The 144,179-nt window shown below is 43.0% G+C and overlaps 2 protein-coding genes and 1 non-coding gene across 4 annotated transcripts; 2 read left to right on the forward strand and 1 right to left on the reverse strand.

Annotated features, from left to right (window-relative positions):
• The first annotated feature begins 1,058 nt into the window (after nt 1-1,058).
• Nucleotides 1,059-1,131, forward strand: trnav-cac (transfer RNA valine (anticodon CAC)). Its single transcript has one exon. It is a non-coding gene; the product is annotated as a tRNA-Val (tRNA).
• Nucleotides 1,132-26,342: 25,211 nt separating this feature from the next.
• On the forward strand, nt 26,343-48,086 carry LOC132834814 (synemin-like). Its single transcript, XM_060853864.1, has 4 exons — nt 26,343-27,275; nt 35,687-35,811; nt 40,742-40,809; nt 42,869-48,086. Exons 1-4 carry the CDS (start codon nt 26,481-26,483, stop codon nt 45,574-45,576), a joined length of 3,696 nt encoding a protein of 1,231 aa, XP_060709847.1. The 5' UTR covers nt 26,343-26,480; the 3' UTR covers nt 45,577-48,086.
• Nucleotides 48,087-51,472: 3,386 nt separating this feature from the next.
• On the reverse strand, nt 51,473-117,950 carry ttc23 (tetratricopeptide repeat domain 23). Of its 2 annotated transcripts, XM_060853647.1 has the most exons (11): nt 117,709-117,950; nt 114,844-115,012; nt 110,677-110,800; nt 105,589-105,745; nt 102,089-102,214; nt 79,706-79,883; nt 71,723-71,828; nt 69,411-69,538; nt 68,972-69,121; nt 60,057-60,139; nt 51,473-52,898 (listed from the first exon to the last, which is right to left on the reverse strand). In XM_060853647.1, exons 1-11 carry the CDS (start codon nt 117,795-117,797, stop codon nt 52,772-52,774), a joined length of 1,437 nt encoding a protein of 478 aa, XP_060709630.1. In that variant the 5' UTR covers nt 117,798-117,950; the 3' UTR covers nt 51,473-52,771. The 2 variants fall into 2 exon arrangements, with proteins under 2 accessions (XP_060709630.1, XP_060709631.1); XM_060853648.1 differs by lacking the exons at nt 51,473-52,898; nt 60,057-60,139 and adding an exon at nt 63,489-63,549.
• Nucleotides 117,951-144,179: the final 26,229 nt, after the last annotated feature.

The raw sequence follows: 144,179 nt of genomic DNA on the forward strand, positions 1-144,179 counted from the left end.
GAAGTGAAACTATCACTGTATTCTAACAGATGAAAGGCTTAACAATCAATTTTTCAATGTATAATTTCAGTTACATCACATTGCAAATTTTTGCGATAAATTCTGTGTTAGGATCGAGCCCTCCACAATCATCTGATGAAGAAGCGTCTCTCCGAAAGCTTGTGTGCTTCCAGTTAAACCTGTGTTTTTATATTTCAAAAATATACTTTATTCATAAAATATTTGATACACTGTACATTTGGTAATGCCATACATATGTCAACATTTCCATACACAGCTCAGAATTTTCATTATTAACTACAGATCTGTGCATTTCTCACTCACATATTGAGCTGAGGCATCAGCAGAGCCCATGTGCCTGCAGGGACTGTAAGCTGGTGTGGTGTGAGTTTTAACCGTGTACACCCCGGGCCAACACCGACATCTCCAAATCATTTCAAACACAATTTCAAACGGTCCCGCCCCAACCGTCAACTCGTGAGTCCCCGCCCAGCCCTAGGAACCGCCCCCTCCCGGTCACTATTGGTCTGTCAGGCCGTCCATCTTGACTGCTCGGCCCCCATTGGTCGGGCCCTGCGCCAATCAAAGATCAGGATGATGTGGGCGGGAGGCACCGTCCCGTCAAAAGTTTTGAGATTTTAATTTTGGGATAAAGTGATAAAAATCCGATCGTTTCTGTCCTTGACGTGAAATGAAGAGACTCTTCGCTCTTTGACGGCGGAGAGCGGAAACCCAAAACGTCGGGAAACCACGTGAACGTTAGATCTTTAACATTTATAATCATATATTTCTGAGGTAAAATAATGTCCTTTAAACGGTTGCACGTTAATAAACAAGAGAAGGTCTACTTTCAGCAAAGGTCTTTACCTCTGAGAGAGTTTTAACCGCCATCGGGGGGAGTTCCCGCTTTCTCATGAGGTGGCTGTCTCCGGGATTGAGGGAAATTTAATAAGAGTGACGGTGCAGCGATATAAAGCTGATCTTCACCGTGACCTATAGAATATAAACACTGACCAATGGCGCTTGAAAGAGTCTGGCTGCAGCTCCTAGCCAAGTAGGTTTCCGTAGTGTAGTGGTTATCACGTTCGCCTCACACGCGAAAGGTCCCCGGTTCGACCCCGGGCGGAAACACCATTTTAAAAAAATTATTAAGACAATTGTTCATTTTAATTGCAAAGAAACAAAATTGATTCAACGCATCAAACAAATATTTATTATTGCATTAAATTTTTAAAAAAGGCAATTGTTTATTTTAATTGCAAAGAAGCAAAATTGATTCAACGCATCAAACAAAATATTTATTATTGCATTAATTTTTTTGAAAAATAAAACAATTGTTTATTTTAATTGCAAAGAAAGAAAATTGATTCAACGCATCAAACAAAATATTTATTATTGCATTAATTTTAAAAATAAAAATAAGACAATTGTTTATTTCAATTGCAAAGAAAGAAAATTGATTCAACGCATCAAACAAAATATTTATTATTGCATTAATTTTAAAAATAAAAATAAGACAATTGTTTATTTCAATTGCAAAGAAGCAAAATTGATTCAACACATCAAACAAATATTTTTTATTGCATTAATTTTTTATAAAAATAAGACAATTGTTTATTTTAATTGCAAAGAAGCAAAATTGATTCAACGCATCAAACAAAATATTTATTATTGCATTAATTTTTTTGAAAAATAAAACAATTGTTTATTTTAATTGCAAAGAAAGAAAATTGATTCAACGCATCAAACAAAATATTTATTATTGCATTAATTTTTTTATAAAAAAAGACAAATGTTTATTTTAATTGCAAAGAAACAAAATTGATTCAACGCATCAAACAAAATATTTATTATTGCATTAATTTTTAAAATAAAAATAAGACAATTGTTTATTTCAATTGCAAAGAAGCAAAATTGATTCAACGCATCAAACAAAATATTTATTATTGCATTAATTTTTTTGAAAAATAAAACAATTGTTTATTTTAATTGCAAAGAAAGAAAATTGATTCAACGCATCAAACAAAATATTTATTATTGCATTATTTTTTAAATAAAAATAAGACAATTGTTTATTTTAATCGCAAAGAAGCAAAATTGATTCAACGCATCAAACAAAATATTTATTATTGCATTAATTTTTTTGAAAAATAAAACAATTGTTTATTTTAATTGCAAAGAAAGAAAATTGATTCAACGCATCAAACAAAATATTTATTATTGCATTAATTTTTAAAATAAAAATAAGACAATTGTTTATTTCAATTGCAAAGAAGCAAAATTGATTCAACGCATCAAACAAATATTTTTTATTGCATTAATTTTTTATAAAAATAAGACAATTGTTTATTTTAATTGCAAAGAAAGAAAATTGATTCAACGCATCAAACAAAATATTTATTATTGCATTAATTTTTAAAATAAAAATAAGACAATTGTTTATTTCAATTGCAAAGAAGCAAAATTGATTCAACGCATCAAACAAAATATTTATTATTGCATTTTTTTTTGTTGGAAAAAAGACCTTCAAGCATCATGTAATCTGATGCAAGAAAAATACTTTATCAGTCAGGCAAAGTACAGTAGTTAGGGTCCAGAATGCACTTCCTGCAAGTGTGGTGGAAGCAGGTTTCAATTGAGGATTTGGACCCAGTGCATGCAAGGATCGTTTTGATTAAAAATGCTGGGATAGGAAGTGAAAAAGCTGGAAATTGTCACTTGGTAACACTGCAGGTTTGAAGAGCTGTTGCAAAGATGATGTGCTGAATGGCCTCCTCCTGCCCACTGAGATTTCTTTGATTTGCAAATTAGTGGGCATGAGAAGTTTTCAAACCTAAAAATTAACACAAACATCTCATCCTTAGTTTTCCAAAAAGTTCGATACAAAGGTGATGAATTTTAGTAAGTTTATGAAAGTTAAAAACCAGATTCATTCATTTATAGAAAGATTTTTCAATTCATTGAATTGTTTTTTTTAAATCATTATTCATAAATATTTTTAATTGCTGTACATACCCACAAATTATCTACTTTTCAAATTAGATCCATATTTCTTTTTAAGTGTTAAAATATTTTGCAAATGTTATGTTACATAAGGAACAGTAAATGCTGTCAGATGTGTAAGATTCGCTTTTGATTGAGTTAAAAATCGCACAACACCAGGTTATAGTCCAACAGGTTTATTTGGAAGCATTAGCTTTCGAAGCACTGCTTCTTCATCAGGAGTTTCTCCAAATCACCACTTTTGATTGAGTTATTTTTTAAGATATTGAGATTTTATTGCATTGCGTTTAGCACTTCATACAGATATTGCTACTCTTTTTTGGGTTTTTACAACTGCTGGTGATGTGCAAGGGATCTACAAGAGTGCCAATGATTATCGGAAATCGACAAGAAAATGAAATCAAGTCCACAAAATGATCGTGCAGTTACCTATTGAATTAGAAGCAGGTTTGATGGGACAAATGGCCTCTTCCTGCATCCACTGCTTATGTAAATTACCTGGTCCAAATGTTTGAGGACTTCCATCAAGTCAGGAGGTGACAGGATTTAGTATCCAACACAAAGACTAGCTTCTTCCCCCTGTTATCAGACTTATGAATGGATGTCCCATATTTAGAGTTGATCTTTCTCTGTAGCTGTAACACTGTGTTCTGATCTCTGTTCTGTTACCCTGATGTACTTATGTAAAGTATGATTTGTCTGGTTAGAATGCAAAAGAATGACTTTCTCTGTATCTCGGTGCATGTGACAATAAAAAAATCCAATCAAAGCAAAGGTGTGCACCACAAACCATGCTAGCTTACAGTGTATTTTGTTGTAGATTGTACCTATGTGGATGACCAACCTATAATATGATGAGGATGAGATTGGTTTATGATACCTGCTGTTTTCTCACCCTTTAACTTGTCATTGTCTAGATGCACATGGGAAAAATGATAACTGGAGATCTGGGGAAAGGGCTATGTAGTTCAGCTGTTACATCCACAGAATAAATGACCCTGCTCTTTCGGAGCACACATAACAGCCACAGCAGTGAATGTCTTGCACTTAGCAAACCCATCCCAGGTGAGTGCATCTGGGAACACATTCTCCTGGCAAATCTTATTGTTTGAACATGTGATGCCAACCACTGCTACCATTGTCATTGCCTTATTGGGCCTACAGGGCCTACATCATCTGAGGCAGTAGACAAAAAAACAAATAGGAAGTCTAAAGAGGCTTTTAAACAAGTTGTAGTTTATTGAGTGGCAGCAATTGGGTACAAGTTACATTAGTAAAGTAGACATTATTCCTAATACTTCTGGGAAACTTTGGATAACAAATCTGTCCCTTTGAGATCCTGAGATGTTCTCCCTTACTCCACTCAAGTCCTTATGATATCAACAAATTGGGTGGAGTTTAGTGCAGTCTGCAGCATTAACCTTCTAAAAGCTTTTACTATAAATAAAATCTGCATCCCAGAAGTTTCGTTATAGATCCAAACCGAGGTCTGAGTGACACTGCCACATGAGCTACTTCGGTGACACTCAGGATGTTATCATGAAGAGGTTTGGCACCAGCTCCTTTGGATCTCCTACCTCTGCCAGACATCACATTAAACTCAATCAGTTAGCCAGCAGCTGTAGAACATTATACCAGCAGGAACAGCACCTTCTAGAGATGAAGGCTAGAGGGAGTTCAAATATAATTATTGATTTTCTCTTAGACATTGCCAATGCAATCCTTACAGAAACATGACATTGTCCAGCTCTCTTTCACCTTTGGGTATGAGTTTCTGACTTTCACACATTTACAAAAGCCTCAACGTGTCCCAGAGTGCTTTTAATCCCAAAGGAGTCCTTTTTGAAGAATATCTACCATTGTAATGCAGGAATTGTGGCATCCAATTTGCAGAAAACAAAATTCCACAAACAGCAATATGAAAGTACTAGTTGATCTATTTATTGATATTGATTGGGTGAATAAATATTTTCCAGGCACATCTTCAAATAGCACCAGGGGGTCCTTTACTTTTATTTAATAGGGCAGGCGGGACCTTGGTTTAACACTGTGTCTAAAAATTGGCATCTCTGACAGTGCCCTCCACCGCATCTCCACTTCCCGCTCCTCCGCCCTTGAGCCCCGCCCCTCCAACCGCCACCAAGACAGAACCCCACTGGTTCTCACTTACCACCCCACCAACCTCCGTATACAGCGTATCATCCGCCGTCATTTCCGCCAACTCCAAACGGACCCCACCACCAGGGATATATTTCCCTCCCCTCCCCTATCAGCGTTCCGCAAAGACCACTCCCTTCGTGACTCCCTCGTCAGGTCCACACCCCCCACCAACCCAACCTCCACTCCCGGCACCTTCCCCTGCAACCGTAGGAAATGCAAAACTTGCACCCACACCTCCTCCCTTACTTCTCTCCAAGGCCCCAAGGGATCCTTCCATATCCGCCACAAATTCACCTGCACCTCCACTCACATCATCTATTGCATCCGCTGCACCCGATGTGGCCTCCTCTATATTGGGGAGACAGGCCGCCTACTTGCAGAACGCTTCAGGGAACACCTCTGGGACGCCCGAACCAACCAACCCAACAACCCCGTGGCTCAACACTTTAACTCCCCCTCCCACTCCACCGAAGACATGCAGGTCCTTGGATTCCTCCATCGCCAGAACATAACAACACGACAGTTGGAGGAAGAGCGCCTCATCTTCCGCCTGGGAACCCTCCAGCCACAAGGGATGAACTCAGATTTCTCCAGTTTCCTCATTTCCCCTCCCCCCACCTTGTCTCAGTCGATTCCCTTGAACTCAGCACCGCCCTCCTAACCTGCAATCCTCTTCCTGACCTCTCCGGCCTATCACCCTCACCTTGACCTCCTTCCACCTATCACATCTCTATCGCCCCTCCCCCAAGTCCCTCCTCCCTACCTTTTATCTTAGCCTGCCTGGCACCCTCTCCTCATTCTTGATGAAGGGCTCTGGCCCGAAACGTTGAATTTCCTGTTCCTTGGATGCTGCCTGACCTGCTGTGCTTTAACCAGCAACACATTTTCATCTCTGACAGTGCACCACTTTTACAAAACTGCACTAACGTGACAGCCTGGATTATGTGCTCACATTCCCAGTATGGGACTAGAACACACAACATTCTGACCCAGAGGAGAGTATGCTACCTTTGAGCAGATAGGAAGATGCATTTTATAAATGAGATTTTTTTCATTTTGGCAATGCTTTTTAAACACTTGCGCCCTGGCCATCTCAACATTTAGAAACTTTTGAATGTAATCTTTAACTACACTCTTCATTTACCTCATGAAACTTTAAAGACTTAATAATACTGCCAAAGAAAATAAATCATTGGAAGTTTACAGGAAAAAAGTACCAGTAAATATTGTTGGAGTGAGGGAACATGGGCTCAATGATAATAGTAATTATACCTTAATTAATCCAGAACTTTTGAGTACTTTTTTGCACTTGACTGAGCCTGTCTGGACAAGCTATGTGCAAGTCTGTTATAGCCAAATAATTTCACTGGTACATATAGTGCTCCAGCACTTTACAGTCAAAATGTTGAACCTGGTGTAGGCAAGTTTATTGAAGTAACCATGAAGTTTAATGGAGGTGGCTATTTCTGTGGACACCTGAAGGTGAATTGTATATTTTATTTTAGGTAAGTGGTGATTTTGTCAAGTTTCTGTCTGTGAGCCCTAGAAAGCTTTCTTGCAAGTCATCCCAGACTTGCCTCATTAGTGACCTATCCCTCCTTGAAGGTGACGCTGTCATCTGATGCTAACATGATTCTACCAGAAGAACCTGATATTGTTGGGATAACCTGGAATCAACTGGCATCCCTGACACTTACTCCATTGTGCACCTGGAGAAGCACTGTCAGTCTGGAACAGCCCTGCACAGTTTATGATGTTTGACCTGAATATGGTAGATAAGGGAAAATTAACAACTCGCTTTGTGGACAGGGACCTGGAGTACTGATTGATAGGGTGAAGCAGAGGAGGGACATGTTTCTCCCTCAGGACTGCCAAAGGAGGCCACAACGCCAGACCCTGCCAGGTTGATCTGAGGTTGCGATCTGGATCAGTGCAGTCTCAGTTATTTGGAAGAATGCCCAGCAATGTAGGAAGGAAGTCAGTGACTATCTCTGTTCCTCCACTGTCTTCTCTCTTCCAAATATGATTTCCTGAAGAAGGGCTCATGCGCGAAACGTCGATTCTCCTGCTCCTTGGATGCTGCCTGACCTGCTGCGCTTTTCCAGCAACACATTTTCAGCTCTGATCTTCAGCATCTGCAGTCATCACTTTCTCCTATGTCAGGGTGGCTTGATGGCTCAGTAGTTAGCACTACTGCCTCACATCACCAGGGTCCCAGGTTCAATTCCAGCCTTGGCTGACTGTCTGAGTGGAGTTTGCACATTCTGTGTCTGTGTGGGTTATCTGGTGCTCCGGTTTCCTCCCACAATCCAATTGCCCATAGTATTAGGTGCGTCATTCAGAGGGAATTGGGTCGGGGTGGAATGGTTGGGCTGAAGGGCCTGTTTCCACACTGTAAGGAATCTAATCATACTCACTCTTACTCTGCCATTGCACTCACCTCCCACCAATGCTAATGGCGTACAGCTCCCACTATTGCATGAAACAGCCTAAGTAGGCTATCAGGTGACAAGCCACTTCTTGCAGCCTTTAGAGAGGTGTTAAATGAACCTTTTCAATTGATAGGATCATATGAATACCACATACTGCAAGTGAAACAATGCAACAAAGTGCAGCTGCCCTTCAGACCAATTCAAAGTCAAGAGTTTCAAGGAAAAATGACTCACGTGGATGAGTCATAGTCAACTCAGTAATTCCAGAGAACAATATGCCCATGGCCCACTCAGAACCTTGCCCGCATTTCCCATTCTGTCAGGTCGCATTCTCAGAAAACCATCTGCTTAAGGAAATTGAACAGGTGAATATGCAGACAAGGCAGTTCCTAACTCGATCTCCACCTTTGCTGGTTTAGCTAAAATAGATGTGGTTGGGACATTATAATTCTCACACTTTGAGAGGTGAAAGCTAAGCTGTGTGCTCATTTCTGCTCCCCCCTCCACTTACTGGAGATACCTGTGTGTTATTGTTGTATCAGGACAGAATTACATGCAGCTGGGATACATTACATGGAAAAATAGCACACTGACACCCATGGACTAGACCCACACGTGGCTTCTGGAATGAGATATTGAAAAGCACTTGGCCTCATTCAACAAGATCCAACAAGTCTAGAAGAAGGGAAAGAATTGATCACGCTAATGCTAAAGAACGACCTGTGAATATACAGGTCAATCCGTATTTAAAGCTTAATACTACACACATCAAAGTAATTCACTTTAAAATGAATTTTTTTGTTCGTCACCAGCAAAAAAGTACTTGGAAAGCTGTTTGTAGTGGCAACATGGATTAATAATAAGTGTATGAAGGAGAAATGTTGACAGTGAGTCCAGAGGGTTTGTTCGTTGAAAGCTTAGGGTGGGTTATCAGGGGCCAGTGGTGGTGACAGGGATGCTAGGGAAGTCAATTGTCAGGATTGGTGGAAACATGCTAGGATGCAGAGAGAATAATAACTCGGAAGGGGAGGCACCTCAAGATGTAAGGATAGGAGCTGATAGAGGCAGGGAAGAAGCTCTCCGCGTGTGTGTGTGTGTGTGTGTGTGTGTGTGTGTTTTCAAGCTTCTGTATCGTCTGCCTGACAGACGAGGTTGGAAGAGAGCATTACCAGGGTTGGAGGGATCTTTGTTGATATTAGTAGCCTTTCTGCTACAAGCAGAAGTGTATACGGAGTCCATTGATGGGAGGTTGGCTTCCATGATGGGCTGGGCTGTGCACACAACTTTCTGAAGTTTTTTACAGTCCTGGGCAGAGCAGTTGCCATACCAGGTTGTTATGCACCCAGATAGAATGCTTTCTATGATGCATGTGTGAAAACTGGTGAGGGTGCTTATGGACATACGAATTTCCTGAGCCTCCGAAGGAAGAAGAGGCATTGTTGTGCCTTCTCGACCGTCACATCAAAGTAGGTGGTCCAGGACGGATTGTCAGTTATTGTCACTCCTAGGAATCTGACGCTGTTGACCCTCCCCACCTCAGCTCTATTGATGTAGATAAGGGCGTGTCCTCCTCCTTTCTTCCTAAAGTCAATGATCAATTAGACTTTTGGAAATGTACAATATGGAAACAGACCCTTCTTTCCATTTCGTCCATGCTGACCAGATATGCTAAATTAATCTAGTCCTATTTGCCAGCATTTGGCCCATATCCCTTTGAATGCATATACCTATCCAGATGCCTTTTAAATATTGCAATTGTAACAGCCTCACTATTTCCTCTGGCAGCTCATGCCATACACATACCACCCTCTGGGTGAAAAGGCTGCCCCTAAGGTCCCTTTTAACTTTGACCCCTCTCACGATAAACCTATGCCCTCTAATTCTGGGCCCCCCCACTCCAGGGAAAAGACCTTGTCTATTTACTCTATTCATGCCCCTCATGATTTTATAAACCTCTCTAAGGTCACCCCTCAGCCTCTGATGCTCGATGGAAATCAGCCCCAGCCTGTTCAGCCTCTCCCTATAGCTCAAACCCTCCTGGCAACATCCTTGTAAATCTTTTCTGAACCCTTTCAAGTTTCACAACATCCTTCCTATAGGAGGGAGACCAGAATTGCACTCAGTATTCCAATAGTGGCCTAACCAATGCCCTGTACTTTCTTTCATTTTGCCATCATTGAGACAGAGGTTCTTATCATTGCAGCAGGTCACCAAGCCCTCTATCTCCTTCCTGTATTCAGATTTATTATTGTTTGATATCAGTCCTACCACAGTGGTGTCATCAGCAAACATGTAGATGGCGGTTGTTCAGAATTTGGCAACACAGTTATGAGTGAACATGGAGTACAGTAGGGGGCTGGGAACACATCCTTGCATGGGGGTCAGTGTTGAGGGTTATTGTGGAGGAGGTGCATTTGCCTATTTTCCCTGATTGCAGTCTGTGAGTCCGAAAGCTGAGGATCCAGTTGCAGAGGACTGAGCCAAGACCTAGGTCTCGGAGGTTTGAGGTAGTCTGGAGGGGATTATGGTGTTGAAAGCAGAGCTGAACTGGATGAGTAGGAGCCTGACCTAGGTCTCCTGGTTCTCCAGATATTCCAGGGATGAGTGTGGGGCGAGGGAAATGGCATCTTGTGTGGACCTATTTAGCTGGGAGGGCAAATTGTAGGGGACTGAGGAAGGCTGGAAGGCTTGAATTGATGTAGGCCATGACCAGCCTCTTGAAGCACTCCATGAATATGGAGGTCAGAGCCACTGGGTGATAGCCATTAAGGCACATTGTGTGTGTGTGTTTTCTATGGTAATAGGATGATGGTGATCTCTTTGAAGCATGTGGGGACCTCAGCTTGTAGAAGGGAGAGGTTGAAGGTGTAAGTGAAGACCTCCACCAGCTAGTCAGCACAGGATTTAAGTGTATGGCCTGAATCTCCATCCGGGTCAGTCGCTTTCCTAGGGTTGACTCTCAGGAAGACCGAGAGTCTGCGGTGGTGATGGAGGGAACAGGAGCACTCGGCCTATCAGGGCAGGTGATACCGTGCTGCTAGCATTCTGCTTGAACTGAGCATAGAAAACATTGAGTGCATCAGAGAGGTTTGTGTTTTATTCCTCTCCTTTATTTTGTATCCCGTTATGTTGTGTAGGCGGCCAGTGTCCGTATGGTTGGTTTGGGCCTCTAACCTGGTCCAGTACTGCCTGCTGGCATCTCTGATGGTTTTGCAGAGGTCATATCTGGATTTTCTGTACAGGTCTGGGTCGTCCAACTTGAAAGCTGCATGCCTGGCCTTCGGTAGGCAGTGGATTTCCTGGTTCATCCAAGGTTTCCGGTTGGGGACCATCCGATTGACTTCTTTGGTACACAGTCCTCCACACACTTGCTAATGAAACCTATGGCAGAGGTGGCATACTCATCTAGGTTGTCTGCTGAATTCTTGAACACGGTCCAGTCCCGTTCCAAGCAGTCCTGGAAAAGCTCTTCTGCTGCCTCAGATCAGCATCCTTTCCTCATTCCTGATGAAGGGCTTATGCCTGAAACGTCGAATTTCCTATTCCTTGGATGCTGCCTGACCTGCTGTGCTTTAACCAGCAACACATTTTCAACTCAGATCAGCATTATGCTACTTTCTGTGAAGGATCCTCCTGTTTCAGCTTCTGCTTGGAAGCTGGGAGGAGGAACACAGTATCGTGATCTGATTTTCCGAAGTGTGGACAGGGAATGGAGCCGTAGGTTTCTTTGATGGTTGTGTAGCAGTAATTCAGGATAATTGGTCCTCTGGTGGAGCAGGAGATGTTTTGGTGTGACTTTGGCAGCACCCTTGAGGTTGGCCTGGTTGAATATCCTCTCCAGAGTGTTTGTGGCCAGGATACTATTGTGATTGGGGGAAGTGGGATACTGTTGTGAACAGGAAGCGGTTATGCTGGTAAGGAGACTATCTACCTTGTTTTCCTAGCTGAAAGTGGCCATGGGTCATTCATTGTAGGCCTGAACATCCTTCCCACCCCCACCTCCCTGCCATACTAGTTGTTGAAGCCCATAAAGCCTGCTCTCTCATTATACAGGATTAACCAAGTTTTCACATAATTATATGGAAATAAGGCTCATATCATGACCTGTCAAGAGTGCTCTTCAGTTGGTGTATTGTCTTTCTGCAGTGTCAGCCATGACTCAATGGTTGGCATTGTATGTTTGTGACAGTTGCCTAACACCAGAGACTTCAGTATATTGTCCAGGCCAATGCTCCAAGACAGTATTGTATTTATCTTTTGAATGAGACATTACACCAAGGTCCTATCTGTTCTCTTAGGTTGGTCTAAATGGTCTCACATAATAGTTTGAAGATGAGCCAGTAATTTTTTTTCCCAATAATGTGGTTAATGTTTATCCTCATCCAATATCACTAATTTCATAGAATCCCTATGGTGTGGAAGCAGGCCGTTCGGCCCATCAAGTCCACACTGACCCTCCGAAGAGACCCAGACTCTATCCTTGCATTTTCTTGGCTAACCCACCTAGCCTGGACCTCCCTGAACACTGTGGGTGATTTAGCACGAGCAACCCACCTCACCAAAATATCACTGTGGGAGAAAACCACATAGACACAGGGAGAATGTGTGTACTCCACACAGCCAGGCACCAAGGGTGAGATTGAACCTGGGTCCCTAGCACTGTAAGACAGCAGCATTAATCACTGAGCCAACATGCTGGCCCCTGTGAAATAGAGATAGATTACTTACAGTGTGGAACCTGCACATTTTTGGACTGTGGGTGGAAACCAGAGCACCCGGTGGAAACCCACACAGAATCAGGGTGAACGTGCAAACTCCACACAGAGAGTCACCTGAGGTGGGAATTGAGCCCGGGTCTCTGGTGCTATGAGGCAGCAGTGCTAACCACTGTGCCACTGTACCACCATGTCGCCCCATTGTAGTACAGATTGATACTTGCAAATGGCTGAATTATTGTAGGATGTACAGAACTGTTTGTGCAGTTGAGTGATGCACATGTTTGAATAATGCACTTGTAGTTGACTTGATTCCCTCCTCTTGCATTCTGATAAAGATATTTCTTGGTCATAGACAAATCTTTTAAAAACAATCTGCAGGAAAGTCTTGATTTGAAACTTTAAAATTATTTTCTACACCCTTCTCCTCAAAACCGAAGTGTTTAAATATGTATTTTAATCAAGTGTATCCCAGTCATTTCCTGAGTTTGATTTCTGAGCAGTGCCTCTACCAAATCTTTTTTTGAAAACAGATTTACATTTGTGATTTTATTTTGGAGGAGATGCAATAAAGTTGCTTTTTGTTATCTTAGTAAATCCTGGGTGTTGGTGAGGGGGCAGAAAGTGAGGTTTATTTTGATTCTCCTCACTAGCTGCAATTTCAGAACACTTCCTTTTCTTATACCATGTAGTTTACACAGAATTTATCTGGCCATTATTGAATTACTGATTGTGGGGTCTTGCTATGTGCAAGGCTTCCCCAGTTTCCTACATTACAACAGTAACTACACTTCAGAAGGGATACGATGAATAAAGAATGCAAGATAACTGGTATCTCAGATACAATGTCAACATGGTTGCTATGTTGTTTACAAATAGGAAATGTACTGTTACAGGGGAAGCCCTTTCACAATGGAGAGATACTGTAGGAGTGATTACTTCTGTGTTCCCAGTGTGTACAGGGTACACAGCCAGAACCTACATGCAACCCCCGCTCCTTTTGCAAGCGTCTGCAAAATCACTCTGACATGCAACACCACTACCTGCTGCTTTTCTGCCGAGGCCTGTGGTAACAGGGCTAACATACCACAGTCTGTACCAAATAAGGACAGCTGTGCATCTTTGGCTTATTATAAAACTGACACACCGAACAGACATTTTGCATGAGTCAAACACCATCTGTAAAAACACAGATCCAAATATAACAGCACAAACGATTAATATACTTTCAGGCCAGGCGTCTGACTTGCACAATTTTGACTTTAAACTGACAGACCTCAAGATACTGGACTATTTCAATTTCAGTTTCTCATTCCAATTTTTTTTCCATTTCCTGGAGGTAGTGAATCACCATAGGACTATGATCTTACAGCTGCTGTATCTCTTTGATACCTCCTCCAAGCCTTGTCGTTATCTGTTGTGAGGCTACGTGGGGACAGAGGTGGTCATAACACAGCCAACACCTGTTCCGTCCGTTTGTAGGTATTTTTAATTAAACACAAATCCCTACAGAGTGGAAGCAAGCCATTCAGGCCATTGAATCCACACTGACCTTCTGAAGGACATCCTGCCCAGACCCAACCAGTTTAGGGTGGCACGGTGGCACAGTGGTTAGCACTGCTGCCTCACAGCGCCAGGGACCTGGGTTCAATTCCTGCCTCAGGCGACTGACTGTGTGGAGTTTGCACGTTCTCCCCGTGTCTGTGTGGGTTTCCTCCGGGTGCTCCGGTTTCCTCCCACAATCCAAAGATGTGCGGGTCAGGTGAATTGGCCATGCTAAATTGCCCGTAGTGTTAGGTAAGGGGTAAGTGTGGGGGTATGGGTGGGTTGCGCTTTGGCGGGTTGGTGTGGATTTGTTGGGCCGAAGGGCCTGTTTCCACACTGTAAGTAATCTAATCTAACCTATCCCACTATGGGCAATTTAGTATGGCTAATCCACCTAACATCTTTGGACTGTGGGAGGAAACCAGAGCCCCCAGAGAAAACCCATGCAGACTCAGGAAGAATGTGCAAACTCCACACAGACAATACTGGAATTGAACCCAGGTACCACAGTGCTGTGCCACCAATTAATTTGTTAGAGATGTCATACCTACATCTGGAACAGATGGGAGTTGAGCCTGGGCCTCCTGGATCAGAGATAGGCACAATTAGACAGAGACAACTGTTGGTGATTTAACCTGACAGTCACATTGCCTCAGACAAGGGGAGAGGTTGAGAAAAAGTGTCTGTCTTGGTAATCTCAGCCGGTGATGTGAATTGAACTCCTGCTATCATCATCACATCACTTTGCGTACCAACCGTCCAGGTAAAAACAAGGGCTGCAGATGCTGGAAACCAGATTCTAGATCAGAGTGGTGCTGGAAAAGCACAGCAGTTCAGGCAGCATCCGAGGAGCAGGAAAATTGATGTTTCAGGCAAAAGTCCTTCATCAGGAATAGAGGAATCTTGGAACCAACATCCAGCCAACTGAGCTAAACCAACACCTGTAGGGACACTAATACTGCGCCACAAGAGCCTATTTTCTCACCTATTTGTAAATGCTGACTTCCCAATGGCTGGTTAGATTAGATTAGAATACTTACAGTGTGGAAACAGGCCCTTCGGCCCAACAAGTCCACACCGACCCCTACATTTACCCCCTACCTAACACTACGGGCAATTTAGCATGGCCAATTCACCTGACCTGCACATCTTTGGACTGTGGGAGGAAACCGGAGCACCCGGAGGAAACCCACGCAGACACGGGGAGAACGTGCAAACTCCACACAGTCTGTCGCCTGAGTCGGGAATTGAACCCAGGTCTCTGGCGCTGTGAGGCAGCAGTGCTAACCACTGTGCCACCATGCCGCCCGTTCTTAGGGTCAGTAGATTTGCCGAAGGCATTTTTAACATTCCATCCCACTGCCTGTGAAGAGATGAGGCACCCAGGGCACTTTTGGATCTGGTTTGCCCAGTTAGATGAATTGGTTTCAGTCTCCCTAGGGTGGTGTGAACAGAGAGGGGTTCTTGCTCCCAATTAACGTGCTATGAACAGAACTGCAGTGGAACGTTTATTAAGTTCAAAGGTGGCCCATCTGCGAAGCCCCTCGCAGTCAAATTGCCCAACCCTAATCTCACATTTGGAAGGTCGTCATGCGAAGTTACAGTCCAGCCTGAGACATCACCGTTGTGGTGAGGTGAGAAAATGAGAGGAGAAACCAAAGCCCTTTATTCAATGATGAGGTTGTGAGCACTAACTAGGTAAACAGAACTGCATGGTAGCTCTGGGATGTCAAATTCAAAAATGTCATTTGTTTTATCTTTTTACTCTCTGCAAAGACTGTTTAAATGGATTGAGATCCCTTTATATGTGTTTATAGTTAATTGTTTTATGAATAAAATGTACTTTTTGCAATAAAAAAGAACAGGTTACAAAACCACAGGCCAATCAGCCTTTCAAATCTGTTTGGCCTTCCGATTAGATATTTGGGCTGAAAGGGTTAAACTAGGATAGCTGGTATTAACTAGGTTTGTATTCTTTGGAATACAAAAGTTTATGGGGTGGTGTTGGGGTAGAAGGACAGAAAATTCTGCTAGTGAGGAGTCAAGGACTAACTGTAAAATCAGAACCAGTCAATTTGCAAGAGAAGTTGGAAACCACTTCTAAATACCATGGTTGAAAGAAGAGAGGCACTCTCTCACACAAAAAAAGTGCCAACTCGGTTGATCAGATTAAATATGCAATTGATCAATTTTTGCTAGTTTAGGGTATTAAAGGTTATTGAGCCAAGGCACATCAATGGAGTTACAATACTCACCTGGTGTGATCTCTTAGAATGGAGGAACAGGGTTAAGGGCTATCTGCTGTTCCGTACCTTTTACTGCGGCTGATCATTTCCTCAACTAAGGAAAATCTATTCATCCCAGTGTGGACAGTAAGAACTTTTTCTCTTGGATGGTGATGGCCACCATGACGGGACATAGCTTTAAATTGAGGGTGATAGATATAGGACAGATGTCAGAGGTAGGTTCTTTCCTCAGAGAGTAGCAGGGGCATGGAATGCCCTGCCTGCAACAGGAGTAGACTCGCCAACTTTAAGGGCATTTAAATGGTCATTGGATAAACATATGGATGAAAATGGAATCATGTAGAACAGATAGGCTTCAGATTGGTTTCACATGTCAGTGCAACATCGAGGGCTGAAGGGCCTGTACTATAATATTCTATGTTCTTTTTTAAAAGTATTTTAGCACCCACCGACCTTTTGGGAAGTAGAGTTATAAATGATCACTCCCCTTTGTGTAAAAACTGCTTTTCAATTTCAGTTCAAACTATAATTTTAACATTGTGCCGTCACAGCCATAAGGCATTCCTTTAGCCATCATGCTGTTTCATGTTATGCTTCACTTGCATCAGTCTTTAATGGGCCACTTTCCCCATCACTGATACTTTATATTGATCAAAATGATCGCTGTTTGGTAAATCTCAACCTAAATGTCCAACTCTGTGATTGCAGCAAAAAATTATTCCTCAAATTAGATGGAATTTGAAGCACAGAAACTGGTTTTCCATGTTATGCTGGTGTTTACGCTCTTAATTATCTTCCTTCCACCTTATATACTATATCTCCATTCTTAACGTATTCTTCAAATCCAATTTATCAGATGATTCATCCAGTGTTTACTCAACAGACGGGACCTATGCCAGCACAATACTATTTGTTATATAGGCTGTAGCTGTACACCTATCCATAATCTCGGTCAGATGAGTCATTAAAATTATGATAATTTTTGTCTGTTCCCTGGTTTCAGATGAACAACGGTGTTATAGTGTTAATGTCACAGAACTAGTAAACCAGAACTCCAGGATAATGCACTGAGGACATACGTTTGAATTCCATCTTGATATTTGAATTCATTAGAAATCTAGTATTAAAAGCCAATAAAAAGAAGTCTGGTTTTTGGGTGGCTCCAGACCCATAGCAGTGTGGTTAACCGGCTTCTGAAATAGCCTACAATTCCAGGCAGTTCAAGAGCAAGTAGAGATTGTCAACAAATGCTGCCAGCAATGTTCAAATCCCATGAAATTAAAGAAATTAAAGACTTCATTGCACAACCAAAGGAGAAACACCAATGTTCCAGTAAAGGTTCGCACACACGAAGCAGTACAAAGAAATGAAGGAAAACTGAGTGAGGGAACAAGGTTGTACGTGTTATAAAACAGCTCGCAGTCCAAATGGATCTACTTTTAATAAATGCCAAATACTGGATGCTGGAAATCTAATATAAACACGGTGAAGACTAGAGAAACTCAGCAGTTGGGAAGAAGACTCAAAATGTTAACAGATGTGGCCAGGCTTGTTGAGTTGCTCCAACCTTCTCTGTGCTTGGTATTGATCTAGTCATAGACTCATCCAGCACAGAAATAGACCCTTTGGTCCAACCTGTCCATGCCAACCATAATCCCAAACTAACCTCGTCCACCTACCAACCTTGACCCAATGTAAAGTGTCTTCCAAAACTATTTGTCTTGATGAGGTTAGTGAAATGACAACCAAAAATATGTTGTTCAGGGTGTGACTGTCAGGTTTCCTCTCTATCCCTGAAGGAGGTAATTATTGCCAACATATGGCCACACAGGAATTAATCCATACCCTCCTTGCCTATGGGTGCAGGCAATGGGTGGGGTGAGGAGCAGAATCCAATCTTTTCTCTGGTGCCTCCCACAATTTGAAGAGGGCTTATTAGTTAGCTAACAAGAGCAGGGTTTAATTTCTCCCTTTCCTGTATGTAGGGATGGAATGAGTAGGATGAAGCTGCCTTTATGTTTATCAGATTGCACAGAAAATTGATACATTCTTGGCTTTGAATCAGAAGCTGTTGATTCAAGTCCCACCTTCGAGACTCAAGCAGCGTAATCCAGATTGAACCCCACCCTCTTCCACTCCCCCACTCCAGTGTAGCGTCAAGAGAATGCTGCACTGTTGGAGGTTTTATTTATGAGATAAGGCATTCATTTGAAACCCCACATGGCCTCTCAGATACTTGTAAAGGAATCCGTTGAATGATTTTGAAGAAGAGTAAAGGAATCCTTCCCAGTGCACCGTCCAATATTTATCCTTCAATATACAATGAAAAATATGATCTGATCATCATCTCACACCTACTTGTGAGACCTTGCTACGCACACATTGGCTGTCTTATTTATTATGACAGTGACTACACTTCAAAAATACTATATTGTCCGTGAGCATTTTAGCACATTCTGATATTGTGTGAGGTGCTGTATAAATGTCATGCTGTACAATCATAGAATCCAACAGTATGGAAGCATGCCATTTGGCCCATCGAGTCTGCACCAAGCCTCTGAAGAGGATCCCACCAGAATCACCCTATCCCTCTAACTCCGCATTTCCCATGGCTAGCCTATTTAACCTGCACAGTTTTGGACTGTGGGAAGAAATGGAGCACCCGGAGGAAACCAACACAGACACAGGGAGAACATGCAAACTTCACACAGACAATCGCTCAAGGCTGGAATTGAACCTGGCTCTCTTGATGCTGAGGCTAACTACTGAGCCACCACGCTGCCACAAGTGCCGCATCAAGGTTTTTTTTTCTTTTTAATACTGACTGTCCCCAGGTTGCAAAGAGGTTCTGTCGATTCACAAATTGACTTGTATGCAAGTCAGAACACAATGCAAGACATTGAAAAATGGCCATGCACAATTTCATCTGAGAGATATGTAAAATTATACTCTGTCAGGGATCACGATTGTAAGTCAGACGTGCATAAATTAGGGACACCCTGTACTTGTTGAGGCACTCATATCAAAAAGATATGAAGACCCATTGCTGACTGCTGCCGTGGTTCCTGGGGCAGTTGGTAAATCAGGAGAAAGTCACTTCCCAAGGACAATCCATGATGATGTTGAAGGTATGGGAATCTTCTCAGCTACCATGTAATGATAATTCCAAGTGCAAGATTTCAGGAGATGACAGCACTATGAAGGAAACACAACATTCATGCAGCAAGGTAACAATTTACTCACAGCTTATAAAATCAACTAGAGATGCAATAGGTGACATCAATCCAATCATATAATCAAGTATTATCCAATATGCCAGTTATTCTTTGCTGATTGAAAATGCAGATGAGGCTAATTGCTTTTCTGATTAAGAACTTAAAAATTACATAATTGGCTCCCTTATTGGACATGTGATCACAATATTCGTTGCAAGGTAAATACATGTGATGCTAAACAGGCTTTGCATGCAAATATCCAATTGGCTGGACTGCTTGCAGTTAGAGTCATACAATATGGAAATAGATCCTTCAGTCCAACTAGTCCATGCCAACCAAGTTTCCCAAACTAAAACTAAAAACTATGTGTTTGATCCATATCTCTCCAAACATTTCTTATTCATGTTTTTTAACTGTACATGTATCCACCACTTCCTTGGAAGTTCATTCCACATATGAGCCACTCTCAGCAATCAGGCCTTCACCTACATGTACAGGAGGAACAGGAAGCAGCAGCTAGGAATGAGCAATGACATTCATTGTCCAGAAGCTGCATCAGTGCAGAAACTCCTGTGACTTGTCTGTCTGCCTCCATGAATAGGTTGGTGGCTCCAATGGAGGGCCAGGCCCAGCATCCTCAGTGGCTGCCAGAGGAGCATACACACCTACGATCTACCGCCCCAGCCACTGGTGCTCAGAACAGAAGGCATGGCAGCAGGAGATGGAAAACTTGGTGCATACTGCAGGTGTCCTTTCCCCACAAGGAAACAGAGCAATGTCATGAGGCAGCCAGCTGCAGGAGGAATCACAAAGAGAGACCTATCTAGCCCTATTCCTGAACAACTGAAACAGATGCCAATTTGCAGGCAGGTGAATTATTTGTACTTAGATAAAATCAAAAAAGTCACAGTGATGTGGTGATTGGAAAACTGTTCAGCTGTGTGGGAATACACTTCCGGATATGAAAAAAAAATGCATGTGATCTTTAATCTTTTTGTATAATTGTTGGAAATGTAAAGCGAAATGCAGAGTGTGCAAGGCTCTTTTCACCAATGAGCACGTTACTTCCTTGATTACTGAATTATGGTAAATATTTGTTCAGTAATGCATGGTACACAAGGGATGTACATTTATCTGTATTGAAAATTAGCCTACTGACCCCTGAATCCTTTTCCTGATTCACCATTCCTGAAGAAGGGCTCATGCCCGAAATGTCGATTCTCCTGCTCCTCGGATGCTGCCTGACCTGTTGCGCTTTTCCAGCAACACATTTTCAGCTCACCATTCCTTAACATGGTTTCAAGGCTATAGAGTCACAGAGTCATACAGCACGGAAACAGAGCCTTCGGTCCAACTCGTCCATGCTGAACAAGTTTCCCAAACTAAACTAGTCCCATTATCCAGCTTCTCTGTATACCACAAACCCTCCAGTTGATGTAATTACTTGCATGAATAAAACCCTGACATCAGTTTTCAAATTACACTTTACAAGTTTGCACCTAAACATCTCTGGCCTGCAGTCCTGGGCTCACTTGAAGTTGGCATGGCTTAAACGTTTCCATTCTGCTTGGTATCCTGCAAAACCTACAAGTCTCTTACGTTAATAGTTGAGAATGTTGTGCTGGAAAAGTACAGCCGGTCAGGCAGCATCCGAGGAGCAGAAGAATCGACGTTTCTGGCATAAGCCCTGCATCAGGAATGCTGCCTGACCTGCTGTGCTTTTCGAGCACCACACTCTCAACTCTGATCTCCACATCTGCCGTCCTCATTTTCTCCCCTACGTTAATAGTCAGGGTTTTCCAAACCTTTTTAGTTTCAAATCATCTGACATTGGAGATTCGGCCTTCTATCCATTTCTTCAAGGGCTTGGATTTTTCTTTCTTTGTGTTAGTAATAAAAACCGACCAGAGGATTTGAAAACACATTCTATTAAGTTAGCAACATGACTCTATTTGCTTTGTTGAATTCTGCTCTTTTTTGTCATTAGTGCTAAAGTAAGATCAATTCCAACAGCTCCTTGAGCTATTCAATACAATTCATGAACTGCATTTTTAAAATTCAAACATGCACAATTTTGTACATATTGAATGTTTAACTCGAAGAATTCTTCCACTTGCAAACTATTCTGAACTCTGTAATTTATTGATTTGTAGCAGCACTCATTCTTTCTCCCTTCTTGGACACCATAATGCAGAAGGCAAGGATGTAAGAGGGGTATATGAATGAAAAATGGGTATATGAATAGGAAGGGTTTAGAGGGGTAAGGAGGCCACACAGATTGAAGATTTGGGGCAAAAGATGAAAAGGGAATGTGAGAGATTTTTAAAAATGCAGTGAACAGTAATGGCCAGGGAGCATGCTGCCTTCAAAGATAATGGAACTGCAAATGATCAAAGATTTCAAAATGTAATTGAAAGGGTAATTGCAAGCTTTAAACAAGCGGGACTAGATGAACAGAGCAGGAGAATGGGACAGACTGGATTGCTGTATAGAGAGCGCTAGAAAACTGCAGACATGGGTTTGGCAGGCTGAATGGCTTCCTTCTGAATTGCAATGATTATGGTTAAAAGTGTATGGCGGTAGCCTCACCAGGGACTATTTATCAATTTTGATTGCTAGCAATGTGTTATTGCATTAACCTATAAACAGGAAACAACTTCATCTAAATACACTTTGGAGAATTACACAAAGGTAAATCCTTAGGGGTCTGCTGTAGAGCAAGACTTTTAAAGGAATTATTTTTTTCATTATTAATTCAGGGGAATATGGATATTGCTGGTTACGCCAATATTATTGCCATCTCTAATTTACATGGCCAAGGTGGTGGTGAAAGTGGTTCTTGAACCTCTGCACTCCTTCGGGTGTGGGAACAGCCACGGTGCTGTTATAGAGTGAGTTCCAGGATCTTGACCTAGTGACCCTGAAGGAACAGCAAAATAGGATGGTGTGTGACTTGAAGGGGAAGTACAGTGGTTGTGTTCCAATGCATCTGCTGCCTTTGTCCTTCTACATGGTATGAATTGTGAGTTTGGAAGGTGCCTTTGAAGAAGCCTTGGTGAGTTGTAGCAGACCTTGTGCAGTTTGTGTACAGTGTTACCATTGTGCATCAATGTTGAACGGAGTCACTGTTGAGGGGAGTGGATGGGGTACCAGTCAAGCAGGCTGCTTTCTCCTGAATAGTGTCTTGTTAAGAGAGCATTCATCCAGACAAATGGAATGTATTCCGTTACATTTCCAACCTGTGCCTTGTAGATGATGGACCAGCCTTGGGGAAACAGGAAGGAAGTTACTCAGTGCAGAATTCCAAGCTTCTCACCTACTGTTGAAACCACGTAAGTATGGCTAATCCACTTCAATTTCCATTTAATGGTAAACTCCGGGATGTTGCTATTTGGAAATTCAACAAATAGCATTGAACATCAACAGGTGATGTTTCAATTTGGTCTTGCTGGGGATGATCACAGCCTGGCAGTTGTGTGGCATGAATGTTACTTACCACCCATTATCCCAAAACTAAGGTTGTCTATGTCTTGCTGCACTTGGACATGGTCTATTTTAGTATCTGAAGCATCAGAAATGTGCAATGCTCAGCAAACATTCCCACTTTTGAGCTCATGATGGAGGGAAGGTCATTGATGAAGCAGCAGCAGTTAGTTGGGCGGACAATACTATTCTGAGGAATTCCTGCAGTGATGTCCTGGCACTGAGATCATTAACCTGCACCAACCACCACCATCTCCCTTGTGCCAGGCATGATTCCAACAAGTGAAGAAGTTTCCCCCAGTTCCCAATGACTCCACTTCTGCTATAGGGTTCCAAGATGCCATACTCAGTCAAATTCTGTCTTGACATCAAAGGCAGTCACTCTCACCTCACTGTGGTGTTCAGCTTTCTTGTCCATGTTTGAACCAAGGCTGTTATGAGGTCAGCAGCTGAGTGGTCCAGGTGGAGTGCACGCTGAGCACCAGTGAGCAGGTCATTCCTTTGCAAGTGCTGTTTGGTACGACTGGGATAACCGCTTCCATCACTTGACTGATGATCGACGGCATGCTGAATGGCCAGACTGGATTTATCGTGCCTTTTGTACATAAGGCATACCCAGGCAATTTTCCAAACTGTCGGATATTTGCCATTGTTGTAATTTCACTGGAACAGCTTGGTTAGGCACATGGCAAATTCTGGAATGCTAATTTTCAGTACTATTGCTAAATTATTGCCAAGGCTCATGACCTCTGCCATATCCAGTGTCTTCAGCATTTTATGTTACCACATGGGTTTATCACAATTAGTTGAAGATAGCATTGGTAATGTTGGGGACCTCCAGAAGAGGTCAAGATTGATTATCTGCTCAGCTCTTCTGGCTGAAGATGGGTACAACACTTCTTTTGCACTGATGTGCTGGGATCACTCACATTGAGGATAAGGATATTTGTGGACTGCTCACTCTCTGTTAGTTGTTTAGTTGTCCAGCACATTCACAACCGCTGACAAGACTGCAAAGATTAGATCTGATCCATTGGCTGTGGGATTGTTTAGCCTTGTGTATTGGGTGTTGATTCTGCTGTTTGGAATACAAGTACTCCTGTGTTGTGATAGCTTCGTCAAGTTGATACTTCACTTTTTAAATAGGATACCTGATGATGCTCCCGGCATGCCCTCTTGCAGTGTTCACTGAACCTCTTCATCACCAATGACAGAGCAAGACTTGGAGGAGCTGATGTTGGACTGAGATGGAAAAAGTTAAAAATCACCCAATACCAGGTTATTGTCCAACAGGTTTATTTGGAAGCACTAGCTTTCAGAGCGCTGCTCCTTCAGTAGGTGGACAATAACCTGGTGTGGTGTGATTTTTAACAATGACAGAGCAGCATATGTTTTGTAGATTTAAAGTTGTGGAAATGTTTGACTTCATACTGTGTTCCCCACAATATCAACATTTTTTACTCTTTAACAACTATCAATTCAAAACAAATTTATTTAACTTTGTCCCTCTCTTTGCCTTCCAGTGTTTTATGTCGTAATTATAATAAAAAAACACTATTGCTGATATTCATGAGAACACAAGGTGGCAGTATAAGACTGATTCGGATCTTAGTACATTTTAGAATAATGATACAGTGGTGTTCCACAGGGATCTGTGCTGGTCCACCTTTGTTTGTCGTTTATATAAATGATTTGGACGAGAATATAGAGGGCATGGTTAGTAAGTTTGCAGATAACACATAGATTGGTGGTATGGTGGATAGTGAAGAAGGTTATCCAAGGTTAAAAAGAGGTTTTGATCAATTGGGTCAAGATGCTAAAGAGTGGCAGATAGAGTTTAATTTGGTTAAATGTTACATTTTGGAAAAACAAAGGACTTGTACAAATAAAGTAGGACTCTCTGGGTGGTGGTGTAGGACAGAGAGAGATAGGGCTTCACATACATAATTCTTTGAAGTTTGCATCATATTTAGACTGAAGAAAGTGTTTTGCACGCTTGCCTGCATTGCTCATATATTTGAGTAAATGAGTTGGGATGTCATCTTGAGGTTGTACAGGACATTAGTGAGGTTTCTTCTGGAATACTGTGCCAGTTCTGGTCGCCCTGTTATAGAAAGGATATTATCAAGCTGGAGAGGGTTCAGAAGAGATTTACCAGGAGGTTGCCAGGAATGGAGGGTTTGAGTTATGAGGAGAGGCTGGGTAGGCTGGGACCTTTTTCACTGGAGCATAGGGAGTTGAGGGGTGACCTTATCGGGGTTTATGAAATAATGAGGGGCATGGATAAGGTGAATGGCAGGTGTGTTTTGCCTAGGGTTGGTGATTTCAAGACTAGGGGACATATTTTTAAGGTGAGAGGAGAAAGATTTAAAAAAGACACGAGGGGGGTACCATTTTTACACAGAGAGTGGTTCAGATATGGAATGAACTACTGGAGGAAGTGGTGGATGCAGGTGCAGTCACAACGTTTACAAGACATTTAGATGTGAATAAGATATATTTGAAGGGATATGGGTCAGAAGTAGGCAGGTGGGACTAGTTTAGTTTGGGATTCTGCACAGCATGGACTGGTTGGACCGAAGGGTCTGTTTCCGTGCTGGATGACTCTATGACTCTATTAGACTCAATTCTTCCATTGGCAGAGCTAATTAAATTACCTGTTAATATTACATTTGAGCACAGAAATGAAATCCTCACAACTAGATTAGAGTCCAGTATTTACAGTCCATGGTTAATAGAATGTGATTAGTTGTCAAATGACTCCCACTGAAGATTACATCATGAGATTAAATTTAGAAGTTAACTAAATTTTTTTTGCTGATTTAAAGTTTGAACCCTTTCAATGGATAGGAAGAAGAAACAGAAAACACGGTCCTCGTCTAGTATCAGGAAAGGGGTGTCTTTACTTAAGATATAAAGCTACCAAGGCACAAAGATCCCTCACCAGAGCCAGAAACCATGGGATGTGAACATCTGCACTTTCTCTAGCAACGTTGCTTTGTGATCAAGTTAGCATGAGGGAGGAGGGGAAGCTGGGGAAGAACTGGATATGATTAGCTTTTCCTAAATCACAGCCTGTACAGGCTTCCTATCCAGTGACAGTCAAACTGAGGAACAGGGACACAAAAGCAACTCAAGCACTTAAATCCAAAATTATTTTGTTCAGCTGCTTCACGCTGTTTTACTCACTGGGCTTAAAAGTTTGGAAAGAGGACTATGTATGGATTTGCATTTGATTAAAAGCACTGTTTGGATTCTTGAACATTTCTCCTGCAGTCTTACGGACCTATTTTCAGACTTACGTTTTGCCCTTACCAAATAATATTGAATGTTAGAGGTTTCAATCTGGCAGCTTGAGAAACATGATTTTGTGTTGGTTCGAATTGTTAATGTAATCACGCCTGGCCACAAGGGGTCAGTTGATGCAGTTGGAGAGCTCTGAGTGAGTTAAAGATTTTCCAATGACTCAAAGTTTGGACCTCCCCCTTTTTAGCTGGTACCACCTGTCAGTGCTTGAAGAGAGAGAGAAAGAGAGAGAGAGACACACACACCCCCTTGCAAACTGTCTCTCTCTTTACTGAGTCAAGGAACTGATACAACACACACAGTGTGAACAGTGCATTCAGTTTGAGAGGGAGAGCAAGTGTGGGAGGGGTGGGAGCAGGAATACAGCCTGGAATAATGTTTCCCTTCAAATCCACAATGCTTCATGAAAAATCCCAGCTCCAGGAGCTGAACCATCGCCTGGAGTCTTACTTATCCAGGGTCCGACTACTGGAGCAAGAGAATCAACGACTTGTCACTGAGATCCAGCACTTAAAGACTGAGAGGAAGGCAGAGGAGCGGAATCTTTATCTGGATGAAATCAACAAGATGAGATGGGAACTGGAGGAGCTGATATTCGAGAAATCAAAAGCTGAAATGCAACGATGCAACTTGTGGCGGGAGATCCAAGAGTTACAAAAGCATCAGGCTGCCGAACAAACAGGTTTTAAAAAAGTAAGGCAACAGCTGGCTGAACAGGAAAAGGTCCTTCAGCAGACTGAAACCGCCAACGCGTCTCTCGAAGCATACATCTTGGAGCTGAGGGCAGAATGTCAAGCCCTGAAAGATCAGCATGAGCAAGCAAAAAGAGAAATGAGGGAAAGGCTGAGCAGAACGCCCCAGCTCCTGGTCACTCAGGGGTATCACACAGTCCCCCTGACCGAAGAGGATGTTGAACAGCATGCCCTTACCTTGACAGCAATATGGGAGGAAGGCTTTGAGATCTACAAGAACAAGATCGTAGAACTGGAAACTGCAGTTCAGCAGGACAAAGAGAAAGGTGAAGAATTGAACAGGGAAAGAGTGCTTTTAATTATGGAAATAGAAACACTGAAGAAGGAACTTGAAGATCAATTTAATCTCCAGAACAAACTGGAAGAAGATTTTTTAACAGTTCAACAGAAGCATGACGTGGATATGGAGGAATATCAGGTGAGTGCATTTGGAAGCATGCCCTTAACTCTGTAGATGCCAAGGGAATGGACTTGGGCAGAGCTTTGTTTCTGACGCTGCGTTCTCTGTTATTTCCATGGAAACGTTCTATGTTTATTGTATTGTTATATACTGTTTTTCATGACCTCAGGTGATCCTTAGCAATTAACGGTTTAATTAATTGCATTTTTAAAAATTGAACTCACTGTTGTGATGTAGGAAACAGTGTAGTCAATTTGCATACAGTAAGATCCCACGAACAGCAACATGATACTGACCAGAAAAATCTGATGTTGGTTCAGCAATAAATCTTAGGAGAAAGTGAGGACTGCAGGTGCTGGAGATTAGAGCTGAAAAATGTGTAGCTGGAAAAGTGCAGCTACAGTGTCCAAGGAGCAAGAGAGTCGACGTTTCGGGCATAAGCCCTTGCCCGAAACATCGACTCTCCTGCTCCTTGGATGCTGCCTGACATGCTGCGCTTTTCCAGCAACACATTTTTCAGCTCAGCAATAAACATTGGCTAGCCATCAGGGAGATCTCCCACACTGTTCTTCAAAGTGGTATTAACTGTATGGATTTAACTGATGTTAGTTAGGTTAATATTTAAAAGTCCTGGGATTCATTCGGTAAGGGAGCAGAAAACCAACCAGGATTGTTGATTCTGATGACATAGAATTCCTAATAGAAAAGTGGAATAGTGTGTAGCATCTATAAGATCTACCGCATCAACTCACCCAGGTTCCTCCAACAGCACCTTCCAAACTCACAAACGTTACCACCTAGAATGATAAGGGCAGCAGATACATGTGAACACAACCACCTGCAAGTTCCCATCCAAACTACACACAAGTCCTGAATCCCAGGATTTAGTGGGCAGCACGGTGGTACAGTGGTTAGCATTGCTGCCTCACAGCGCCAGAGACCGGGGTTCCATTCCCGCCTCTCTGTGTGGAGTTTGCACATTCTCCCTGTGTCTGCTTGGGTTTCCTTCGGGTGCTCCCACAGTCCAAAAATGAGCAGGTTAGGTGAATTGACCATGATAAATTGCCTGTAGTGTTAGGTGCAGGGGTAAATGTAGGGGAATCGGTCTGGGTGGGTGCGCTTTGGTGGGTTGGTGTGGACTTGTTGGGCCGAAGGGCCTGTTTCCACACTGTAAGTAATCTAATCTAATCTAATTCTGGCTTGGAACTCTATCATTGTTCCTTCACGGGTGCTGGGTCAAAATCCCTCTATGACAGAACTCTGGGTGTTACCTACTAACCACGGATGAGAGCAGTTCAAGAAGGCACTGACCAGTGTCTTCTCGAGGGCATTCAGGAACGAGCAACAAATGCCAGAAACACCCACAAGAAAGGGTGTGTGTAAATGAGTCATGCTGTACTGAGGAGCTTTACAAATTCTAAATATCCTGAAGTCTTACACAGGAGAAAGATGCTCCTAGGTAAAATATTAAAGCGCATTTAGCACTTAGGCCAAGAAAAGACAAGTTATCAATAGAAAGTTCGGGAATTCTTTTTATTACACCTTTACAGGAGAGTTCATAATCGAGAGTGTGGAGCTGGAAAAGCACAACAGGTCAGGCAGCATCCGAGAAACAGGAGATTTTTTGGATGCTGCCTGACCTGCTGTACTTTTCCGGTACCACACTCTCAACTCTGATCTCCAGCATCTGCAGTCCTCACTTACTCCGAGTTGATTTCAACCCTACTGCCAGGCCTCTTCCAAGGAGAATTCATAAGGAAAGATGATGTGTCTAACTGTGTTTTATAGTCGCATAATCTATTTATGTTGAATGTTTAAGATTCTCAGTGTGCTGAACCCAAACTGTGAGGTGTCAAATGCAGGTGATAATAATCCCCAAGGTATTTGTTCTAAATTATATGAAGGAGGGATGGCTGAGGGAGTTTCAGATTTTAAAAGCAGCTTCAACAGTGATGTACGCAAAAGTAATAGCATGCATTTTTCATGCAAGAGTTGAATGACTCAAAGCTGAGTGTTGTTAGAGGTCAGTCCTTGGATCAGAGCAGTACTAGTGTTAAGCATCCCCAGACCAGAAAGGGCAGAATTCCAGCCAGTATCCTCAGTGGCATTCCAAGTCATCATTTTCCACGTGTGCGCGTGGACATTGATTGTTGGCAGCTCACCCAACTCTGGAGGTCCATGAGACCCTAAGCCTGTCCTTAGCTTCATCCCAGTCTCACAAACGGGGAAGGTGCTGGATAGTGATCAGAAGGAGTATGGTAGTTTTACCCTTTCTTTTACCCTTTCTTCTAGTTTTGTGGTCAATTGTAACAGTTCATTACTCCCCAGCTCAGCACAGAACAGGGATAAGCTTGGAATCGTTCAGTCCTCACTACCAAATCCAGCCACAGAGCATCAGAGAACAAAGAATCACACAACAAATCAAGTGACCTTTTGGCCCATTAAATCCACCTTGGCTTTTCAAAAGAGCTGTGCGGTTATATGCCCACACCTCCTGCTTTCTCCCCATTACCTTTCAAATGGTTTCTTCTCAAGTCTTTCTCAAATTCCATTTTGAAAGTTAGTAAGGGATCTGTTTCTACCATCCTTTCAGGACATGCATTCTGGTCATAACCACTCGCAGTGAAAAAACTCCCTTTTCTCCCTTGACTTCTTTTGCTAATTATCTTAAATTAACGTCTTCTAGTTACCAACTGTTCAGTTCTCACTACCAGCTCTATAGTGAAACCCCCTATTTAATCTGCAAAGTGAAGGAATTTGTAGATCTGTAAATATAGTGAAGCAGATTCCAAAGCCACATTCCTTGGTGACACTTCTGGCATATTTACAAAGCAGAACTGCTCAAAGACACCTTCCTGAAATTAAAATAATTGAAATTTATATAGTTCTATTACCTCACTTGGTACATGCAAAGTTTGTATTATGGGTGGAGATAGAGCATCCATTTTCTATAGCACAATGATTCACAAACACTTTGCCTCTGACTGGATAACTCAGTGTGGATCCAGAGACAAATCATTCTTGTGCACACTTCCTTAACTTCAATTCCATTTTGCACAAGGAGGTTGCTGAGCAACAACATTTCTTTACATCTGAATACTGAGCTCAGAGAATATGTAGAGAAGCACTTGGTGATGGAAAGGATGAAATATTATTTATTCAAAATGTTCATTGCTATGAAAACCCAGTGGGATCTGAAGTGTTGGATTTTTGCCTTGGAGACCCAAGTTCAATGCCAGCATGCCTGATGCTTGCAAGCTTGCTGCGTACTCAGCTGCCAAGATCGTCTCGATAGGCCCATCTGAAGAGGAGAAACTGGAGTGGAAATGGTTTTTCTATTTTCCTACCTTCTCCTTGAAATTGCTGAGTCTTGCCTAAATACAGGTCCTTGAGCACTGACAGACCCCTGCTGGCCTGCCTAGGTGACTAGTGAGAGTTGTGAGGGTATGTGGTTCAGGTGTAAGAATAAGGGCAATACATGATTTGGATGCGAGCATAAGAGGTACAGTTAATAAGTTTGCAGTTGACACCAAAATTGGAGGCGTGGTGGACAGTGAAGAAGGTTACATCAGATTACAATGGGATCTTGATCAGATGGGCCAACGGGCTGAGGAGTGGGAGATGGAGTTTAATTTAGATAAATGCAAAATGCTGCATTTTAGGAAAGCAAATCCTAGCAGGACTTATACACTTAATGGTAAGGTCCTAGGGAATGTTGCTGATCAAAAAGACCTTGGAGTGCAGGTTCATAGCTCCTTGAGTTGCGGGTAGATAGGATAGTGAAGAAGGTGTTTGGTATGCTTTCCTTTATTGGTCAGAGTATTGAGTACAGGAGTTGGGAGGTCATGCCACTTTTGGAATATTGTGTGCAATTCTGGTCTCCTTCCTGTCAGAAAGATGTTGTAAAATTTGAAAGGGTTCAGAAGCATGTTGCCAGGGTTGGAGGATCTGAGCGACAGGGAGAGGCTGAACAGGCTGGGGCTGCTTTCCCTGGAGTGTCAAAGGCTGAGGGGTGACCTTATAGAGGTTTATAAAATAATGAAGGGCATGGATAGAATAAATAGACAGAGTCTCTTCTCTAGGGTGGTGGAGTCCAGAACTAAAGGGAATAGGTTTAGGGTGAGAGGGGAAAGATATAAAAGAGACCTAAGGGGCAACTTTTTCATGCAGAGGGTGGTATGTGTATGGAATGAGCTGCCAGAGGAAGTGGTGAAGGCTGGTACAATTGCAACATTTAAAAGGCATCTGGATGTGTATATGAATAGGAAGGGTTTGGAGGGATATGGGTCAGGTGCTGGTAGGTGGGACTAGATTGGTTAGGATATCTGGTCGGCATGGACAGAAGGGTCTGTTTAAGTGCTGAACATCTCTGTGACTCTATCATTCACAGGTCAAACCGATTTTGTCTTCACTTGCCATTCATGCTCTCCATAGCTGCTGCCATTCATAGAAACTCAGATTTATATTACTCATTAATCCACAGGCACTGAGGATTCCTGGAGTTGCAGCTGTTAGCTGATATCAGCACAGGCTGGGGTATGGAAAAGGAACCAATCCGATATGTCTCGCTCAGTGTTTCACCGGGTGGTGTTGTTATTATCTGACCTGTGGAAAAACTTCTTTTTTAATTAATTCATGAGGGATAAGGGTGTTGCTGGCTAGACAACATTTATTATCCATCCCTAATTGCCCAGAGGCAGTTAAAAATCAACCACATTCCAGTGGGTGTGGAGTCCTATGTAGACCAGGTAAGGGCAGCAGTTTCTTCCCTCAAGGATATTAGTGACCCAGATGGGTTTTTTTAAATAATTGACAATGGATTTGTGGCTGACATTAGACATTTAGTTCCAGACTTTTATTGAATTCAACTATCACCGTCTGCTGTAGCAGGATTCGAATCTGGGTCCCCAGAAAACTACCTGGATTTCTAGATTAACAGTTCCGCGATAATACCACTGTTGCCTTCCAGTTGGTAAAGGAGACATCTGGTTCCCAGCATTTGGTTTTGAATCAAACTGGTTTGTTTGCCTGACATCTCCCAGACTGACACTAAGATGCTCACTGTGTTGGAACACTGCTTTATAATCTCGTTAACAGCTGGAGACAAATTTCATCCAGACAGATAATGCCCTTTCCGAACAGCAGGATCCTTCATCTACTCAGGAGAAAATATGTTCCGCAGTCAGTTGGCTCTGTCAGAGTCTTTGATCGAGAGGTCAGAAAACACATGAAATCACAAAATAAATATGTTTGTTGAAGGCCAATTTAGCTGTTTATACAGACATCCATATAGGAGCAGAAGCAGACTATTCATCCCCTGTTCTGCCATTCCTTAAGATCATGATGATCTGTTAAGATTCTCAATTCTATATTCCCACCTAATCCTGACAACCTTTGACCCTTGCCTAACAAGAATCTGTCGTCTTCTATTTTCAAAATATTTGCTGACCCTGGCTCCATTGTCCTCTGAAGCCATAAAACCCTCTGTGAGAAATACAATTCTTTACTCTGTCCTGAAAGGATCGATCCAAATTTTCAAACTGTGACTTATTATTGTGGAATGAGCAAGGAGGGCGGTCTAAAGGCATGTCTGTCAGCAGGTCAGTCTCAAAACTCCGAGACTTGTGTCTTGGCTCCACCCTCTGCAAGTGGATCCTCAGCTTTCTGGCCCACAGACCACAATCAGTGAAGACAGACAACACCATCTCCTCCACGATAACACTCAATACTGGCACCACCCCCCAACAAAGGATGCATTCTCAGCCCCCCTGCTGTACTCCCTGTACACCCATTACTGTGTTACCATATTCTAAACAAACACCATGTACAAGTTTACTGATAACACCACCACAGTAGGACGGATATCAAACAATGATGAGGCAGATTACAGGAAGGAGATCGAGGGTTTGGTGACCTGGTGAGATGAGAACAACCTCTCTCTCAATGTTGGCAAAACTAAAGAACTAATCATCGACTTCAGAGAGAAGGAAGGAGAACATGCCCCTATTTACATCACTCGGTTGACAGGTTTGAAAGCATCAAGTTCCTAGAAGTGACGATAGCCGCCAATCCATCCTAGACTTCCCATGTTGATGTGGTGGTCAGGAAGGCACAGCCATGCCTCCTCTTCCTCAGGCAGCTCAGGAAATTTGGCCTCTCTGTAAGGACCCTCACCAACTTCTACAGATGCACTACAGAATGCATCATGGCTTGGTACAGCAACTGCTCTGCCCAGGACCGTAAGAAACTACACAAGGCTGCCCAACCCAGTCCATCACAGAAGCGAACCTCCCACCCATGGATCCATTTACACATAGTGTTGCTGTGGAAAGGCTGCTAACATCATCAAAGATCCCTCTCACCCTGGTAATCCTCTCTTCTAACCTCTTCCATCAGGCAGAAGATACAGGACCTTGAATATATGCACCAGCAGCTTCAAGAATAGCTTATTCACTGCCATTATTAGACTGCTGAATGGTCTCTTTAACTTCAAATAATGCTGATCTTGTCAATATTGATCTTGTCTAGTGCATGTCCTGTGCGGTAAAACCTATATGTCTTACGCTGTCCAAGTATGTTTTTCATCCTTGCTTTCTATGATCTGGCTGTACTGCTCACAAACAAGGCTTTTCACTGTACTTAGGTACACATGACAAATACATCAAATCATCATCATCATGGGGCTAGATCCATGCAGTTAAACTGACACTCATCATCCATGGGAATGCAGATCTCAGTTAGCCTCTTTCAATTGGCCTTACGCAGTATCTAATAACCCTAATTGGCTACACTGCTGCTAGTGGGCTGAGCCCAGCAAAATCTAACCCCGGTCCTTCAGGAAAATGTCCTGGGAGGGAGATGGAGCCACGAACAGACATGGGGAGGGGTAATGTCACTGAACTAGTAATGCAGCATCTCCCAGGAGATATAGGTTCCAATCCCATCATGCCTGATGCTGAAATTTTGATTAGAAAAAAACCTAATGATCACCATTAACTGCTGGCAATTGTCTTACAAAAACATGCAGTTCATTAATGTCCTTTAGGAGAGGAAATCTGCCATCCTTACCCGGACTGGATTATCTGTAATTCCAGACCCACGGCAAGATGGTTGTCTCTTATATACTGACTGGGCAATTAGGGATCAGCAATAAATGCTGACCTAGGCAGTGATGCCCAGAAACCATGAATGTGGGCGGCACGGTGGCACAGCAGTTAGCACTGCTGCCTCACAGCGCCTGAGACCCGGGTTCAATTCCCGACTCAGGCGACTGACTGTGTGGAGTTTGCACATTCTCCCCGTGTCTGCGTGGGTTTCCTCCGGGTGCTCTGGTTTCCTCCCACAGTCCAAAGATGTGCGGGTCAGGTGAATTGGCCATGCTAAATTGCCAGTAGTGTTAGGTAAGGGGTAAATGTAGGGGTATGGGTGGGTTGCGCTTCGGCGGGTCGGTGTGAACTTGTTGGGTCGTAGGGCCTGTTTCCACACTGTAAGTAATCTAATCTAGTTTAAAAAGTTGTTTTAAACAAACTATTTCCAGCTCACCCATCATTGTTCCTGATTCCGGAAAGGATAAAAGTCAAATTCTTGGTGTTAGATTAGGAATTGAATTGAATTGAATTGAATTTATTGTCACGTGTACCGAGGCACAGTGAAACGCTTTGTCTTGTGAGCCACAGAGTTAAGTGGCATAGACAAGTAAATACTAGGTAAACAGCAGCAAGAACAGAAACGCAGGTACAGGTGAATGTTAAGAGTTTGTGAGTCCATTCAGTGTTCTAACAACAGTAGAGTAGAAACTGTTTTGAAACCGGCTGGTGCATGTGTTCAAGCTTCTGTACCTTCTTCCCGATGGTAGAGGTTGCAAAAAAACATTGTCAAGGTGGGATAGATCTTTGAGAATGCTGGAGGCCTTTCCTTGACAGTGGGCCAGGTAGATGGATTCTATAGATGGGAGGTTGGCCTTTGTGACTGTCCGGACCAAGTTCACCACTCTCTGTAACCCTCTCCAATCTTGAATGGTACAGTTGCCATACCAGGTAGTGATATATCCAAACAGAATGCTCTCGATGGCGCACCTATAACAGTTGGCAAGGGTACTCACTGCCATGCCAAATTTCCTCAGCTGCCTGAGGAAGAAGAGACATTGTTGACCCTTTGTAACCAGTGCGTCCACATGAAGAGTCCAAGAAAGCCTGTTATGGATGACCACTCCCAGGAGCTTGACATTCTCCACTCATTCCACCTCTGGGCTGTTAATGTGTAGGGGGGCATGAGTAACATCCCACCAAAAGTCAGTAATGAGTTTCTTGGTTTTGCCGGCATTGAGAGCTAGGTTGTTCTCAGTGCACCATTTTTCTTAATGAATTAAGAACAGTTGTACATTAGTTGCAAGTCTATCAGACTAACTGTGTCTTGGTTGTGGTGTACAGAGAGTGATGGATTTACTGGAGGATGAAAAGCACGATCTCATATCAACGATTACACTTAACCTCAAAGAGCAACAACAGCTGATACAGGTGAAGATGGGACTGAGTCTTGAGCTTGCCACCTACAGGTAATGCTTACTTCATTTACTGTTTGACAGGAGGTTTGAATCTAAAAGAAGTGAGGATAACTTCCAGTCTGAGCACACACACAATTCAAATTCGTAAATAAATGTGAACAAAGTGCATGCATAAGGTATGCACCAAGGAGTCAAGCAATTCCACAGATTTGCAGGTGAATGCGTTAGGGTGAGTAGAAGACTTTTCTCATGCTTTCATGGGATGTGGGTGTTGCTGGTAAAGCCAGCATTTTTTGGCCATTCCTAATTTCACTTGAACTGAGCGTATTGCTAGGCAATTGGGGAGGGCAGTTAAGAGTCAACCATTTTGCTGTGGGAGTATCGGGAACTAGGGATCACTCATTCAAAACAACAAAGAGGCAAAATTGTTTCCTCTGAAGGTCATGAGTCTTTGCAACGCTCCTCCTGAAAAGGCAAGAGGCCTTGAAGAATTTTAAGGTGGAAGTATTGTTGACAAGTAAAGAAGGGAAAAGTTATCAGGGGTCTGTGAGAATATGGATTTGGGGTTACGATCAAAATAGCCATGATTTCATTGAATGGCCCAATCCTTAACTCGTACGTACACCAGACAAGGATGGCAGATTTCCTTCCCTAAAGTACATTAGTAAATCAGATGGGATTTTATAGTCATTGTAAATAATTGTTACTATTGTTGCTGACGATCTTTATATTCCTGAAAATATAATCAAATTTAAGTTCTATCCATCTTCCACGGTGGGATTTGAACCCATGTCCCCAAGGGACAAAGTCAAGAGTACTAGCCCAGCAACATCCCCACTATTTTCCTGAAAGCAAAGGACAACAAGATAACTTGGTGAGTCTCGATTTCGATTCAGCTTAGAGGGGGAGGAAGGGCATTCGAAACGGGGAATAGAACAGTTGAATGAACAGCAATCATAATATCAGTGAAATAAGCACAAGCAAGATTGCAGTGGAAATAAAAAAGAGGGACACCAAAGTTGTGATAAATATTACTTCTTAGATTATCACCTAAATATTCTATGCGTATTCAGGAGTGGGAGGACTGGAAGAGTTCCCTATTATACAAGTCTTGGATTGATTTGGAATTTAAAGAGTTGAACAGTGTGGCACTGGAAAAGTACAGCAGGTCATGCAGCATCCGAGGAACAGGAGAGTCGACGTCTCAGGCATAAGCCCTTTATCAGGAAGGATTTGAAAGTCATAATGAAGGGCTTATGCCTGAAACGTCAACCCTCCTGTTCCTCGGATACTGCCTGACCTGCTGTGCTTTTCCAGCGCCACACTCTCGACTCTGATCTCCAGCACCTGCAGTTCTCACTTTCTTCCTGGAATTTAAGGACAGTTAAATCAAATAATTAGTAGACTAGAACAAATTGAATATTCACTAGACCATTACAGAAATAATGGAAAATGATATTTGGAGGGAAACTTTAAATCTAAAGTAAAAACTGCTATCATCCTTTTACAAAAAGATATATCAATACTTATCTTTTACTATATTTTACACGTAGATACAAAGATACAGGCCCAGTAACCTGAGATATTTACAAATAAATAGCTATAGATATTTAAAATTGAGTTCTGATGCTCCATTGTTATGCTATTCTGCAGGGGTTCCATAAAGAGAATCCCCATGTGGGGATTGGTCTGCATCTAACCAGCAGAGGAGAAAGTTCAGATGCAGGAAAAAATATTTTACAAATGAAAACTCAGATGTATTTCTTTTTAAAATATGAGTAATCACCTCCGGAAACACAAGAATAGTACTGTCACCAATTGTTATATTAGCAGGAGGTGAAGGAGCTTGCAATTCCGGTTTTTTTCTCCTGGGACCTGGCTTGAAATCTACTCCATACTTTTACAGAAACAGTGTCCCCTTAACTCACTGGTTGTAGGAATCAGATCTGAAGTGTGGTTGGGAAATTTCAATCTTACTGTGTACAACTTCACAAAGCAGCTGGTAATATCACACTGTTTCTATTTATTCTTTCATGGGATGTGTACATCACTGACAAAGTCAAAGTTTGTTGCTTAACCCAAATTGCCCTTGATATGAGGGTTATTGCTAGAAATTTTCAGGGGTGGTTAACATAGTGCTGTGGATCTGGAGTCAGATGTAGGTCAGCACATTTTCTTCCCTGAAGGAAATTGGTGAATCAGTTTGGTTTTATGAAAATCAGTGATAGTTTCATGGTGAACAAAAATGAGTCCAGTTTTATTCTAGATTTATTAACTGAGTTCATGTTCCACCACGTCTCCAGATCATAAGTTTGAACTGTTCGACACTATTCTAGTGACATTCACTCTATTCCACTGTCTTCATTTCCAATTAACTGATCACGTTGGTGCAGCAAGAGATGCTTAATTAAATTGACTCTTGTCATGTTGCTAGAGAAAATAATGAGAGAGAGCGAGAGAGAGAGAGAGCTTTATCAACAGCTTATCCTGGTCCTGGCTGAGAACTGCTTGCAATGACACCAGATAGAAAAGACTGAATTTTGTTTTTTCTTCAACACTCATGTATCACCTTGAAACATTGAAAGAAATTACAAAAACTACAACTCCACTAAGATAAACCTAAAGAAATGTAGATGCTAAATATCTGAAACAAGAACAGAAATTGCTGGAAAATCTCAGCAGGTGTGGTAGCACCTGTGGAGAGAAATCAGAGATAAAGTTTTGGGTCTGGTGACCCTTCCTTAAGACCAGTTCTTAGGAATGGTCACTCAACTTGAAACATTAACTCTGAGCTCTCTCCGCAGATGCTGCCAGATTTGCAGAGATTTTCCAGCAATTTCTGGTTTTGTTCCACTAAAATAAATCATAGAACATAGAACATAGAACAATACAGCACAGAACAGGCCCTTCGGCCCACGATGTTGTGCCGAACATCTATCCTAGATTAAGCACCCATCCATGTACCTATCCAATTGCCGCTTAAAGGTCGCCAATGATTCTGACTCTACCACTCCCAAGGGCAGCGCATTCCATGCCCCCACCACTCTCTGGGTAAAGAACCCACCCCTGACATCTCCCCTATACCTTCCACCCTTCACCTTAAATTTATGTCCTGAACTAACTTCAGCTATTTTAAGAATAATTCTGTCTACTGAATTATTTCCTAGTCCCAATTCCCAGTGGCCTTTGTTTTATTCCATGTCGTTGCTAAACGAGATCATCTCAATGGGGATTCCACAGTTGGCCCCATTGTATGTGGTTTAGGGAGGATTAAAACATTGGGGTTTCCTGACCATTTCTGAGTGTTGAGTTTCTCTGGAATCTGGGGGGAGAACACCCATTCAGACAACATCCCGTTAATGTTGAATTGTAATTCAAGGGGACTGTCTACGTCTTACCACTAAAGCCAATAGGAAATTCAGGCACAATGTCTTTATGCAGAGAGTGCTGGGGATGTGGAACCAACCATATGAATAGTTGAGATGGGTAGTCTAGATGAATTTAACAAGAAAGCTAGATCAGTCCAGAGAAAAGGTATAGAAGAATATGTTGATGGAGTTAAATGGAGAGCGAGTGAAGGAGCCTTGAGTGGAGCTGAAACGTTAGCACAGAGAAGTTAACCTAAATACAGTAGCTTCTTCCTGTGTTATAGTTTCTATGTACTCTCTACTTACATTAACACCTGAAAGATCAAACTGTACTCTGTAGATAGTTGGTGAAGCATAAATTCTGGCATGGGCCAGTTGGGCTGAATGGCCAGTTTCTTTGTTATAAAATTCAATGTAATGCTTCCCGTACTGGAAAGAAAACTAAAGGGAGATGGCTAAAAATTAATTCAGGATAAATGTCGATGTCAAAGTATTGTTGTTCCCACTGCTACAGTTATCCTGTAAATGCTGCATCAAGTGTTTTTCTTGGAATGAGTTTCTAGTGATTTCATGTTCCACTCTGGCAAATGGGTCAACTGTTGCACTGAGCTGTGCCAGCTCTTAGCAAACTGTTCCATTCTGACTCCATGTTAAAAACACTCAAGCATTGTTTCAGAAAGGGCAGTTTGTGCTCAGTGCCTCTTTCTCTTCAAGCCTCGTTGACATCCTGTTCGCCTGCAGCATATCAATCGAGTCACTTCTCACCAACTGGATCGCTGCAGTTTTACAAGTTCCAGGAATCTTTGAGTAATCTGATATTCCTTAACTCAGCCAACGCTATTAGTATGTCAACTGAAGGCAGGCTGTAGAAGGGAAAATGACATTCCTATGCCAGAAGTTCAGGGGTGGTGGTGAAAGTCAGAATTAGACACTCTTTCTTTGAAGGGACTGATGAATCATCTGAAAAGGGGCCTGAAGAATCTGCATTTTTGCTGGAAATTATGGATTTGAATATTAGAAGTTACTGTATGAAGTTCGATGGTTGTTTAGTGGAATAGTATGTTGTACTATATGCAATACTGAGTCATTTGTAGCAAAAGATCCCATGATTCCCGATCTCTGTTGAACTGGGTGACCTCAGCTGGAAAGAGGTAAAATAAAAACAAACATGTTTCATAGCTCTGAACACTATCAGTTGGAAATATCACCGATGTCAGGTGAGAAGGTGAGGAGGCTCAGCAACATTGAACCAATTCAGTGTGTAAGCTAGAACATGAGCAAGGTTTACCAAGAGAGATCATTTTCCCACAGTCACTCCCTCCTAATCCACATTTACTGAGTTGAACTGCTGTAGTGCCTCTGGCATCTGACTCAGGAGATCTAATTCAGCACAAATTTAAACTCAAATCTAGACTGCTATACTCTGTTTTATACTGGATTGTCCATCCGGGAGACTCCGATACCATCAAACCTTGGACAGGTCTTATGTGAGGTGCACGTGTCCTCAACCTTCCCCAATGGTCGCACAATGATTGGAGACCTTCTGATTACCCTAACTGGAATAAAAATGTAAACAAATGTGTCATACAATTGAGATTAAGTGTTTTTTTCAGGGCCTTGTTAGAAAGAGAACACGGCAAGCATCACGGGATACCACAGCATTTGCGAAACCTCAGACAAGGTAAAACTATTTTAAAAGGGATGTATTTCTTTGGATCACTCACACTCCTTGGTATTTAACCATGAACCATGTACAAAATTGCTGGAAAGTATTCTTAAGACTATTCATATTGATGGATGTGATCAGCAACTTTTTCTGACTGCAGGTCCTACTTTCTGAAACCTATTGGCTGATTTGTTTAAGTGTGGCATTATGTCGTTTTGGCGAAGTTTTGCATCCTAATCTACATGAGAGTAATGAATGTGTAGTTGAACTCAAGGGCTCAATCAGAAAAAGAGTTTTGATGGAAGAGTCAGCAATCTGAAACATTACCTCTATTTTTCACTCTACAGATCCAGCTCGACTTGCTGAATATTTCCAGAGTTCTCTGCTTACGTCAGAGAAAAGTCCACTGTTGCTAATATTTGAAAGTACAGATGCAATCCTGTAGATGCATCAGCGGAGGTTATATCTGCTGACTGGAGTGCTAGTGAGAGATGGGTGCTATCTCTTCCAAGGAAGCCCCAATGAACCACAGGGTGAGGTCAATCGCAGACCTTCCTCTGAGATAAAACCCCACACAGTGAGAGCTGCCAGCCAACTAGAGACAGGCCAACCTGTGCTCAGCAGCGCCCCCAAGGATGCTGTGATTCCTGGCAGAACAGCACCCCTTAAGTCGACATTCACAATACACCCAGGATTAAGACCAATGAAATATGGGTGCTCATGTTGAAGGTTACAAAGAGGTGGAATCATAGGGTACGGTCCCCATGGTCAAATTCCTGGCCAACATTCAGATCTTCAATCTGGTACAGATTGCCTTTGATGTAGGCTCTATCCTTCCTCCCTACCCCAAGATGACAGGCTACCCATAGGGTAGCAATTTTTGGGAATGTTCTATTTGTGTTAATCCCAGTGACAAGAGGATAGGGCAATTAAGAGGTCCTTAATTGGTAATGAGAGAGGAAGGTCAATGCTGGGCCTTCTAGGCCCTGAATTTAACTGTGGTGGTGATGAGAAGGTGGTGGTGCCCCACCGCCTTGGCTAATTACTCGTCCTTCTCGTTCCCAAACTGGCCACCCTGAGAGAAGATTCTATCCTACAGGCTGGGAGAGGCCTAGGGCATGCTCAGCTGTAATCCTGACAATCACAAAAGAGGAATGGTCATGAGATAAAGTTGGGATGACAGTATTAGTGTGATAACAGGAGTCTGTGGCTTTACAAGTACGGGATATTTTCAAACAAACAGACACTTTGTTTAGTTTTATTTGCTAAATTGGTTTCCCACGCACCCCCCTTTCCTGTACACATTTTAAATGGCCCAACTCCTGCTATGTCTCAGATCAATTAGCTCAGTTTACATTCTCTGCATTCCTAGACTTCTTAATGCAGCATGGGAATTAAACATAAGACCTTCTGATGTGTGTAGCTCCGTACAGCTTTGGCCAGTACTTCTCCTCATGTAATTAATAAGGAAACCTTTTTTTTTCTGGTAATTAAAAAGAACCTATGAATCTGGATAAGATCTGATTATGCCGCATCTTAGGACCATTATATATTTGCTGTTGAGGCAGTGCTGTATGGATTTGCTGACATACAAAGGTTACATTATGAAGACAGATTACACAAATGTTTTTCGTACGTCGGAAGGTTAATGGGTGACTTAATTGAAATCTTCAAGCTGTTAAGGAAGAGAGAGATCAGATGAAGAGATCAGATGTTTTGTTATGTGGGGAGGCTAAAGCTCAGGTACATGGTTAAAGGAGCAGATCATTCAAAGTGAAATTAGGAAACGAGAAAAGGGTGGTAGAGACTCTTCCACAAATGGCAATTAATTCCAGATCAGTCTTGAACTCTAAACCTTAGATAAATATTTGTGAACCAAAGGTGTTAAGGGATATGAGAGAAAAGAAGGAATATGGAGTTAAACAGCAGATCCACCAAGATCTCATTGATGTACAGACTTGATGGGTTGATAGTTGACTCCTGTCTCTATCTCAGGACTGAAAGCAGTAAGGTATTTGGTACGTTATTGAATGTCAAAATGGGCTCATATTAAATTTCTTATTTGTTTCAACAGGGACAGATATAAGATCCCATATGTCCAATGTTGTTCTACAACCAACTCTTGATGCACAAGATGGCAAGAAGTGGACACAAACCAGTATTAAAATTCCTTCAAGTTTCCGGAAAGATACTGTGATTAACAAAAAGGGAATAGTACTACAACCTCTTCCATATAGAATACCAGCAAGAAAGACTATTAAGAATTCTCTGTCAGACGATGATCTGCTTTATGATGACACATTATCTTCACCAATTCAAAATATTGTATCTTCAGCAAGGTCAAAAAATGCTCACAGAGACACGACCATGTTTGCACCAAAACCTCAAGACTCTCACAGTACAACGAAGGAAGCTATCGTTCAGCACAAATTGTTTCCAGAAAAGATAGGCAGGGACAGTAAAGTGCCTTTGGCCAAGGCAGTGCATGTTACAGATGTGGCCACACACAAATCCAAAATAATAGTCAAGGAGTCAGACTCTTATGATAAAGGAGATGTTTCATGTCATGAAGAGAAGGAACTTAAGTCTCGATATTTGGATGAATCACCTCAACCTGTTAGTGAGGAGCAAGATTATGATTTTAACAGGAGGTCTACAGAAATAACCAATCAGCAGGAGTATGAGGCTGAGGTACCAAAGGAAGTGATAGAAGTCAAAAGTACTCCAAAAGACTTGGAAATCAAAGTAGACATCGGTAATGTGGGACCAGCTATTACTCCGGACGGATACATCTGTACTACAGACCAAGAGGAAAGTGCGGAAACTACAAAGTATTTTCCGATAGAAAAGAACAAAGAGGAATCGATGCTGGAAACTGGAGAAGAGATCTGGATGAAAACGAATGCAGGGAAGTCAGAGGATAACCGTGGAGTTGCTATCTATGAACATGATGAAAGTTTAGCAAATAATATTAGAACTGGGGACATCATTCAAACAGACATAAAATCCATTGATTTGACAAAACTGAATGTTTCACCAGAAGCTGACATCAGTTATCATATCGAGGAGAAAGAAGTGTTGGATGATGGCAAAACCAAAAGAGAAATTATCATTCAGTCAAGAAAAGAAGAAATTGTTGAAGTGGGAGATGAGTCAACTCTGAAAGAAATGCTGAATGTGGATGCCAAAAGTCCAGAGCTTCAAGTGAAAGGGGCTTTGGAACACTTAACAGGGTCAAAGTCTGAGAGCCTTATGGATGGACTTCTCAGCCTAGGGTTTAAAGGAAGACAAGTTCCAGGGAAAGTATCTGTAAGTGTTGAGATGGGGGAGCAAACCTTAGAACATTTTGAAGAAACTGATGATTTTCCTACAACTGCAGACACGTTTCCACTGCCTTTAGGAGCAGAGGACATTGATTATGAAGGAAAGGATGGCAGATATGAAGAAGTCTTAAATATTACAATGACTGCTGCAGACTTTAGGAAAACAATGCTATCAAATACTGAACTGCTACTGCAGAGCTCACCTGACATTTCGTCTTCAAATGAAAAAGCACATGAAATCACTAAGGAAAAAACAGAATCGTTTGGAACCAAACTAACAGAAATGGGGTTGCATTCTCCTCAAGCCAGCGCAGATTCAGAAAACGTTAAACGAATTACAGACACACAGCAAGATACCTTGTCGAAAGAACTGTCTTCACCATGGCTGATAGAGGAATCGATTAGAGTTCCTCAAGATGTTCAGGCATCCATTGTTGAGCTACTGACTGAGGAAATGGAGGATCCTAAACTTAAGCTGAAAGGAGCTTTGCAGCAGTTGAAAGAGGCTGTACCAGAAAGTCTGAGGGATGAGCTTTCAGTCCTCACTAGAGATTCCCAAGACCCATCTGACAACGTATCAGTTAATATTAAAAATGTCCAACAATCTTCTCAGAGTGGCGTTGTCACTATCGAGGCCGAGGTAAATGTTTCACAAAGCCTTGAACCAGAGGATTTCTATTCACTGGACATTGAAGATGAAGAAGACACAGATGACATAGGATCAAGATTAATTAACGTCACTACTCAGGAGAAAATACAGGAACTACTGAGTGCAAAAGGTCTTAAAACAGTTGATACTTCGCACAACGATGATGGAATCCAAATAAAGGTCAGAGGTATTAACCAGGAACCTGTGTTGCCAGAAATCAGTATGAGAGATGAGACTGACACTGATGAATACAGAAGTTCTCAATATCAAACTGGTGATCTAACTGTTGGTGAAATGTCTCAGTCAAGTGAAATTGAAGGTGATTGGTTTGATCAAAGTCCTTTCTTCCAAAAGGGAAAAGGTAAGATTGACAGAGAAGAGTTCTTTCATGGAGTTTTGGATCCAGAAAATTCATCAGAAACCTTTCAAATGAATGCAAACCGAGTTATGTCAGTACAGACGAGTGGAGGTGACAGTGGGAGAGGTATGACATTCATAACTCAGCAGCATGAAATTGCTGAAGGAATGGATGAAAGGAGACTTGAGGGTAATGTGTATTGGTATGAAGAATGGGAATCTGAGAATAGAGATGGCAATGAAGTGAGTGTTACTGGTTCAGGTGAAGAAGATCTACAAAAGTCTGATCCAGAACTAATGCAATATGCAGTTTCTCCAAATGTCCTGGCAAAACCCAGGATTGGTGCACCTGGAGGTAACACACATGTGGTCTACAGTGAACAGAAAGTTGTTGTTACACACTTTGATGAGGGTCGGTACGATGACCCGTCTCTGTACGATGATGAACTGTAAACAGCATTCAAAAAAATGGATTATGCCTTTGAAATGGAACCTAGTTAATACAGGCACAGTTAGAGAATAGCTGACATCAAGCAGCAATTATGCAGTCGCAATGGAATCAGATGCTTTAATGCTTTGATAAAACACTGCTTGAAACTTACCTGCTGCATAACCCCACGTGTGTGCTTTAAAGGAAATACATTTGTGACACATTCTATTATCTGAGACCTCACAATGTCACAGAAATCATTATCAAATGAAACAATGATTTAAAAAACAATGCACAAATAAAATTGTTTCTGTTGACTAATTTTATAGAAAAGATTGATTGAAAATAGTAGCAGAGGACTGTTGGCTATGCAGTAGTTTTATCTGAGGTTTCTGTGTACAGATATAGACAGTTAAAAGGTCTTAAAATACTTTTGCGTGGATTTGATGTGTAATAGTTGAGTCTAGGCTACATTTATGGAGTATTTTCCTGTAAACAGCTCTAAGTTAAATTGTTATGTTCTACAGCTCAACTTTCCCATTATTAAACTTAACACTTCTTTGGGTTATTATGACCTCTCCATGACTCTGTTCGAACCACTGAATATTTCCAGCATTTTCTGTTTTGAATTTCCAGCACTTGCAATAGTTTGCTTTTGCGTCAAGACCCCATGATGAATGTTACAGTAAGAAACCTATCCAGACGCCAGCTTCATTACTGAAACAGGAAATTAAACAGTTAATAATTCTAGATAAAATGAGAAAAATATAAACACATATTTGGCCAGTTTCACCATTTTTCTAAGTTTTGTTTAGACTTTTGTTCCTAACGAATGGCACGTGAATATCATCATAACAAACGTCCAGTTTCCGTCACGTTTTTAGCATTAAACATCTGATCGTGTTAAAGTGTCAATCAGAAGGCAGCATTGCAGGGCAAGATACAGTGTACCTACTAGCAAGAGCCTGATCAGAACTCAGGAAATAACTTAAAAGATATTTACAAGGATTCAAAATATCATCTGGTTCCTAGTTACAGAGTTCAATTATTCTTACTGTCAATGAGAAAATAAATTGAGTACAATCAGAGAGTGTTTATATATCTAAAGATTCTCCATGTTTCATGCCTTATTCCCTGTGGATTTAATGTTCATACTGTTTTAATTTGCAAAAGCTAAAAAACGTCTTTACTTTTTGATCAATGACTCCTCTGGCCCAAAAAAATGCATTTGGAACATTTGAACATTACTGTAAATTTAAGTTTCCTGCTTTCTTTCAGCTCCCTTAAGCGTAGAAATATAATATACGATTGTATCAACAGCACTCACATAATCCCGCAGTAGCCCACCTAGTATAGAATTATTATAGGAAAATTTAGTTTGGATGTTAATAAGAATCAAGACTACTTTTTTATGCTTTAATCAGTAACGTGTTAGGAGGGTCAGACTTGTCAAGTGTTTGGATTGAAAGCTTATTATGGAGAAGAGAGAATCAATGGTGGACGTGTTACAAGATTACATGAACTATATTTATGTAAAGGTTGTGAAGAATGAAAACCATGCATTTATTCAGCACATTATATGATTTTCAAGATATTCCCAAGCATTTTACAGTCAATGAAGTGCTTTTGAAGAGTTGCAGGCAATGTGGCAACCAATGCGTGTACCACCAGTAGTGGGGTAATGACTACCCAATCAGCTTTGTAGGTCATACTATTTGAGGGATAAAAAATGGTCAGGAGAATGTGGAGAATTCTCCTGCTCTCCTTTCAAATAGTATCATGGAATTTTTAGTTTACTTTTACTGACATAACAGTCAATGCCTTGGTTCTGTGCCTCATCTGAGAGACTACATTGTCTCTGACAATGTAGCACATCCTCAATATCGTACTGGGAGTGTCAGCTTAAATTTTGTGCTCAACTCCCTGCAGTGGAATTTGAACTCTCAGCCTTTTGACTGAAAATACCAATGTGGTGCTGTGATGTAGATGCACCTCACGAATAAGTAGCTTTCCAAAAATTACCATGAAAGTTCATACATGGGAACAGCACGAGATAACAACTGGTGCTATGGAGACATACTCCTTGATATAAGTCATAACTTTTATGAAGGGAAGGACTGGGAAAACTGGCCAAGAATCTCTCGATAACATTGGTGTCAATTACTGATGACACATTTACTCATGCTTTACTGACAAAAAGCAGTGATTTCTTTTCCTTCTCCAGAATTGGTTTGTGCTGGATAAATAAGACTTCTGTTTTTGATGGTAAAGTTGGTAGACTGCAAGTTGATTAGCGTATGGGGAAGCAAGACACATAACTATGTTGATATATTTGAGAGAAGAGTGCAGATTGCTAAGAGTATTTGGGATAAAATATTTCTGGTTCTTTTGAGTCAAGGTTCAACACGGAGCTAATGAAGGTTTCTGAGTAGCTTAGCTGAAGGTGATAATTTAGAACTGTATACGTGTTACAGCCAGTTACTCTCTGACTAGAAACTTTGCAGTTGTTTTCTGTATTCTTTGTAAAATTTAATTTGGCAGTAAAACACTTTTTTCAAATGCTTGGATCCATGTTTTAATTTAAATTATCATTTGGTAGTTTTGAATTTGAGTTTTGCTGATAAAAGACATGTTTTATCAAATCTCTTCACCTTGCCCTCATCAGGACAATTCGCAAGAGTACCAATTTAAGGGAAAATCAACAATTTATATTGTGCTACAGAAAAGTATTGATATGTTGGCAAGTGGACCCTGATTAGTAGAAATGTTACCATGGAATGTGCACACTTACTGATGATTGATATTTAACTGCGTGGATATCCTTAGATTCAAAACCAGACAGGTTGACTATGATTGGTCAAGACATTGCCTGGTGTCATGAGCCATTGAATGGCTATCACCTATTTTGTTGAGTTTAAACTGGGATAAAGTGTGTACATGTTCTTTCTCTCTGCAAAGAACAGGGCCCTTTCTGTTAATATATATGTGACTTCCAATTCATGCAGATGTGGCACAATGCAGACCAAATGACAGTGCTAAATTATCCTGATAAGTGCAAAATAAAAAGCTTCTAAAATATGTTTTTCAGCAAAATTTAAATGTTATTGCATTACACAAACATGTAATAATACAAAGATATTAAATGTTTTTCATTGGTTCAGTGTCTACACTTCCCAGGTAGAGGCAATGGACTTTCCCTTTCATCAGCAGTCTATGAAATCATTCTGGTCATGTTTCTACTAAACCAAAACTACCCCAAATCTGGGCACTACATAATCAATCTAACTCTAAAGAATATTGGGATGATTGGCATGGAAACTGAAAAGCTATTGACTGATATAGTAAGTATTGTGTTGGGAAGTTGAACTGAGAGAAAAGGGGGTTGGCTTCACAGTTAACCATGCTGTCCATGGCTCAGCACTGGAGTTAGAATTAGAATCACTAGTGTGGAGGCAGGCCATTCAGCCCATCAAATCCACATTGCTCCTCTGGAGAGCATCCCAACCACATGCACCCTATCCCATGCATAATCCACCTAGCCTGCACATCTTTGGAAAGAAACTGGAGCGCCCGGAGGACACCGTGCAGATAGGGGGAGAGTGCGCAAACTCCACACAGACAGTCACACAAGGCTGGAATCAAACCCAGGTCCCTGGCACTGTGAGGCAGCAGTGCTATCCACTGAGCCACGATGCCATAAGGAATTTGCTAATCTCTTTAGATAACTTCGAGGAGAGATTGGGAGAACCCCAAGTCTATAAGCCTGAAATGGGAAGCATTTCATTGCCAAGACTTGCCTGGAATCACAGTAATGTTTAGGTATAAACAAATGGCTCATTAAAGTTTGTTTGTAAGTGAAGAATTCCGTCCACTATGCACCACTGCTTCACTAAAAGATCACGATTGAATATTAATGATACACCAGAATGTGTCTGCCCCAGAGGTTATGTATAGCACTTCTTCATCCAATGGTCATGCTCCAGTATAATTTAACATTACAGACATAAGTTTCTAAACATCGCAAACCTACGTAACTCTCATTTGAAAGGTACCTGCTGTTCCCTGAATTTGTCTGTACAGTAAGAATTTGTATGAGAGATTCTGGTGATGCAGAGGACAAAGGAGACCGGGTTTTGGTTTCACCTGTTCCAGAGGTGTGTAATGATGTGTCTGAGTAGGTTGAGAGAAAATATGTAAGAAGTTGTATGATGTTATAATCTAGAATGTAGAAAAGTTCCCTCACCAATCCCCAATTTGGGTAATTTCACTTGTGGAAAGTAAGCAGGTAAGAATTTCCCAGATTATTGAATAAAATCACATCTCTTTATTTAATCAATCAACTACATATTCCCAGACTTTAAGTTGTACATTTCAATAAAACAAACTCTAATAACAATTACTTTTGATTAAGGACACATCAATTGCAAACAAAGATCTAAACTGGAGAATGTATGTATTATTCATTCGAGGATAATTGGAGCTGGGTCCTAAGAGTGAGGGTGAGGTGGGGAAGGAGGGGATGAAGGCATTGGAAAGCTCATAGGAAAGGCTGGTGAGGAGGGGCATGTAGAAGTTTGGAAATGTGAACCGCGAACAGGATGTCTGATTGCAGAGCAGTGCCTCAGGTAACCGTGCTGTCTCCGCAAGAAGTAAGGGAGGAGCTCGCTTCCTAGATCCAGCTGACTAGACCTGGGTTAGGCTGCTGATGGTTCTCCAAGGCTCAGGGACGCAGCCACCTTTAGTTTCACAACATCACTATATAATATAAAAACTCAAACCACAGAATGACCAACCCACACATTCACTGCCTCTGTAAAGGCAAACAATTGTTGGGGTAGGGATGGAGGAGCTGCAGGCAGCTTCAGGCTTCCAATGGTTTTAGGAAAATAGGAACAGGAGGTGGCCACTCAGCCCATCATCCAACATGAACATGGCTGATCAAACCTTTGACCCACACCATTCTTGGAACTCTACATGCCACTTAATGTTTTAACATTTCTATTTGTGGGCGTCTACAGACTAGGAATATAATAACAACTAAGAAAGTCAATCGTCATTGGCAATCACTAACAAATACGATTGTCCACTGGAAATTCCATGTCACTGGTCATGGGCTCTGTGAGTCCTTATGTGACCAATGTGCCGACCCTAGAACCAAAGATGTACTGGTCAGGTGACTGAAATTGGTAAACGTCCTCATAGTGTCAAGGGATGTGCAGGTTAGGTGGATCAGCCATGGGGAATGTAGGGAGGGGGTCCGGGCTGGCTAGATGCTCTTTGCAGGGTTAAAATCACACAACACCAGGTTATAGTCCAACAGATTTATTTGGAAGCACTAGCTTTTGAAGCACTGCTCCTCCATCAGGTGGTTGTGGAGCAGGTTCATGAGACAGAATTTATGGCAAAAGATTAGAGTGTTATGCAACTGAAATGCTATATTGAACAAATCTAGACTGTTGTTAAGTCTTTCACCTTTTAGAATGGGTTGCAGGTTTCAAATCATTAACAAGTAAATCCCAGAACTTCTTTCAAGTCACATTCTCAAGATAACTTAAGGTTTTATAAAAAAAAGTGACATCTCAGCCCAGACAATGCATTAATTATATTGCAGACAAAATGCACAGTCTGCAGTCAATCAATCCATGCAATATTTTGTAAATTCCATTTCGGAAATAGAACCAATCTGACTCAAGACTGGGATACAGAATGACTCTAACCTCACACCTTTAAGGCATTGTCTGAGCTGAGATGTCACCATTTTTTTACAAAACCTTAAGTTATCTCGAGAATGTGACTTGAAAGAAGTTCTGGGGTTTACATACTAATGAACTGAAACCTGCAACCCATTCTAAAAGATGAAAGACTTAACAACAATCTAGGTTTGTTCAATATATCATTTCAGTTGCATGACACTGTAATCTTTTGCTATAAATTTTGTGTCTTATGGCTTTATTCTCCACAACCACCTGATGAAGGAGCAGCGCTCCGAAAGCTAGTGTTTCCAAATAAACCTGTTGGACTATAACCTGGTGTTGTGTGATTTTTAACTTTGTCCACCCCAGTCGAAGACTGGCTCCTCCACAACATGGCTTCGGAGGGTTGGTTTGGACTTGATTGGCTGAATGGCTTTTTCCCACACTGTAGGGTTTCTATGATATGTTTACAATTCTATAGAGTTGAATCTCTGTTTGCACGTTTCCAGAAGGTGGAAGATGGTCCTTGGACTTGAGATCACTGGCATTCCTTTCTCAGCTTCGTTTTGCTGATGGGTGTTCTTGAGAGAACAGGAAATGAATAGGAAATTCAGAAAAAAACCTTGTTACTCAGAGTGGTGAGCATATGGAATTTGCCACTGCAGGGACTCACGGAGATGAACAGCAGGCTGCATTTTCAGGTTGCTGGATTAGGTTCGGGGGTGGTTGGAGAGGAAGGATAAGTGCTTTGCTTGATGAAGTCTGAATGGAGGAAAGCTTCAGCAAAGGACGAGCTCTGGCGCAGTCTGGTTGTGCTGTACATTCTCCGTAATCTATGCAGCCACAAGCTGCGAACTGCATAACTTCATTCACTACATTGTGCACATTATTTGGCAAAGTTAAAATGAAAAGTAGAAGCCTGTAGTAAAAGTATTAGCAACCTGCTCCATAACATGTGGCTTATATTTCATCAATTCCCATTCATCATTGAGAGGCAGCTACTGACATCTGGTTTTGTCTTCAACAACAATTTGATCTGAATTCCAACATATAACTTCCTGCTTAAAATATGGTTATCGACCACAATTAAAGCTGGTTCACATTCTTTTTAAGGTGACACTTCAAGTTCTACGTTGACCTCATAGATATAATAAATCACAGCAAAGGTTTAAAAAAGTGCCGTTAGAAGTAATATTATATTTTCAGCACCCTATCGTAAAACGTCCCAGGAATGCTTCTCTGGAGAGTTATGAGAGAACAATTGATGTTGAAACAAAGATAAGGATGGGGAATAAGAGTTTGGTCAAGGAGGTAACTTTTAGGGAGTGTCTTAAAGAAGACACGCGTAGAGAGGCAGAGAGTTTTGGTGAGGGTAGGTTCCAGAGTTTAGGATCAAGGCAGCTGACAGTGTAGCCACCAACGGTCAAAGCAATGGCTTCTAGGTTGTTTTGGAGGGAGGTAACTGTGGGCCAGAATGCTGAGCATCGTCCGAGCATTTTGAGGCACCCCATTCCACGGACATCAGTCAAGAATAGATATTGGCTTTGGTCCCTCCTGACATGGTGTGTTTTGGTACCACAGCACAGAATGCAGGTCTCTGTTTTAAATGATCTGCTCCTGACTTCATTTCTTCTGCAGCCACCTCTGGAGACCTTTTGGAAAATACAAAGAATAATAAATGTTTTCATGATACATTACCAAAATAGACAATAGGTGCAGGAGTAGGCCATTCAATATGATCATGGCTGATCATCCTTAATCAGTATCCTGTTCCTGCCTTATCTCCATAACCCTTGATTCCACTATCCTTGAGAGCTCTATCCAACTCTTTCTTAAATGAATCCAGAAACTGGGCCTCCACTGCCCTCTGGGGCAGAGCATTCCACACAGCCACCACTCTCTGGGTGAAGAGGCTTCTCCTCATCTCTGTCCTAAATGGTCTACCCCGTATTTTTAAGCTGTGTCCTCTGGTTCGGCACTCACCCACCAGCGGAAACATGTTTCCTGCCTCCAGAGTGTCCAATCCTTTAATAATCTTATATGTCTCAATCAGATCCCCTCTCAGTCTTCTAAACTCAAGGGTATACAAGCCCAGTCGCTCCAGTCTTTCAGCGTAAGGTAGTCCCGCCATTCCAGGAATTGACCTTGGGAAACTACGCTACACTCCCTCAATAACCAGAATGTCTTTCCTCAAATTTGGAGACCAGAACTGCACACAGTACTCCAGGTGTGATCTCATCAGGGCCCTGTACAGTTGCAGAAGAACCTCTTTGCTTCTATACTCAATCCCTCTTGTTATGAAGGCCAGCATGCTATTAGCCTTCTTCACTACCTGCTGTACCTGCATGCTTACCTTCATTGACTGATGGACAAGAACACCCAGATCTCTCTGTACTGCCCCTTTACCTAAATTGATTCCACTGAGGTAGTAATCTGCCTTCCTGTTCTTGCCACCAAAGTGGATAACCATACATTTATCCACATTAAACTGTATCTGCCATGCATCTGACCACTCACCTAACCTGTCCAGGTCACCCTGTAATCTCCTAACATCCTCTTCACATTTTACCCTGCCACCCAACTTAGTATCATCAGCAAATTTGCTAATGTTATTACTAATACCATTTCTATATCATTAATATATATTGTAAAAAGCTGCGGTCCCAGCACGGATCCCTGCGGTACTCCACTGGTCACTGCCTGCCATTTCGAAATGGAGCCATTTATCACTACTCTTTCTTTCCTACCAGCCAACCAACTTTCAATCCAATCTAGTACTTTGTCCCCAATACCATGCGCCCTAATTTTGCTCACTAACCTCCTATGTGGGACTTTATCAAAAGCTTTCTGGAAGTCCAAGTACACTACATCTACTGGATCACCCTCGTCCATCTTCAGAGTTAGAATAAGTCAGAAAGCTATGTCAAAATACCATGAAGAGATCATCTATTTCCAGTACAGTTGTTGAGGTGTAGGGTCATGGAAATTAGGAGGTGTAGGCCATTTGGTCCCTTGAGTTTGCCCAGTCATGCATCTAGATCACGGGGGTGATTTCTGCCATTTTCATATCCAATCCCTTGATACCGTTAACATCTAGAAATCTATCGATCTTTCTCATGAATGTTCTCGATGACTGAGCCTCCACTGCCTACTAGGGTAAAGAGATCCAAAGGTTCACCCTCCAGTGAATGAAGAAAATCCTCTTCGTCTCAGTCCTTAATGGTCTACCTCTTATTTAGAGAATGTGCTGACTTCAGACCACCCCACATTTTTCACTGTCCTCATTTGAACACGTGACAATAAAGATCATTCGTTCAACTTTCTAACATCCAAACTATTAACATCCAAACTATTAACATCCAAACTATTAAAGCCCATGAAAGAATTACGTAGCTTTTCTTCATTCTTCCAAACTTCAGAAAACACAAGCCCAGACTCCCGGTCTCAGCCCAGCATGACATGACGGTCTCTCAGCCCAGCATGACGCGGCGGTCTCTCAGGCCCAGTATGATGCGGTGGTCTCTCAGCCCAACATGACACGGTGGTCTCTCAGCCCAGCATGACACAGTGGTCTCTCAGCCCAGCATGACACGACGGTCTCCCAGCCCAGCATGACGCAGCGGTGTCTCAGCCCAGCATGACACGGCGGTCTCTCAGCCCAGCATGACACGACGGTCTCCCAGCCCAGCATGACACGACGGTCTCCCAGCCCAGCATGACGCAGCGGTGTCTCAGCCCAGCATGACACAGCGGTGTCTCAGCCCAGCATGACGCGGCAGTGTCTCATCCCAGCATGACACAGTGGTCTCTCAGCCCAGCATGACGCGGCGGTCTCTCAGCCCAGCATGACACAGCGGTTTCTCAGCCCAGCATGACGCGGCGGTGTCTCAGCCCAGCATGACGCGGCGGTGTCTCATCCCAGCATGACACAGTGGTCTCTCAGCCCAGCATGACACAGCGGTCTCTCAGCCCAGCATGACGCGGCGGTCTCTCAGCCCAGCATGACACAGCGGTTTCTCAGCCCAGCATGACGCAGCGGTCTCCCAGCCCAGCATGACACGGCGGTGTCCCAGCCCAGCATGACGCGGCGGTCTCCCAGCCCAGCATGACGCGGCGGTCTCCCAGCCCAGCATGACACAGCGGTGTCCCAGCCCAGCATGACGTGGCGGTGTCTCAGCCCAGCATGACACAGCGGTCTCTCAGCCCAGCATGACACGGCGGTCTCTCAGCCCAGCATGACACGGCGGTTTCTCAGCCCAGCATGACACGGCGGTCTCCCAGCCCAGCATGACGCGGCGGTGTCTCAGCCCAGCATGACACGACGGTCTCCCAGTCCAGCATGACACGGCGGTCTCCCAGCCCAGCATGACGCAGCGGTGTCTCAGCCCAGCATGACACGGCGGTCTCCCAGTCCAGCATGACACGGTGGTCTCCCAGTCCAGCATGACACGGCGGTGTCTCAGCCCAGCATGACACAGCGGTCTCTCAGCCCAGCATGACACGGCGGTCTCCCAGCCCAGCATGACGCGGTGGTCTCCCAGCCCAGCATGACACGACGGTCTCCCAGTCCAGCATGACACAGTGGTCTCCCAGCCCAGCATGACACGACGGTCTCCCAGTCCAGCATGACGCGGCGGTGTCTCAGCCCAGCATGACACAGCGGTCTCTCAGCCCAGCATGACACGGCGGTCTCCCAGCCCAGCATGACGCGGTGGTCTCCCAGCCCAGCATGACACGACGGTCTCCCAGTCCAGCATGACACAGTGGTCTCCCAGCCCAGCATGACACGACGGTCTCCCAGTCCAGCATGACGCGGCGGTGTCTCAGCCCAGCATGACGCGGTGGTGTCTCAGCCCAGCATGACGCGGCGGTGTCTCAGCCCAGCATGACACGGTGGTGTCTCAGCCCAGCATGACGCGGTGGTGTCTCAGCCCAGCATGACGCGGTGGTGTCTCAGCCCAGCAAGGTAACCTGTCAGTCCAGTATGGCATTCTCTTTGCTGGCATAGCATTTCCCAGTCAGCAAGTGCAGTGATGTTCAGGTGGTATTTGGAGGTGCCTCTGCCAGGCATGGTTTTGGTGTGGACCTCTGGTCTCGGGGAGTCTAGATGTCAACATGGACTGGGCTGGAAGACCATTTCTCTGTATTTCTTTTCTCTGTTATATAATGTATTCCTAAATCTGCAATGTGGACATTTCTCATACTTCTCTATTTTTCCACGAACTGTAACTGAAAAGCTGTACCTAGTGAATTTTGTATCTAAAATGGCACCATAAGCAGCAACCTGCACACTTTCCATTGCACTCATTTGAGTACATGACAATAATGATCATTCATTCATTCAATCTCTCCTCAAAGGAGGATCCAGCCATCCCAGGAATCAGACTGGTAACCATTTGTTGCCCTCCCATTATGCAAATTTATTCTTCTTTAGCCAAGGCGAGCAAAACCCGTACACAGCCATCTAACCGCAGTCTCAACACAAGAGCTGAGCTGGCAGTAATTTTCCTGATCCCCTACAATTGGTCACTTGCTAGTTACAGCTTCATGAGGCAGGCTGAGAGGCCATTCTTCATCTGGGAGAGGGTCAGCAGAGTCCATCCTGACCCCCATGCAACCAGGTGTTTGGGAATAGGAACCCTGGCAGGTTTAGTAGCCCTTGAGATCTAAATGCAATCTCGGAAATCCTTACATAGAACACAGAACATAGAGAAATACAGCGCAGTACAGGCCCTTCGGCCCTTGATGTTGCGCCGATCCAAGCCCACCTAACCTACACTAGCCCACTATCCTCCATATGCCTATCCAATGCCCGTTTAAATGCCCATAAAGAGGGAGAGTCCACCACTGCTACTGGCAGGGCATTTCATGAACTCACGACTCGCTGAGTAAAGAATCTACCCCTAATATCAGTCCTATACCTACCACCCCTTAATTTAAAGCTATGCCCCCTCGTAATATCTGACTCCATGTGCCCCAGCAGGCAACAGCCCTCTATCTATGTGACTGAGTACCCAGAGCAGGCAGTCCCCAGCTGAGTTAGTTGAAGGGTGTGTGTGTGTGCGTGTGTGTGCGTGCGTGCGTGTGTGTGCGTGCCTGTGCGTGCACGCGTTCGCATGTGAAGCACCTTTACAATGCGCAACATCTGCGGCTTGTAACATTTTCTGAAGTTGAACATGGAATTCTGAACAATGGCAGGAGGCATGGAGTCTAACAGCTGGGAGGTGATTTCTGACAGGAAACAGGAAATAACTCGGGAAACATTATGGTTGAAAACTGTCAAATTAAATCACCTGCTGCATATGCTCCTACCAGAAGATCCACTTATATGTCTTAAACCCTCCTCAGTCATTCTCTGCAGCTCATTTGCAACCACTCTGTGACTTCCATCATTCACTCTGCCTACAATGATCACTCTCTCTGCTCCCATTCTCTAGGAGAGATCACTGAACCTTATCAGTTCGGAGTAAACGTACAAAACGCGGCCTGTCTTTGTTCTGGATGTTATCTTTTTAAGTTCACCGTGTCCTCATAATTTCAAGTACCTCTTAATTTGTCACATGATCTGTATGTGCAATGTTTAGTGTATATTCCAAAGGCAACATGGTCCTCACCTGTGAGACGTCTGGGACCTCGGACAGAATGAACCCCATTGCTGGCCAGGGCATGTCATAAAGACACCAGACATCTATAATAACAGGAGCTAGGGCAAGATTTACAGGGTATCCTTTAAATGAGGGTCTAGGAAAGTTTATATTGTTGCACATTTTCTAATCAGCCTGTTTAGAGATATTATCCCGAGATGTTTGGAGCAGGTGGGATTTTGTTTTGCTGGGTGTCACTGGTTGGACCAGCTCTGATTGTCCTTGAATTGCCCTTTGAGAAGGTGGTGCTGTGCTACTTTCTCAAATTGCTGCTATCCACTGTATCTGGGATTCCTGGCTCAGAGGTAGGGACTCCACCACTTCACCACAGGACTCTCTCTGCCTTGAACATACTTGCCCTCTAAAGCTTTCTGAGGTAAAGGATTTCACAGATTCACTATCCTCTGAGAGAAGACGTTCCTCCTCAGCTCTATTTAAACAGACAACACCTCATTCAGAGAATATGTCCTCTGGTCCTAGACCCTTTAGAGTCCTGTATTTTCAACTTGAAAGCTTTTCTTTAACATTCACCTGCGAAATGTGGGTTTGCTGGACAGGTCAGCGTTTACTGCCTATCTCTAACTGTCCTGAAGAAGGTGGGGGTGAAATGTATTCTAGAACCACTGCAGTCCATAAGCTGTAGGAACACTCACCTTGCTGTTAGCCAGGACTGACAATGAACAGTGATGTACCTCTGGGTCAGGATGCTATGTCACTGGTGAGGGAGTTTGAGGCGGTCGTGTCTCCATGTATCTGTTACCCATGTCTCTAAAGGTAGTGTTGGCAATGAGCCAAGCTAAAGAATACTCTAATTCTGGTCTCCTTTCTATTGGAAAGATGTTGTGGAACTTGAAAGGGTTCAGAAAAGGTTTACAAGGATGTTGCTAGGGTTGGAGGATTTGAGCTGTAGGGAGAGGCTGAACAGGCTGGGGCTGTTCTCCCTGAAAGATCGGAGGCTGAGGGGTGACCTTACAGAGGTTTATAAAATTATGAGGGGCATAGAAAGGGTAAATAGACAAAGTCTTTTCACTGGGGTCGGGGAGTCCAGAACTAGAGGGCATAGGTTTAGGGTGAGAAGGGAAAGATATAAAAGAACCATAAGGGGCAACTTTTTCACCCAGAGGGTGGTACGTGTATGGAATGAGCTGCCAGAGGATGTGGTAGAGGCTGGTACAATTGCAACATTTAAGAGGCATCTGGACGAGTATATGAATAGGAAGGGTTTGGAGGGATATGGGCCGGGTGCTGGCAGGTGGGACTAGATTGGGTTGGGATATCTGGTCGGCATGGACAGGTTGGATCGAAGGGTCTGTTTCCATGCTGTACATCTCTATGACTCTAAAGGCTCCACCTGATAAAATTACCACGGTGTTTTTGCTGCTTCCAGTTTCCCACATTCCTCTCCTGGTTCCACTCACTGGTCTTGGGTTACAGGTCATCAAAAGGTGCCTCTGAGCATGAAATAAAACAAAATAAAACCCCGCAGATGCTGAAGATCTGAAACAAGATCAGAAATTACTGGATGAATTCAGCAGCAGGTCTGGCAGCATCTGTAGAGAGAAAGCAGAGTTCCAGAAGGGTCCCTGAAGAAGAGTCCCTGGACTCGCAACATTAACTCTGATTTTTCTCCACAGAAGGTACCAGACATGCCGAGCTTCTCCAGCAATGTCTGATTTTGTTTCCCACTGTGATCTTGCTCAGAATGGGTGTTGCAGCTGGGTCTAATCCTGCTCTCTTTCCCCAAGACAACATGTATGCAATTCTCCATGGGGTACGCCTGCAATACAGGCTGATTTCCCCAAACCCTGAGCCCTGAGAGATCGGAGCTGGCTTTTACAAGTTCTGAGAAACATTAACTTTGATTTCTCTCCACAGCTGCTGCCAGACCTGCTGAACTTTTCCAGCAATTTCCGATTTTGTGCCTTTACAATGCCCTCTGTCCACCTAGCAGACGGCAGTTCACTCAGGACGAGGACCTGAGATGGAATCTTATAATCTGCAGGGTTCAATGATACACCAGTCACACAATCAGCCAGCCACTAAAATGATCATTTCAACTGGTGGTGAGGCAACAGTTAAAGAAGCTAGTTAGTAGCTCACTCGAAAGTTCCACACAGCTTCAGCCAACTCGGTCACTGATCTGATGGTCACTGAGGCATCACTTACTTGGATAAGAGTTTGACTGTTTCCTGAGTAGCTCTTGTCTTTTTGTGCTGTGACCCATACAGAAAGGTCTGAATTCCCAGGCACTGCCAAACAGAGAGATTAAAGTGTTTAATTAGAATTCTACATTCAGCAACTACCAGTTGTCCTGGGTCAGCACATTTACCCCTCGCAACTGAACAGCAAAATGCGAATTGCAGCAAAACAGTGTGCTGAACTCTTTGCTTTACAGCTTCTTCGTACGCACCCCCACCCCACCCCCATCCCACCCGGAGGTGCTACCTCCTGCTGGGGTGTGTTTTTACCATCAGCAGCATTGACCCATAAACAAAGGAACAAGTTCAAATTTGGTGTCTTTATTGCATTGTTCACAGGCTTAAAGACTCCTCGTTGCTCTCTCCGCAGCAACACCTCAACAGTCAACTTGCCAACCAAATCAGGACCTTTTCCTCCTATAGTATAGACTGTAGCGAACATTTGAAATTTGGCATTCTTGCATTTGTCCTGATGAAAGCAGAATGAAAAGCTTCAACACCATCTCTCTTCTCAACAATATGACTGTGGTTCCCATTCTATCCAGATGGCTCAGCATAGATAGAGAGCCGGGGGAAAATCTGAAGAGTTATATCACACTTGAAATGTTTCTCTCTCCACAGATGCTGCCAGACCTGCTGAGTTTCTCCAGCATTCTCTATTTGTTTCAGATTTTCAGCATCTGCAGTCTTTTGCTTTTATTCGACCACTTCTGAACTGTTGGCATGGCCTTAGTGAAAGAAGGGGATTTCTAAACCAAATGGTATTTTTAAAGTCAATTGCTTGAACACAGTTTTATTCAACTGGCTTACATAAACCACATTTCTATTTATTATTAGTTGTTCTCCCTCAATAGACATTAGGTGCAGGAGTAGGCCATTCAGCCCATCGAGCCTGCACCGCCATTCAATATGATCATGGCTGATCATTCCTAATCAGTATCCACTTCCTGCCTTATCTCCATAACCCTTGATTCCACTATCTTTGAGAGCTCTATCCAACTCTTTCTTAAATGAATCCTCAAAGTTTCCTGTCCATTTTTTTTTGGCTTAAAGAGCAATGTGTTTTTATCCAGTACCTTTATTTTGTTCATTCATTCAGGGGATCTGGGAGTTGCTGGCTGTGCCCTTGAGAAAGTGGTGGTGAGCTGCTCTCCTGAACCACCGCAATCCATTTGCTGTAGTAGACCCACAATACCCCTTGGGAGGGCATTCCAGGATTCTGACTGAGTAACAGTGAAGGAACGGCAATATATTTCCAAGTCAGGATGGTGAATAGCTTGGAGAGAAAACCAGTGGTGTTCCCATGTATCTGCTACCATCGCCCTTCTAGATGGAAGTGGTCATGGGTTTGGACGTTCAGGAGCCGTCATGATTTGCTGCAGTGCATCTTGTCGATGGTACACACTGCTGCTACTGTGCATTGGAGGTGGAGGGGGTGAATGTTTGTGGATGCAGTGCCCATCAAGTGGGGGCTGCTTTGTCCTGGATGGTGTTGAGCTTCGAGGGTTGTTGGCGTTGTATCCACCCAGGCAGGTATTCAATCACACTCCTGACTTGCGCCTTGTCGATAATGGACAGGCTTTGGGGAGTCAGGAGGTGAGTCACTCGTCTTTGACCTGCTCTTGAGACTACTGTATTTATATGGCAAGTCCAGTTCAGTTTCTGGTCCATAGACCAGATTGTTGATAATGGAGTATCAGTGATTACAATGCCATTGATTGTCAAGGGGCAATTGTTTGATTCTCTCTTGTCAGAGATGGTCATTGCCTGGTAATTGTGTGGCATGAATGTTACTAGCCATTTGTCAGCCCAAGCCTGGATATTGTTCAGGTCTTGATGTATTTGGATACGGGCTGCTTCAGGATTTGAAGTGTTGCAAATGACTTTGAATGTTGTGAAATTATCTGGGAACATGCGTACTTCTGAGCTGATAGTGGAGAAGTAGGGGTGTGAGTGTGTGTGTTAATGGGGCCACTTAGATGCTGACCTCTCAGCCTGGGATCCATTCGAAAAGTCTGTCTAGGCTGATGGAATCAAAGTTTCCACAGCTGTGGCCTTGTTTAATCCCATGGAAAAATCATTAACAAAGTACACCATTAGTTTGTTAAGGTTTGAAAAATGCTGGGGTTTTCACGTAAAGCATCAACATTGAGTAGTCTCCTCCAAACAAAATTCATCAGGGGTGCTATCTAATTGCAGTTAGGAAACGTGAGCAGAGAACCCTGGTCGATGTTCACAATGCAGTACTGAGAGAGTGCCGTACTGTCTGAGGTACCATCTTTCAGATGAAATATTAACCCAAGGCCCCGTATTTCCTCATAAATGGATATGAATGATCTTGTGGGTCTTTTCTAAGAACAGGGAATTATCCTCAGTGTCCTGGCCAATACTTATCCCTTGAATGACACAAATTATTCAGCCACTATCACATTGCTGCTCATGGGCAAACCTGGCTGCTGTGTTTTGAGACTACAATTCAGAAAGACTTAATCAAATACAAAGTGCATGGTGAATAAGAATGCAATTTTAAAAAACATTTTAGGAAAAAGGTGTTATTGTTAAAGGAATAGATCTGCACTTTTTATCCTCCAAGTCCATGTAAGAGACAAATATTGCCCTGCAGCTGCTGCCTGGGTGAGCAATAGAATCTCAAATAGCTGAATAGTATATCAGATGTCCCAGTGTGTCTGCGCCAGGCTCATCTTCCACCATACGTACTTAGCAACCAGGGAGGAAACCTGTGATTTATTTCCCGACACTTGTGGAATCCTCTGCATGATTCAGACAGCATCAGCACAACAGCAATCTTTGCCAGTTGTTAACTGATCAGTTCAGCAACATTCCTTTACTGAAATAAGGCAGAAGCATGCAGTGAAAGATAGCCTTCTGTTACGGGGAGATTGTGCAAAGGCAACCTGAACGTTGATGCATTTAGTACAAATTGTTGAGAGCCCACGTAGACGGAGTGATTGTGTACTTTTGAGTTGTCACAAGACACGTTTTGCAGAATTATCATGGTACAATAGGAGGCCACTCAGCCCATCTTGTTTGCACTGGCTCTCTGAGTATTTTAACTTTGTGCCAAACTCTTGCCTTTTCCCCGTAACCCTAGACATTGTTTCTAATTAAATAATTATCGGCTGCTTTCTTGACTGCCTCAGCTGGATCTGCCCATCACACTTATAGATAGTGCGTCCACATTCAGATCACTTGCTGTGTGATACAGTTTCTGCTTGCCTTGCAATTGCTTCTTTTTCAATCTGTGTGCTCTGGCTTGCGAGCCTGTCATGAGTGGAAACAGTTTCTCCCTCTCTCCTCTTATCAAACCTCCCCTCAGCCATCATTACCTTCCCTCAGTGTTCGCCCGGCTGAAGAGTCCTCTGTCTGCACGGAGGAGCAGTCACTAGTGTGAGGTGCTACACAGCCACCACTGCGAATATATGTCAAAGTGCAAGTCAGTGCTGAAAATAAAAAAATAGGAGAGAAACACTCACTTACCTAACCCTGCCATTTTACTGAATAAACGTGTAATTACTGACTACTTCTTCAGAAGGTCCCCAGAGTTTTGCATTCAATGTGTGGCCACATCAATGACCAGCGATTAGGAGGCATTCGTAATAGAGGGAAGCTGAGCTTTCTTTCAGCGACACAGTTGCTTCAAAAGATTTCCGAAAAGACTACTGAACCCATCCCCTCTAATCAAGCGTTCAAAAAGAAGTTACAGCTTCTATTAAGTTACTTCTTTAATAATTACAGACAAAACAGTACTTGCTGGGAAGTGATTTTACAAAGCTCTCTCTCTTCAAACAACCCGTACTGATTTACAAACTGACCATTTGATGAGGAAGATCACAGAAGGAAAAGCAATGCAGTTGTTTGATGTCTAATCCCCAGGATATCCCCAAAAGACACTGAATGAGCCATTTCAGAAAAGTAATCACTGATCTGTTGTAGGCCAATGTGTTCCTCTTCATTCTTACAGCGGATGTGGATGTTGCTGCTTATTCCCATTGACCTTCAGCTGAGTGTCTCATTAGGGCAACTCTGCAGGGTAGTTAACAATCAACAACATTGCTGTGGGTCTGATTAGATTCCCTACAGTATGGAAACAGGCCCTTCGGCCCAACAAGTCCACACCGGCCCTTCGAAGAGTAACCACCCATACCGATTCCCCTACTCTATATTAACCCCTCTCTAATGCACCTATCATTATGGCCAATTTAGCATGACCAGTTCACCTAACCTGCACATCTTTGGATTGTGGGAGGAAACTGGAGCACCCGGAGGAAACCCACACAGACACGGGGAGAACGTGCAAACTCCACACAGTCAGTCACCTGAGGTGCGAATTGAACTCAGGTCCCTGATACTGTGAGGCAGCAGTGCTAACTACTGAGCCACCGTACTGTCTGGAATCACATGTAAACCAGACTGGGTAAGGATGGCAGATTTCCTACCCTGAATGACATCACTGAACCAGGTTTGCTTTAAAAAAAAATAGTGGTCACCACCAGCTTTCAATTCCAGATTATATTATTCATTGAATTTTAATTTCACTACCTGCTGTGGTGGGATTTGAACCCATATCTGCAGAACAGTAACCTGGGCCTCTGGATTACGAGTTCAATACACTATCAGTCCCTACCAGTTGCACAGAGCAAAAGCTCCTTGGAAAGCAACTGAGATAAATAATCACTTTATCTCAAAAGTGGGGGAGTCTTAGCCAGTGTATAGTTTTCATTCTTTTCTGGGCAATGATAAGGAACATTTTGCATCTTTGAACGCAGAAGGAAATTGCTTTCAATGATAAAGCACTCACTCAGTACCGGGAGTGATTATACCGTCTAGTCTCTGAAATGGGATTTGAACCTTTAATTGTCTAACTTGGAGGCCAGGGTTTTAGACATGATGCCAGCATCACACGAGATGGACTGCCTCTGCTTTTGTCATTGTGGTTAATTATTCAGATGTTTGAAAGATGAATAGCAGTTTTTTTAAACAATTCAGCATCAACTGCATTTATTTCAAACGCGCCGTCTTAAAAATGGCTTTGTCTTTTCAAGAAAAGAAATGAATTATGAGCATCTTACAACAAACTCCTCTTTCAGTGAAGTAGCCAAAATGTGCTCATGTTCAAGCTGACATGACATTAAACTAAATCAACTGATTGTGCTAATACAAAGCCCTTTTGTGCGCAGGAATACTGAGCTAAATGTTGGGTAGTTCATAACAAACAGCTATAACCAATTGTAAAGGAGTATTTATTGATCCTAATTTGTGTGTTTATTGGTCAGATGAATTCACATGTGTTGGAAGAGCAACAAAACAAAATTAACTGGCACGCTGCTTTCAAAACAAGTCAATAAACAGCCAACATTTTAACTGGTCAACTCGAACAATTACAACTATTGTCGGACTGCAGGGAGTTGTATTTCAATAAAGTCCATCACAAAATACATTAGCTGTCTCAGTCTCTCAGCCATTTTCTCCCACTTCAGTTGGAATACTGTTGTTTCATTTGAATTAGTCATAGGATATGAGTTTTAGCAACAAGCCCAGCAATTGTTGCAAATTCTTAACTGCCTTCGAGAAAGGGGTGGTGTGCTGCCTTTTTAAAACCGCTGCTGACCCCATGGTGCTTTTCCTGATGCCGGTTTATAGAACCAAGTGGCTTGCTGGACCATTTCACAATGGATTAAAGAGTCAGCACATCACTGTCTGCCAGACTGGGTAAGAAGAGCAGACATCTATCCCTGGAAGGACGTTATGTTATTTAGACGATTTTGGACATGGTCATTACTACTGAGATTACCATTTTATCCCGATTTAGATTAGATTCCCAACGGTGTGGAAACAGGCCCTTTGGCCCAACAAGTCCACACCGACCCTTCGAAGAGTAATCTACCCAGACCCACTCCTCTACATTTACCCCTGACTAATGCACCTGTGACTATGAGCAATTTAGCAATGACCAATTCACCGGACCTGCACATCTTTGGACTGTGGAAGGAAACTGGAGCACCCGGAGGAAACCTACACAGACACTGAGAGAATGTGCAAATTCCACACAGAGGCTAGAATTGAATCCGGGTCCCTGGCGCTCTGAGGCAGCAGTGAATTAATTAATTAATTAATTGAATTTAAAATCCATAGTCACTGTGCTGTTATTTGAATTTATGCCTCTAAAATGTTAGCCTCTGGATTATTGGTCCAGTTTTATTACCACTATGGTACCATCTGAAAGAACAGCTTCTTCCCCGCCGTTATCAGATCTTTTAATTGACCTCTTCAATCTTAATGTTGATCTCTCTCTCTGCACTTTCTCAGCAGCTGTGACACTCTGTTCAGTTACCCTGATGCACTTGTACAGTATGATCTGTCTGTAAATTCACCTGGACCACCTCAGACACTCCCCTCCCCTTCCCAAACCTCTCCATCTCCATTAACAGTGACCGACTCAACATGGATATTTAGTACAAACCTGCTGACTCCCACAGCTACCTGGACTACACCTCCTGCCAACCTGCCTCCTGTAAAAATGCTATCCCTTATTCCCAATTCCTCTGCCTCCACTGCATCTGCTCCCAGGAGGACCAATTCAACTCGGATCATACTAGATGGCCTCCTTCTTCAGAACCACAATTTCCCCTCCAGTGCATCTCATCCATTTCCAGCACCTCAGTCCTCAAACCCTACCCCTCCAATCACAATAAGGACAGACCACCCCCCGACCCTCACCTTCCACACCACCAACCTCTGTACACATCACATCATCCTCCACCATTTTCAGCACCTACAAACAGATCCCACTACTTGGGATATATTTCCCTCCCCACCCCTATCCATGTTCCAGACAAACCATTCCCTCCGCATCTCTCTTGTCAGGTCCACATCCCCCAACCAACCCAATCTCCCCTCCTAGCATCTTCCTCTGCCACCACAGGAATTGCAAAAGCTGTGACCACACCTCCCCTCTTATCTCCGTCCAAGGTTCCAAAGGAGCCTCCCACATCCATCAGAGATTTACCTGCACTTCTACACATGTCATCGATTGTGTCCATTGCTCCCAATGTGGTCTCCTCTATATTGGGGAGACAGGAAGTCTATTTGCGGAACACTTCAGAGAACATCTCTGGGACACATGCACAAAACAACCCCACCGCGCTGTGGCTGAACACTTCAACTCCCCCTCCCACTCCCACTCCCCCAATGACATGCAGGTCCTGGGCCTCCTTTATTGCCAAACCCTTACTACTCAACGCCTGGAAGAAGAATGCCTCATCTTCCGCCTTGGGACCCTCCAACCATACGGGATCAATGTGGATTTCACTAGTTTCCTCATTTCCCCACCCCCACTTTATCCCAACTTGGCACCACCCTCTTGACCTGTCCTACCTGTCTATCTTCCTTCCCACTATCCGCTCCACCCTCCTCTCCGACCTATCACCTTCATCACCCCCACCTTCACCTACCTATTGCATTCCCAGCTACCTACTCCCCAGCCCCAGCCCCACCCCCTCCTATTTATCTCTGTTTCCTCTTGGCCCATAAGCCTCATTCCTGATGAAGGGCTTAGGCTAGAAACGTCGATTCTCTTGTCCCTTGGATGTTGCCTGACCGGTTGTGCTTTTCCAGCACCACACTCTTGACTGTAAATCACCCGAGACAATGTTTTTCACTCTATCTTGATACACTTGAAAGAAGTAAATTAAATCAAATCTCTTCCAATGGCTCTAACTGTTAAGATTTTGATTCTCTGTAAACAAAAGGTGCATGTTCAAACCATGCACCATTTCTGAATTTCCCGGGAATTTGGGGAGCCTACAGTTCCCTCTGCTTTTGCCCTGGCAATGCCTCGATTTATCAGAGCCAACTTGCCAACCAATCACATCCTAACTTGTTGTGATTATTTGAAGTTTGGCATTCTTGCATTTGTCCTGATATATGCAAAAAGAAAGGTTTCAGCCACGTGTTCCTTTTCAGCAATATACAACATGTAGATGATAAGCACAGCCCTGCTGGAGAAAGTGAAGTGATGTCCTCCAGTTTGATCTGGATGTCATGGCCATACTCACTGTCTAAGAATCATAGAATCAAATCATTGAATCCCTAGTGTGGAAACAGGCCATTTGACACGAGTCCACACTGACCCTCTGAAGAGTAGCCCAACCCAGATCTAACCCCCTACCCTATCCCTGTAACCCTGCATTTTCCATGGCTAATCCACCTAACCTACACATCCCTGGACACTATAAGCACCTTAGCAGGCCAATTCACACCTAGCCTGCGCATCTTTGGACTGTGGGAGGAAACAGAAAACCTACACAGACACGGGGAACATGTTCAAACTCCACACAGACGGTGGCCCAAGGGTAGAATTGAATCTGAATCCCTGGCACTGTGAGGCAAATACTGAACCACTGCGCTACCCGCAAAGGCTGACACTTTGAGGCTGGTCAATCAGGTGAAGTACATAAGTGCAATCAAACAAAAACATCAATCCTTACCTCCAGGGCAGAAGAAAATACAGAAGAGGACAGGGAGGAAAAGACTACAAGATAGGTTCCAGAAATCAGCCATTGAAACAAAAAATAAATGGGCTACGGCCTTTCTGACATTCCATTACTGGTATCAGTTAAGGAAAACCCCTGCATTTATATAGCATCTTTCACGCTGTGAGGATATACCAATGCCAGTGAAGTACTCTGCTCTTGAAGAGTAGTCACCGTTTTATCACAAGGGAGGGTGACTCTGCCAATTTTGGAACGGCAAGGTTCCCACTATTAGCGCTACAATAGATGATCAGGTCGTCAGGGTTTAAATGCTGGTTGAGAATACTTTGTGTCAATGATTACATTCTTCCACCACACACTCAGCACTCACCTTCTTGAACATTTTGTAAGCTGCTTTTTGATGCCCCTCCGCTAATTCGATTCCTCCAAACAGATGATACGTCTCTTCTACCTCGACGCTGAAGTCTCCAAATGTCGAAAGCTTGGCCGGGAGAGATTCGTGAAGTAACCTTGAGGCAGTCTGCAGCCAACACACAATCAACATTAACTTGCATTTACGCCGAAATAAACCCAGCCCCACCTCCATTTTAAGGTGCCTATGTTGGTTTTCAAGCACCCCCCTAACTCAGTGACCTCTTCCAGCTCTACAAACCTCTCAGATCTCTGCCCACCTCAAATACTGGATTCTTGCGCACTCTCAATTTATCACCAAAAGTTTCCAGTTCCCTGCTTTCCCGAAAGTCAGAAACCATTCAAAAGCTGGAATCTAAAAAAAGAAATCCAACAAAAATCTGAGTATTTCCTCTTACCGCATAATTTTTGGTCAGGATTAAGAATCGACAGTAATCATCAAGGACTGAGAGGGATGTTGCATGTTCAGCTCCCAAGGCTGTCTGGTAACATTGCAGGGACTGCTTGTAGAACTTCTCTGCTTCATCTAAAAGATCCAAACAACCTTGCAATTAGTGGATATTACCACATTTGTGAAGATATTGTCACATATAAATAAGAGCACTAAAAACACAGTTTTACTGTTGTGCTCACTACACAAATGATCTCAATACAAACAGAGATTGTCCAAAGTTAAACATCACACAACACCAGGTTATAGTCCAACAGGTTTAACTGGAAGCACTAACTTTCGGAGCGACGTTCCTTCATCAGGTGGCTGTCACACCCCGATGAAGGAGCAGCGCTCCGAAAGTTAGTGCTTCCAATTAAACCTGTTGGACTATAACCTGGTGTTGAAGGGATGAAGGGCTTTTCCTGAAACGTTGATTTTCCTCCTCCTCAGATGCTGCCTGACCTGCTGTGCTTTTCCAGCACCACTCTGATCTAAACTCTGGTTACCAGCATCTGCAGTCCTCATCTTTGCCTATAACCTGGGGTTGTGTGATTTTTAACTTTGTACACCCCAGTTCAACACCAGTATCTCCAAATCATGATATTGTACAGAAAGTTTTTTGCAACAAAATATCACAGAAGGAAAGTGTAGAAAGGGAGAATAACAAAGATGAATTGAGAGTTTTGGAATGTAGCTAAAGATAGGTTTGGAATAATGTGAATAAATGTGACGGGGAGGGTGGTAGTAAGATAGATGGGGATGAGAGTGGACATTCTGGGTTGAGAGTTATGGTGACTTAAGACCAGGGCACCAAGTGAGCAGGGGAAAGGAAAATCTGAAACTCCTTCAAGATTGGATTTCCTGTACAATCACTTTTAAATTTTCACTTCACTGAAACTATGATGAATGGTAAAAAAAAACCTGAAAGAACTGCGGATGCTGTGAATCAGGAACAAAAACAGAAGTTGCTGGAAAAGCTCAGCAGGTCTGGCAGCATGTGTGCAGAGAAATCAGAGTTAACGTTTCGGGTCGAGTGACCCTTCTTCAGAACTGATGGTAGCGAGGAAAATGTTGGTTTATAAGCAGAAGATAGGGTGGGGGTGAGGGAGAGGAGTAAATGATAGGGGGGAATAGAGCACACAGAGAGAGAACAGTTGGACAGACAAAGGAGTGGCTAATGATTTAGCTAGGAAGGTGAATAGCTATTAACGAGGACTGTTGGTGGCTAACAATGGGTTGTGCGCAATAGCAGACTAACAAGGTCTTGTTGAAGGGCTTTTGCCCAAAACGTCAATTTTCCTGCTCCTCGGATGTTGTCTGACCTGCTGTGCTTCTTCAGCACCACTCTGATCTAAACTCTGGGTTCCACCATCTGCAATCCTCACTTTTGCCTATATGTCAGTGTGGGTAGGAGTAAGGTTATGGGAGAGCTCAAGCCCTAAAGCTTTTGAACTTGATATTGAGTCCCCAAGTGGAAAATGAGCTGCTGTTCTTCCAGCTTGCGCTGAGCCTTTCTGGAGCACTGCAGCAAGCCTGAGGCAGAGATATTGCCCAAAGAACAGCCTTTGTCTATGATGGACCGCATTGTAAAACAATGCATACTGCTCTTATCAACAATGCAGAGCATTCCTCCCAGTAAAAACCTGGTTCTGTCACAGACAGTTCACACAACACAATCAACACTGAAACAAAAACAGAAATCAGTAGTGAAACCCAGCAGGTCTGGCAGCATCTGTGTGAAGAGAGCAGAGTTCACAATGAGTCTGGTCCTATGACAGTCACTGGATTTGAAATTTTTCTCCCCACTGATGCGGTTCATCAGCGATTTCTGCTTTTGTTTCAGATATCCAGCTTCCGCAGTTCTTTGTTTTATTTTCAAAGCAACACAGTGTCTGCCTGTTGATTGGGAGCCAAAGATCAGAGCTGCAAATGTACATTTATATAGTGCCTTTAACATAGTAAGATTCCCCAAAGTGCTTTACACCACAGGCACTTAAAGAAAACCAACACTGAGCCAAAGGCTTGGGGAGAAGGGGTAGGTCTTAAAGGATGAAAGGCAGAGCATTAGAAAGCTTTAAGGAGGGAGTTCTAAACAACAGCTGAGGCAGCTGAAGGGCACAGTCACCAACAGTGGGATGAAAGAGGACTTTTAAGAAGCGATATTTGTAGGAATGTTTTGAGAAAGGGCATGATTTTACACACAGGGGTGATTGAGGAAAGAAACGGGTGGTGTTTGGGGTCTGTGATGGGGCACAGAAATGCTTCTAAGAGACTTACAGTGATCCTCAGCCCTGCCAGTGGATGCGTAGGCCTCTGCTAGAGCATGAGTTATTTGTCCCTCCTCCTCTCCAGAGGCAGCATTAGTCAGTATGATGGAATGAGCCTGTTAAACACACAAGAGATCCAGGTTTACATTACAGGGCTGGAACTGCCAGCTCCCTTATTGCAGGCCAGGAGACTGAAACTGATCATGGTGGAACACTGGAGAAATTCTACAGAGTTATGTCCGAGTACAAGACATTAGAAACTCCATTCAGTGACAGTAATATGTAGGACTGAGCAAATTTTACAAATTAAAATAAATGACATTAAATCTCAAAATATTAAATGATAACATTATCCTTTAAAAAGGGGGCCTAAATCCATGCAGCAAGTTAAGCTGTGCTGCCCAGGTCACAGTGGTTTCTGCTTGCCCCTGCATTGCAGGTGAGGATGACTGTCTTCTATGAGTCCAGAGGTGGTAGATTAAGCTGATTTGGGGTTGGCAGGCTTTATAGCAAGTTGGCCATTTATTGTCCTGTGGGATGTCTTGTCATAGAGTCATAGAGAGGTACAGCATGGAAATAGACCCTTCAGTCCAACTGGTCCAAGACGACCAGCTATCCCAACCCAATCTAGTCCCATTTGCCAGCATTTGGCCCATATCCCTCTAACCCTTCCTATTCATACACCCATTCAGATGTCTTTTAAATGTTGCAATTGTACCAGCCTCCACCACTTCCTCTGGCAGCTCATTCCACACATGTACCACCCTCTGTGTGAAAAAGTTGCCCCTTAGGCCGTTTTTAAATCTTTCCTCTCTCACCTTAAACCTATGCCTTCTAGTTGTGGACTCCTCCACCTTGGGGAAAAAAAACTTGTCTATTTATCCAATCCATGTTCCTCATGATTTTACAAACCTCTAAAAGGTCACCCCTCAGCCTTCAATGCTCCAGGGATATTAGCTCCAGCCTATTCAGCCTCTCCCTACAGCTTAAACCTTCCAACCCTGGCAACATCCTTGTAAATGTTTTCTGAACCCTTTCAAGTTTCACAACACCCTTCCCATAGCAGGGAGACCAGAGTTGCACGCAGTACTCCAAAAGTAGCCTCATCAATGTCCTGCACAGCTGCAACATGACCTCCCAATTCCTATACTCAATGCTCTTATAAGAGGACTCAAAATAATTTTTATTTGTCAAGGATCCTTCTTGAAATTATCAGCAGGGCCCAGTTTTGATTTTCAGGGGCTACTTTTTGGCTTTCAGGGGCTCCTTTTTGCAGTATCATTAACTCCTTCATTAGGTAATGCAGTCACCTAGTAAAAACACCATCTGAATTTGTGTTGGTTTATGAAGGAATTGGACCCACACTGAAGCAAATTAGGAAAATTCTTCAATGTCCACAATAAGTATCACCGTTCCTTTAAACTTACATCCACAATACACAAGGTATGCCTTAGCTTCTTATACATCTCAATATTTAAATTGACATGGACAACAGGCATAAGTTAGCAAATACTTTTATGAAGAAAGTACAGAATACTGACACCCTTCAGTACACAAAAATCAACATCTTCAACATGCTTTTTCATGGTCTAGTGGGGTTACAGCTAAACCATTGCGTGGTTACCTCAAACACTTATCACTGCACCTTAAGTAATTTGTAATATGTAAGATGCTTTGAGATGTGATAACACACAGATGACAAATTTTAGGGAATACAGCTGCTTGATATTAAGTGAGATAATAGCTAGTGCTGGTTACTAAAATATCCACATTTCACATTGTAGCTCCTGATCACCTGCAGCTTTAACCAAGAGACTCCACACTGATTTACATGGAATTCATGACCTCAATTTTCCCATTTCCGGTTGGGTGATGATTCCTTTGTTGTAAAGTTTAAAACTATTTCTTCCCTTCTCAATCCTTTGCAGACTCTTACTCCCCAGTTTGCAGCCACACTCCCCAGTTTGCAGCCTCTCAATCTCCCCTGACAGCTCCTCCCTCCACAACGTTTACAGCCCCACACGCTGCACCTCTCCTCTCACTTTGTAGCCTCCCTTCCTCCCCAGGCTCTCGAGCTCGAGCTACCCAATTAAAACAGACCAGGAGGACTTTCCTCTCTTGGAAGGTAGTGAATTTGCGAAATCTTTCCTGCCGAGGGCTGTCGAGTCTGGGATGTGAAGGTCAAGGTTGAGATAAACTTTTAATCAGTAAAGGAATCAAGGGTCAGGGGGAAAGGCAGGAAAATACAGGTGAGGATGAACAGATCTCACTGAGTGGTGGAGCAGATTTAATGGCCGAATGGCCTACTTCTACTCCTATCCCTTACGGTCTTACAGTAGGATCTGCTAAATGTTTCCAGTTATTGCAGCTCCTGAATTTCTAAAACCTTAAACTATTCATTCCCCATTTATTTGCAAATAATTTATTCTCCTCACGGATTTTAAGTTTTCTTGGGTTCCTGTTAGCTGGATGTTCCTTTTCTGACAGGTTTAAAACTGCTCTCTCTTATTTGTAGCCTTTGTCTCCTTATCTTGTGGCGTGGCATGGCACCTCACCTCATCTCACCTGTTCCAACGACCATCTAATAGCCAACTCTCTCCTTTTCCCCAACACTCTCCCACCACCAGAGGACAAATCTCCTTGCCTTGGCACAAAGTGAGGATCCAGAGACTCCCTCGCTGCTGTCATGCTGACTCTATGAGCTGCCACAGTGAGTACAGGAGACAACTAACCTGGTGACTGGAGGAGTTCCTCCTTCCTGTTCTATTCATGGGCAGGGGTTGACATCACCTTGTGAGGGAGATTTCATGGGAGGTGGTCATTGCCTGCCACCTGTGTAGCATTAACATCATTTGCCACTTAGCATCAGGGAGTTGGGGTCAGTTGGCTGGATGGCTGGTTTGTGATGCAGAGATGCTAGCAGCTTGGGTTCAATTCCTGCTCTGGCTGAGGTTACCATGAAGAACTCTCCTTCTCAATGTCATCCCCTCACCTGACCCTCAGGTTAAACCACCACTACCTGTCTTGCTGTCTCTAATGAGGAAGCAGCCCTATGGTTCAGTAGGAATAAGGCTACTTTATCTTTACTTATCAGCCCAAGCTGCTGATGTGGATGGTAACTTGTATGAGATGCTACCTGGGTGGGGGAATGAAAAAACATTCTATCCAACTGAAGAAGCCACAACCTACATGGAAAATTTATCAGCATATCAATGCAACAGCTGCACATTTAATGCCTTTTGTTTTGTTATTCATCTCTTATGAGGGCATCACAGCTGAATGTGGACACATACAACCACATGTCAGTGACCAGGATAAGCAATCCTTATTTTACTGTACTTTCTTCCTGGGTCCCACAGGCACTGAACCCTCCCCGTTGCCTCTTTCAATCAACTGACCCTGCACAGACTGAGAAGTGAGTCCCAGAGCTCTGTAACATCTGCAGCCCAGTTCCATTTGACTGGATCATCAACAGAGGTGTCACAAAGCTAGTCCAGTTTTTTTTCCTAAAAGCTGTTCCTTGGCTCAAGGATACTCTGTCCTTGCTATTTTTCAGAGGGGGAATAAACCAGGTCAGGCTCCGATCAGTCTGGCTTGGAACAGAGATGAAAAGGATTTTGACAGGCCTTTTGTTTATAGGTAAACAGATGCGACTTCAGGTCAAAGTGGTCGTGTTTTAGAAGTGACCTGTATAATAAAAGGGGAGTGGTCAGCTCTCTAGCTTAGTAGTTTAGTCTAGTCTTGAACTGGTGTTCAACAGGGAGCTGTGTGAAAACTCTCTCTCTCTTTCTGGCCTTCAACTTCAATGTGTAAATATGTGTTCCATTTATACTGGTCTTTAAAGGGAGTTTGCTTATTGGGACTGTTGTGTATATTCGGAACAGCATAATAAAGTCTAGTTTGGATAGACTGAGTTCTTAGGGGTTCTTTATTCTGTTCTTTGTGTTTCATTGTGTAATTTTGTGAATAAGTTTTTGTCTGTTTTAAAATCTAGTAGTCAACCTAGCTACCTTACTCCGGGCAATTTTCACTGTATACTTACCAAAACAAATTGCAAATTTAGATCTGGGCTGCCTGCTCAAGAGTGTTTTGAGTGGTCTGGCCTAGTCCATAACAGAGGCAGAGCAGTGTTTCCCAAACATATCCCCCCAAATGTGACCCCATACCGAGGTTTGAAAATTGGGTGCACCTGGCCTTTCAGTCACAATGGGATGACAGAGTGTAGGAGGGAGCTGTCAGAGTAGGGACCTTGTTAAAGAGGGGTACAGCTGTTTTAACTCGGTTGGGGCTCCACAGTGACCACTCTGGAGTATCACAGCTCGAGACACCAAACTCTCAGCTTGTGAACCCACCTTGAAGCAGATAGTGAATTGCAACCTTTATATCGACAGGACTGGAATTCATGGATGAAGACCTTATGCTGCAGTTATACAAAACTCTGGTTGGACCACACTTGGAGCACTGTGAGCAAATCAGGGCCCAACACCTTAGGAAGGACAGATTGAAGGGTGTACAACGTAGGTTTATAAGAATAATACTTGGATGGCAGGGGTTACATTATGAGGACAGACTATACAAATTTTGCCTGTTTCTCCAGAATTCAGAAGGGTAAGGATTGATCTGATTGAAGTCTTCAAGGTATTAACAGGAAATGACAGGGTTGGCAAACTACTTCCACTGGTTAGGGATTTTAGAACAATCAGTCATAGTCTGAGAATTAGGACCAGACTATTCAGGAGAGATGTTAGGAAGCACTTTTACACACAAAGGCTGGTAGATGCTTGGAACTCTTTTTCACAAACTACAGTGGATGCTGGATCAATTGTTAACTTTCAAATTAAAATAGATAATTTTTGTTAAGCAAAGGTATTAAGAGATATGGGCCAAACGCAGGTATATGGAGTTAGGTCACAGATCAGCCAAGATCTCATTGAATGGCAGAAAAGGCATGGTGGGGCTGAATGGCCACCTCCTGTTCCTATGTTCCTATAACCCCATTCCACCAAAACTCTGAACAATTATGTTTTGAAAACAGATTATATGCCTCCATTATGGAGGTGGAAGCAAATGTTCTCTACTCTTAACCTTGGTAAATGAAATTGTTTAGGGCATCATTTTAAAATAATCTGCTAATACCATTAATGTAGAGCTTCTTTTAATAATATTCAGATGAGTGAAGTTCCAAATATTCAGCTCTCAGAGGAAAGTGGGTGTGGTTGGGATTAATTGAATCGAGGGATAAAATGGAGATATATTTATTGTAATCTCCTGTAAGTCTAGCACTTGGAAGTGAAATGAAAATAGATTAGCAGTCAAGGGTGTGTGGGCACAGCCATTCATCAATTTGAAAGACAGATTGAACATTAAACGTTCCAATACATTGCTTTGTGAAGTTTGCTAATCCTACAGAGCACATGCCCAATATTAACTTCCTTGAGACGGTTTTTATTTTGACCATATTAACCATGCCTAAGCCTGCAGTGAGCTGCCACTTCATTTATGAGAGTGAGTGGCCAATTGTTTTGGCTTGTCTATTTAAGTGAGGATCCTCGAACTTATGGTGATCATATTTATAAAAATAAAATCAGAAACCATAAGAAGCTCTGATTTGTTTTTAAAAACAGAAATGAGGAAGTTCTTGATGACTCGTGTTTTTGATCATGGAAAGTTAACACAAACCAATTCTGTAGTCTCAACATACAACTCAGGAGGTTTGGGGTTCAAATCCTAATCCAGAAACTCAAGCACAAAAGTCTTGGCTGATCCAGTATTTATTTAATGAGGGAAGGTGAACAGGTTAAACCAGCCTTGGCTGACTGTCTGTATGGAATTTGTTCATTTTCCCTGTGTCTGCATGGGTTTCCTCCAGATAGTCCAAAGGTGTGCAGGTTAGGTACAACGACCATGCCAGAATGCCCCACAGTGTCCATAGAGGTGTGTGCTAGGTGGATTTGCCATGGGAAATAGGGGCATTACAGGGATAGGAGAGGTGTGGTAGGTCAGGCTGGGATGCTCTTCACAGGTTACGAGTGGACTCAATGGGCTGAATGGCCTGCTTCCATGCTGTAAGGATTCCATGATTCACCCACAGGAGTTTAGAAGAATGAGTGTCAACTTAGAGTCACAGAGCTTTTACAGCACAGAAAGAGGCTATTTCGCCCAGCTGTCATCAAACTCTAATCTCATTTTCCAGGACTTGGCCCGTAGCCTTATCTGCAATGGTGTATCAAATGCTTAGCTAAATGCTCCTTAAATGTCTTTATGTTTCCTGTCTCTACAATCCCTTCAGGCATAATCCAGATATTCATAAACCTCTGGGTGAGAAAAATGTTTCCTCAAATTCCCTCTGTGGGAATTGGACTGTGGGAGGAAACCCACCCAGACAAGAGCAGAATGTGCAAACTCCACACAAACAGCTTTGTGGAGCCGTAAACTTCCTGCTTCTTACCTTAAACCGTGCTGATGGTTTCTGACCCCTGTCCTCAGGGGAGAAGGTTCTCCTTGTCTAACCCCGCCCCCCCTCAGAACTTTATACACCTCAAACAGGTCCCCCTGAGCCTTATCCACTCTAAGGAAGATAATGCCAGGCTGACTTGCCTCTTTTCACAATTGAATTGCTGTCCAGGTAGCAATTCAAGACTCCAGGTGAGTCTTCTGTGTAACCATATCATCCTACAGTGTGATGGCCAGAACTGTAAACAGTACTCCAACTGTGGCCTAACTAACATTACATACAGCTCCATCATATCCTCCTTGAAAGATATACAGTTACTACATGAGGAGACTGCATAGGTTGGATATCAGGTGTTTCCTCATGGAGACTAGAACCAGGAAGCACCATTTAGGAATAAGAAGTCTCCATTTAAGATAGAGATGAGAATTTGCTTCCCTCAGAGGCTTAGCTGGTGAAATGCTCTTCCTGAGAAAGCAGTTGAGGTTGGGTTCATTGAATTCGTGAAGGCTGAGTTAGATTGATTTTTACAAAAAGCAAATTACTGCTGGAGATCTGAAAGAAAAACAGGGAATGCTGGAGTAACTCAACAGGTCTGGCAGCACCTGTGGAGAGAGAAACAGAATGGATGTTTAGAGTCCTTTCTGACTCTTGTTTGGAACTGAAGGAGGCTGGACAACTGATGGTTTCTCTGAAGCTGACAAATTGGGGAGAAGGAGCACAGGGAACAAACAGGAAAGGTGGCCAAAGCAAACAGAGTGCTAATGGTAGGAGAGGAGATACAAATAGAGAGTCGAGGTTAAGCAGCAGAAAATAGGCTAGCTTTGTTGAGAGTGAACTCATGCAAGTGGCACAGTGGTTAGCACTGCTGCCTCACAGCACCAGGGATCCAGGTTCAATTCCGGCCTTGGGCAACTGTCTGTGTAGAGCTTGCACATTCTCCCCACGTCTGGGTGGGTTTCCTCCCACAGATGTGCAGGTTAATGTGCATGCTAAATTGCCCATAGTGTCCAGGGATGTGTAGGTTAGGTACATTGGCGAGGGGAAATGTAGAGCAATGTGGGAAACTCTTTGGAGGGTCAGTGTGGACATGTTGGGCTAAATGGCCTGTTTCCACACTGGAGGAATTCTATTCTTCTATGTAAATAAATCAGGGAGTGAGGGTGGGCTAATCAAAACGGGGGAGAGAGATTGTGTTTGAAGTTGTTGAACTCAACATCGAGTCCTGAAGGGTGTAAAGTGCCTGAGTAGAAAATGAGGTATTTTCCTTTTGTTTGCATTGACCCTCGCTGCAGTAGATTGAGGGGAAGCCCCTTGCTCTCCTCCTCATGTTTCTGTAACCATCACTCTCTAGCCAACCAGCAACAGTACTCTCTCATTCGCTGAGCTACAACTCATCTCACTGGATCTGAAATTTCACCCAGGGGTCTCATCTAGAAACTGAAGAATGACAACATTCAGTGGGGATTTCTTCTGACCATTTCTCTGCTCTTGCCCATGATGCTGAGTCCAAATGGACCATGATGTCACCTCAGCTCTTACCTCCATGAGAAGCTGTGTGCTGGTGTCATGGGCACCTCTAGCACGCTCTGCTGCTGCCAAATCCCGATAGATAGAGACACACTCTATGCTGCTTTCACCCTTATCGACCTTCACCATTTGCAGCACTTTCTCAAAACACGCCACAGCTTCTACTGCCTTGTTCTCCTTCATGTACAACCTGGAGGATTACAGATACATTCATTCAGCTGCAGTATATTTCAGACCAATTCCAACCCGATGTTCAAATTTTGAGCGATGGGAATACAAATTGGAAGAGATGGTCGCTAATGTGCTATCCACCATGATGCACTACAGCGCACACTTGGACCTACCTGAATGACCTCTAATTTATGAAATGAAATCAGTTGACCCTCTCCAATGAGGAGGCTGAGTGGCTCTTGGGGACATCAGCATGTCTGTCATTTCAAAATACACATAGTCTACTCAGAGTGGAAAACATGATGGCTAAACACGTTCTATGTTACTTTATGTGGTCTCACTGACCTTTCTCTACACCAAAGCCTTCTGACGTCTCTGGAACATGAATCTTCTCAGCAACTATGACGCTAAATGGGATTAGATCTGTTTAGAATGTCTGGTTGGTACAGATGAGTTGGACTGAAGGGGCTGTTTCTGTGCAGCATAACTCTGCCTGTTGTGGGCTATGCCTGTGACCTCCAGCACAGGAAGGGCATTGGCAATAGGTCCTTAATCCACTCCAGGGATTGTGCCATGTGGTGTTGCCACCAATCTGACCCACACTTTACATGCAGCCTTGAGCTACAGCTGGTAATGGCAGAAGCTCCATATATTCTTCCTGACACACTGTTGTCTAAGAATCTATCCCACTGTCACCATTGGAAAGATTGTACCTTCCTTGGAGGTTATGTCCTGGAGTAAGACTTGAACACTGAGCTTTTGGCTTAGAGGCAGGGAGGCTATCCACTGAGTCAGAAGACCTTCTGTAACACAAATATAATGAACCAAATTTAATTCAATCATGTTCATAGTCAAAGATGGAGAAACCATCCTGAGATTCCCCAGTAAAGGGAGGTGGGACAATCAGGGAGATTCCTAACTGAAACTAGATCAAAAGTCCCATGACACCAGGTTATAGTCCAACAGGTTTATTTGAATTAAAAGCTTTTGGAACATTGTTGAGAGTGTGCTGCTGGAAAAGCACAGCAGGAGAATCGACGTTTCAGGCATAAGCCCTTCATCATAAAACATAGAACATTACATCGCAGTACAGGCCCTTCGGCCCTCGATGTTGCACCGACCTGTCATACCAATGTGAAGCACATCTAACCTACACTATTCCATGTAAGTCCATATGCTTGTCCAATGATGACTTAAATGTACTTAAAGTTGGCAAATCTACTACCGTGGCAGGCAAAGCATTCCATACCCTTACTATTCTCTGAGTAAAGAAACTCCCTCTGATATCTGTCCTGTATCTATCACCCCTCAGTTTAAAGCTATGCCCCCTCGTGCTCACTGTCACCAGACTTGGAAAAAGGCTCTCTCTGTCCACCCTATCTAACCCTCTGATTATCTGATATGTCTCTATTAAGTCACCTCTCAACCTTCTTCTCTCTAACAAAAACAGCCTCAAGGCCCTCAGCCTTTCCTCGTAAGACCTTCCCTCCATACCAGGCAATATCCTAGTAAATCTCCTCTGCACCCTTTCCAAAGCTTCCACATCCTTCTTATAATGCGGTGACCAGAACTGTACACAATACTCCAGTGTGGCTGCACCAGAGTTTTGTACAGCTGTAGCATAACCTCATGGTTCCGGAACTCAATCCCTCTATTAATAAAAGGTAAAACACTGTATGCCTTCTTAACAACCCTGTCAACGTGGGTGGCAACTTTCAAGGATCTGTGTACCTGGACACCGAGATGTCTCTGCTCATCTACGCGACCAAGAATCTTACCATTAGCCCAGTACTTTGCATTCCGGTTACTCCGACCAAAGTGAATCACCTCACACTTGTCCGCATTAAACTCCATTTGCTACCTCTCAGCCCAGCTCTGCAGCTTATCTATGTCTCTCTGTAACCTACAACATCCTTCGTCACTATCCATAACTCCGCCGACCTTAGTGTTATCTGCAAATTTACTAACCCACCCTTCTACACCCTCATCCAGGTCGTTTATAAAAATGACGAACAGCAGTGGACCCAACACCGACCCTTGCGGTACACCACTAGTAACTGGACTCCAGGATGAACATTTCCCATCAACCACCACCCTCTGTCTTCTTTCAGCAAGCCAATTACTGATCAAAACTGCTATGTCTCCCACAATCCCATTCATCTGCAATTTGTACCATAGCATACTGTGGGGAACCTTATTGAACACCTTGTTGAAATCCATATACACCACATCAACCGGTTTACTCTCATCTACCTGTATGGTCACCGTCTCAAAGAACTCAATAAGGTTTGTGAGGCACGACCTACCCTTTGCAAAACCGTGCGGACTATCCCTAATCAAATTATTTTTTCCTAGATGATTATAAATCCTATCTCTTATAACCTTTTCCAACACTTTACCAACAAGTGAAGTAAGGCTCACTGGTCTATAATTACCAGGGTTGTCTCTACTCCCCTTCTTGAACAGGGGAACCACATTTGCTATCCTACAGTCTTCTGGCACTATTCCTGTAGACAATGACGATTTAAAGATCAATGCCAAAGGCTCGGCAGTCTCCTCCCTGGCTTCCCAGAGGATCATAGGATAAATCCCATCTGGCCCAGGGGACTTATCTGTTTTCACACTCTGCAGGATTTCTAATACCTCTTCCTTGTGAATTGCCCTGGACTATAATCTGGTGTCATGTAACCTTTAACCTAGTATTGAGTACAGGAGTTGGGAGGTCGTGTTGCGGCTGTACAGGACATTAGTTAGGTCATTGTTGGAATATTGCATGCAATTCTGGTCTCCTTCCTATCAGAAAGATGTTGTGAAACTTGAAAGGATTCAGAAAAGATTTGCAAGGATGTTGCTAGGGTTGGAGGATTTGAGCTATAAGGAGAGGTTGAAAAGGCTAGGTCTGTTTTCCCTGGAGCGTTGGAGGCTGAGGGGTGACCTTATAGAGGTTTATAAAATCATGAGGGACATGAATAGGGTAATTAGATAAAGTCTTTTCCCTGGGGTTGGGGAGTCCGGAACTAGAGGGCATAACTTTAGGGTGAGAGGGGAAAGATATATAAGAGACATAAGGGGCAACTTTTTCACTTAGAGGGTGGTACGTGTATGGAATGACTGCCAGAGGAAGTAGCGGAAGCTAATACAATTGCAACATTTAAAAGTCATCTGGATGGGTACATGAATAGGAAGGGTTTGGAGGGATATGGGCCGGGTGCTGGTAGGTGGGAGTAGATTGGGTTGGGATGTCTGGTTGGCATGGACGAGATGGGTGGAATGGTCTGTTTCCATGCTGTACATCTCTATGACTCTATCTTGAAAAAAGAGGTGGTGGTGTAGGACATCTTAAATCGCGTAAGGATGGGCAAATTCCTCGGACCTGATCAGGTGTACCCTAGAACTCTTGTGGGATGCTAGGGAAGTGAGAGATTTGTATCATTGAGAGTGAAGGGCAAGGTGCTGGAAGACTGGGGGTTGACTAGTGTGGTGCTACTATTTAAGAAAGGTGGTAAGGAAAAGCCAGGAAATTTTACAGGGGTGAGCCTGACTGTGGTGGGCAAGTTGGAGAGAATCCTGAGGGCCGGGATTTACATGTATTTGGAAAGGTAAGGACTGATTACGGATAGTTAACATGGCTTTGTGCGTGGGAAATCGTGTCTCACAAACTTAATTGAGTTTTTTTAAGTTGAAACTTGAAAAGGTTCAGAAAAGATTAAGGGCAACCTTTTCATGCAGAGGGTGGTACGTGTATGGAATGAGCTGCCAGTGGGTGTGGTGGAGGCTGGTACAATTGCAACATTTCAGAGGCATTTGGATGGGTATATGAATAGGAAGGGTTTGGAGGGGTACGGGTCAGGTGTTGGCAGGTGGGACTAGATTGGGTTGGGATATCTGGTCGGCATGGACGGGTTTGACCAAAGGGTCTGTTTCCATGCTGTATATCACTATGACTCTAATTAACAAAGGGATTTATGACGGAAGAGCAATGGATGGGATCTATATGGACTTCAGTAAGGTGTTCAACAAAGTTCCTCATGGTAGACTGGAATAGAGAAAAAGCTAGCTATTTGGATATGGAACTGGCTCAAACAGAGGATGGTGGTGGAGGGTTGCTTTTCAGCTTGGAGACCTGTGACCAGTGGGTGTGCCACAAGGATTGGTGCTGGGTCCTCTGCTTTTCATTATTATTTAAATGATTTGAATATGAACTTAGGAGATATGGTTAGTAAGTTCCACATGACAGCAAAACTGGAGTTATAGTGGATGGCAAAAAAGGTTACCTCAGAGTACAACAGGATCTTAATCAGATGGGCCAATGGACCGATGATTGGCAGATGGAGTTTAATTTAGTTAAATGTGAGGTGTTGCATTTTGGAAAAGCAAATCAGGGCAGGACTTAATGGTAAAGTCCTGGGGAGTGTCACTGAATATGAAAACTTTGGAGTGCACGGTCATCCCCTCCAAGGTGAGTCGCAGGTAACAGGGTAGTGAAGAAGGCGTTTGGTATGCTTCCCTTTATTGGTCAGTGCATTGAGTACAGGAGTTGGAAGGTCAGGTCGTGACTGTACAGAACATTGTTTCGGCCACATTTGTAATATTGAATGGAATTCTAGTCTCCCTGCTAGAGGAAGGATGTTGTGAAACTTGAAAGGATTCAGAAAAGAGTTACAATGATATTGCCAGGGTTGGAGGGTTTGAGCTATAGGGAGAGGCTGAATAGGTTGGGGCTGTTTTCCCTGGAGTGTTGGAGGCTGAAGGGTGACCTTATAGAGGTTTATAAAATCATGAGTTGCATGGATAAGGTAAATAGACAAAGTCTTCCCCACAGAGTGGGGAAGTCCAAAACTAGAGGGCATTGGTTTAAGGTGAGAGGAGAAAGATTTAAAAGGGACCCGAAGGGCAACTTTTTCATGCAGAGGGTGGTGTGTGTACAGAATGAGCTGCCAGAGGTAGACGCTGGTAAAATCACAACATTTAAAAGACATCTGGATGGGTATACGATCAGGAAGGGTTTAGAGGGACATGGGCCTCTAATGGGACTAGATTTATTTAGGACATCTGGTCAGCATGGACAAGTTGGACTGAAGGGTCTATTTCTGAGCTGGACAATCTCTATGACTCTATGGTTAAATGCCTTCCCATTTAGAGGATGAATTCTTACTTGCTGATCATTGTGAAACATCTCTGCTGCTGTGGTGCTCCTAATGGTTAAAATGAAGTGGACGGGTTCCAGCAAAACTTGATTAACTGCGTCTCAGACTCCTGCAATTATACTGCAGCAGCTGGGTGCTGTTCCAATTCCAACAGCTGCAATTGGTTATTTCAATTGATAGAGAATTTCTGTACTGTTCTACAATACAGCCTCCAGTAAAAAATGTGCTTTGTACGTTCTCCCCTCCCTACTTTCTTAGGTCACTATCTTTGAAAATCTGCTAGGGCAGAAGTTGCACATAATAATACGATTTACTCATTTTCTTGATTTCCTATCGTGTTGAACAGGGAATGTTAAGATTAAGTGTAGTCTTCAGGCAAAGAGTGTGGAGCTTTATAAGCATCATTGTAGTCAGGCTGGACTGAATGGCCTCTCACTGTCCTGTAGCAGAATCAGAGGATGAAAGGGTTATGAGATCAAGATACCTGCCTAGTAATTGGACTGATCACTGCATTAACAATCCAGAGGGCCGGCCTAATGCTCTGATGAGACAGGTTCAAATCTAGGATGGCAGCTGGTGAAATCAGAATCCAATTCTTAAATCTGGGATTGAAAGCTCAACTTGGGTCCTCTTGTGGTTCAGTGGTATTGTCCCTACCTCTGTACTGGAGTCTCATATGCTTCTGACATGTGTCATAACATCGCTGAACAGACTGATTGGAAAAATAGGTTATTTAAAAAATTATGAAAGCTGTTCTCACTGATGGTGACCATGATTGTTGTTAAAATCCCATGGTTCAGTAATGTGCTTTAGAGCAAGCAATCTGCTGTTCCTACTGGGTCTGGCCAACATGTGACTCCACCCACAGCAACGTGATTGAGTGCTAACCGCCAGCCTTTGGACCGTATTAATGCAGTCTCCGGTCTGTGGCAAATCTTGCTGAAGCAGCTCAGAGAGAGGAAAATGTTTGAAAGTCAATGGAAATATGAAGTCAGGAGATGTTAAAAAAAAGAGCCAATTCACTAATGTTCAACGTCAAAACACCTCCCCAGTGTAAAAGGAGGAAAGGCTTTCATTCACGAAGCATCTTTCACAACCTCAACATCTCAAAGTGCTTTCCAGCCAACAAAGTGTTGTCACTTTTGAAGTTCAGTAAACAATATATGAAAAGCGTTGAGATGGCTCAATGAAAAGGTCAAATGGTGGCATAGTTCCAATTTCACTACAGCAGCAGTTCAGAACCCCAGACCACTATTCAGGGGATGGGGCTTCAAATCTCGGCATAGCTGATGGTGAGATTTGAATTCAATAAAATCTGGAGTAAAGAAGTGACAAAGATCACCTACTGGGGATCGCTGCTGAACAGAGAGACCTTGGAGTAAGGTTCATGGTTCCTTGAAAGTGGAGTTGCAGGTAGATAGATAATGAAGAAGGTGTTTGGTCTACTTTCCTTTGTTGGTCAGAGCATTGAGTATAGGAGTTGGGAGGTCATGTTGTGGCTGAACAGGAATTGATTAGGCCACTTTTGGTATACTGCATGCAATTCTCATCTCTTTTCTATAGGAAAGATGTTGTGACACTTGAAAGGGTTCAGAAAAGATTTACAATGATGTTGTCAGGGATGGAGATTTGAGCTAATGGGAGAGACTGAAGAGGCTGTGACTATTTTTCCTGGAGCATCAGAGGCTGAGGGGTGACCTTACAGAGTTTATAAAATCATGAGTGCCATGGATAGGGTAAATAGACAAGGTCTTTTCCCTAGGGTGGGGGAGTCCAAAACTAGGGGGCATAGGTTTAAGGTGAGAGGGGTAAAGATTTAAAAGGCACCAAAGGGGCAACTTTTTCACGCAGAGGGTGGTGTGTGTATGGAATGAGCTGCCAGAGGAAGGAAGTGGTGGAGACTGGTACAATCATAAAGTATGAAAGGCACCCGGGTAGGTACCTGAACAGGAAAGGTTTAGAGGGATATGGGTCAAGTGCTGGTAAATGGGACTAGATCAGTTTCGGATATCTGGTTGGCACGGCTAAGTTAGACCGAAGGGTACTGTACAATTCCATGACTCTTATTGCCCTCTGAAATGGCTGAGCAAAACCCTCATCTCAAGGGACTTGGAAAACAGATGCTGGCCTTGCCTGCAACTCCCACATCCCATGAAAGAATAAATAAAGAAACAATGTAGAAAAAGACATTATTCCACAAAAAAAGATAGAGAATGATAAGATTTCTAAGCCTTTGCAGGTGCAGTTTGGTTTCAGATTTCCCGTTCCCGCACCTGTCTTGCAGCCACACATTTATCGGAATCAAAATACACAGAAAACATATTGCAAGGAGGAAACAGGAAAAGGAAGATGAAACACTGTTAAGGTTGCAAGGTCATACAAGAAATAGAAGATACTGTTTCTATCAGAATTAGGAAGAGGAAGGTTATTATTGGAGTGGCACTGGTGTAATGGTAACATTTTTAATTTGCTGAAATTTAATAGCTATGAGCTAAAAAAGAACATTAAATCTTTGTCTTGGTGAATTGAGGAGGTTGAAAAGAATGGGGAAACTGATTTACCTCTCCCTGCCTGATTGTAACACGCTACAGATGCGGAAACTTACCCTTACCCATCTATCACTGGCGTTCTGCACCCAATGGTATCACTCAGAAACATGTCAGTTCCTACTCATAAGCTAACAACATCTAGTCCTACCTGATGACACTTTCTCTGCCTCAAACATGTCAGATTATGACCTTCAGTAAAGAACAGGCAGAAATTTTCTCCAATTAAGGTTTGGGAAAGTTGGAATCCATTGCCTTCAGCTCCTGTCATGAACTCTGTTGCTTAGCTTTGGACTCCATCCCTCTACCTGGTCACCATGGTAGACTGTCTGAACCATGGTATCATACCTGACCTAGAGTGATCTTCCTTTCCACCTATCGACTCCACCCTCCTCTCTGACCTATCACCTCCACCCCTACCCCCATTCACCTGTTATACTCTATGCTACTTTCTCCCCCTCCTCCCCTCATTTATCTCTCCACCCTGCAGGCTTCCTGCCTCTATTCCTGATGAAGGGCATTTGCCCGAAACATCGATTTCCCTGCTCCTCGGATGCTGTCTGAACTGCTGTGCTTTTCCAGCACCACTCTAATCCAGACTCTGGTTTCCAGCATCTGCAGTCCTTGTTTTTATCACTCTGACCTTGATCCAACCAGGTGCAGAGTACGTTGAAAATTGTGTGATGAGGCCAAAGCATAACAAGCGTTAGACTTACAAATGCTACTGCAAAGAGCTGACTTGTGGGTGCCCTCGAAACGAGGGGAATTGTATCGGCGCAGATAAGTAGTACTTGCCAAACAGACTATTACAGAGGTTTTGTAATTAGGGTGTGGGGAATAGTTGCAATAACTTACTGCAGTATGTCACTGTAAGATATTGCAGAATAGATTAACAGAAGGTACTGACCATTACTTGCAAGTTCAGGAGTTTGAGTTAAAAAAGTATAAAGAGTCTGAAAACAGCTATTGTTGCGGAGTTCTCAACTGGCAAACATGCAATCGACACACACGGAAAAAAACAAGATATTCTAAAAGATTGCGGACTCGTTCTGTATTTCTTAGGAACCCAACACAAGTGCCCAGCATTTGAAGCCAAAAACATCCCAGGGAGGAGTTAGATACTGTTCTTAAGGTTAAAGGGCTTCAAGGGTATGGGGAAAAGCTGGAACAAGTTACTGAGGTGGATGATCAGCCATGGTCATAGTGAATGGTGGAGCATGCTCACTGGGTCAAATAGCCTACTCCTGCTCAATGTATCCACACCATCGCTAAAAACCACATACTTCCACCTCTGCAACATGGAACTGACTCTGCTGCTGCTTCAAGACAACTGTTATGCAAACTCTCATTCATGGCTTTACTTCTAGGCTTGGTGATTCTAACACTGACCTGCAAGGCCCCATTTTCGACCCAATGTACACCTGAGGTCAGCAAAACCTGTTACCCGCTCCAGCCTGCAACCCTCCGAGATCTTGGATTTTATCTGATTATGTGAAACTTGACCCTAACCCGGTGCAGTCATTCCCCCCGTTCATGTGAGGATTCCTTTCCAGAGAACCCTCGCAAAACTCCGCGAGTGTGGAGCTCATTAAAAATAGGTTAGAAATATCACAGACAAGTGGTTTTTGCCTGCAGATTTTGATTTTTATTACTTGATTTTCAGTGAATTTGTGATTTGGTGCCTACTTCATGATGGACAGGGACAGAGTGGGCAAGTACTTCCATTCTGAGAGGCAGATTGGTAACATTAATACCCATGATGGGCATGACCTGCCTGTGTGCACGGGTGGTCACTGAGCCCTTGAGCCACTGACCTCACCATCACACTGACCCCCATGGCCTCCAATTCCCTCCTACCCAATGGTCACCGCCTTACCCATCTCTCGCAATGCCGCCCATAAGCCTCCCCATATCGACTGTATTCCCCTTCATATGGCTCACTATTTCAGCTTCTTTTCTGAATGCACAGGTCAGTATTGGCCATGAACCACCGCTGCTGATTAACTCCCAATGGGTCAGTGTGCTTGGAGCTGAACAGCGGGACCGGGTATCTCAGCTCTCCGCGGAGACAGCAGACGTATCCAAAGGGCATGGACTTTCTCAGCTCAGTTCGTCTGGCCAAAGAGTGCGAGCACCTCACCCACAACTAGCTCTATAGTCCCAAAAGTAAACCTGCCCTCATCTCCAGGAAGCCCAACCCTCCGAGGTGCAACGTTCTCTGCTTTGTGATCAAACTCCACCTGGTTCGTAAAATCCCCAGAATCCCGAAAGTGCGGAAAGAGGTCATCGGCTCACCGACCCTCCCAAGAGCATCCCTATCCCCATAAACTTGCATTTATCATGGCTAATTTACCGAGCCTGCACATCCCTGAGTACTGTCGGTAATTTAGCATGGCTAATCCACCAAACGTGCACATCTTTGGAGCACCCAGCGGAAACCCTCGCAGATATGGACTGAATGCGCAAACTCCAGACAGACAATTGCCCGAGTCTGGAATCGAACCTGGGTCCCTAGTGCTGTGAGGCAGCAATGCTAACCACCATGCCACAGTGCTGCATCCTAGAACTCTGTGGGCACGTTTGCCTTTATTGGTCAGTGCATTGAGTTGGGATGTCATGCAGATGTACAGGACATTGGTGAGGCCACTTTTGGAATACTGCATTCAATTCTAGTCTCCCTGCTATAGGAAAAATGTTGTTTAAACTTGAAAGGGTTCAGAAAAGATTTACAATGTTATTGCCAGGGTTAGAAAATTTGAGCTATAGGGAGAGGCTGAATAGGCTGGGGCTGTTTTCCCTGGTGTGGAGGGACCTGTGTTGAACTGGGATGAATAAAGTCAGAAGTCACACTACACCAGGTTATAGTCCAACAGGTTTACTTGAAATCACCAGTCAGGAGTGTTCCCTCCCAGTCGGGGGACACTTCAGTGGTCAAGGACATTCAGCCTCTGATCTTCAGGTGAGCATCCACCAAGGCGGCCTTTGAAATAGACAACAACACAGAACCGCTGAACAGAAACTGAGAGCCAAGTTCCGTACTCAGAAAGCCAACCTCAACCATGATCTTGGATTCATATCACGTAACATGTTACTCCATCATACTGTCCTACATCTGTAAAATCTTCCTTACTCTCCTATTTTGACACCATCACCTTGATAACTTGCTATGATCTCTCTACCTTAATTAGTTTGTACAATTTTGGATTACTTGTTACTTTGGTTAGACTCTTGGCTCGAGACTCTTACATCTATTATGTGATTCCAGGCATTTGGTTTGTCTCTAGCATCATCTTGTTTTAAATTTATTGTAATTATCACTCTGCCTTAATTAATCAGATAAAAGCAAATTATTGCGGATGCTGGAATCTGAAACCAAAAGAGAAAATGCTGGAAAATCTCAGCAGGTCTGGCAGCATCTGTAAGGAGAGAAAAGAGCTGACGTTTTGAGACTAACTGATCCTTTGTCAAAGCTTTGGATGGGTATGTGAATAGGAAAGGTTTAGAGGGATGTAGGCCAAATGCTGGCAAATGGGACTAGACTAATTTAGGATAACGGTCGGCATGGACAAGTTGGACTGAACGGTCTGTTTCCATGCTGTACATCTCTATGATTCAAAATAACTGGAAATGACAAGAAGCAGTTTCCCCTGTGGTCTCTCCCCATTCCCCCACCTCCCACACACCATGATCTCTCTCTCTCTCTCCCTCCCCCCCAGTCCACAGGCACAGTCCTCTGCTACTGACCTTCCTGCCTGCCCGGCAGCCAGCCCAGCGCCCTGGATAAAATGGCTAGTTTCCTTTCCTAAAAAGGTCATAGAAGGAGCTTGTTGGGCTTCTCTCAACAATCTGACAGCTTCACGCCCACTCAAACGGACATGATAAAAAGATTAGACTCCTTATACTCCTGGGAGTATAAGAAACCACTCGTTCAACCAGGGGAGTATTTATACTTTTCTTTCTCTCCTCCATGTTTTTTGCCAACTTTCCTTGTCATCCCCAGCAAGTGGGACTGAGTTCAGGTGTGACATCTTCTTCCTGTGCAATTAACTCAATGAGGGAATGCAGTGAATGAATCCTTTGTTTCCAACCTCACTGGTTAATAAGCAGCTTGACACTGAATGACCTCATCCTTTCCCTGTCTGTGCAACTAGGGGAAATAAAAATAAACTTCTAATTTACAATCCACTTTGAGAATGTACTACAGAGCTTCAAATTAACCCATTGGAGACCATTTGACTTGGCATCTCATGCTTTATTAAATGTATACACTGTACCTCAGACAGGACAAAAATGAAATTTAATGAAATTAGCTGGCAATCTTATTCATGATCCCACACTGATGCTAATGGGAGCTTGCTGTACATTTTTTATTAACTTTCATGGAATGTGGTTGTCACTGGCAAGGTCAGAATTTGTTCGAGTAAAAAATGAGGTCTGCAGATGCTGGAGATCACAGCTGCAAATGTGTTGCTGGTCAAAGCACAGCAGGCCAGGCAGCATCTCAGGAATAGAGAATTCGACGTTTCGAGCATAAGCCCTTCATCCTGATGAAGGGCTTATGCTCGAAACGTCGAATTCTCTATTCCTGAGATGCTGCCTGGCCTGCTGTGCTTTGACCAGCAACACATTTGCAGGTCAGAATTTGTTGCCCATCCTAATTCATCAAAGGTTCCTTCTAAACCCATGATCACTATCATCTAGAAGGGCAAGGGTGGCAGAAACATGGGAATGCCACCACCTGCAAGTTCCACTCCAAGTCACACACCATCCCGACGTGGAAACAGATCACGGCTCCTTCTCTGTTGCTGGGTCAAAATCCTGGTATTCCCTTACTAAGGGCATTGTGGGTCAACCCAGAGCACATGGACAGCAGTGGCTCAAGAAGGCATCTCACCACCACCTTCTCCAGGAGGCAACTAGGGACGGGACAATAAATGCTGGCCCAGCCTGTGACACTCACATTCTGAGTGATTTTTAAAAAGAAGTACCCTTTACCTTGCTGGGGGAAATTAAGAGTCAATCTCATTGCTATGGGCCGGAAATCACATGTAGGCCAGACTAGCTAAAGATGGCAGATTCCCTTCTCTGAAGGGCATTAGGAAACCCTAAAAGTTTTTATGACAATCGATGGTGTAGTCAACATTACTGGGAATAGCTTTTAATTCCTGATTTATTAAGTGAATATAAATTCCACCAGCTGAGTCCCTAGAACATTAGTCTAAGCTTCTGATTACTAGCCCAGTGATGGTACCACTTACTTTATGAGCTGTGGGATTACAAAAGTGCTTACACCAAAAACCCTTGAATTGCTCTGGGCTATGGATATCCTCAGGCTGGGAAAGGCATTATACAAATTACTTTCTAATTAAAATGCAGAATAAAGCATTCTCTGGTGAATTTCTTGGTAAAGGGGGTGAGGCAGCTCTTTCCTTCAGGTGATTTGGTTTCTTCTCATCAAGCTGGGGGTGGGGGTGGGGGGGGGCATACTTTAGTTCCTTGAAGCATTAAAACTGCAATTGATCACATGGTGTACAAATAAGGTGCAGGTGCTCAGCACCCCCTTGGAGTGGAGCCGAATCGACTTGCCCATTCCTCAAGACTACCACAAGCCCTACTATCCTTTACTCTCCCCGAATATATTCCCTCCTCCTTATTTACTCCAACACACCACAGTACTGCCATCTCAGTGTTCACCCTCCCATCATATCTGAGAATTTCTCTTTAGCCATTCCCTAAAACAGCACATCCTGAGCTTGGAACTCCCTCTTCTTGTTTGACCCAAGAAGCCTCCTGAAAATACACCAATAAGTCCCCTTAATAATACCCCAAGTTCCCTCAATAATACCCCAAGAAGCCCCCTTAATAATACCCCAAGCCCCCTGAACAATACCAGAAGATCCCTGAACAATACCCCAAGCAGTCCCCTTAATAATACCCCAAGCAGTCCCCTTAATAATACCCCAAGCCCCCTGAACAATACCAGAAGATCCCTTAATAATACCCCAAGCAGTCCCCTTAATAATTCCCCAAGAAGTTCCATCAATAATACCCCAAGAAGCCCCCTGAACAACACCCCAAGAGGCCCCCTGAACAATACCCCAAAATTCCTCCATCATTCTATTACATCATCACTCTCTCCCTCCTTTGTGGCAGAGACAGAAGACAAAAACTCTGTTTTCAGTCACCCTGATGTTTTTACTTGAGGGGAGCAGGACTCCAACTGAGAAAACACAACTGATGGCCTAGGGGAACGACTTTAAATTCCTGTCCACTCGACATCGCTCGTGAACTGTCCATCAGAATGCCAGACAGCATGGAATAGGTCAAGAAAGAAAATACTTCAGTTATCATGCTCATGACAGTTTTATTGCACAGATCACCAAACAAATTCATTATCACTGACTTTTTATCTACTTTCCCTTATTTCTTTGGCAGACTCAATTTCCACTACCACACCGTAAAAGAATTTGCCATAAACCCGTGCTTTGAGATGAGGGTGGAACTTGCTAAACAAATGCGAACATTGTCACGTCATTGTGCACAAACTGTGCTTGACCTGCTGGCAATCTTTTTAAAGACAGATGATAGCTCAGTTTTTTCTCTTTGGAAAAGTAATAGGAGTACACCAAATATCTGCCAGCCTATGGGCTGTTAATGCAATCTCTGGTCTGTGGCAGACTTCACTGAAGCAGCAGAGAGGGAAGGAATGTTTGAAGGTCGATGGAAACTGTAAAACAAAGTGCCAACTCCCCGATTCTCAAAGTCAAAAGGACTCCCCAGTGTAAAAGGAGGGAAACACTTGCACTCATATAGAACCTTTAAGAACCTCAGATCATCTCACAGTGCTTTCCAGCCAGTATGGTGTTGTCACTTTTGAGGTTTGTCACTTTTGAGGTTTGAGGTTTGAGGTTTAGTGAGCGGTGTATGAAGGGCTTTGAGAAGGCTCAAGTGCAACATAGTGGCAATGTCACTAGAGTAGCAATTCAGAATGTTAGGCCATTATTCAGGGGATGGGGTTCAAATCCCACTGCAGCAGATGGTGAAATATGAGTTCGATAAAATATGGAATAAAGAGACGGTGATCATATAAAGACTCTAGATTGTTGTAAAATCCCATCTGGATCACTAATATCCTTTAGGGAAGGTAATCTGACTCCAGACGCCCAGCAATGTGGCTGACTCTTAACTGTCCTCTGGGCAATTAGGGACTGGCAATATGTACTGGCCTAGCCAGCAACACCCAGATCCAGGAACAAATGACTAAAAAGTAGTATTCTTTACATGTACATTCTCTGTGATTTATATTTCAGAATCAGTTCATCTAACAGTCCTGGGGCAATATAAAGGCTGAATAGTGCTGCAAAAAAAGGCATGATGTTGAAGATTTCCAATGTGCACTCATCAGAGCAAAATTGCAAGAATACTAAATTTCAGAAGGAAACAACAATTTAGACTGCATGAGAAATGAGTGCTGATCAGTTGGCAGGGAGTCTGATTGGTGCAGGTATCACAGATAATTGCAAAACGTAACGTTTTGAAAGGCTACCTCTCTCTTCAGCAAGACTCTAGTTTAGTTAACTAGTGAAATTCTTCAATTTCTGTATCTCCTGAACAGATACACTGTTCACTGGCATCACCTCTGCAAGTGAAAGTATCTACAGAACAACTTTGATTATCCAAACGAGACGGACGGGGAGTCATTTGTTTGGATAATTGATTGTTCAGATAACTGATTGTTTGGCTAATGGATAATATTTTTACGGGACCTTAAGATCTTGTTAAGATAATCCGAAATTTGGATAATTGACATTTGGATAACCGTGGTTGTTTTGTATTTAAATGACTTGGCACCAAACTAAAGTCAACTAATGTAATAAATATGTGTCACACATTCTTATGCAAGTTAGCCCCTAAACACTACCTTTGCCTCACCATCAGTGTATAGGGTTAGAATTTAAGGGAACATAGAACATTACGGTGCAGTACAGGCCCTTCAGCCCTTGATGTTGTGCCGACCTGCGAAACCAATCTAAAACCCATCAAACATACACTATTCCATTATCATCCACATGTTTATCCAATGGCCATTTAAGTGGGTGGCACGGTGGCTCTGTGGTTAGCACCGTTGCCCTCACAGCACCAAGATCCTAGGTTCAATTCCAGCCTCAGGTAACCGTCTGTGTGGAGTTTGCACATTCTCCCTGTGTCTGCCCGGGTTTCCTCCGGGTGCTCCTGTTTCCTCCCACAGTCTAAAGATATGCAGGTCAGTTGAATTGGCTATGCTAAATTGCCCATAGTCAGAGGGAAATGGGTCTGGGTGGGTTACTCTTCAGAGGGTCAGTAACCTACCCAGTCAGTGTTTCCACACTGTAGGGAATCTAATTTAATCTAAAAAAATGCCTTTATTGTTGGCGAGTCCACTACTGTTGCAGACAGGGTATTCCACGGCCTTACTATTCTCTGAGTAAAGAACCTACCTCTGACATCTGTCCTATATCTATCACCCCTCAAGTTAAAGCTATGTCCTGTCATGCTAGCCATCACCATCCGATGAAAAAGGCTCTTGCTGTCCACCCTATCTAATCCCCGATCATCTTGTATGCCTCTATTAAGTCACTTCTAAACCTTCTCTCTAACGAAAACAGCCTCAAGCTCCTCAGCCTTTCCTCATAAGACCTTCATTCCATTACAGGCAACATCCAAGTAAATCTCCTCTGAACCCTTTCCAAAGCTTCCACATCCTTCCTATAATTTGGCGACCAAAAATGTACACAATACTCCAAGTGTGGCTGCACCTGAGCTTTATACAGCTGCAATATGACCTCATGACTCCGAAACTCAATCCCTCCACCAATAAAAACTAACATGTCGTACACCTTCTTAACAACCCTATTAACCTGGCTGGCAACTTTCAGGGATCTATGCACATGGACACCGAGATCTCTCTGCTCATCCAACACTACCAAGAATCTTACCATTAGCCCAGTCCTCTTTTTTCCTGTTATTCCTTCTAAAGTGAATCACCTCGCACTTTTCCACATTAAACTCCATTTGTCACCTCTCAGCCCAGCTCTGCAGCTTATCTATGTCCCTCTGTAAACTGCAACATCCTTCCGCACTGTCCACAACTGCACCAACTTTAGTGTCATCTGCAAATTTACAAACTGCCCTCATCCAGGTCATTTATAAAAATGACAAACAGCAGTGACCCCAAACCAGATCCTTGTGTTACACCACTAGTAACTGAACTCCAGGGTGAACATTTCCCATCAACCACCGCCCTCTGTCTTCTTTCAGTTCGCCAATTTCGATCCAAACCACTAAGTCACCCTCAATCCCATGCCTCTGTATTTTCTGCAATAGCCTATCATGGGGATCTTTATCAAAAGCTTTACTGAACTTCAGCCACTATGGAAGATTGGAAGCTTTCAAGGTATTGTTGGTGAAACCTTAGAGACAAATACACACCACCATTTACCACTAGTATTCTAACATTACACTAAATGTAATTTCCACGTGTATGAATGTTTGTAGCCCTGGTTACCAGGAAACCAAACATGACATGCATTGACTTGTAATACAAGGATAGATGGCCAGCCTGCAGGAATTAGACACAGTTCCCTCTCACTGCTAGCTATGAGAAAATAAACCTTTTTGCATCATATGAAATCCGAAAGAGAGGAATTCTGGTTTAAAGAATTTAGAGAACTGGAGCACCGTTTCAAGACTAATCTCGAGAACAGAACATACGGGTATGAGGGTTAAGTTTAAACTGACAAAAGGCACATTTACTGATGTCAGGACGATGACCAGGATATAAAGAATGGCCAACAATCACAACAACTTCAGATCAGTGAAGATTTCAAGCAGTAATTCGAAGCATATGCTATTTTATGAGAAAGGGAATGCAATGGTCAAAGGACTCTTTTCAGGACTGCTTTCTTATGGTAATTAATTGAAGGCAACTGCGTTTTGATTTAGGGTATTACCCAGACTGGAAGGTTCAAGTTATAAGGAGAGGCTGGGTAGGACAGGACGGTTTTTCTCCTACAATGTAGGAGGCTGAGAGGTGACATTATAGAGGTTAATAAAATCATGAGGGGCTTGGATAAGGTGAACACTGAGAGATGGTTGGCAGTGGTTTAACCTGAGGGTTACCAAGCCTTAGATGAGGGAATAAGATGGGTAACCTCAGCTGGTGAGGGAAGTGAGCCCATCTTATCCCTTACCTGAAAGCAAAAGTGTAACAGAGGGATCGGGCTATCCCAGCCAGACGCAGGCTGGTGATAGATGCCCCCATTTCAAATGGGGGCAGGGCAGGGGGAAGGGAGACCAAGATAGAGAATTCATTGAGTTTGGCAACATTGGAAGGGCCACAGCAGAATTGTGATTCTCAAACCGGACTCCACGAAATCTCTCTCTCTCTCTCTCTCTCTCTCTCTCTCCAAAACTAAAGAGGGTTCTCCACAACCTGTGACCAATCAAGGCTGGATTTCCCCCTCAGGCTGGCAGCCATAGGTAGGTGCAATCAGTACATCAGTAGGATGCACCATGCCTCATTGAGTCTCAGGAAGACCCAGCCACAGATCAGCATAGCAAGAGGAAAACTCAAACACACAACAGAAACAGAAGAAGACATTGATGGAGAACATGTTAGAGAAGCAAATGTGTCACTAAAGCAAGTACTAAATCCAAAATGTAACAGTATATGACAAGTTGATACTTTCTTTTCCTGTCCTGATGAGTTAATCCATGAGTTGGCGATTCTATGAATACCACATACCACCTGGGATTGTGCCTAAATAGCCAACTGTCGTGTGCTGATATAGATAGCGAACACTGACAGAGGCAATCAACTACAGGAGGCATCACAGATGCACTGAGCCCTTGAGTAGCCGTGCACTCTTCAACAAGAATCACTGAATAATGACTTGGTCTTAAGAAGCCTGGCTAGACATTTCTTCCTCTTAGCGTCCTCCGATGTTGAGTTCAAACTGCAGTATCCAGTCCCACCATGTACAATCAGGTAACTCAGCAGAGACCAAGGATCTACTGGGCTCCTCAGCGGAGTTGCACACAGAGTCTCACTGGCAATGACTAAGAGAGTAGTTGTAAGAGGGTCACATGTGAAACCTGGCTTCTTGTATTGGCACCTGCAAAAGTGCTCACTTCTTGGTACAGAATCATCATACTGTATAGAAGGAGGCCATTTGGTCTATTCTGCCTCTTTGTAAAGAGCAGTCTAATATTATAATCTGCTAAGGTCTGGCAAGGTTGCCTGGAACCAAATGGAACTGTGGATGAGATGGTGATTATGTGTTAATTAAGGGATAAATGGGTGAGGACTTAAGGGTTCAGAAAAGATTTACAAGGATGTTGCCAGAGTTGGAGGGTTTGAGCTATAGGGTGAGGCTGAATAGGCCGGGGCTGTTTTCCCTGGAGTGTTGGAGGCTGAGGGGTGACCTTAAAAAAGTTTATAAAATCATGAGGGGTATGGATAGGGTGAATAGTGAAGGTCTTTTCCCCAGGTAGGGGAGTCCAAAACTAGAGGGCATAGGTTTAAGGTGTGTGAGGAAAGAGTTAACAAAGGGCTACTTTTTCATGCAGAGGAATGAACTGCCTGAGAAAGTGGTGGAGGCTGCTACAATTACAGCATTTAAAAGGCATCTGGATGGGCAAATGAATAGGAAGAATTTAGATAGGGATTGGGCCAAATGCTGGCACATGGGACTAGGTCAGTGTAGGATATCTGGTCAGCGTGGGTGAGTTGGACCAAAAAGTCTGGGCGGCACGGTGGCACAGTGGTTAGCACTGCTGCCTCACAGCGCCAGGGACCTGGGTTCAATTCCCGCCTCAGGCGACTGACTGTGTGGAGTTTGCACGTTCTCCCCGTGTCTGCGTGGGTTTCCTCCGGGTGCTCCGGTTTCCTCCCACAGTCCAAAGATGTGCGGGTCAGGTGAATTGGCCATGCTAAATTGCCCGTAGTGTTAGGTAAGGGGTATATGTAGGGGTATGGGTGGGTTGTCGCTTTGGCGGGTCGGTGAGGACTTGTTGGGCCGAGGGGCCTGTTTCCACACTGTAAGTAATCTAATCTAAAGTCTGTTTCCATGCTGTATATCTCTATGACTTGACTGGATGGACCTACAGGTGGAACACATATCAATGGTGTTAGAGTTCTGCAATGTGCAAAATGAAATAAAATTCTTGACTAGGAAAGTACATTCCCAGACTCTTTGGAGGCCAGTATTAAACTCTGGTGTTAATTTGCTCCAATCCCTCCTGACTCATGCCCCAAATGCAAATATTTCAAGTACTTTTCCAATTTCCCTTTGAAAGTTACCATTTGATCTGCTTCCAACATGAGGCAGAACATTACAGATCACAACAAAATCACACTCTGCAAACAAAGAGGTTCTCCTTGTCTACCCTCTGTTATTGTAACCAGTTTTTTAAAATCTGGGTTCTTCAGTTACTAATTATACTCAGTCCCTCTCTATCTATTCCAACTCTACTCGAGTATCCAAACTCTTCCATATTTTGAGCAATTCTCTTAAATGTTAATCTTCTCCTGACAATGTTTTAAAATGAGGTCATATTCTCAAAGTGTACAACTTGATGCATTTTAGAATTGAACTGTGACCCTTGTTCCCCCTCTGTTGGTTAATTTAAAAATAACTTTTATTTTTGTAACACTGAGAGTCTCTCTGCTGTTCAGAAAGCAGGACTAAAATTAAAGTGAAGTTACTGGCATGCAGATAAACACTTCTGAGCAATCAATTTGGACTTGAGTGTACACCAATCTATCACTATGTCTTATGTTTATGGTGCTATCTGTTACTGTATTGAATATCCCAACACCTATTCCGAAGGTCACTTGCTGTTTGGTCACTCTTGAATCCAACAAAACAAAGTTGCTGAATCAAGAACTATAGTTTATTTGTAAAGGCTGCAGAGAAGATTAGAAAACAGTATTTAACAAAATATTTCCAAAGAAGCAGTCCTTTAAGTCCCACCCAACTCCTTCCTATCCCTCCCCAAGGTGCTGGTTTCAGTTAGTTCATTGTTTGAAAATGAGCAACAGCTCAAGGCTCCTGTGAGCCCTTCCTGATGAAGGGCTTATGTCCGAAACGTCGATTCTCCTGCTCCTCGGATGCTGCCTGACCTGCTGTGCTTTTCCAGCACCACACTCTCGTCTCTGATCTGCAGCAGCTGCAGATCTCACTTGCTCCTGTGAGGGGGCCACTGGACTGGGCAGCAGGCTATCTGACTTTGGAAGGCATTGCAGTTGAGAACAGGCAAGCATGGAATCGACAATTCGGCTGACACCACAGTTATGAGCCACTAAAGCTTGCCTGAATATCCTGGATTCCTGTCCAATCTAAACAATTGAGAGTACCGGCTATGATATTCGACTCGTATGCCATGAAAACACATGATCAAAGCTCTCTATAGGCAATATGAATTCAGCTAAAAAAAAATTAAAAATATACAAATAAAAATCCATCTGAGTGTTGTAAAAAAAAACCCCAAATAAATCACTCATGAAGGAAACCTGCCATTCTTACTGGGTCAGACTACACTTGACTCCAGGCCTATAGCCATGCTATATATTAACCAGGTAAGTTATACAATCGTGCCCATGTCCCAGGAATTTCTTTCCTCTTTCATGGGATGTAGGAATCCCTGGCAAGTCTGGCATTTGTTGTTCATCCCTAAATGACCTGTGTGTCTTCCTCGGCCATTTCAGAGTTATATGTAAGACAGATAGGATACGAACAACACATTTCCCTTTCTCTCAGCACCCTTGTTAACCAGATGGATTTTTATTGATGATAGTTTCAAGGTCACCATTGTTAGGAATTCCCGATGAAGAGCTTATGCTTGAAACGTCGACTCTCCTGCTCCTAGATGGCTGCCTGACAGACTGTACTTTTCCAGCGCCACACATTTTGATTCTGATCTCCACCCATCTGCAGTCTTCACTTTCTCCCCACTGAAACAGCAGTCCAGTGACAATACTGAATACATAAAGTAAAGGTTCACCAAGACCAGGAGAAGCACTCCCACTGCTATCACAACTGATTCAGTTCACCCTGCAGCACAGAGAGGCGAGCATTATTTGAAGCTATGATCTGCACAACATTGTACCACACTCCAGTAATGTCATTACGATACTTAATTTTAAAATATGCAATGGTGGAGTCAGGTTTTCGTTTGTGGGAGTTTGCTGTGCACAGATTGGCAGCTGCATCTCCTATATTACGGCTATGATGACATTTCAAGATTATTTTATTGCCTTTAAAGTGCTTTGGGAAATCCCGTGGTCATGTATAAATGCAAGCCTTTTTCATATTTTAAAGCTTATTAGCTGGGCTCCTTCATGCTCAACCATCCTTCCATTGTGACTTGTGCGTCAGAATCCTTTCGGAGTGTGGCTAGCCTTTGAACAAATATTTGAATGCATTTGATTTTGCAAAAATATACATTTTAAGACACATGCACAAATGGAATTTCCAAATCTTAGCGCTTACCTTCCCAAGGTCAAAGTAATTTCAGCATTTATTCGTCTAATCTCTTCCAGTGGCACTTCCTCGGCCTGTCGAAGCTCATCTACAACCTTCTCCGACTTGAGCAGGTTTTGCTCTGCCTCTTTCAGAGTGAGCAAAGTTAAGGGAAAGCAGACTATGTGTAGAGGACATTCTCTGTCGAAGAAAACAAAAAGGGCATAGGTAGGCCCAAGTGTCCTTCAAGCTTGTCCTGCCATTCTGTAGGACCTTAGCCAATCTTTTAGATCAACTCTACTTCCTTCCTCCACCTCTGTAGCCCTTTGGCACCTGACAATGCAATCGACAATTCGGCTGACACCACAGTTATGAGCCACTAAAGCTTGCCTGAATATCCTGGATTCCTGCTCCAATCTAAACCATTGAGAGTACCGGCTATGATATTCAATTCGTATGCCATGAAAACACAGGATCAAAGCTCTCTATGGGCAATATGAATTCAGCTAAAAAAAATTAAAAATATACAAATGAAAATCCATCTGAGTGTTGTTAAAAAAAACCCCAAATAAATCACTCATGAAGGAAACTTGCCATTCTTACTGGGTCAGACTATATTTGACTCCAGGCCTGTAGCCTGAGGCTGAGCTCCTAACTATTTAATTCTTTCACAGGGCTTGACATCACTGACTGGGTTAGTGTTTATTTCCAGTTCCAAATTGCCCTTAAGAAGTTAAAAATCACACAACACCAGGCTCTAGCCAAACAGTGTTATTTGGAAGCACTAGTTTTCGGAGCGCTGCTCCTTCATCAGGTGGTTGTGGAGAATAAGATTGTAAGACACAGAATTTATAGCAAACTTTGCTATAAATTCTGTGTCTTACAATTGTGTACTCCACAACCACCTGATGAAAGAGCAGTGCTCCGAAAGCTAGTGCTTCCAAATAAACCTGTTGGACTATAACCTGATGTTGTGTGATTTTTAACTTTGTACACCCAGCTCCAACACCAGTGTCTCCAAATCATGCCCTTAAGAAGGTGGGTGAATCGGATTGCTAACTAATTTAAATTGCCTTTTTTTATTCATTTGTAGAACGTAGGCACCACTGGCTGGCCAGCATTTACAGGCCGCCCCTAGCTGCCCTTGAGCAGGTGGTGGTGATAGTAATTGTAACAAAGTCAGCCAGGTGGACTTTACAGAATATAAGTTTTCTGTTTGGAGCTGTTAACCTCATCCAATCAATGAGCCCTGACTGACAGATATAAACTGGAGTGAAAATATGCACTACCGCAGTTAGGCGGTAGTGTGGGGGTAAAAAAAAACAAAAAATAAATAAACTGGAGTGAACAAAAAAAAATAAATAGGAGTGTCAGAGGTTCTGTGCAAAACAAAGAACAGGAATGTCTCTCCATTTTGTGAAAAAAACATAAAATAAACAGGAGCGTCCTCTCCTTCACCTTTTGATCATGCAGCATTGCCCTCTCTCTCTCTCGAGAAGGGCGCTGCTTGTAACTGGCCACTCAAGTGTTTCCTTTCTTCCTGGTGATGGAATATAAATAAATATTTACGCACTTGTTCTTCACTGCGTCCGACACCTGCACACACACGACATGGGTGCTGGGGAAAAATAACCACAATAGGCAGTAGTGTGGGGGGAAATTTAAAAAAAAACAGGTGTCAGAGGTTCTGCTCACTCTGAGAGCTGGCTCTGAGGGAGCTGGATCAAGGACTCTCCATGTTTAAATAAAGGGTGATTTGGTGACTGAATACTGGCCTCTGGGGAGTCATTTCAGTGGTGAGCTGCCTTCTTGAACTGCTATAGATTGAGCCACAATGCTATTTAGGAGCGGGTTCCAGGATGTTGACCCAATGACATGCAGGAGTAGCCGTATAGCTCCAAGTCAGGATGGTGTGTTGCTGAGAGGGGGACTTGCAGGAGGTGGTGTTCCAATGTATCTGCTGCCCTTGTCCTTCTAGTTGGCCTTGTTGAGTTGCTACAGTGCATCTTGTAGATACTGTGCATCACAGGTGAAGGAAGTGAACGTGGTGCGTATCATGCAGGCTGCTTTGTCCTGGATGCTGTTAAGCTTTATGAATGTTTTTGGAGCTTCACTCATCCAAGAAAGTAGAAAGTAATTGATCACACTCCTGATTTATACCTTGTAGATAATGGAATTGCTTTGGGAAGTCAAGAGGGGAGTTACTTGTTGCAGTAACACACTTTATTGCTAGTTTGATGTTACTGCTGTTAATTGCTAACAGACATTAGGATTTGAAGATGGTCCCCTTCAGGTGAGAGTGCAAATAACTGGCTGATGAGGGGCTTAAACAAATAAATTTGACCCTTTTTAAAAAAATGAGAATGTCTGTTTTCTTTTGTTGTGAAAATTAACTAACAAAATGACAGGCGTGTGTGGATTCAGAATATGTGAATCCAATGAAATTCCACATCATTGATTTTTTAAGAGAAGAGTTTCAACAGTTTAAATTCACTGAAGTATATTCTGCAGTTCAGTTGCTGGAACAATTGTCTACATTAAGCACATCTGATACCTCAAAGTCTATCGACCAGGTACGAGGGAGACGTGGGAAGTGTGATGGAATACTCCCCCAGTTGCCTGGATGAGTGCAGCTCCAAAAACACTCAAGAAGCTTGACACCAACCAGATTGCTTGATTGGCACCTTAGTTGATCAAACAGTTGCCCCTACAACTTTCTAGGTTCACGTCTCACTACAGAGACTTTAGCACAAGCTCTAGACTCGTGGCCTCGCTGCGGGAGTGAGGGGATGCTGCACTATCGAAACAGCTGTCTTTCAGACAAGATTTTGAACTAAGGCTTTATCTGTCATCAGGTGAATGTTAGAGATTGCATCTTACTTCTCTTGACTATTCTCTCAGCATCCTAACTAATTGTCACCTGTGGCCAAATCACAGAAATAGATGCTCTGTTCTCATAGTTTATGGAACCTTACTGGGTACATGGATTCTCTATTTCTCTACATTACAGCAATGACTACACATAAAACTGTTTAATGTAAAAACAAAGAAAATAGGAGGAAGGGTAGCCATCTGATCTCTTTGGCCTGTTCCACCATTCAATAAAATCATGGCAGATCCTCGAGCAACGTGATACTCCTGCTCTCTATTCCTTGATGTCTTATTCAACCATAAAGTATGCTCTGAGGTTGCAAAAGGCACGATAGGAACACCATTTCTAAAGTTTTCTTCCTGCTCGGTGAAGGAGAATTGAGAAAAGGAGTAGTGGTTACATTTCCAGTTGTTTCAATAGAACTGTGAAGGATCTGTTTCCATGCTGTACATCTCTATGACTCTATGCTGAATGGTCAACAGTGGAAAAAATGCAAGGCACCGATTGTGAATGCATAAGGGGCAGAATGGCCTACTCCTACCCCTGATTTCTATGTTTCTATAACGTAGCAGCAACTACATGGCTGTAGACCGGACTTTATTCTCTCAAAAAGTGGTCGTAGGTCTTGTAAAGTGCAATCAGTACAATAAAAGGATATTTCTGAAGTCCCACCATCGCTTTACCCAGTGTGAGGAACATGGCAATCAAACTTCGGAGGATATCTTTCCTCTCCTCCTCAGAAACTGGATGCCGAGTGTTTGAGTACATGATCTCTTTGGCCTTTTCACAGTGTAGCTTTGCTTGCGGGGCCTGTCCTGTGGGAGCAGTACGGCTTGTGAGAGAACGATTGTGCAACTTTTGGCTTACTGCTGCAGATTACACTTTACTTTTGATCAGCAGCGATTTAAAATTGCTAACCATTCCTTATCTTCCCCCTCCCTCCCCCACTGGATGGGTCAGCAGCTGCCCAGTTATGTCCCAAGTTTTCATTCCACCCACCCTACATGGCATGACAATGAATATCCAGCTAGCGATTCACCTGTGATGAACACCACAAACACGTGCATTTACCAGGAAAAATGCCCTTTTAGCTGTAGTTAAGAAGGACACTTCAGTGGACGTCCACTACTGATTTATCCCAAGACCACACTCAACTGAGGAGGGGACCATCTAGCGGTATTATCACCAGACTGTTAATTCAGAAACTCAGTTATTGTTCGGGGACCTGGGTTCAAATCGAATCATAGCAGATGGTAGAATTTGCATTCACTAAATATCTAGGATTAAGTGTCTAATGATGACCACGAAACCACTGCCAGATTGCTGAAAAACCCAATGGAGGTCAGTGACCTCAGCAGAGACCTGAAATGAGGACCCAGTGGGCTGTTCAGTTTCAAACTCAGCTTACTAACCATGTGAAGCTTAAATATGCCAGCCTGATTGACGTATGCAGCTTAGGAGGAGGAGGAAGATAAGTGAGTAATGTTGACTTGTGCACAGGAATGGGCAGAAACACCCCAGCAGGCAAGTATTTTTCAGTCGCATCTAAAGACATGTGTGGGCAAAGGGGGTTAATCCTTCTCAGATACGTTTCCCCCGCCATGGACCGTTCTCCGAACTTCAAACCCCATAGGTGGAATGCTCCAATGTATATAGCAGTTGTCAGACTAGGCTGCATAAGGTCTCGGGAGATGCCAGAAATAGCTTGGCTCACAGTCTGCAGTCTGTCAACATGAGCCCACAACACACTCCTCGGAAGTAGTTTCATCACCATCATGTTTTATAATCAAACAGTGGATTGCTTGTTAGGAAATGACTTGCTTCAGCAAAGAAATAAACTGAGAACAAGGGAAAGTAACAGAGGCAACATATTTATTAGAACATTAGAAGAATCATAGAAGCCACACAGTATTGAAAGAAGCCATTCGGCCCATCAAGTCTGCACCAACCCTCCAAACAGCATCCCACCCAGAACCATTCCCTACCTTAACCCCGCATTTACCATGTTTAATCCACTTAACCTATACATCCCAGGACATTGTGGATAATTTAGCAAGGCCGATCCACCTAACCTACACATCCTTGGTCTGTGGGAGGAAATCCATGCAGACACGGGGAGTATGTGCAAACTCTGTACAGACAGACAGTCAGCCAATGCTAGAATCAAACCAGGGTCCCTGGTGGCCTGAGGTAGCAGGGCTAACCACTGAGCCACTGTACCCACCTTATTAGAACTGGTTTTATTTTCAACTGGCCACATTTAAGATTGGGGATCGATTCACATTTGGGAAGTGTAGCACAGGTGACATGCAGCACTGCAACCCTATACAGGCTTTCAAAGTCTGAGTGGACTATTGACAAGCAACATGACTCTTCCCCTCACCCCTAGATTCACGGACCCACAGAAAACTCCATCAGGATTAAAAAGCAGAAATTGCTGGAGAAACTCAGCAGATCTGTGGAGAGACAGGAGAGTTAGTGTTTTGAGTCCAGTGACCTTTCTTCAGAGTTGAAATAACTTTGATTCCCAGCAGAACCCATTTCCTCATACATGGATAAAACACAGAATTTTAGGGACTGTTGAGTGAGGGGGAAGCAGGGAGCTGTTGAGAAGGTAAGCTGTCATTACTGCGCTGTCTTTTGAACCATTTCCACACACTGGTGAATTGGCATTAAATACCAAAATGGCTTTAGTGGAAATTGGATACATTATGGGCTTGTGCAGGATAAGCAATGGGGATTTGAAAGAAAAACGTGCATTTATACAGTGGGTGGAACCTTTGTTTTGTCAGAGGCAAAAGGCTTCCTAAAAAGTTCCAACAATTTCAAGAAGAGCTTCTTCCCTGCTGTTATTAGTCTTCTGAATGAACCTCTCAAATTTCAAATCTAATCTACACAGAACATAGAACAGTACAGGCCCTTCAGCCCTCAATGTTGTGCTGACCTTTCATCCTACTCTAAGATCAAACTAACCTAAATACCTTTTGTTTTACTATCATCCATGTGTCTATCCAAGAGTCGTTTAAATGTCCCTAATGTATCTGACTCTACTACCGCTGCTGGCAGTGCATTCCACACACTCACCACTCCTGTGTAAAAAACCTACCTGACATCTCTGCTAAACCTTCCTCCAATCACCTTAAAATTATGCCCCTTCACGATAGCCATTTCCACCAGGGGAAAAAAGTCTCTGGATGTCCGCTCTATCAATGTCTCTCATCATCTTGTACACCTCCATCAAATCACTTTTCATCCTTCTTCACTCCAACCTTTCTTCATAAGACATGCCCTCCAATCCAGGCAGCATTCTGCTAAATCTCCTCTGCACCCTCTCTAAAGTTTCCACATCCTTCCTATAATGAGGCGACCAGAAGTGAACACAATATTCCAAGTGTGGTCTAACCAGGGCTTTAGAGAGCTGCAGTATGACATTGTGGCTCTTAAACTCAATCCCCCTGCTAATGAAAGCCAATACACTGTATGCCTTCTTAGCAAGCCTATCAACTTGGGTGGCAACTTTGAGGGATCTACGTACATGGACCCCAAGGTCGCTCTCTTCTTAAACACTGCCAAGAATCCTGCCTTTAACCCTGTAATCTGCATTCAAATTCCACCTTCCAAAATGAACCACTTCACACTTTTCCAGTTTGAACTCCGTCTGCCACTTCAACCCGGTTCTGCATCCTGTCAATGTCCCTTTGCAACCTACAACAGCCCTCCACACTATCCACAACTCCACCAACCTTCATGTCATCAGCAAATTTACTAACATACTCTTCCACTCCTTCATCCAAGTCATTTATAAAAATCACAAAGAGCTGAGGTCCCAGACAGATCCCTGCAAAACACTACTGGTCACCGAGTTCCAGGTTGAATACTTTCCATCTCCTAACACCATCAGTCTTCCAAGGGCCAGCCAATTCAGTATCCAGGCAGCCAAATTTCCCTGTATCCCATACCTCCTTACTTTCTGATTAAGCCTACCATTGGGAATCTTACCAAATGCCTTGCTAAAATCCATATACACTACATCAACTGCTCTACCTTCATCAATGTGTTTTGTCACATCCTCAAAGAATTCATTCAGGTTTATGAGGCATGACCTGCCCCTCACAAAGCCATGCTGACTATCTCTAATCAAACCATGGTTTTCCAAATAACCATAAATCCTGTCTCTGAGAAGCCTCTCTAATAATTTGTCCACTATCGACATAAGACTGGTCTGCAATTCGCAGGTTTATCCCTACTCCCTTTCTTGAACAAGGGAATAACATTTTCTGCCCTCTAAACATCTGGTACTAGTCTAGTGGCCAGTGAGGACACAAACATCATCACTAAGGGCACAGCAATCTCTTCCCTCACTTCCTGTAACAACCTTGGGTATATCCTGCTTGGCCCAGGGTACTTATCTGTTCGCATGTTTTTCAAAATTTCCAACACACCCTCCTTCTGAACATCAATCTGTTCGAGTATATCAGCCTGTTTCACACTGCCCTCGCAAAAGACAAGGTCCCGCTCAGTAGATCTTGCTTTTTGTGCGTCTTCTTTGCAGCTGTAACCTTGTGTTCCTCGCCCTGTTGTATCACCCTATGACCTCGCTGGGTATTGCTTATCATTTTGCCTCGAGCTCAGGATAAATAGATTCCCCAACCAACCTGTTATTATACCCCAGGGCAGCTGGGACTTGAACTCGGGTCGTCCTGATGCAGAGGTAGGGACACTACCACTGCCCGACAAGAGCCCCTCAACTGGAGCTGAGAACAATTGCAGCCTAGATAATGATCCTTGAGTGCACAATATTTGGCCTAAAATCGGTAGCAGGGCCAAGTGATTAACCCTGGGCCTTTCTACTCAGACTGTGGGACGTGGGCATCGTTAGCTTAGCCAGTACTTGTTGCATATTCTTAGTGGAAGGTTAAAGCAAGGAAATCAGGTTTAAATTGTACCCAGACCTCAGTTGGTCACTGATTACAATGCTATTTGTAACAATGTTATTTGGCTACCATGCATGTAGGAAGCTCATTAAGAAAGGGCATTGAAGAATGATGCTGGGTTTGAGAGGCTCATGTGCAGCATTAGCAGTTTGGGTTTTATGGCTTCTGTCTCTGCTCTGTGCTCTATGTTATATTTAGGATTAGTAACTTGAAATATCGAGAAAGAAGCAAGGCTAAAGGAGGATAAACATTATGAAAAGTTATTTTTAATAGAGATGGATTACAGTATATCAATAAAATGCGAACAGGCTGAACTGCAGCAGGAGAATAACAGAGGGGAAGTTAAAGAAGTGCTTTCACAGGGATTTATTAGAGCACAAAATGCTTCTCCAAACTGTCCAATTAAGTAGCCTTTCCGCAGAAGATTCAAGATCCAGAAGATTCTGCCCAGTAAAAAAATCGAAAGCGGATGCTGGAAGTCTTAGATTTTATTGTCACGCGTACTCAAGTATAGGAGTACGGAGAAAAGTGTGAGATTAGAATCAAAAAGAGCAACTGCTGGAAAAGCTCAGCAGCTCTGGCAGTGCCTGTGGAGAGAAATCAGAGTTAACGCTTTGGGTCCACAGACCCTCCTTCAGAACTAAATTTCTGAAGATTCCACCCAGTGCCTGTCCGTGATCCTTGAAATGTTACCACTGGACGTCCCAAGCTTACAAAAGCGCATGCAAGACCTTCCTTTGTCCACATTTTAGTGATACAGCACAGGAATTCCAGACAACAGCACATATTCTAGTCCTCGGTGCTTCACCTACCTTTGATCTGCAGGTAACCCTCCGCTAGGTTAACATGTGCCCTGGCCACCTTCCAGTGCAGGTCCCCAAAACTGATCCTGGCCAGTGGTACGCAGCGAATGAGTTCCTGCATCGCAGGAGCATCCTACAGTGGGACAGAAATCACAAACTCAAGGTAACTACAAAGAGAAAATGCTAAAAGAGAAACCAACATGGTTGCCCAGTTGAGATGTTCAATGACATAACATTCCTTAAACATTTCAGAGAGGAGAATCTCAGCTACGTTTGTGGTGACTGCAGCTTTGCAGGGGCCCGCAGAGACTGCAGCTTTGCAGGGGCCCGCAGAGACTGCAGCTTTGCAGGGGCCCACAGAGACTGCAGCATTGCAGGGGCCCACAGAGACTGCAGCATTGCAGGGGCCCGCAGAGACTGCAGCATCACAGGGGCCCACAGAGACTGCAGCACCAGAGGAGCCCATAGAGACTGCAGCATCGCAGGGGCCTGCAGAGACTGCAGCGTCGCAGGAGCCCGCAGAGACTGCAACATTGCAGGGGCCTGCAGAGACTGCAACATTGCAGGGGCCTGCAGAGACTGCAGCGTCGCAGGAGCCCGCAGAGACTGCAGCATTGCAGGGGCCCACAGAGACTGCAGCATTGCAGGGGCTCGCAGAGACTGCAGCATCACAGGGGCCCACAGAGACTGCAGCACCAGAGGAGCCCATAGAGACTGCAGCATCGCAGGGGCCTGCAGAGACTGCAGCGTCGCAGGAGCCCGCAGAGACTGCAACATTGCAGGGGCCTGCAGAGACTGCAACATTGCAGGGGCCTGCAGAGACTGCAGCGTCGCAGGAGCCCGCAGAGACTGCAGCATTGCAGGGGCCTGCAGAGACTGCAGCGTCGCAGGAGCCCGCAGAGACTGCAGCATTGCAGGGGCCCACAGAGACTGCAGTGTCGCAGGGGCCCGCAGAGACTGCAGCGTCGCAGGGGCCCGCAGAGACTGCAGCATCGCAGGGGCCCGCAGAGACTGCAGCGTCGCAGGGACCCACAGAGACTGCAGCGTCGCAGGGGCCCGCAGAGACTGCAGCGTCGCAGGAGCCCACAGAGACTGCAGCATCGCAGAGGCCTGCGGAGACTGCAGCGCCGCAGGGACCCACAGAGACTGCAGCGTCGCAGGGGCCCGCAGAGACTGCAGCATCACAGGAGCCCGCAGAGACTGCAGCACCAGAGGAGTCCGCAGAGACTGCAGCATCATAGGAGCCCACAGAGACGGCAGCATCGCAGGGACCTACAGAGACTGCAGTGCTGCAGGGGCCCGCAGAGACTGCAGCATTGCAGACATAGTCAGCCAGTGCAGCACACAACCTGCATACAGAGCCCAGTAAAGAAAAGTTTGACGTTTACAATCAATTAATTATTTTTACAAAGTGCACTCACCGTTGCAATGTAGGAAATATCTCAGTTAATTTGAGCATAGCCATCTCTCAATGCAACACCAGTTTTAACAAGCGAGTTTGAGGGTTAAGTATCATAGAGTCATAGAGATGTACAGCTTGGAAACAGACCTTTCAGTCCAACCCGTCCATGCCGACCAGATATCATAAATAAGCCGAGTCCCATTTGCCAGAATTTGGCCCATATCTCTCTGAACACTTCCTAATCACATACATATCTAGATGCCTTTTAAATGTTGTAATATTGTACCCACCTCCACTACATCCTCAGGCAACTCATTACATACACACACCACCCTCTGTGTGAATGCATTGCCCCTCGGGTCCTTTTTAAATCTTTCCCCTCTCATGTTAAACCTATGCCCTCTAGCTTTGGACTCCCCTACCCTGGTAAAAAGACTTCAGCTGTTCATTCTATCCTTGCCCCTCATGATGTTATAAACCTCTACAAGGTCACCTCTCAGCCTCCGACACTCCAGGGAAATAAGCCTCAGCCTATTCAGTCTCTCCCTATAACTCAAACCCCACCCCCCTCAGTCCTAGCAATATCTTTATAATCTTTTCTGAACCCTCTCAGGTTTAACAGCATACTTCCTATAGAAGGGCAACCAGAATTATATGCAATATGCCAGAAAGGGTCTCACCAATATCCTTTACAGCTAGACATCTAGATGACATCTCAACACCTATACTCAATGTTCTGATCAATGAAGGCAAACACACCAAGCGCCTCCTTCACCACCGTGTCAACCACTTTCAAAGAACTACACACCTACACACTAAGTCTCTTTGTTCAGCAATACTCTCCAGTCCCTTATCATTCACTGTTTAAGTTCTGCCAAGGTTTGCCTTATCAAAATGCAAAACCTCACATTTATCTAAATTAAACTCCATCTGCCAATCCTCGGCCCATTCACCCATCTGATCAGGCCATGCCACGTTGTCAGTCATAGTCAATGGAAGGGGTTGATGGTCACAAGATTTCTTACCCAAAGATCTCTTCCACCTCTATGCAAGTAAGGCTGTGCTGAAGCACAGCAACATTGCACAGTTGAATTAGTAGCAATTCTACTCGATAGGACAGAGGGTGGTATGAATAAATTCAACCAGAATTCTTTCCTACTCTTTCAATAGCCACCTACACTCTCTGTTGGGCCCCACATTAAAAGAGTGGTCAGTTGGACAGTGTGTTGGAAATTGTGAGGCCACATCTTAACAAAGTGTCCCAGAAGCTGGGAGGAGAAAGCTGGTGAACAAAAAATAAACATTGCGTTTCGATTTACAGCACAGAAACTGATGTTCGCTCCAACTGCTCTTTATTCTTCACACCTGCCTCCTCCAAATCTCTACTTCAGTCTCTCAGCATAAACTTCTATTCCTTTCCCCTGCATGTATTTATCCAGCTTCCCCTTAAATGCATATATACCACACGTCTCAGCAGCATCATTTTAAAGTGAGAGGAGAAAGACTTAAATAAAATTACACGAGGGGCAATTTGTTTTCCATAGAGTGGTTCGTCTGTGGAATAAACTTCCAGAAGACGCGGTGGATGTGGGTGCAAAAGCAACGTTTAAAAGGCATTTGGATAAGTACATGAATAAAAATATGTTTGGAGGGATATGGGCCAAGTGCAGGCAGGTGGGACGAGTTTAGTTTGGAATTACAGTCAGCATTGACTGGTTGGACCGAAGGGTCTGTTTCCGAGCTGTATGACTCGACAGTTTATGTTAATGAGTTCCGCATTCTCACCACTCTCTGGGGGTAAAAAAGATCTTCTTCATAATCCGTTCTTGAATCAATTAGTGATTAACCTATATCTATGGACTCTAGTTTTGACCTGCCCCACAAAATGCGGGAATGTTTTCTCTCTGACTACCCTATCCATCACACTCTTAATTTTAATCACCTCCATCACATTTCCCCTCCAGCTACAGCCTGTTCATTCTTTCCACAGAATCACAGAGCAGGATGCCATTCAGCCCATCATGTCTGTACTAGTCTCTGAGCATTCTGACCAATTGCCAAACTCCCACCTTTCCTTATAAAATTTTAATTAAAAAAAAAGTTAACCTACTTTTCTAATAAACTTGTTCAGAAATGTTATTGCCCAGCTCTGGACTTGAACTCAGACCTCCCTATCCAGGGATAAGAACACAACCACTGTACCACAACAGGGATCACCCTGCCTTCCCTGCTAATGCTGTATGTTGGGTGATTAATTAAGTAGTAACAATGCTCTCTTAAATACCTTAATTGAACCCATCTCCACCTCATGTCCAGCCAGTGCATTCCAGACAACTCTGTGTGGAAAAAGTTATTTCTCACCTGGTATTTCTTTCTTTTGTAAAACTCTTTAAATCTGTACCCTCTGGTTCTTGATCCCCTTATGGGTTGTAACAGTTTCTGCCTATTTACTCTATCCAGACCGCTCATGATTTTGAAAGCTTCTGTCAAATCTCTCCATACCCCTTTCACCTCCAACGAAAACATTCCCAACTCTCTAATCTATCCTCACAACTGAGATCTCCCATCGTTGGAACCATTCTGGTCAAATGTTTCTGCATTCTCTCCAATGTATTCACAACCTTCCTTAATGTCATCCAGAAGCTGAGGTCTATCTTGTACATTTCTGATAGTTTTAAGCTTTGGGTTTGAGTGTCAGGCTTGGAGACTTTGTTTTGCACCTGCTCCAGTGCTTGTTTCACGATAGTGGATACGTTCGTTAATTTTCACTTCACCTCTTGACTTGCAGCATGTATTCTCGCTCTCTGCTCCGACTGCACAAGCTTCTCCTCTGGTGGAATCATAATTGCTGCTTCATTTGAGCCATTTCTGTATCTCCGCCCGAATCGCGATCTTTTGTTGGGTGTAATAGTTCCTTCTGAACTCCTGCCAGTGTCACACAACCTGGAATGAGGAGAATGTCAAGTAAAATTACAAGATTACATTAATGTACAAGATTTTCCTTTCAAGACACAGTATTCTGTAAAATTATCGTGCACAACTGTATAGCCAAATTATGCCCCACATCACTATTGGTTTTACTCTATTAAAGGAAAGGTAGGGGTTATTAACCAAAACTATCAATGTCCTGGGAGTTACCATTGACCAGAAACTCAACTGGACTTGCCACATAAAAATAACAGCTGCACGAGCAGGTCAGAGGATAGGAATCCTGCAGTGAGTAATTCACCTCCTGACTCCCCAAAGCCTGTCCACCATCTACAAGTCAGGAGTGTGATTAAATACTCCCCACGAGCCTGGATGGGTGTAGCTCCAACAACACTCAACATCCAGGACTAAGCAGCCTGTTTGATTGGCACTATATCCACAAGCAACTAATCCCTCCAACACTGATACTCAGCAGCAGCAGTGTGTACTATCTACAAGATGCACAACAGCAATTTACCAAAGATCCTTATACAGCATCTTCCAAACCCATGACCACTTCTATCTGGAAGGAAAAGGGTAGGAGATAAATGGGAATACCACCTCTGAGCCACTCACCATCCTGACTTGGAAATACATTGTCGTTCCTTCACTGTTGCTGGGTCAAAATCCTGGAGTTCCCTCTCTAAGGGAGTTGTGGGGCAAACTCCAGCACATAGATTGCAGCAGTTCGAAAAGGCAACTCACCATTACCTTCTCACAGGGCAACTAGGGATGAGCAATAAATGTTGACCCAGCCATGGTTGCACAAGTCCCATGAGTGAATAAAAAATCTTAAATTCACAGGCTCAGAAGCACTTAACTGCTAAGGCATTATCCTGAGATGGAATCACTGCTGTAACATGGGAAACACGGTGTGACGTGGGAATCACGGCTGTAACATGGGAAACACGGCTGTAACATGGGAAACACGGCTGTAACATGGGAAACACGGGTGTAATTGGCACACAGCAAGCTCCTGTAGCACTGTTATAAATATTTGAGATGATGGTAAGAGCTCTCTTTCTGTTTTTGAAACAATACATTAGGATCTTTTGCATCCACTTGAGTGAGCGTATAGCACAACAGTACAATGGCATGTAGGCCCAGAGTATACAAGATAAAACACACAACGACAACAAGAAAATCCAGTCCAGTCCAGTCCAGTCCAGTCTAGTCCAGTCCAGCTGCTTATTCAGAAAACAGAGAGAACTCACCGGCTCATTAAATCAAACCATGGTATCTTGAACACTGGACATAAAAACGGAATTCAAATATTTCTCTGGCAATGGAGCTTTTCCCCAACAATGCACTTAATCTGGATCATGCACTGAAAACTGTATTGAGGAACCTTACCATACAACCTTCTGTCTCATCTGTGAGAATTGGGTCTACTTGGCATTCAAATAATTAATTAAGTAGCACCAGATCGCCAAGATATTGCTTTTTTAAAATAGTTTTTAAAAATTATTTTTAAAAACTATCTCTTGTAATTATAATTCATGACTTGTAATCACAAGTCGTCACTGAGAGATTTGAATGATTGAAGTACCTTTTTGAGTCAAAAGGTTGGTAATTATACCTCACTCTAATAATTCAAACATAAAATCTCAGTTGATATTTGCAATGCAGTAACAGGGAAGTGCTGCTCTGTCAGAGATGCCACTTTATTGGTACGCCATTAAATACCTGATGAGGCTCTTTTGCTGTCTGAGGTGGATGTAAAATATCTAACACTAATCTTTCAAAAAGGGCAAGGGAACTGTCCTGGTCATTATTTATTACGCACTCAACCAACAATAGTGTAGGTTCACACCCCACACTGACTGGGGTTACCATAACGGACTCTCCTTCTCAACCTCTCCCGCTTGCCTGAGGTGCGCCAGTCAAGATGAACAACACTGTGACCATCAGAGCCAGAGGTTCATGACAAATCGCTCCCTTCAATGTAAGCAAATGATTGTCCACGATCTCCACCCTGGCAAACTCACAGCTCCTCAGACCGAAATTAGGGAAAAACTGGCAAAAATAAAGCATCCAAAATAATTGCAGATATCGTGCCTGATGTTTTGGCGTCAGGAAACAATTTGGTGGCGGTAAAACAACGGTATTTGCCATGGTCCACAATTCCTTAGATTACACAAAGAAGAGTAAACCTAAACACAGTCTGGCAAAGCATGATCTGTTGGAGAGAAAGGTTTCCAGGAAGCAACAAAAGGAACACAAGCACAGAATGAGGAAAGTTCAGAGCATAACTAAAGCTAGTACTCGCACTGGCCAAAATAATATAGGGAAAAAAAATTGAAAGCTCCTTGAAATGCTAATTTATCCATGGATCACCAACTGTAATTATTTGTCCCCTAAATAAATTAGACATGCTAAAAAAAAACCTCCTCTCTTATGAGAGAGCAACCCTAGATATGGTAAGAATATGATATCTGTTACCTTAAACAGCATAAATGCAAAGCACCAACATTTAATATAAACAAATGCAAACAGAAACACTACCAGTGGTTAAGGAAAAACTCAGCAACTGAATTGAATCTATTTTGTTGCTCAACAAATATTCTGAAAAGTACAAGAAGAAATAAAATTAAAGGAGGAATTACATTGGCTTTATATAGGCAATCTGCCACAAGATTTAAAATAAAAATCAGATGTTAACTCCAACTCACTGTGTTTCCTCTCCTGCTGAAAATATTCTTGAAGAATCTTCACTGTCCAAATCCTCTTCTGGGTCTTGATCTGACAGAGTACTATTCATAATTTAAACAGAAAATGCCACACTCCTCTGAACTTATTGTTGTTTATACGTGATTCATTTTTATATTAAATGCCAGGCTGAGCTGTAAACAAAAGATGTTTGCAGAAAATCACACTAAAACACCACTTCAACAACAATCCATTCAGGCTTCATTTGTGCAGAGCAACGCACTAGGCCCCGGTTTCCAAGCAACCGGTAAGATGCTGTCAATCATGGCAGGAAACCGACCAATCAGAGCATAGAGGGGCGGGGACTCTCCTCACAACCAGCCAATCAGCGCAGGGAGAGGGTGGGATTTACCTGCCTCCAGGTAAGACACAGTGAAAACCATCACCTCAGGTGGGTTTGGAAGGACAGTGGCAAGTGGAGACCACAACCTTTCAGGGAACGAAAACATCTAAAATACGAGAATAGTAGAATGTTATTAGATTCCCTACAGTGTGGAAACAGGCCCTTCTGCCCAACCAGTCCACACCAACCCTCCGAACAGTAACCCACCTAGACCCATTTCCCTCTGACTAATGCACCGAATACTACGGGCAATTTAGCATGGCCAATACACCTAACCTGCACATCTTTAAACTGTGGGAGGAAACCGGAGCACCCGGAGAAAACCCACACAGACACAGGGCGAACGTACAAACTCCACACAGTCACCCCAGGCTGGAATTGAACCTGGTGCTGTGAGGTAGCAGTGCTAAGCACTGAGCCACCGTGCCACCCCTACTGGAGTCTTCAGGTATTAAACATGGCCCACTTGTTTTTTATTCATTCATACGATGTTGGCATTGTTGGTGGGCCTGCATTTATTGCTCTAGCTAATTGCCACTGCAAAAGGTGGTGGCTTCTTAAATCACTGCAGTCCTTGGATTAAAGGGGCTCCCACAGTGCCTGTAGGGAAGGAGTTCCAGGATTCTGAACCAGCAAAAGGGAAGGAACGGTGATATAGTTTCAAGCCAGAATGGTGAGTGGCTGGGAGGGGAACTTGCAGGTGGTGGTGTTCCCAAATATCTGATGCTCTGTCCTTTTAGGTCATAGTTGTCATGGGTTTGGAAGATTGCTTTGGGGAGTTGCTGCATCTTGTAGATGGTACAGACTGCCACCATTCTTTGTGGTGCAGGGGCTGTTTGTTGTAGATGATGGATTTAGTGCTAATCAAGGAGGCAGCTTTGTCTTGGATACTGTCAAGTTTCTTGAGTGTTGTTGGAGTTGCACTCATCCAGGCAGCTGGGGAGTATTCCATTACACTCTTGACTTGTGTCTTTTAGGCTGTGTACAGGCTTTGGGGAGCCAGGAAGTGAGTTACCCACAGGATTGCTAAGCCAAGGGTTCAGATACGTGATTTTTTGAAATTTACATCACAAGTAGACGGCGTAGTTAAGAAGGCAGATGGGACTAGGTCAAATTGGGATTTCTGGTCAGCGAGGATGAGTTGGATCAAGAAGCCTGTTTCCATGCAGTATGGCTATAATACTAATGGTGGTAAGGAAATGATCGAGATGTAAAATCGTTGTAAATTAAGATGTCAACAGAACAAACTGGGTTAATTCTGCTGAGTCATTACTTTTGGTCTGGAACTCCAAGTAGGCTAGATCAAGTCAGGATGACAGGTTTCCTTCTCTACAGGGCATTAGAAAACCCAATGTGTGTTTACAACAATCAGTGAAAGTTTCACACACTTTCAATTCCAAATTTATTTTTAGTTAAGTGAATTTATTGAATTTAAACACATAAGGTGTCATGGTAGAATTTGAATTTGTGTTTGGGGGCCTTTGGATTATTCTCACTATCCCACTGTCCTTGAGATATACTCACTGTCCGATGTCGTCAACGCAGCAGTCATATTGTACAGAGCAAGATTCAACAAACAGCCAAAATGATAATGACCAGGACATCTATTTTTAGTGAGGGTTAAGCATTATTTTTCCCTGCAGAAACTTTTAAAATCTCTGTTCCTTGCACATATTTCCAATATATTACACAGAGGAGATTTACAAAAATAGTGATTGGCACTTGCCTCAGGGGAATGAGTGGTTTTGGGGTTTATGGTTCTTAATGGTCTCCATCACTGGAGATTATCTCCACCTCATCTCTGGATGTGTTGCAGATTTATTGATGGAGATTAATCACTGACTAGAAAACCACATCAATTATATTTGTACCATGTGACCACCAGGATGTAAGAAGGTGAATTTGATTGACACTGGTCTTTTATCTTTCAGAAATCCCACAATTTTATTATGAAAATCTAGTGCCTGACATTAGGGTCAGTCACATTGCAATTTACATGCAGTGTCCTCCTGTGACCACATGAGGGTAGTATTGCTTCACAAATGAGAGAATGAACAGAACTAACTGTTCCTGAGAATCTTTTATAAATATTGCAGATCAGAAAATTGAACTGCATTCAAACTCAGACATTTTCCAGCAGGGCTTACAAGACAGACATTGCAAGAAACATTCTGGCTGATTGCTACAGCTCAGAGGGGCAAAGTGGCAAATTTATCATGACATGTTGGCCAGCTTGAAGGAATTGATCAGGGACCCTTCATTTAGAATCCCTACAGTGTGGAACTTGGCCATTTGACCCATTGAGTCAACACCAACTCTCGGAAGAGCATCCCACCTAGACTCAATCCCCTGCCTATCCCTGTTGCCCTGCAATTACCATGTCTAATGCACCTAACTTACACATCTTTGGAGTGTGGAAGGAAGCCAGAGCACCTGGGGAAAGCCCATATAGACACAAGGAGAACATGGGTTGAAAGGTACGGAGCTGGAAAGGCACAGCAGCATCTGAGGAGCAGAAGAGTCGACCATCTGCAATCCTCACTTTCCCCTCAGGGAAAGTGTGCAAACTCTGCACAGACAGCTGCCTGACGGTGGAATCAAACCCAGGACCCTGGCACTGTGAGGCAGCGGTGCTAACCACTGAGCCACTGTGGTGCTTCCACTTACTACCCTCTCCCAGTAATCCCCATCCTAGGGGCTGATTTATCCTGCCCAGCCCTGCTAGCCTGCCTTGGATCATTCCCTCCATCACCAAGGTGTGTACCAGCTACAGCCGCCGTGAATTGTGCAGTGAGTAACTCACCTCCTGACTCCCCAGAACCTTTCCACCAAGCACAAGGCACAAGTCAGGAGTGGGATCAAATACACCTGGGTGACTGCAGCATCAACAACACTCAAGAAACTCACTAAGACATCCTGTTTGATGCACCACCTTCAACATTCACTTCATTTATTACTGATGCACAGTGGCAGCAATGTGTATGCAGCAACTCATCAAGGCTTCTCCTACAACACCTTTCAAGCCTGCCTCCTCTACCATTAAGTAGGACAAAGGCAGCAGGTGGATAGGAAGACCATGAGCTAGCTGGTACAGAGAATTGTGTGTCTTGGTTTCTTAAGGTGGGTGATATCATTTCCTGTTCTTTTTCTCAGAGGATGGTAGATGGAAATGATATCACCCACCTTGAGAAACCAAGACACATGAACAGAAAGCGGGACATAACACCAGCGCTTCACCTAAGGCTCACTGAAGATGTTACCTAGTATGGTGGTGAAACATCTGAAAATGAACCTTCCAGCTCAGCGAGCAAGCTTACATCCAGAACCGCAACCTGAGCTACAAATCTTCTGAAAGATCGCAAGCACTGTGGGTGGGCCTACACTACATGGACTGCAGTGATTCAAGTAAGCAGCTCACCGACACATTCTCCGGGGATTGGACAACAACTGTGGGCCCAGACAGCGAGACCACAACCCACAAAACAAATGGTACAAACCACAACGCCCTGTGGCCCAACATTTCAACTCTCCCTCCCACTCTGCCGAGGACATGGAAGTCCTGGGCCTCCTTCACCGCCGCTCCCTCACCACTAGACGCCTGGAGGAAGAACGCTTCATCTTCCACCTCAGATCACTTCAACCCCAGGGCATCAATGTGGACTTCAACAGTTTCCTCATTTCCCCTTCCCCCACCTCACCCCAGTTCCAAACTTCCAGCTCAGCACTGTTCCCATGACTTGTCCTACCTGCCTATCTTCTTTTCCACCTATCCACTCCACCCTCCTCTGTGACCTATCACCTTCATCCCCTCGCCATCCACCCATTGTACACTTTGCTACCTTCCCCTGCCTTCCTCCCTGACCTATCACCTTCATCCCCACCCTCACTCACCTATTTTACTCTATGCTCCCATACCCCACCCTCCTCTCACTTATCTCTCCACCCTTCAGGCACTCTGCCTGTATTCCTGATGAAGGGCTTTTGCCCGAAACGTCGATTTTACTGCTCCTCGGATGCTGCCTGACTTGCTGTGCTCTTCCAGCACCACTCTAATCCAGACTCGGGTTTCCAGCATCTGTAGTCATTGGTTTTACCTAAATGGTACAAAGTGTTGAGAGAGCTTTAATTTACATCTGACGGTGCTGTGCGTGATTTCTTTGCCCAAAATGAACAAAATGTGTCAGTCTTCCAAAATCTTCATTGCTCACATTGGTGAGGGCATAAATAAAAGGAGGTTGCTGGGAAAACACAGCAGGTCTGGCACTATCTTGGAGAGAAAGCAGAGTTAACATTTCAGGTCCATTACCCTTCTTCAGAACAAACGAAAAGCATTGTTGGGAGTAGCAGAATTTACGGATCAGAAATCATTTTGTGCTGTCATGGTTATCCACAGTATAGATGCAGCACTGAAACTGTTGCCATGGCTGCTTTGCCTTAACACATTGAGAGCTCAGAGCAATCTTTTCTGCTTGGATGTTTTATGAAAAGATTTTACAGAATTTGTAAAGAATACTTATACCGTGGAATTACCATCCAAATTGGCAATGTTACTGTCTGAAATTTGATTCAATGGCTGAAAGTGGATCAAGGGAAGTCGCACAACCTCAAAATATTATATATCTCCTCCTCTTCTGTTACTCATATTTCAAATATTGATCATTGATCAAGAGTGTGACTGTTCAGGATTCTCAGTGAATCTGATTAACACAGAAATGGTTTCATATGCCATTAACACCTGAGCCAAATTCCTTTTCTGTAACATTTGTCCTAAAATGAAACAAAGTTCAGTGGATGCTGAAAATAGGAAACAAAAACAGAAATTGCTGGAGAAACTCAGCAGGTCTGGCAGTATCTATGGAGAGAAAGCAAAGTTAATGTTTCAAGTCCAGTGAAGGTGCACCAGAGTCAAAACACTAACTCTGTTTCTCTCTCCACAGATACTGTCAGACCTGATGGGTTTCTCTGACAATTTCTGGTTTTGTTATGTCGTTCCTTTGTCTTTTATTCTATGGCATCCATGATCTCTTATCTCCCTCAGTTTCTAACCTTCCCTGACTTTCTCGTTTGTTCACTTTCACTCCCTCACCCTTTGCTGCAGTATATGGCAGCCCAGTGGCTAACACTGCTGCCTCACAGGTACCAGGGTCCTGGGTTCGATTCCAGCCTCGGGTGACTGTCTGTGTGGAGTTTGCGTGTTCTCCCCGTGTCTGCGTGGGTTTCCTCCGGGTGCCCCAGTTTCCTCCCACAGTCTAAAGACGAGCAAGTGGACTGGGCAAGCTTAAATTGCACATGGTGTCCAGGGATGTGCAGGTTAGGTGGATCAGCCATGGGAAATGCAGGGTTGCGGGGGGGGGAACTGGATGGGATGCTCTTTGGAACATTAGTGTGGACTCGATGGGCTGAATGGCCTGCTTCAATACTGGAGGGATTTTATGAAATCCATCACTTCTCTCTCTCTCTTTCTCTCTCTCTCTTTCCATTTCTAAAGAAAAGTTATGTTGAACTTGAAACCTCAACCCTATTTCTCTCTCCACAGGAGCTGCTGAACCTATTCCGTTTCTCCAGCACTTTTTGTTTTTATGATATAAACAGGGAACCAATCAGTGCCTCTCAATCACTGCAGACCCTGGGCCTTCATAAGCCTCAATGACCATGCAGGTAAATACCCAAGGGTAAACTCTTTCAACAAACTCCGAATAAACCTGAGAGGAGTCAGCCATGAGCTGAGCTCAGAATGTGCTCTTTTCAATCAGTTAGACCAATCAACTTTACAAGGGATAGACTAGAGTGATCATGGCTCTAGAATACATTGTCCTCTCATTCTGGTCAACTATGTAACTGCAGGGTCTAAATTCACCATGGCTCCTCTGACAGCACCTTCCAAACCCACATCAGGAAGGACAAGAGCAGCAGATACATGGGAACACCACCCCCTCCAAGTTCCCCTCCAAGCCGCTCACCATCCTGTCTTGGAAATATACCGCCATTCCTTCAGTGTCACTGGGTCAAAATCTTGGCATTTCCTCCCTCAGGTCATTGTGGGTCCACCTGCAGCGCATGGACTGCAGCGGTCCAAGAAAGCAGCTCATCCCCACCTTCCCAAGGGGCAACTAGGGATGGACAGGAAATGTTGGTCCAGCCAGCGACCTCCATGTCCATGAGTGAATTAAAAAAGCGAGTGAGAGAGGAGACCAATTCGTGACCCGGAATGATTTGGAGAAATGTGTTTCAATAAACATTCAGATGTGAAAACGTTAACAAGAAACCCACTGAATAATGTTTGGGTTGGGTGGCACAAAAAGTGAAGGCTTTTTGTTTAAGGAGGAAGCTTCAGCCTTGTTCTATCATGGATTTGAGGAACTAATTGAACTTTGTGCTGACGGTAATAACATGTCTGGTAGTTAATTGTCTTGAAGATGGTATTTTGATGATGGCCTATTACTGCGCTCTTGAGTTATCCAGAAATTATAACTTATTAACATTAATGGAAGCATTTGATGCATTAATTAAAAATATGTTCTTTTTCCCTACTTTTTCCACAGGCAAATCCCCAGCCTGTGGAATAATTGGCCTACTGAGGACTGAACCAACGTATTTTGTGGTTTGTTTTGTATGTCACAGTTTGCAAAAAAAAATCACAGAATGTTTTCTATTTTACTTTACTTCAACTTTATGATTAAACTTGTTTACATTGTGAGACAGAGCGCTCCTTTATAACACATGAATAAATCAATCCTACTCTTTATTACATTAGATCTGGTGCTTTCTGTCACCTTCATTACTTCACCTTGGTGACCAAGACTTTCAACAGGATGGTGGGGATTTTATAGAATGTTTAGAATTTAGGAGGAGTCCATTCAGCCCATTTTACCAACAGGTTCAGGAACAGCTTCTTCCCACTGTTATTTGACTGCTGAATGTGCCTCTCCAACTTCAAATCTAATGTTGCTTTTGTGCCCCTCCTGTGCAGCTATTACCTTGTATGCCTCACTCTGTATAAACACCAGATAATCTGTATGTCCTTGTATGTTGTGATTTGCTTGTACTGTACACAAAACAAAACTTTTCACTGTACTTAGGTACATGTGACAACAATAAATCAATCAAATTGTATCTCTGATGGCCGTCTATGAGATTGAGTCAGTTAGCTTCACTCTTCCCCTCCTTTTGCCTGAGAGACTTGGGAATTATTTCTTTCCTATTGGTTAGTCAATTCACTTTTGAAAACCTCAGTGGAACCACACAGGCATCACATTCCTTTATGCAAGAAAAGGTTTCTCCTTGTATCATTGCTTTGTTTGGCAATTACCATATATCTGTTCCCCCCCCCCACCGTTCCTCATGTTGTCTCTCTCTCTCTCTATCTCTCGCTATCTACTCCCGGGCTCCCCAAAATTTTGTTTGGGACCACAAACAGTTTGCAAGGTCTGAGCCAGCAATGGTCGCTGTGGGACATTGACAGAGAGATATATCAGCGGTCCTGCTCCTGGAGCAGGCCCTGCACTCACAGTTCTTAGAGTTTACAACAATTTCCAAGCCTCAAAATGGGGTCACAGGGTTTGGGATCCTCTGCTTTGCTGTGTCCAGACCCTTTCTACTTTTACGCACCTCCAACAAATCACCTCCTAATCTTATATTAGCTGAACAGTTCCAGATTCTCCAGTCTTACCTTGCAACTGAACATCCTCATTGACGGGATGTTTAGATCTGCTGCAAATTGTCCTATAGGATGTGGGCATCACTGACTGAGCGAGCATTTATTGCCCATCCCTAAATGCCCCTCGAGAAGGTGGTGGTGAGGTACCTTCATGACGTGCCGCAGTCTTTGGGGTGAAGTTACACCCAGGGCGCTGTTAGGGAAGGAGTTCCAGCACTTTGACCCAATGACAGTGAAGGAACGGTGAGATATTGCCAAGTCAGGCTGGTGTGAGGTGACGTTCCCATTTTTCTTATGCTTCTCAGTGGAAGAGATAGGGATTTGGAATGTGCTGTTGAAGAAGGTTTGATGAGTTGCTCTTGCACTGGTTAATGATAAAGCCAAAGTAGGAAAGGCTGAAACTTGACACCCCATCTGTGCTGAGATCGGGGAGTTTAGTTGCTGAGTAACTAGTGTGAGGACTCACAGTCCTGAATATTGTGGCAATTGGTAGGAATCTGGATCGGAGGTGATTCACACTTAACACAAGTTTTCAGGACTCGTACAGAAGGATAATACAGGTTGGGACCCAGAACTTAGGATGGAAGTGGAACAAAGAGAAGGGCAATTTCAAATACAATTCCAAATGAAAATAAGATATGACTTTCTGCATCTCTTTCACTCAATCTGAGATACAGCAGTTGACGGCTTCACACAATGCTGTGCATAATTCTCTCCACAAGTGACGAAAATTGACAGGCAAAGCCTTTTTTTAAATTAAATCTGCAAAAGATAAATATATCTAAAATTCGAAAGTCAATAAAGAACTGGATGGCTGTGTTCACACATCAGAATTGGTGGATTGAAGAGGGCAAAAGTGTCACCCGTGCAGCCCAGTTGAAATTTGTCAGAATTTGTTCCAGATCTAAAGCAAATGTGATTGCAAATCAAGTTTATCAATTCTAATAAAAAAAATACAAGTTTACAAATTTAAGCAATTTTTGATGGTGCTTTCCACAGCCTTTATGAAAGATGTAAAGTGTTTCTTGGTCCAGCATTTATTGTCTGTCCTTAGTTGCTCCCTTGAGAAGGTGGGGGTGAGCTTCCTTCTTGAACCATTGCAGTCCATGTGCTGTAGATAGACCCACGATGCCCTCAGGGAGGGAATTCCAGGATTTTGACCCAGTGACGCTGAAGGAACAGTGATATATTTCCAAATTAGGATAGTGATAAGCTCAGAGGGGAACTTGTAGGCCGTGGTGTTCCCACTTATCTGCTGCCCTTGATCTTCTAAATGGTAGCAGCCATGGGTTTAACTAGAAGATGTTGTCTAAGGATGTTGGGTAAATTTCTGCAGTGTATCTCATAGATGGTACACACTGCAGCTACTGAGCATTATAAGACAAATATTGTGGTGTGGCCACTGATAGGCAGTAAGCATGAGGATTTAAAAACAACTTAGTCTTCATTCCTGGTGGTATTGAGTGAAGGAGGTCAGAAACGTTCCAAAGGGAGTGAGCTCTGGGGACCATAGGGATAGGAGCTCAGCCCCCAAAACTCTGACCTGACCAATCAACTGACATGCCAATCATCACTGCATGGTTCTGTACTTATTCCTTAAGTATGATGCTTGCCCTAGCTTTTTCAGTTATCCATGGATTGTGGATTCTCTCATTAGAATTTTTCTATGTGCTAGGAATATACTTATTTTGACTATTCTGAAATTATCCCCTTAAATGTCTGCCACTGTGTCTCTGTTGATCTCACACTCAACCTGATATGCAGTTTGTTTCAGCCAGCTCAGCTTCCTGCCCATAACATTGCTCTTATTTCAGTTTAAAAAACTTATCCTAGCCCCTGCCTTCTTCCTCTCAATTGGATATAAAATTCAATCCTATTGTGCTCACTGCTACCTAGGGTTATATTTACTCAGGTTATTAATTAATCCTTCACATTATGCAGTGCCAAGTCTAATATAACCTGCTGTTTGTCTATATCTCTCTGCATCATCCTCAGCGTGTGTCTTCCCACCTATTTTTGTCATTGGCAAACTTGGCCATTGTGCATACATTATTTCTTACAAGTCATTAGGATATGTTTTAAATGATTGTGACCCCTGTGGCACTTCACTATAGGTGGTCATCCTGTAGATACGTGCATATACATGAAGAATAGCCTATAGAAATTATACCAACTCCTTGGCATCCTTTGATAATTCTTTGAGGATCTCCAGAGCAGAAAGCAGAAATCAGGAGAAAGGACCATTGAAAGTTTTCCACCATCACTCATCATGTTCCACTGCAAAAATCCCCTTTAGCTTAAAGAGGCACTGCTTAGAGACTGTGGAGTCCATGAGAGATTAGTCAAGCTAAAGAACTCCAAATATGCAGAGGGGAAGGGAGAGAGAATAGGAAATTATTCCCAGAAAATAATTCCTAGTAAATCAGTAGTAACCATCTCACTGCAACTGGAAGCATTGTACCTAAAATCCCTGAGTTCAAAATCTTCAGGGAATCACTGAGATGGATAGAGATCCCCAACAATCTTATTACGTCCAATATAAGGTATTCTCAACGCTGCTTTAGCTGCTGAACATTGATGCTACTGTCGTACTCTGCTGTGAAATTCTTAAGGTGGGCGGCACGGTGGCACAGTGGTTAGCACTGCTGCCTCACAGCGCCTGTAGACCCGGGTTCAATTCCCGACTCAGGCGACTGACTGTGTGGAGTTTGCACGTTCTCCCCGTGTCTGCGTGGGTTTCCTCCGAGTGCTCCGGTTTCCTCCCGCAGTCCAAAGATGTGCGGGTCAGGTGAATTGGCCAATGCTAAATTGCCCGTAGTGTTAGGTAAGGGATAAATGTAGGGGTATGGGTGGGTTGCACTTCGGCGGGTCGGTGTGGACTTGTTGGGCTGGAGGGCCTGTTTCCACACTGTAAGTCTAATCTAAAAAAAACTGTGACAGTTAGCCTTATAAAGCATGTCATGTCAAATTAACAAACCAGAGACACCAAAAGGAAAGAAGTCAGTGAGATAAAATAACCAGACCACAGCTCTACAAATCCCATTGCATGAATTGGCATACTTACTGATCTGTGAAGTTAAATGATTATAATTGCTGAGCTCTGCAAGCTTGGTTCTGTGCAGCTAATGTTTAATAGAAATCGGAATGGAATTGAGGGAATTATTTACATCAGTATTATCTTTCATTTTCTGAACATACTGTGTCATCAGAAACTTTACTTTAAAGGGAATAACTGTTCTCCAAAGCATATTGTCACTTCTGAGGAAGGGTCACTGGACCCAAAATGTTAATTGTTTTCTCTTTACAGACCTGCTGAGTTTTTCCAGTAAAATCTGGTTATGTTTCTAATTTCCAGAATCTACAGTTCTTTGCTTTTTTGTGTCATGTAATGTTCCATTCCTCTCTCAAGCCATCAACTGTCAATTGTGATTTGAGATTTTTAGTTCATGTCATCATATTATTTCATACACAGCTAAAAAAAAGCCTGTTTTCAGAGGATTTAATGAAGGTCTTCAGAATCTTATGCCATCTCTGCTTACTTACACAGTTAGCAAATATCGTTCAAATTTTTGCAATCACGTTGACAATAGAATTGTTCTATTGCCTCTCCGCATGACCCTCATACAAGCTGTCTCAGACTGGAAGCTGACAAGTGGACAGTCTCCTCCTGTCACACTGAGGACTGGTACTCCACTACAGGTGGCCATCCTGTAATTATACACTTGTACATGAAAAGCAAGGTATTGAAGAACAGCTTACATAAATTAAACTCAACTTCCTTGGTTTCCTTTGACAATTATTTGAAGGTCTCCAAAGCAAAAGGCAGAAGCCAGGTGAAAGGACCATCACACCACTCATAAATTCACGTACATCATTGTCTGACTGCAATAGGGTGCCTTAAATATTAAATTATTTGGAAGAATTTCTGTTCCAGCTACAATTCACATACACTTCACCAATAGCAGAGAAAACGTCACATCTTCCCACCAATGTCGATTATGGAAGTTCTGTACTTATTTAAATTCTGTTTAATTGTGTATTTATTCTTCAATAACTCTATACCTTTTCAACTAAATGCTTTTACTTTAGTTCCAATCTGTTTATTTACGAACAAGTGTGTAGCTAATATTTCTGATGTTTTGTATTTGACTAGAAGAGAGTACAATGAGGACATGAGATAGAGAAAGCCCATGTCAGATTGAATATTTAGAATTTCAATAACACAAGAGAGAAAAGTTTAAATAAGTAATAATAATGATAACTGAATTGGTAAAATGGGAATGGACACAACATTCAAATATTGGATTGGCTTTTAAAGCTGATGTATTTTCCAATATAATTTTGTAATTGAGAAAGGCAAGAGCTGAATATAACTTTGAAGGCTATCTACTATGTAGATAAGATTGTGTTATAAACCACTCAGGAAGTTTGAGTTGTTGTGATAACATATTTATTTTAAGTGTGTGTGGTAGCCTAGAGTTATGGCTAATTAAGGTAGAGGTTTCTATATTATTTTCCATGATGAGTCTGAGCAGGAATTCTGCTGTTCTTATTGCCTGTACTGGAAGAATTATGGGTTGACAATCAAGTTGTTTGGTCACGTAATGAACATACCTTCCTTGGCCAATTCAGTCTTGGAGTGGGACTTGAACCTGGGGTTTCAAAAGGCAGAGACATTACCGCCTCAACCAGAAAATCTATGAAGTGTGAAAGAAACCAACATTAAATGCTGATCAGAGATTCAATCAATAGTTTTAAGAGGGCAGATGATTTAGCTCTGGGGCACGAAGAGTCATATTCTTTGTATGTATCCAGCTCCCAGAGTTTAGCTGTGACTTTTGTCACTGCAAATGTGTCCACTCAGTCCCAGGTTTCAGGTCAGTTAGACTTGAGTGTACAACGCCTGCTAAGTACCATCCACTAAGTACCAAAACCTTCCACAACCTTCATAATACAGGAATTTACACCAATGCGATAGTGACTGTGTTGTGATAATGTCACTGGACCAGCAACTCAGAGCCCCAGGTTAATGTTCTGAGGGTATGGGTTCAGATCCCACCATGGCAGCATTTAAACTCAGTAAAGAGCTGGCTTAATGGTAATCAGTTAACCACTGTCAATTGGTGTAAAAGTCCATCTTGTTCACTATTGCCCTTTTGATGTCCTTATCTGGTTTACATGTGAGTCCGGACCCACAATACAGTGTGGTTGACTCTCAATTACTCTGTTGACAATTCAGGGATGGGCAATAAATGTTGGCCCAGCCAGTAATAGCCATATCCTACAAACAATCTTTTTGAAAAACTGCCCACACTAAGGCTGGCTGGCGCTGCCAACATTCCTTTCAAGCATAATCTTTGAGTTGAACTTGAGATCAGTTCCAGGGATGAAATGTTTGTAATTTAACACTGCTTGTTGCTGGCCCAGAATGAACCATGTTTAATTTCTCCTGCCATGAACAAAAAATGTAACTAATTTATTAAAATGTAGAAGATAGTCAAATGGGGCATTGCATATTGAATGCATTTATAAAGCACCAGCAATATGATAAAACATGGTAAGACACTTCACAGGAGCAGACTCTTAGCCAATGAAGGACACTTTAGTGCAGCTGTTGAAAAGGTTGGTGAGTGAAGTCCATTTTAGAGATTCGGAACCTTAAAGTGGGAGGGAGTGAGAAATGGAGATGTTGAAGTGGATGAAACCAAATCATAAGGTCTGGACAGTTCGGATATGACTGCCTGTGGTGAGAGTGAAGGAAGTCAGGGTTATACAAGAAGTCATTGTTACAGAGCTAACTCAACTTAATGGGATGCTTTGGGTATATAAAGGAGGATTTGAACTGGAAAAAAAAGGGGAAACAGGAATGGGGAAAATAAAGGAGGAAGACTGAAAGAAGGACTTTGGAAATTAAGCTGTGGTAAATGAATGATGAAACTGATTATGAAAAAGTATCTAACTCTCTAAGAGATTGTATTTTGTTCAAGTTCCTGTTCAAAGATGAATTATCTGCAGAAATATTATATTTATCATACTGTTTTTCTTTTAACAGCTTAATAATGCAACAACATTCAATAATCATAGGGTAAACGCAGTTCAGCAATGGCTTACCTCATCTTCAGAACCAAAGGCAGTGGGTCATGTCACTTACTGAAACCTTTCTCTGAATACCTTTCAGTTAGGGAAAGAGAGAGTGAAGGCAGCTGGTGACCAGTTTTGCAACAGACAGTCACTTTCACCTGGAGCACCATAATTTAAATTAACTTTAAATCAAAGCGAATTTCTGAAAGAAAAATGATCTTACAAAGCTCTTTAAATAATAATGGCACACATTCCAATCATAAGCTAAAACATGTTTAAATCTTATTTAAATAATTGAGAGTGCTTGCTTTATCTAAAATTAACAGGTTAACTTCAGTACTATAGTCAGTCTGGGATTTGTGACTTCATACACTATATATGTTTGATAATTAATCTCCTTATACATTTTTAAAAAAATCACTATGTTCAAGTATGTTATGGCACATTTCTGGAACAGATGGGATTTGAACCTAGATCTCCTATCATAGAATCTCTATAGTGTGAAAGCAGACCATTTGGCCCATCAAGAGCATCCCATCCAGACTCACCCCCTAACCTATCCCTGTAACCCTGTGTTTCCCATTGCCAATCCACTTAACCTGCACATCATTGGACAGTGGGAGAAAATTGGAACACCTGGAGGAAACCCATGCAGACACGGGGAGAGTGTGTAAACTCCACTCAGTCACCTGAGAGTGGAACCCAGGTCCCTGACACTGAGGCAGCAGTACCAATCACTAAGCTTCATGCCGTACCTAGTCCAAAGGTAAGGACACTACCACTGCATAACAAGACACTCAATAATAATACAGATATTTTCTAACCCAGCTGTTCAGAGATGTTATGACGCACCTCTGCAGCAGGTGGGACTTGATCTCTGTCTCTGGCTCAGAGGTAGGAGCTCTGAGCTCAAAACGTTAACTCTTTTTTTTCTCTCCAGGCAGATTGGTTGAGTTTCCCGAGAAATATATGTGTTTTATTGTGGAGTAGTGTTTGTTTGGAACACTACCACTACTCCACAAGAGTCTTCAGTACGTTTGTCTATTTGTTTTGATTTTAATTTTGAAATTAAACCATGGTCCCAACGAATACACACAGTATGATGGTTCCTTCTGCCGTGGCCACCCACGTTTGGAGATAAGTGGAAAGTTCTGCCAGGGTAGGGCGCGTCAGCATCCTGGACCAGTTATGTGGACAAGTTTGGTGATTATAAAAGGAGAGAGCGATGGCCCATTCAGGCAACACCCGTGTGGTGTGTGTGAGTGAGAGAGAGAGAGAGGTCACTGCAAAAGTTTACGACGCAGCCGGTGTTTTCAGGACCATGGAGAGTTCCAGTGGACACCTGCTCCTGCTGGGTTCTGTTTCCCAACTCCCGCTGTGCCAGGGACAGTCCAGGGAAACCATCTCTGCGGAAGATTCCCCAAGAAACAGCGACTCCACCGAGAAAGAACTGGTCAGTCTTAGTAGCCCTTCCTACTCTGGCATTGTATTGACTCACCGTTTCTCCCAGTCCCTGATCCAGCCCCTGATCCAGTCCCGTCCACTCCCCTTCTACCCAATAACTCCGCTGCACCTACAATGCTCCCGCATCTTCGTCTCCCCAGTCTGCAGAGTGCTGCAGTTGTTTCCTCCTTTCAAAACCATTTCCAAGCTAACTTCGAGTCGGTGTTCCAGTCCAGCTCATTTGTGCTGGAATTTCTATTCCCCCCCCCCCCCCGGAATATTCTCCCCATTCAAATAATCTTGTTCATTTCATTTGCAAAGAGATTACACCTCCGATTCCAGTTCCTTTCATTATTTTCATTGGGTCTGGGAACGCGATAATTTACTTTTTGTTTTTAATTTCTTAGTTTTGCCTTGCCAGAGCTGTGTGTTTTGCTCAGTTAACCCTCTGAAAAGGAGAGGAATGCAGAAGAGCTTAGAGATGAATTGATTTAGAAGTTTTGGATTTTTCTGACAGTCATTTCTGAAAGTGTTGGTGCTTTAGTTGTTTGGAATAAGATCTCTGACTCCGAGAACTATGTTGCAACTTAATCATTGGTGCAAAAGGTCTGACTCACAAGGACATCTCTTTTTAAAAAGATGCAAAATAAAGAAGTGAAACTTTTAAGTAAATTGTATCTACAGATTTAAAAGTAAGTGTAGACATTTTCACGTGGCATAAGCCTGTCTACATTTCAGGCACTTCTCTCTGATAAATCACATTCAGAAATTTTGTCAGGTGTGACCTAGAGAAAGGCACACTTTTTTTGTGAAGTAGACTGGATAACTTTCGATTAAAAAAAAACAACTTGTTTCTTTAAATATCTCAACTATATCTTTGATATTCCTCAGTCTTGATGAAATTTACCAACCTGAAGTGTTAGCACTGACTTTCTCTTCACAGTCACAGCCTGGCCTGTCAAGATTCTTCAACACTTGGTGTTCAGTTCTGATATCCAAAATCCACTAACTTTTTACTTCTGCAAATGAAATATTTGAGTAGATAGACTATTGATTTTAATGTAAAAGATACCTTAATTTTTATAATTATTTTATTTACATCGGGATATTTTTCTATGCTGTGTACTTATTAACATGACAAGAATGGATATCTCAAAAATGATTACACCACAGAAGAAGGCTGTTCAGCCCATTGTATCTGACCTGGCTCTTTGAATGGGCATTGTACCTAGTGCCATTTCACTGCCTTCACCCCATGACCTTTCATTCTTCCTTTTCAATTAATGATTCAATTCCCCTTCAAAGCCTCAGTTAAACCTACCCCACCACCCTGTCAGGTTATATGTTCCAGATTCTAATCATTTGCTATGTTAAATAGTTTTTACTCATGTCATCATTGCTTCTTTAAGTCTGTTTCTTATTAAATCCACAATCTTACCAGCACTGGTTATAGCTATGAACTCTGCGTAGACACCGTTATTTTCTAATGGGAGATTGATTGGATCTAATGGTTACTTTGTCACTGTATATTTGGAATAGATCAGATGATAACGCATCACTTCGACAGAGGCTGCCAAGGGATACTCCAGGGCTTGAGTAAACCACCTAGCCTAAATTATGATCATTCATTCTACTATTGATTGCAGAATCATGGTGTGTACAAGCAGCTTTGATGTGGAGTCCATTACAGCAGTAATTGCACACTCAGTCAGTGTCTTTATACTTCAATCTACGTGAAGTGCTTAGGGACTGTGCTGAAATAAAATATGGTGAAGTGTTAGATAAAGGAAAGACTTTCTTTTGGTATTTGTGTCAAATTTTAAACATTTTCTAATCAAACTGTTCAGAGATGTTATGATACTTCTCTGGAGCAGATGGGTCTTGAACTCGGACATCCTAGCTCAGAGGTGGGGACGCCGCCACTGTGCCACAAGAAGCTGTAGTGTCCAAACACACCAATGTTGAGTTTTCCATGTAATAATGATGGACTGTTAGAATGATGGGGGTGACTACTAAGTCCTTTGTTCCGGCAGTTCAGATTGACATTAGTTATTCCATGAAGCTATCCAAGAAAATTAGAGCATTTTCCTGTCAAGCATTCATCCATCATTTGACCACCAAATACAAGATTATTCATCCCATTACTATTTAAAGGATCTTGCCATGTGCTTTCTTGCATTCAAAATCTGGATGACATGGTTACGTCTGTGAGGTGCATAGGAACCATTGTGGAATGTAATGATATGTTAGCTCCATGAAAATCTTATCTTTGTAAATGTTTGTCAAGTAGCAAGAGAACTGATTTTTAAACTTTTTTGTTAACAGTTTGGAAGATATACTCAGGAAAATCCAAAACAGCAGGCTTTCGTCCTATGAGAAAAAGGCTGGACAAACCCCTATGGTGAGTTTTGGACCAAACTATTTTATTGGCTTTCCGTAGCTGAGTCTATCCCTGGCTGAGGTAATGAAATGAGAAATAATCAGTTGGCTCATCAAGACCATTCCTTTTTCAGTTCATACCTCAATCAATGACAACACCAATAAGATTTCTTCTTACTCCGGATCAATCTAACAGATGTATTAAAATATTGTTCCCCTTTGTGAACAAGTTAAGTTTGACTTTATAGCTTTAAAAAGGAACTTATTGTTTGACTTTAAAGAGTCAGTTCATATCACACTATTGATGAAAGAAATTAGTTCTTAATATTGGGCAAAATTAATTGTTCCATTTTTCCATTTTTTTTGCCAGATTAAAATATCATGCATAGTAAAAAGTTTAAATTTACCTGACACATTTCCAAACATGACAATTCAAGTGTTATCTTGCTTTTGCTTCAATCCCTCCAGTATTTACAATATATTATAAGAGAGAATTATCATAAATGAGTTCAGACTGTGAATCTCAGATTATTCTATTGAGGGGATATCTCAACCAAACACATACAAGACCCAAAAACGACCAGACCTGGAATTCCCTCCCTAATGGCATTGTGGGTAAACCTACAGCAGGTGGACTGCAGAGGTTTAAGACAGCAGCTCACCACTACCTTCTCAAAGGTAACTCAGCACAGGCAATAAATGCTGGCCAGCAATGCCCACATTCCACAAATGAATAAATAAAATAAAATAATTTGCGTCTGTCACGCACAGTCATGATTCAGTTTCCATATTTTGTTTTCTATCCAATAGCTTCTTCAAATACAATCTCCTTGCAGACATTTTAAAAAATTATTACCTCAAGATACAGTGTACCTGTTGTACATTGAGAACAATTGAATTATGTATTCTATCTTTGTTTATTAATTTGAACTGAGGCTCTCTCTGGTGAACGTAAAGATCCCATACAGGTGTTCAAAGAGCAGGAAGGTTCGCCCTGCCCTACAACCAACATCACTGTAGCCTGGTTATTATCAACTTACAGTTTGTGAGAGTTTGCTGTGTATAGACTGAGATCCCCTATTTCTTGCATTGTAATTGCAGAGACATTTCGATAATTACTTCATCGCCTGTAAAACATTTTGGCACTTCTAAGTCAATATAAAACTGCGAACTTAAGTGGGTTGCTATTTTAAAGCATTTGAGTGTTGGAAACCTGACTGATCAATGACTCTACTTGTGTTTTGTCAGTGTGATAGCAGAAAGAGATGTGCTGTCAAGCAAGGACCCAGGATTGGTAAACTGTGTGACTGTGCCAGGGGAACCATCTGCAACTCCTTCCTCCTCAAATGTATTTGATGCTGAGTGGAAAGAAAAGGGAGAAGGTCTTGTGGAAGGAAGTGTAATCAGTTCGTGAGCCATCCCTGAGGAAAAGAAAGAAGATTTGGCATTGAAACTTCAGTTGATATTCATGATCCATGAATTCCAGAAATGAACTGCAACTTGCACTGAAATTGCTTAATGTACTAATCATTCCCAATGTGCTCCCTGGTCATTGAAGCTTGTCAGTTGAGATTATTAGATGTGAAATATATTACCAGTTTTGCTGAGATGAAGTGTTTTGCTCTTGTTGACCAAATAAATTATTAGCTGCAGTTATCATGCAGGATGTAACTTGGTTATTACCTATTGGCCATTTACACATTATGATACCACCAATTTCAGGCATCAATGTGAGAAACAGCTCTTAGCAATCAGGAATTGTTCAAACGCTTGAAAGGGTAATGAGCTGGAAGTAGACTATTCCTTAATTAGATCACATCTTGAATGTTGGGTCACTGAGGGAAACAATAAAGACTTTTTTTACTCACCGGATATGGGCAGCTCTGGCTAGGCCAACATTTATTACCCATCCCTAACTGCCCAGAGGGAAGTTAAGAGTCAAACACTTTGCTTTGATCTGGAGTCATTTGTAGGTCAGATCAAGTAAGGATGGTAGTTTCCTTCCCTAAAGGACATTTGTGAACCAGATGGGTTTTTCCAACAATCAGCAATGGATTCACTGTAATTATTAATCTCCTAGTTCCAGACTTTTATTGAATTCAAATTCCACCATCTGTCATGGTGGGATTTGAACCCAAGGTCCCCAGAACATTATCTGAGTTTCTGGATTAATAGCTGAAAATGTGTTGCTGGAAAAGTGCAGCAGGTCAGGCAGCATCCAAGGAACAGGAAATTCGACGTTTCGGGCATAAGCCCTTCATCATCGAATTTCCTGTTCCTTGGATGCTGCCTGATCTGCTGCGCTTTTCCAGCAACACATTTTCAGCTCTGATCTCCAGCATCTGCAGACCTCAGTTTCTCCTTTCTGGATTAATAGTCTAATTATAATATCCACGAGGCTACTACCTTCTCCTAGATGGTGTGAATTGCTTGTCAATGTTATCTCAAGATTAAAAAATGTTGTTCTAGTGAACTGCATCCAACCCACCCCCACTCTTATCAGGGAAGGTAAGGTTCTATCCCCAGACATCTGACATTTAGCATCAATCAGCCCAACAACCAATGGGAGAAGGAGGCCAGTTCCTATTCAAAGGGTACACTTGCACGTCCTCAATCTACTGCTGAGCCATGACCTTAGGTTTTGGGTCACCCCCCAAAGCAGCAAGAACTGGAATGGCTCATGGCAAAGACATAGTAACTACCTATTCAGGTGAAACAGTTACAGCTTGTCAGTAACAACAAAATACCCAGCTTTTAACAGAATAGTTACTGAAGAATTAAGTTGATTCTAGTTTAAAAATTGAACCTTACTCGTTTTGGAATCTTCTCCATCCATTGTTTTCCGAACAGTCAAACACGTTTGCACTGACAAAGCTTTTATCTAACAGCCGTGTGTGGTATTCATTAGAAATTAAACATCGACAATAACGGTCAATTAGAAAAGAACTTGATGTCATACAATTCAATTGAAGAAATTATTTAATTTAATTAACAATTGCAGTAAAAGTGGATTGGAAACTAAACAAACTTCTGTTATAGGTGATTCACCTTTACTCTACCTCCTTTGCCACAATCTTTATTATCTTTTCTATTTAATAAATTCTACTAAGAGCTTGGATCTTTTTAATCATCTCTCTTGTTCCATTTAAGCTTAAAATGATCATTTATAATCTTTGTATGCTTTCATTATATTGAAAACAAAATGAACTCGTTCTCTATGCCACTTATTCTTTCCAAGAATCTTAAATCTGTGCAACTTCTCGTGTTATGCTGTCTTATAAATTCTGCAGATCATTAGAATCCAATGCTTAATGTTACCTAGTGACCTCTTTCCAATTTTCCCGATCTATTCCCAGGTATTGGTGATGTCCATCCTAGGTCACCAAGATGAGGAGGTAGTGAGTCTTCTCTCTGAATACCCAGTAATCCATGTGGTTATGTCGCTCCCACAACATGGCAAAATGAAGGATTGTGTGCAAGCACGTTGTCAAAGCTATCCAAATAGAAAAGAGTTTGGTGGTCTGGTTTGTAATTCAGATTGACACTGACAGCATGAGTTCAATTCCTGCACCAGCTGAGGTTTCCTTTTCAATCCTTCCACTCTCCTGATGTGTGGTGAGCCTAAGGTTAAACCACCACCTGTCGTCTCTCTCTAATGATAAAGCAGCCCTATGCTCTGGTAAGAGTATGATGACTTTTACAAATCATAAACTTCAAACTTCTTCCTCTGAAGCCAACTACTATTTAAGCAACAACTATACTTGTCTTTCTAATATTGATTAGTCTACGAACCCACCAAAGTTAATATTTCTTGCATGGGAAATTTCTGCTTCTTTTGTATTTGTTTTTAAGTTTCATGTCTCTGCCTTATTTTGATATGAAAACCTCCCTTCTGGAACTCCATCCTTAACAGAATTTTGAGTCTATCTACAGCACACGGACTGCACCGGTTCAAGAAGGCAGCTCACCACCACCATCTCAAGGGGCAACTATAGACCAGCAATAAATGCTGGCCCAGCCAGTGATTCCCACATCCCACAAATGAATAAAACAAAAGTTCCTCATCTCTCAGATCACTTCAAATCTACAGGACTAAATAAAAACTGAAAGAATTGCTGGTGATGGGAATCAGCAGCAAAAACAGAACATAAAATATAGAACGCTCCAGTGCAGTACAGGCCCTTCGTCTCTCAATGTTGCGCCGAACTGTGAAGCCCATCTAACCTTCACTATTCCATTTTCATCCATATGTTTATCCAATGACCATTTAAATGCCCTTAAAGTTGGTGAGTCTACTACTGTTTCAGGCAGTGCGTTCCACTGAGTAAAGAACCTACCTCTGACATCTGACCTATATCTATCACCCCTCAATTTAAAGCTATGTCCCCTCATGCTAGCCATCACCATCTGAGGAAAAAGGCTCTCACTTTCCAACTTATCTGATTATCTGATATGTCTCAATTAAGTCACTTCTCAACCTCCTTATCTCTAATGAAAACAGTTCCCTCTGCCTTTCCCCATAAGACCTTGCTCCATACCAGGCAACAGCTAGTAAATCTCCTCTGAACTCTTTCCAAAGCTTCCACATCCTTCCTATAATGCAGTGACCAGAACTGTACACAATACTCCAAATGTGGCCGCACCTGAGTTTCAAACAGCTGCAGCATGACCTCATGGCTTCGAAACTCAATCCCAGTACCAATAAAAGCTAAGAAGTTGCTGTAAAAGCTCAGTGGGTCTGGCAGAATCTTTGGAGAGAAATCAGAGTTAACGTTTTGGGTTTGGTGACCCTTCCTCAGAACTCCGAAATGTTAACTCTGATTTCTCTTCATAGATGCAGCCAGACCCGCTAAGCTTTTACAGCAACATTTGTTTTTGTTGTTAATGTGTAGCTACATTGTTTAATGGTGAAAATTGTCACTCAAACACTGATTAGCTTCTCCCAGGAAGAGTAATTAATATTCCAATGGATGGAACTGATCTCCCGATGTCAGTGAACACTTTGAGGTACTAGCTGATTTATACAACAAAATTCAGTGTTTTGCAAACTCAGTGTTTGTGGGAATCACTGGCTGGGCCAGCATTTATTGCTGGTCTACAGTTGCCCCTTGAGATGGTGGTGGTGAGCTGCCTTCTTGAACCGGTGCAGTCCATGTGCTGTAGATAGACTCAAAATTCTGTTAAGGATGGAGTTCCAGAAGGGAGGTTTTCATATCAAAATAAGGCAGAGACATGAAACTTAAAACTCAGTGTTTGCAAAACTCAGCTTATTCCATTAAATTATTTAAATCTGTGGGAGTTGGATGCCACAGTCTAAATTGCAGGCCCAATACTTCCCACAAACAGAGCCTTTGTATTATTGTTTAATAAAAACTGTCACAAATTTAAAAGTTTCTTGATAATCAAAATATTTGGATGAATCACACCCAAAATCTTTCAGAGAATTCATGAACAACTAGAAGAGCTAATGAGCCAAAATATCGTTTGATTCCTCACATACTCTGCACAGTATATTGATTCTGTTTTTCAGTTCTCAGAGAAATGTCAGAGGAAATTTATTGTACAAATTAATTCCGGCTTGTCCAATCTTTATTTTTTCTGCATGGTTTCCTTGAAATTGATGCAGAATTGATGCCAAATTTTGAAACTTGCAGTTTCACATCAATGAACTTGATTTTTTTTACTCTGTAGGATTGTGCAATTGTTGAAAATTCATTCGTGGGATGTGGGTGTTGCTGGTATTTATTCCCCATCCCTAATTGCCCAGAGGTCAGTTAAGAATCAACCACATTGCTGTGGATCCGAAGTCACATGTAGGCCAGACCAGGGAAGGATCACAGTTTCCTTCCCTAAAGGACATTAGTGAACCAGATGGGTTTTTACAACAATTGACAAGACAGCCAGGGTGGCACAGTGGCTCAGTGGTTAGTACTGCTGCCTCATAGCGCCAGGGACCTGGGTTCAATTCTAACCTCAGGTGACTAAAAGGAGTTTACACATTCTCCCTGTGTCTGCGTGGGTTTCTTCCTGGTGCTCCAGTTTCCTCCCACAATCCAAAGATGTGGAGATTAGATAAATTGACCATGCTAAATTACCCATAGTGTTCAGGGGTATATAAGTTAGGTACATTAGTCAGGGGTAAATGTAGAGTAATGGGTTTGGGTGGGATACTCTTCGGAGGGTTGATGTGGACTTGTTGGGCCATAGGGCCTGTTTCCATACTGTCAGGATTCTATGATTCAGTATCACCATTATATTGGTTTCATTTAAAACTGAATTCAATCTATTACCAGCTGCCAAGGCAACTTTCAAACCTGTGCCCCGAGAATATTAGCTGGAGTTCTGGACCAATGACTCACTGATTCTTCAATGGAACAGTTATGTTTGGAAAGCAGGAAAGAACACAGATGCGTGAAACTTTACTGCTCAGACACAATTCTGTCCATAGCACCTGGGCTGAAGTGTTGGAATAAGCCCACATTCCTTTAGTCTTTCCCAATAGTTCCCATCTATAATTAACATACTTCCTTCTCTGAAGACCTTACAAATAATAAATCACTTCCTGAGATGTAATCATGATTGTTAGTTCAGTCAATTTAATAGCCAGTTTATTTTTTAACAGCACAGTAAGTACACAGTAACAGCAATGAAATAAATTGGTGGTGGATCTGTTTGTGGTGGTGTTTGATGGCTAAAAGTTGACCAAGGTGCTGTTACGGCACAGGGTAAACCCTCCTGCTTAAGTTATCCCAGCAACACAGAAACGATTTATCCCGTGCAGTAATCTGTGAAAAGTTGAGAGGCCAAGAAGTATTTAAAGTAAAATTTAACAGCTTTATTTCTTAAAGTATAACAGAGAATAATTAACTAACAACTATTTAAAACTTCTTCCTCTAACCTATCTTTTACCTTCACCTTCCATAATACTAGTCTGATGAAACCTCCTATTAAGATTTACCACTTTCCAAAACTCCAATTTTCAAAACCAGCCAGATGTTGAATCTTCTCTTTATATCTTCTTCAGTCATCTTTTCTTCTTCTTAGGGATTTCTGTTTCATGGGTTACTGATCGATAAAGGTACCTTTAAGAGAGCTATTTTTCAGGCAGCCTATACATGCGGGTGGCTTGGCAGTTCTCCTCCCAACTGTTCAATTTCTCCCTGTCTTATATCCCAATGCATTGGATTGTGTCATTGGCTTTTAAGATTGTCAATATACTCAATTCAAACTTGATTGGAGTTTGGTATTTTTGGAGAGTATAATTTAAACTGATCGGCCTAATTCAAATTTGTTTTGTTGTCTCCAGGCAACCAGCTAATCGAGTTGTTCGACCAAATATTACACTATATCTTATTCAGAACACTTGGTGCTGTTTCAGATAGTCCTGCTAGTTTTTAAAGCTACAATATGCCCACATCTTCATAATAATGCCTATTCTGCTTTAAAGATGACCCCCTACATATATTCATATCAAGATCAACAAACAGATTGTCTCGTCACCCAAATGATAACACCTTGGATGATGCAGAATTCTCTGGGAATGTCCACTGAAATCTTAGATGCTGGAATAAATTCACACCCCTGTGCTGATAAGATATTTTATTTATTCATGAAATATTTTATTTATTCAAGGTTAGTCCAACATTTATTGCACACCATTAAATACTCGGAAGATGGTAACAGGAAGCTGTCTTCTCAAGCTGTTGCAGTCCTTATGGAGTAGCTGTACTCACAATGCCTTTAGGCAGGGAATTCCAGGATTTCATCTCAGCAACAGTGAAGCTACAGCAATATATTTCCAAGTCAGGATGGTGAGTGCCTTGGAGGGGAACTTACATGGTGGAGTTCCCATGTCTTTGTCTTTCTAGATGGTAGAAGATGCAAGTCTAGAAGGACCCTTGATGAATTTCTGCAGTGCGCCTAATCGATGGTACACACTGCAACCTAGTGAATATTGAAGTTAGTAAATGAGCTGTCAATCGAGTGGGTTGTTTTTCCTGTTTGGTGTTAAACGTCTTGAGTGTTGTTTGAGTTACACTCATCCAGGCAAGTGCAGTGTACTCATCACCCTGACTTGTAGATGATGGACAGGTTTTGGGGGATTCAGGAAGTAAATGACTCACTGCGCAGTTCCCAGCCTCTGTAACCATGTACTTAGATGGCTGGTCCAGTTCAGTTTCCAGTCAATGATGACTCCCAGGATGTTGATAATAGGGGATTTAGTGATGGCATTGCCATTGAACATCAAGGGGTGATGGTTAGATTCTCTCTCATTGGAGATGATAATTGCCTGGCACTTGTGTGGCACAAACGTTACTTGCCTTTATATTGTCAAGATCGTGCTATGTACAGATCATTCTGATATAGTGTGCGTTTTGCCAATACGAATTGGCTATAACACGATTGGAGAATTGTGGACATTGTTTGGATAACGCAAACTATCTACTGAATGGATATAGCAGTTTTCTATTAGTGATCTTCTACAGTGCAATTTTATATAGGGGTTTTCTATCGCATGATTTTCTATAGTG

Source organism: Hemiscyllium ocellatum, chromosome 42, assembly GCF_020745735.1.
Source record: "Hemiscyllium ocellatum isolate sHemOce1 chromosome 42, sHemOce1.pat.X.cur, whole genome shotgun sequence".
In the NCBI taxonomy this organism is placed as follows: domain Eukaryota; kingdom Metazoa; phylum Chordata; class Chondrichthyes; order Orectolobiformes; family Hemiscylliidae; genus Hemiscyllium; species Hemiscyllium ocellatum.

Bases quoted from the DNA above. Each gene is read 5' to 3' on its own strand.
- LOC132834814 (XM_060853864.1), top strand. From the start codon at position 26,481: ATGTTTCCCTTCAAATCCACAATGCTTCATGAAAAATCCCAGCTCCAG. The intron at 35,812-40,741 runs GTAATGCTTACT...TGTTTTTTTCAG, and splicing joins CTTGAGCTTGCCACCTACAG to GGCCTTGTTAGAAAGAGAAC. The intron at 40,810-42,868 runs GTAAAACTATTT...TTGTTTCAACAG, and splicing joins TTTGCGAAACCTCAGACAAG to GGACAGATATAAGATCCCAT.
- ttc23 (XM_060853647.1), bottom strand. From the start codon at position 117,797: ATGAATAGTACTCTGTCAGATCAAGACCCAGAAGAGGATTTGGACAGT. The intron at 110,801-114,843 runs GTGAAGTGAAAA...GTCCCACTGTAG, and splicing joins TACATGCTGCAAGTCAAGAG to GATGCTCCTGCGATGCAGGA. The intron at 52,899-60,056 runs GTAAGTGATGCC...ATTTTCCAAAAG, and splicing joins ACAGTCAAACTCTTATCCAA to GTCTCCAGAGGTGGCTGCAG.